The following is a 141,812-nucleotide window of genomic DNA, read 5'->3' on the forward strand; positions in this document are numbered from 1 at the left end:
TGTAAAACCCCTGTCCCTTCCACACTCAGCTTTCTTCCTGCCACCCTCTCATCATACTCTTGCAAATGGTTCAGTACCCTTTCACATGGTCCAAGCAGGTAATATATAGATCTGCTGTGAGGACCTGGGCAGTAGGGACCGAAGGAAGAGCTCTGGACCTTCTCCAATGCCTCAGTAGTGTGACAAGATAAAAGTCCTGGGAAAAGGTTAGCAGTGTTAACATGCCCAGCAAGAAGATGTAGGCTTCTCCCACACTCTGTGTGTCTGAATGCAACATGCAGCAAATGTTTGCTTCCACTCGCTTTAAAAACAGCTTGGCAAATTTGGCTCCCTTGGCAACTCACAACGTGCTGGGAAGAGAACCTGCATTGGGACAATGTTACAGCTATACAAGTGTCCCTGGTTGCTGGGGCTCAGTGTGCATTGAGTTATCAGAGGAAATGTAAAGGTGGTCTCATGCAAAAGCCCTTCAAGCTCCCACTGCCCATGGGATCTGTGGGTCAGGGAGGAGCATGATGTCAGTGGTCTGGATGAGTGCTTTGGTTTCCTGAGTTTTTGGGATATGAGCTATGATTCACTGTAAATTTACTGTTCATTCCTGTCTCTTCTTCTGTGATACATAAATGTGAAACATAAATCATGTTTTTTGTCATGTCACTTTTCATTAGCCACCATATGATAAGATGTGAAAGATGCAGTCAGTGTGCTGCCTCTGTCTCCCTACAACAGGAACTGGAGAGATCAAAGAAAGCCCCAATGTCAGCGCTGCAAAGGCCCTCATTACCTGGGAATAGGGTAGGCAAGAACACCACTTCTGTTTCCAAGCTGGCTCGATATCGATCATAGGCAGACTGTTACAACAAAGACACTGGTGCCTGGCTGTCAGCATCATTCCAGATTTGCCTAAACAAAGAGACGGAAATTACAGTCTCTTATTCTCCAGCTGTAAAAATACATCTGTATTGGAGCCAGTGATCTGGGACTCTGTCTAGTTCCTTATCTAAAACACTTTCTACTGTTTGCTTTGGCCTTTGATTTGTGTTGTTTTTTCTAGTTATTGCTAGCTACGGACAGCATGGCCTCTTCTACACAGGCACGTTTGAGTGATACCATCCCCATTCAGATTCTCACGTGTCTCACTGTTTTGCTCTTAGACACTGACAAGGGGGCAGTGTACTTCCACCCACCCCCACATGCATTTGTCACTCTTCATGATGCCAGTAGCTACTCCAGACCTGGGTTTGTTCAGCCCCCACAGAAAGGTTCCCCGTTGCTCTCTCAACCCACACCCTCCAGCCACAGAGTATGTGGAGAGAAGGGAGTCTGCCTGGTGCTTCTCACCATCACTCTCTGCTTGTGGGAAAGCTATCTGGGCCTTGTTCATTGGGGAAAGGAGTGACCTTCCTTGATGGCCTCCAAAAATGAAAGATAGACTGGGACTGAAGGCCATAATGAAGTGGCGAAGAGGGGAGATTCAGGGTAACTCACCAGTGGCCTAGAGACTGTGTGTCTCTGCAGACAAGACTTGCCCAGCCAGCTTGCACAAACCATGCATCAGACTCAGGGTTCAGTGGCTGACAGCAGCTGGGAATAGGCGCTTGGAGTGAGGTCCCATGCAGACGACAGACTCCTCATGCACTCGGGTCCCGGTGCAGAGACCTGAGCTGACTGCTTGCAGCTTGGGCCAACCCTGTTGCTGCAACACAAGGATACCTATGGCTCAACCCACAGTCTTGGGGCCAGACTTCAAGGACAATTTTAACCCTTCAGTTCCAGGATATCTCCTGGTGTAACCCTGACCTTGCCATGTGATGGGGATGAGGAGGGAGTAGCAACAGTTTTGACTTCCCCTGGCAGGGAGTGAGGAGTCAGTGAGGATGCTCAGCTCTGTATAGTGGTGGAGGGGTGAGCAAAGCAGAGATCCAGACTGCTGGGCAGTGGGAAAACAGACGATCAAAATATGTCAAGACAACTGTGACTCCCTAAGAATGCCACCTAGGAAAGACAAAGTGTGTGTCAGGAGTCAGTGGCCACTGGAGACAGTCACAGGCCCTTGGTATGGGTGAAATTCTGAGCATCTGAACCCTTCAAAGGTGAACTGTTTGGGGCCTGAATGATCAGTAGTGCAGCTTCATAACAGGGTGAAAGGAGGAGCCCAAAAGAAGTAGGCCTGGCTTTGCAAAGCATGTGTGAAAAATGTGCTTCTCAGCCAAAACCCATCTGTGAAGCCATCAGAGCCCACTCCTTGCCTGCCACTGACTGCAGAGAACACCAAATGGGTCATGGATGCCAGCTGCACAACAGGATTTAGATGAAATTTAGGTGATGGCCATTCACGACCTCTGTGATACTATTTCACAGGTCTGGACTGTGCTAGGACCTGTGTGTGTTGGAAAGTTCCCTAGGTACCTGGTATCCTGCTTTTGTGTGTGCCCAAGCTGCCACCCTTCTCAGCACCCATCTCCAGCCTCTGTTCAAGATGTGCAGCCCTTGGGTGTTTCCCCAGCACACCTAACACATGCCAACAGTGCAGAGCATGAATCTGAATGTTGTGGTGAGGACAGTAGGACAAGGGTGCCTGGTGATGCAGCATTTTGCCAAGACTCTGTGGAGCTCAGAGCTACGCAGACTTGCAAGACCCCCAAGACAAATCTTGAATGCCAATTTCTACAGGAGACAAAAATGTGTGTGAGAAACATGGCTTGTCTCATCTCTCCTTCTACAGTTTCTCATCTAAAAAGACAGATTGCCCAGCCAGCATGACCTTCAGCATTGGTAAAGAAGCAGAAAACTGCAGAGAAACCTCTGAATGAAGTGGAGAATCTGGTTTTCAAATACGCAGCTCCTGGCTGAGCTTGGAGACCTTGGAAATGCCTTCTTGAAACAAATGGGTAGGAGGAAGAAGAAATCAGAGACATGAGGGTGGAAGGGGACTGCTGTGCCCCCACACCAAGTGTCCCTTATGTACCTAGGACCATGCTCCCTGGGGATGCATCCATCCAGGGCAGCTTGGCTCACATAAACACAGTCTGTGGCACACTGTCAGTGCTGTTCCCTAACCTGTGACTGTTTTCTCCCAGACTTTTTCCTCCATAATTAGATTTCTTCATCTATTTAATTCCTGCTTTCAAGTGTCAAACAATTCCTAGCATATTGTCTTGTAATGGACTGGCAGTGTCTGTGGGTGAGCAGAGCAGTTCCCTATCTATGCTGCCAGGGAAATAGCCTTTTCTTCCAATCCAGCCCCTGGCCCCATCTCTTCCTGCTCCTGCCTGGATGCCCTGGCTGGACCCTAGCCCTGGTTCATCCCCGTGGCTTGCCTGGGGCTGTCAATGGACCCTGTTACCAGGACTCTGCTCTGCACCACCGTGTGCAGATGCTGTGGCACTGCACTCCATTGATGCACACCATGTCTGCACTGGGGTCCCCCTAGGCTCCCAGGTTGTCCCACCATGTGGGACAGCCACCCTCTTGCTGCTCACTGAAAGCTCATCTTCAGCCCTGAGCCAAACACCAGGAAGCCTGGCCCTCAAGCTGTGCAGGGCCTTGCTCCCATGGCTCCCCCTGAGCTGAGTGTCATGTATCTTACCCCACTCCAGTCCCTCAGCCCCTGCCTGCCCTTGGCCCCACAGTTCCATAACTACCCCCTGGCCCCAGGGCTCCTCAGCAATGACTCCCACCTCCTCTCTCCACCTGGCCTCTGCGGCCTCGTCTTGAATCCTCCAGCTCCAAGTCCCCCATGCCATATCCCTTCCCTGGCTCCATGTGCCCCTGAAATAGCCCCATGTGCCCCTGAAATAGCCCCATAATGACCTGAAGCACCCAGAGCATTTCATATGAATACCCCTCTGAATCCAGTTGTCTGTGAGGTATGAGAGGGCATTCCTTGATGTGAGATGGTGCCTGTCAGGTCCCTGAGGGCACCTATGGGCCATAATGGCCCTGACCAACCTCACGTGGGTCCCCCACCTGTATGACTAAGGGGTCAGGTGTTCCATTTAAGATCAGCTCTGGGCACCCAGACTTGATCTTAGTTAGGTTGTAGCTGTATTTGTGTCTGTGTCCCTTGCATCCTTACTGGGCTCCCTGGATGGACCGTGGACTTATGTTTTAGGTAGCCTTGTCTCCAGTCTTATCTCCCAGAGGGACCTTGTCTCTTGTCCTGTCTCCAGCCCCAGCTCCTGCTGCTCCAGGGTTCCCCCTAGGCTGTATGGATCCTGGACCTTACACCTTAGCTCACCTTCTCTGAGGCTGTCACCCTAGGCTCATGGGGCAGTCCTGCTCTCACTGCTCCCTGACAGGTATCTGGATGCTGTCTTTCTGCTTTGAACTGACCTTACACCCTGAATCCTGATCTCTTTTGATACTAGAGATGATTTCTTTATTATTTCTCCTTTTCAACTCAGGCAACTTCATGGTTTCTAACCTGGAGAGAAGAGGTTCCTCTCCACCATCTCTTGCTGCTCCTGAGTTCAGACGCAGGGTCATTATGATCAGAGCTGCCTCTAGGGATACTCTGTCACTGAATGGCCAAAAATCATTGCCTTGCTGGAATCTGGTAACAGATTTTGACCTTGCCAGCCTGTGAGGTAGTGTACCACAGGCTGTAGGGAGTCTTTCTGCCTGAGATTGTGAGCATGTTGGCACCAGAGACAATGCAGCTTTATCAGTTTATGCTGGGTGAAAATTTGACCCTATGCTGCTCTGTTTAGGTTTGGACACTTTTCTCATAGAGCACAATAGTCAATGTCTGTCCTTTCACAAATCACCTGCTCCCAGCCCCGTGTTTACATGACAAATGTTACTCCCAGCCCCACGTTTGAATGACAAATGCATATAGGTAAGCTGGTATAAATCCCCCTCACAAACTCACTTTGCGTTTTGCTTCGCTAGAGCCACACAGCTGAGTTTCACAGTTGACCGTTGGTTAAATCCCTGCAGAGCAGACAGCAGATCTCTAGGTGGACCAATTTGTCCAGGTAGGCCAGTTTTGCAGCAGGAAGATTAATTTCTTTTGCCTAGACTGGCATCTCTTTCTACATCTGCTCACTCAGTTATCTGAGTTCCCCTTGTGCCCTTCTTTGCAGAGTGCTTCATCAGCATTTCAAAGCTTCTCTGCCTGGGTGTGAGCTCAGCCGCATGTGTACAGGGCAGGGACAGCTCTGGTGACATCCTGCATTGCTCACCCACAGGATCTTGTCCTTCTAATAACCCCCACTGCTGACCCACTTTGATGCCTCACACCTTTCCTGGTGTGAGGGATTAATATCATATTATCATAAAGAATTTTTGTTTCCCATCAGCAAAAGTGACGTGCAGGCTTCCAGGACCCTCTCTGTTTTGATCCATGAGCATATTTTCCTGACTGGTAAAAATATTTCCTTTAGGAGCTTTTCAAAAGCTGAAAATGCTTAATGGAGGCAGACTTACAAAGTCTGTGTTCCTGACAAACATCTGCTGCAGGTAAATAGTCTCAGGGATAGTCACATGTCTCAGCAAATATTAGATGTTAGTTAGCCTGGACCTAGTTCTGGCAATAGTCCTGCTCCAAGTGGAAGAACGGGCTAGAGACCTTTAGAGGTTTCTTCCTACCAGCACATCTGTGATTCTGGATACAGTGAGTGATGAGCAATCCAAAGAGAGTGTTTTATGGAGGAAAATGAGACATAAACTGAACAGGGAGAAAGCTGCTGTGGCAGTATGTTCTTGGTTACCAAGGCTGGATGCAGTTCTGATACAACAGGAGTGAGAAAGAGCCACGCTATTAAGAGATGTGTTCTGTATTAATCTTGCCTAGTAGAATAATGTGGGATTGCTCCCATGAGTAAACCCATGACCAAATGACAGGCTGAAAGGCAGATCACATCAGAGTGCCACAAGATGGGTATCACTGCAGATAGCATTTTTTGAAGTATGCGCAAATTCTGTCTAGTTAGTCTGACTTGGTGGCAGCTGACTTATGGGGCATGATAAGGCTACCCTATAACTAGTTTCTTCCTTCTACCTGGAAGAGCTATTTGGGCAGGATTTAGAGGAGACCTGCTCTGTTCAGATGTTCCTGGCAGAGTCATAGACTGCATAGTTTTGGAAGATTCCAAGATCGCCTTGAAGTGCTGTCCAGGACTATGTGGGTACACAGTCATGCCATGCTTTTATTAAAGGCTGCCAAATCCTAGATGCCAAGGTCCATGGCAGATGTGTGGCACATATGGTGTAATTCCAAGGCTTTAAAAAAAATCTTGGTGTCCTCTGTGATAGCTGTATGTGTCTAGCTTCCTGTTGTTCCTAGCACATGTTGAATGCAGTGTCGTCGCTATAGCCATTTGGCAAGTCTAAGATCCAGCAGTGGTGAGGTAGGTCACCCTGCAGCCCATGATTCCCACAGCTGAACAGATGCTGATCTGCTCTATTCTGCAAGAGAAAACCAAGCCGTCCTCTGGAATCTAGCTGGAGAAAGCTGGTTCATCCTCTCTACAGTCTTGATTCTTTTCTGGGATTTTGTTCCATTTCCATTGCATCCGTGCGTTTTCTTCCTCCTTTGACCTGACAGAAATGAGGATCCCTTCAGGAAAATAGGGAAAAGCTAGTCCCATTTTCTGTGGGAAAGAAACTGGACTGCTTTCACTACAGACCTGCCCTCCTTGCACCAAAGGCAGTAGGCAAAGTCGTAAGGGTCAGCATCTTCCCTTGCTCCCTTGCCTGAGCCAGAAGCAGTCAAGAACAGATTAATAAATGAGAACTGAGAAAGACTATTGCAGGGAAAAGAGACCATTTTGCCTTCTTGTTTTTGAGTGACTATATTATGCCCTTCCACTGGTACTGCCTTTAGAAGACACTGAAAATCTTTATTTCAGAAAAAAGGAAGTTGAGAGTCCTGTGTAACAAACTGCCACCCAGAACTGCAGCTTTAAGAACACCAATGTTCGGAGAACCAGCAATGGTGACAAAGAAAAACAAAGTGCTGTCTGTATCTGGGTATTTCTTGAGAGGAGGGAAGTCTAGCAAATGGTGAAGCCAGGCCCCCATCTCTGCTGGGTTTCTGCATTGTGGAAAGCTTGGCAAGGCTGGTAGTCCCAACCAGAGTGGCCATGCATTTGGCTTTCCTTTCACTGAAAGAGACCACTGACTTCAAAATACTATTTGCTTGCTCTAAAGCTTCCTCCCATTCTTTCTGGCTCTGTTTGAACTGCCTGGCAACCCAGCAGCAGATATTAATCCTGAGCTGAGCAATAGTGGTGAATCTCATGGCTCCTTCAGAAGAGCAGCACGTCACTCCTTTCTGCTCCTGGCCACACACTCCAAAACCCATGTGGTGGGATACCTGTCTTCCCATAAGGTCAGGGGGGAAGATGTGCTAATTCTACTGCCACAGAGAGAGCTTTCCCCCTGCTCCTGCTGTTCACAAGAACAGTGACAAGCATACTGAGCCCTACCCTACCTTTGCATATTTGTGTTCCTTTTCTTTCCTTGGCCATGGCTGATTTCATTGTCTAGACTGCAAGGTTTTAGCTTCTTGTTCAGTGCAGCTTTGGGCACCCAATATTAGGGCATGGAGCTCAGCCAGGACACTCAGGCCCTGCTGTAAAGCCCCCCTCCCTGCTGCATTCAGTAGGTTCCAGTGATACCACTGTACAGCTGGGCACTGGTGATGGGGGTGTCAAGAGTGGTAATACATAAACTTCCTAATTATTCTGAAATCTATGGTCCAGTCAGTGTTCCCCCTTTGCTGCTGTGGTTTAGTTTAATCTCTGTTGCCTGGTTTTGAAAAGATCATGCAACAGTAACAAAACCCCCAAACAAAATAAGCTCTCAGTATTTGGTGAAGGAATGAAAGACAGGGAAGAAGTTAACTCCCAATACCTCACAAAGGGTAGTTTGGGCCAGGCTATGAAAGAGGTTATTGTAGGACAGCCAGATGGGTATGCTTTAATAGAGACTACTTTGCCATTCAGGAGATTCCCTCTGGTCCCACCCTATAGAGCTGGGCAAACACCATTAGAGAAATCACACCCTCTCTTTTCTGGACTGGAATCCCCCACCCTGTCCAAGGTAAAAAGAAAGAGGGAAACAACAGCTCTAGAGTTCACTAAGAGCCACGGATAATATTTCTACTTCTCTTTGGGCTTTTTGTTCCTGCTTTGCAAGACTGAAAAATGTGTGGTGCCCCAAGCCTGACTCTCTCTTTCAGGAAATGCCTTACAAAGTTTGTTTGCTTAAAGCTGCTCTAAGTACTGCTCCATCTTTGACACAAATTCTATCCCCGGAGGTTTAAAGAGGACAATCACTTTTTTTTTTTTTTCTTGGAGAAAAACTGTAAATAGATGAAGGACATCAATGCAGAGCTGCTTTGGAAAGGCTCTGGGGTTTGTAGGAGCTGGAGAGGAGAAGTCTAGGAGAAGAGCATCAGGGGCAAGAAGGGGATGGAGGGACTTGGCTGAGCAAGAGATTGTGCCAGGAGTTCCTAAATCTGGGGGTGTTTCATGGGCTCTGAAAGCTGTCTTCCCTTAGCCTTGCCTGTCACTCTGAGACACCTGAGTAGCTGGGCAGCCAGGGATGCTGGTGGCTGTGCCAGCTTCCTCTCATGGTTTCCCTTCCCTGCTTGATAGTGATACTGAAGTGAAATTTCCACGGTTGAGCTGAATCTTTGCCCACCTTATTAAAGAGCTTATACTCTGGCTAAGTTACCAGATCCCTGGTCTGGAAGGTCATGAACAAGTGTACTAACACACTATTTATCAAACTCTAACATCACCTCCGCTGACATTGGATGCTTTTGCTGCAATCCTTCTGATACCATTTGCTACTTCTGCTTTGCCCCTTGGCAGGAAGTGATCACATTATCCCTAACAGCTCTGTCTCTAACACATTGGCGTGTCAGGCAAATCTCTCCAGTGACAGTGCAGTGAAATGCTGGGAAGAACTCTACAGAGGCTCTGAAAGCCCTGGCAGTGGAGCTTTTTGGACTGTGTCGGAATGCTGAAAAGGTCATCAGTGTGGGAAACACACTGTCTCTCGAGGACCATGATTCTGTGCTCTTCTGTACATGTGCGGCTTTAGATCTGAATGAGATGGACCCTTCCCTGCCTGGTCTCACTATGCCCTCCACCACCCAGGAAGGAAGGGATTGCTCAGAGAGAGGTGCTTGCCCTGAAAAACACTTTGGGGAGACCCCCTCCCTAAATCACTGCAGGTGACTCAAAGAGATGAGTTGCCAGTTCAGAAACTGAACCAGGCCCTATTGTCTTACCTAGGAGCATGCACATTAAGCAAGGGGAGATGCCAGAACAGCCAGGCTTTTGGCTGCATGAATAAAAGAGCTGTTCTCACAGTGCAAGGAGGTCAAGCTCTGCAGGGATTGGGTTCGGAACCTGTGCTATTCAATGTAGATGCCCTGAAAAGAGAGTGAGTGGTGAGGTTACTGGCTTTGCTGGTGGTAGAAGTTACTTGTCATGGTGAGGATGAGAGCAGACTATGGAGAATTCAAAGGGATCTTATAGGACCAAATGCCCTTGCAATAAAATAGCAGGTGCCATTCAGTGTAGATAATTGTAAAGCAATGCAAGTGGGAAAAAGCAATCCCAACTGTGTACGTAAAACAAAGGGTTCTGAGCTGAGCTTTACCACTCAGGAGTGAGATCTTGGGCTTATGGAAGACATCTCCATGAATTTGTCAACTCAGCAAGGATCCAGAAAGGAAAAACTGTAAGGAAAGGAAGAGAGAGGAAAACAAAGAATATCATTTGGCACCTGTATAAATCCACAGTTTTTTCACAGTCTTCCCCATCTTAAGAATGATATGATAGAACAAGAAAAGGTTCAGAGGAGGGCAAACAAGGATGATCAAAGATCTGGCATGAAATGACTAAGTGAGCTGGGACTTTCCAACTGGGAAAAGAGAAACTTAGGGGAGATGCTACAGAGGTCTGGGTTTGAGTGTCTTGGAAAGACTAGGCAGGGACTGGCTGCTCAGTCTTTTCCAGCACAGGAGTTAGCTTTTGGAAAGTAGGATCTAAAAACAGATCAAAGGAGATGTTTTTTTGTGTAGTGGTGGTTGGGGAATTCATTGCCAAAGGATATTGTGGTGCTAAAAGTTTGTGTGGGTTCAAGGGGAGCCTGGAAGAGCGTTACTAGATAAAAACCATGTCTGGCTGAGGAAATCCCCTAGGATGAGTGTAGCTGGAGATTGGGAAAGTACTCTGGGGAAGTAACAAATCTGCTTGCCTCGTTCTTACTCTTCCTGGGGCAACTGCTGTGGCCACTACTGAGTACAGGATACTGGGCAAGATGGCTCTTTGGTCTAACCCCACATGGCCAAATTTCTGTTATTGCTGTGACTAGGAAACCTAGCCATAGCTGGTGCCTCAGCCTGCAACCCTTTACTGCAGAAATTTTTTAAAAAGGCTGTCTCGTGAGACGGATTCACCTCCCACCACACGGCCAATTGGTACCATGACAGATAGCTGTCTGTACCATGGACAAAGTCATGAAAGCATGTGGATTGTCCACCATGGTGTCTTCCCAGTTAAGCCAAGGCCACTTAAACATTAGCAGGCTTGATTTTTAAAACAAATGCTAGTAGTAAAACACTGGTATGTTAAAAAACAAACCATGGTTAGATGTAATGTCTCTGTGTCTGTTTTAACAGTCTCTCCTTTGGGTGCACTATTCTTTTGTTTGACTATATTTACAATAGGTTGGTTGCCTCTTTCTTTCCTGTTTTCACAACATCAGCTGAAGGCGGCTCTTGGGTGGAAGAGCACAAACTTTGGGCAGCATTAACAAAAATGAATGCAAAGCAAGAGGCAACAGACTGGCTGTCCTTGGAGTGTTGCCAGTGGGGAGATCAGGCTTAGGGAGATGGGGAGGGTTTCCTTGCAAAACCCTGGAGTCATGGCAACCAAGTGTACCTGCATCGCTGGAAAAAAGGGGAATTTTATTCAATGAAGTGGGACAATGAAGAATTTCATCTCAACTTCCTCTTCAAGTTTTTCATTTTTCTGTAATTCAGGTCCAGTTCCGTGTTGTCTCTCCAGCTGAGGCTGTCAAGCAGAACTACATCTCCCGGGCTGCACCAGCCTGTCTTCTCTGGATGGGACTGGGGGGTGGTTGGGTGCATCATGGGAGTAACAATGCAGCCAGGAAGCAAAGCATGTGGAGAACAGCAACACAAGGTTGCTGGTGAACAGTATCTTGAAGGTATTGCAGCAGGAGAGGTGCACAGAAACTGCTCTCAAGTGGTCAGCTTTTGAGGGAAAAAGGAGGAATCACGCTGCAAATTTATATATATCTAATGAAAAAAATTCTGGAGGGGGAGACTTTGCTGATAGAAGTTGCTCAAAGTTACATGGCATGGTTGCTGGTTGGAGGGAGACCTCCTTCTTCACTCATACTAAGCGATGGGGAAGGGACCAATAAGGGCTGAGCATGAAGAATTGGCTGGTGTGGACAGAGGAAGTTCTTGTTTTCATGTCACTGTTGCAATAGCTTGGCTTTACTGTTCCTCACCTTTCCACCCCGGCTGGACTGACAAGAAGCAAGGTGGCCAAGGCGGTGGCCAGAAGATGAGGCAGTGGGCAAGTGGCCAGCCCTGCCTGGTTCTTCTCAGCTCTTGTATCAGAAGTCAGCTCCCTGATGTCTTGCACATCCATTTGAGTGGCTGCCAGATGTGCAGAGGTGCCCATGCTCTCTGACTCTGCCTACCCCTCAGATGTCCTTCTGCCTCTGCCACCCCCGCCCACAAAACTTGTCATTTCAGTGGCACAGACAGTTAATAGGAAGCCCAGCAGAAAGCTCTTTCAAGCAGCTCCTCTAACCTGTTTTTCTTCAGCTTGCAGAGACAAAGAAGCTGTTTTCTTGTCCTGCTGGACTTTAAAGGCTGGCTCCAATCCTGCCCTTGGTGCCCTAATCCTGCCACCCCCTCTGAGCCTACCTTGGCTCCTGTCTGCCTGTGCACAGATGGGCCTCGGCACACTGGGCATGGTGGCCTATAGGCATGGTGGCCTGTGGGCATGGTGGCCTTTGCACACAGTGGCTCCCAGGATTTGATGGTGCTCTGAGCATGGTGGCTCCGTGGTGACTTCCCAGCATAGTGGCAGGGTGGCCCCCCGGGCACAATGGCCTCACAGTGACCCCCGGGCACGGCGGCTCTGGGGATGGCGGCCCAGCGGGTACCTTGACCGCATGGGGGCTCCTTGGGCACAATGGCTCCTTGGGGAAGAGGGTCCCGCAGTGTCTCCCGAGCCCTGTGGCTCGGTGCCCGGGGCCGCTGGTCCCTGCACCGGGGCAGTGTCGGGGGCCGGCCGGTGCCGAGCCCTCCCCGCCGCGATCCTCCTTAAAGCCCTCCCCCGGGCGCCGCCCGCCGGCCCGCCCGCCCGGCGCCGCTGCCGCCCTCGGTGCCCGCGCCGCCCGCCCGCCCGCCTGGTGCTCGGCGCTGCCGGTGCGAGCGGTCGGTGCTGCCGCCGCCGCCCCGGGATGTACGCCGGGCGGAAAAGGAAGAAGCCGGTGCCGAAGAGGTGGGTGCAAGGATGGGGGTGGGGAGTGGGCTGCCTGGGAGCCCCCCACCCTGTCCCCGGGGGGTGCTTTGGGGTGGGAAAAGCAGCTGGGGCCGGTATCCTCCTCCCCTCTGCAACCCAAAGGCACTGCTCGTTTGTGAGTTTGAGATACCCAGATATCCTCTGGGCTGAGTTGCAGGCTTGCTTAGATTACAGTGCTGGGGGGCACTTGTGTAAATCAAGAGTACTGCAATCATTATGTAATTAAAGAACCTTAATGTTCAGTAGCTAATCAATATATTGCTCAATAGCCAGTGCATACTGACCCCCCCGAGGCCTGGCTGGAGTTTGTGGCTCTGGGACCCCATGGTCCCCCCTGAACCCCCCCAAACTGCTCCAAAGACATATCAGTGTCTTGACTTCAGGTTATTAGGTATGTAGTAGATATAGGTGTATATTTCTGGGAGCTGGTGGGGGGGAGAGGGAAGTGCTGAGTCCGAGCCTGGCATGAAGAAGGGAGTGTCACACCTTCTAAGAACATGGCAAGAATGTGAGCCAGAGCCTTTCTTGTGTAATTATTAGGGACTTTTAAAGAAGTGTCAAAATATGAAGGGTTGCTCTGTCTCAAATCTTTCTCCTGGTCACCTGTCCTGTAATGGGGCTGATGTGGCCAAGCTAAGGGTTTAGGTTGGACTCGTTTAGGTTGCAGGAGAAGATGTATTTTACCATGAAAGGCATGCTTTGGAGCAGAGGAGACAGGGAGCTGGATCACTGGTACTAGGGGGCCAAACTTGGGAAATGGAGGAGATTATTTTCTTGCCTCTGCAACTGGGCAGATCTTAAAGTGCAACATCCCTGCTGAGAGAGGGTCAGACAGACAAGGGTGCGGGAGGCAAGATGTGTGGCCAGCCTGGTGGGAAGGGGAGATGGGGTTAGTGAGCTGTTTGGTTCCTTTGCAGTTTGCTTGATGCTTAAAAAAAAAAAAAAAAAAAAAAAGAAAAGAAAAAAAAAAAGCAATATTTCAGCACAGGCAACCCCCAACTGATGGTTTTTTTCCAGGTAATATCACCAGGCGTTTGCCAGTTTGCAAAAGTGGTAAACTTCCTGCTGAGTTGCCCGTTCAAAGTGCAGCTGGTGAAAAACAACACTGCAGCAAGCGTCACAGCCTTTGCCCCATTTAGAGCAGAGCTTTCCTTGCAGCTCTGCTTGTGCTAATTTACACAGGGGTCACTGGCTTGCTCTCAGTAGCTTTATCACGAACTCTGCAGCATGGCTGCACTGCGTTTCGTACCATATCTATTGAATAATGCTGTGCTGTGTCACCACTCCTACAAATAGGACAGCTGCTAGGGCCTCTTTAAAATGCCTTTTCCTTGCTTCTTGCGCAGGCATCAAGCTGCCGCGCTGGCTGTAAGGATTCAACACATCATGCTCAGAGAGCAATGCTCCTTGGGACATTCTCGCACAGTGCTTGGGGCAAGGCAGGGACTGCTGGTGCCTTGACCTACAAAGAAGGAGTGGCTGGGCAGTGTGGATGGAGATGATCGTAGACACAGGGAATTTAAATAGATTGGGCAGGACACAAATCCCGATCTAGACCAACTTCACTTTTCAGGTAGACAAACTTCACTTTTTCAAAGAGCTGGGGAAACATGGTCTCCTTCAGCGCTTGCATGTAGGGATTCTCTGGTGCCTACCAACATGATTATGCTCAGGCCAATGCCTTTCCCTCAGTAGGTCCATGTAATGGAGGGCCAGGGTTTTCCTTGACCTGACTGCTGGCTTGTGCAGAGCTCATGGGGACTTCATAAACTCCCAGCAGAGAGCAAACAAATTTGTTAGAGATGAGCCAGCAGAAGCTGTTTAGCAGTGGCATCAGGTGATGAAATCACATTGGCCTTTTTCCTTTGAAAGCAAGGTTAAGGGAAAAAGACGAGTTGTGTTTGCCCTGGAGAACTGAAATCTATAGGACATGATTCTCTGCTAGGAACTCTGTTTAGCCACCTTAAAGCAGGAGAGGAGGGCTATATAGTTTTGCTGGAAGGGGTAGGACTTACTGTATTTCCTGCTGGGAATAAAGGTATTTATGTTGATAACTGCATAGTTTCCTTCTGAATCTGCAGGAAAATAGCAAGGGTGAAGGGCTGGCAAAAATGCTACGGGATGTGGGATAGTTCAAAAGGCAATACTGACTTTTCTGATTCTCACCCAGCATCCTGCTAGATAGGAGAGATCAGCTGTACCTGTCTCGCTGACATCCTTGCTACAGTGCAGGTGCTTCTCCATAAACCACAGAGCATTACTGAATAGCTTGTAACCCCACTTCTGGCCAAGATTTTGTGGCAGCAGCTAGGACTGAATTTCAGTCCTTCAGGCTGAAAAGGGCTGTGGGTTAGAAGAGGATGTTTGAAGTTGTGTCAGCAGTTATTAGGGAAAAGTACAGATGTCTTTTAGATGGAGAACTCTATATGTGACTGCCGCACAAAGGGCCTGTTTGCTGTCCCCATGTCCTGTTCTTGCTGCAGGCCATTAGCACTAACTCTGAGGGGTTTCACATGCTGCCACGTAAGAAGCAGCTGCATTTGATGTCCCCTTCCAGCTTAGTTACAGATTGAAGCAGACTGATGGAGTACGGTCTCCTGGAAATGTGCTTCAACTGGGGCAAGAGCTGGATTCTTATCACTGAAAGGAGTGATGACTGCCACAGGGGTGCCTGGGTGATGCATCAGAAGGGAATGCGCTTGAGTAGGTTTGTACATCTCCGTCCAAGGTCATTCACTCAGCACTAAATGCCACTGTGCATCTGCATGGCCAAGTTTGGGCCAGCTGGAGGAATTGAATCATAGAGGCCTGCTCTGTAGGGGAGAAGGATGGGCAATGAGATGCACGTGACAATGTGTTGGGCCAAATGCAGCATTAGGAAGCAGTAGCCTAAACGATGTCCTGTGACAGCTGCTTGGTATTGCTTCTGTGAGGAATGTGTTTCCAGTGTTTCCCCTTGGGTAGGCCATTCCCCTTCTGGGTAGGCCTGGGACAGAATGAATGGGACAGAGCTGCCCTCTCTGCACAGATGGGGCCCTTTGTAAGGGCAGGATGCCCTGCAAAGCCACTGCCTTCAGGGGGTTGCCTTGGGTGCAGTGCTTCCCCACATAAACGGGCTGCCGAAAGAGCAGTGCAGCCTCACCAGTGCCTTGAGATTTCTCCTCTGCATCATCTGTCCCCTTGAGGGTGGCCATGAAGGACAGTGTGTGCTGTGGCTGCGTGCACGTAAGGACAGAGCTGTTGCAGTGTCCTCCTCTAACCCCTTCCGCTTTTCCTCTCCTTAGCTTCATTGCTGGCTGTGTCACACCATGTGTCTCAGCCAGATCATTTTCAGTGTTTGGCCAGATGATCCAAGAGACCCTGTTATGCCTCTGCTCAGCCTGTGTGCCACCTTACTCTTTGTTTACTGCTCCCTATGGCATGCAGATGTCTACTGGCTTATTAATATACAGCAGAAGTTCTCATACTTTTCGTTTCTTTTCCTATTTTTTCTGAACATCCCTTCCAAGAGGCATCATCCATCTGTTCTTCCCCTTATAAGGAGCTATGCAGTAGCTAAAAAGCAGTGTCTGAAGCAAAGGGGAAAGTGGTGTGGTGTGGTGTGGTGCAAACTCAGCAGGTGCCTGCCACCCATAAAGATGAAGATTCCAGTGGTCTTGGCACCAGCTTCTAGCCAACATGTAAAGCATAAGCCCCCATGCTGGGCTGCTGGGCTGCATTCTACAGAATTTGCACCCTCACCGTGAAGGGCCGTGCTTCTTGCCCATCTCTGGTTTCCTTTTCCTCACCTTTCTGGGTGTTTGTGGACTGTATTTGGATAGTGAGTGTGCAGAGGACTCTTCTTGAAAGTGCATCTGAGAAGTCAAAATTATGTTTTTCTCTTCTTTTTTTTCTTGAGCTCATCTCTGTTTCTGATGGCAAGGTTCCATAGCTATTTCATTTTTTTCCTTCCTGATGAGTGATTGTGATTTCAAAAGTGGTTGTTAAGCTGCTGGCTAATGGAATACATAAAGACACTGATGCCAGTATGTTTTGCCTGGCTTGTACAGACAAGTTCAGTAATGAGTTGTACCTATCCTCTCTGAGAAGCAGGGTATGTCCCTCCCAACAGTCACGTTGCAAAACAGCACGACTGAATTTTCCAGAAGAAATGCTACAATTATCCACCCCTGATTAGAAGTCCCCTTGGTACATCTCTGCAATGAAAATTCAACAGACACCTTGCTGTATTTCATTTAATACTCATTCCTTCTCTTGCCACACATACAAGCAGTCCTGCCAGATGAGATTTGAGAGTAGTTTTAGAGGAAAAAACTTAAATTGTTTCTAAGACTGGCAGATCCTGTTATCTGAAGCTACCTTATGAAGCAAGGGTATCGGCAGAGAGAGAATTTGTGGTTAGACAAATTACATCAAAACAGTATGGGCTACATGTTATGGAACACAATCTAACCAAATACAGAGGGGGAGACTCCCAAGAAGTCTAAATGGTTTTTCTTCAAGCAGGGAAATTCAATTCAGCCTAAAAACCCAAGATGACAAGGTGAAATCCCAGGTTCATTAAAGTCATTAACTAACCTGTTACTGACTTTGTTATGCCTGTGACTTCAGTCCTACTGTGTGAAATAACAGCAGCTGAAGGACACAGGTCCCTATCTCAGCTTAAAAGAGAAAAGAGCTGCTCTCATGAACTATTTCTGCAGACTGAGGGGTGGTCCTAGAGCCCAAGTTTGGCATCAGATGTTTTAGGTTGGAAATGCCCATCTGAAAGGGTCAGAAATCAGAAAGTTGGAAGAAAACAAATAAAACTCTACATTAAAAAAGAGGTGGTTTTCTAAGTGCTGTGCCTGTAGTATCTTTTTTCCCAAGTGCTGCCATTGACTTTCACATGTATTCCTCTTTGTAACATTAGTTAATGAATAATGATGGAGTCAGGCTCTGAGCAGTCAGACACTCTCTGATTTTTGAGTAAAGAAAAGAGGGTTCATTTTTGTTACCTGGTTGCTAAGCTCCAGGTATGGAGCTTCCTTCTACCTATGATGATAAATGTGCTTGTGGGGGCGAAACTTAGAGGGAACTAATTGAAAGAAATTCAAATAAAAATCTTTCTAAATCTTCCCTCTTTCCATGCTTGTTATTTGCCAGTGTGCTTATTGCCAAGGCCTGGAGAAAGGCCAGTCAGACCCTGGGCAAAGGCAGTGGCTGACGTGAATCCTGTGAATAGTTCAGGTTAACGCTTGCCATTGTGAGGACCTAATCTGAGCATGTGGAGTGTGACCGAGGAGGGACCAGCTGAATAGGTAGGGTATCTGCTGAGAGAAAGAGGAGCAAAGGCAAGCAGAGTAGGGCATGGATGGAGGAGGTCTAACTAGACCTCCAGGAGATGCTGTGAGGGCTTGTAGGTCTTTGGCCTCAGTGTCCCTTTCCCTGCCAAGGCTCAGCATTGGGAGCAGAAATGGGAGCGAGGCTGTTGTGTCCAGCTGAGCTACCTGAGTCAGGCTGCACATTAAGTTGCCCATCTGAGGGTCACCCCCTGCTCCAGCTGGAGGACATTGTACCTGGGGCTGCACAAGGTGTCTCTTTAAGGTGGCTGTATCTCCCCCAGCCATCGTCTGGCAGACTTGCTGGAGGTTGTCCTTGCTGCCATGCAGTGTTACTTTGGCCGCCTGATGTTTTACTGTCATTGCTACTGCAGTAAGGTCCGTGCTGGGTTTGGAAATGGCCCGTTGGACAGGCCCATTTGATTACACTCTCTTTGGCTTTTTCCAGCCCCAAAACACCACTTGAGTGTGTGAAGTCCAATCCCTCCAAACGGCATCGAGACCGGCTCAACCAGGAGCTGAACAAGCTGACTGGCTTGCTGCCCTTCCCTGAAGATGTACGCACCAGGCTCGATAAACTCTCCATCCTCCGACTGGCTGTGGGATACCTGAAGGTGAAGAGCTACTTCATGGGTGAGTGTCTGGGCTGGTGTTGCAAGGGTTGACTCTGCTGAGATGGGGAGCTGTTGCCAGCTCCACAGCACTTGGAAAAGCTCCTGGGTCTCAATCCCCCTTGCACTGCCCACATTCCACCCTGAGCAACATTTGCCATGGGATGGAGGATTGTGTCCTCTGAAGATAAGATAATGATGAGTTGTAATGCCAGAATCTCGTGTATTAATGCATCAATATTACATCTTTAGGCCTGAAATGTATTTTAGCTGAGGTGGTGACCTGAAAGCATCTTGGGGCACTGGGAAGGAAAGTGCCATGTGTCCAGGATGTGGTCGTGTGGAGGGGTTGGCAAAGCCTATTGGGAGGTGTTGCGATCATGGGACATCTACCCCCTAGACCTCCATCTGCTGCTATGTCCCACTTCGTACCCATGTCCCATCTGAAAGGTATCACCTTCATTTTTGGGTTCTGCACACCCAGTTTTAATCCTCTGCAGTCAGTGACGGGTGCCTGATGTGTCTGAAAAGCAACATCCTTGGGAAAGTCAGGCAATGTTTTAAAAACAATTTGCTGAAAAATGCAGCTGAGCTAAGCATAGTTCTGCATTCTGATGGGATTTGGGAGTAGGTTTAGCCCTGGGAATGGTGGAGGGGAGAGCCATAATTTTCTCTGAAATTGTTCACACAGTTTCAGAATGAGATTGGAGATGTCAGTGCTTAGCTTTGACTTTCTTTTTTTAAACCAAACATTTCTTTCCTTATTGAAGAACCATTGTTTCACATTTATGTATGAAACAAATATTTCTGAAAGAAAAAGGAAAAATAAACACTTCATTTTAAGTTAGATAAGACATTTTAGCTCAACCTGAAATGATATATCTAACTTTGCTGGGTGGGGAAGTTTCTACTGATGTTGACCTGAGTGGCTTTTCTTTCTCTGCGACTAGGGAAGGTAGTCTGGCCAGCTGTAGCTGTTTGATACCTCAAGTCCAACGCAGAGAAAATATTAGCGTTAGGGTTCCTGCCTCTGCTTTCTCTTCACTTGAAATGTCTTTTTCAGCATTTCTCTCCTTCCTAAGGCTCCTGGGGCTTAGTGTGTCCAGGGGCAGGTCTCTTCCCTTTGCCATGTTCCAAAAGGCAGAGTTTTCAATGAGCTGGTTGTCATGGCAGTGCCTGCAATGGTGTCTGATGGCCTGAGCCATGGCCCTAGTGCAGTCTCAGGGATTTCAACTGGGTGTTGTATTTGCAGGTGGAGGTTGGTTGATAGCTCACCTTTACCAGTGGGAAGAGAGGCCTGGGCAGGGGTTTTCTGGAGTCTGGGTGAGGTGGGCACAGCCCATCTGGTTGGCTCTTGGGTCACTTGGGTCTCAGGAGGGACATTGCAGGAGACTACTTGGGACACGGAGGGCAAAAGAGGAGTTCTCTGTGTGGAAAGATTTTTCTGAAAGTCTTTTAAACTGCTCCCTTCCCTCTTCTTTTCTGAAATACCACAGGAAGAAAAGGAAATGCAACTTGCTCCTGCCTGCTTTCAATTACTGGCAACCAGGTTGCAGGAAATGCCATCAGTATTTTTGCTGTGTGCTACCTACCTGGTTTTGGGTTTTGTTTTAAGCAGTGTTTCCTGGTATATGGGGCCTTTGGAAATTAATGCATTTCTTCTGCCCCATGCTGACAGTCTGTGTTAATCCAGCAATGTTTCTGATGCTCTCACTGAGAGTTGTGATTTGGGGTGGAACAGGAACAGAGCACTTTGGATTGTACAGCGAAGCTCAGCCAAAAAGTTGATTGCTGGATTTCACCTCGTTGCAAGTGTGGGTTTAGTGTGGAGTGTCCCCAGCTGTGCAAGCCTTGCATTGTACAAAATGACGTGGTAGGAGAGCTGGGGTGTGTGTGGCTTTCATGAGGGGGAACTGTGAGCTGCAGATGGTGGAAAGCAGGAAGATGAAGTGATTTGCCAGGGGCTGCACAAGGAGTCAGGAGCAGAGCAGAGAGTAGAGAGCCCTGTCCCCATCACTTGTGGAAAGGATGTAGTCCAGCAGAGAAATGGCACCATGGGTGGAGGTGAATAGCTTGGGTACCTGTCTAGCAGTTGAAATATCCTACATAATTTCTCAGTTTATTTTTTTGTAACACTCTCCTTTTTTTCCAAAAACTTTCCTGTGTCTCACTCTTACCAGCACTTGTTAAAGAAGGAAGTGATAGATAATATGGTGTGCTTTTGCTGAACAGTAACATTTCCCTCATCTAACTGGAATTGTATTTTTTATAATTAAATAAAATCAAAAACCCAGGGATCCATGGGCTGGTATGTCTGTCTCTTGGGTAATCAAGGGCAGGAATAGTTACATAGGGCTGTTCTCTATGTCACCCTCTGATGCCTTGCAGATGACAGGTTAAACAAGACTACTCTAAAGGCATTTGTTCAGTATGTCATTTATTTGGTTCACTTCTCTCCTCTTGCTTCCTCAGAGTCTCTTACTTGTTGGTGGTTTGCTGCTGCGTTTACCTCCCGTGCCCTGCTAGGTTGAGCTGTGATGGATATGTTCAGTTTCTCTAATGAGCATTTTTATGAGACTGATTGCGATGCTTTGTACGCAGAGACCCCAATGCACTTTTGCAGGATGAAAGGTTAAGCTGATGTGCCTGGGAAACCACTCTTTGTGTTTGCCTCCTTTTGAAGCCCTGCCGCTTGCCAGCCGTTGTGTAGATCCCTAGTAAAGGGCAACAACCACATTCAGGAAAGTGACTGTGGCTAGACAGCACTGCTTTTTCACTTCTGCCCTCGGAACTGGGAGCTTTTTGGTGTATTTTTCGCACATGTGAATGCAGCCCCCTTCCTTCTGCCCACAGGCTGTGTGTGTGACTGCCCTACAGGAATGAAGGCAGACTGGACATTCAGCAGCAACTGATGTATCTGAGGTAGTTACTGCTGATGAAAACATTTGTGCTGAAGGCTTCTAGTCTTTCTGCAGTCCTTGACATTGAACCCAACCTGGGGGAGGTGGGATCACTTGCATCCACTGTACATCAACAGATGCGGCACTGCTGTTATGAGCAAGACAAATACCTGCAAAGGGATCTGCACTATGTGCGGAGCTATCCTGGGTGTACAGACCTCCTGGTCACCCTTTCATCCCAGCCATAGCACAGGGAATTTTTGTGCTAATGTGTTCACACCATGCACCACTAAGGAACATTTCCCAGGCCTTGGGATTGCTGATGGATCAGCTCATACTCCTGAAGCTGTAGCTCAGGTTTGAGGCTTTAATTGTGGAATCTGTCCTGCAGAGCTGGTTTTTCAGGTGAGAACCAGAGCACGTGCCCAGAGCCTGTAGGCTAGTGGAGGAGAAGTTAGGTAACCATGTCGGTCACTTGCATGAAGGTGGAAAAAATAATGAGTTTAGACTTTAACCCTAGGTCTTTAAGTTTAGTCTCTTCTATGCTCTCCTGGAAAGCAGCCCTAAAGCTGTGGGGCAGCCTCACAGGCCCTGGATATCTTTGCAAGATAGGGCCCTGACAAAGGACCAGAGAAGCATCCACCCCAAAGTCTATAGAGGCTGTAGGTTGATCTGTGCTCTGCAAGGCAAAGCGGAGGGGAAGGAGTGGCCCCGTGAAAAGCAGGAGGTGAGATAACAGCTCTGAAATAACCCCTTACTGGAGAGACTGGAGGGTAAAGGACACGTGGACATAGATTAGGGTGTCTCCTTTCCTGTCATGTGTACCACGTGCTCAGAGGGAGAGCTCCTGAAGGGCAAGCCCCAGAGCGCTGTGGTGGGGATGGTACGAGAGAAGGGAAACATGGCTGGAAAGCACCCAGCTGGGGCCCGACTTCTCCTTCCCTGCACAGGGCCGGTTGGCCGGAGCGCTGTGGTAGAGGGGCAGCTCTACAGTTTGGGAAGTGCAAGGCTAACAGATGTGGCTGCCAGCCCCTGGAGTGCATAGTCCAGTGCTGGTCCATCCTCAGTGTCGCTGACCCATAGTGCTGGATTACAGGAGTTCAAGGAAACCGCTTTTGCAATGGTTCATAAAGGAGAGCAGACTGGGAGGACCAGTGCGGTGACCCCTCTTCTCTTACCATTTTAAATCCCTGCAGCCTTCATCACTAGAGTGTGTTAGTGCAAACACTCGCTAACTCACTCCTCAGCCTCAAACAGCTTTCCCTATGCAATGGGACAGTCACAGCACTGCGTTGCCTCCATGTAAGACTTGGGGGCTTTGGGGCGCTAGCATACTACACAGTACAGCTGTGTGCAGGGTGGGTCCTCATCCTGATGATGATGGCTGATCAGTCATGGGTGCTGGCCTGGCCTCTCTCATGGTTTTCGCTGGTCCCCAAGCACCTCTGGCAGATCTTCTAGTTAACGACTGCTGCTGGCTCTCAGCATTTCTCACAGCCTGCAACAGTACCCTGAGCCCATACCAGTACCCAGTGACTGTGGCTGGGTTAGAAAGGCTGTGGCCCAGGAGGTCTTTCCTTGGAGGAGGACCCTGAAGGAAGTGAGGGGGACACAAGGAGACTCTCTTTGCTCTCTTCTATGCAGGAAACCATGATGAAATCTGTCATGAATGCAGTCTCCCCATATTTCTTGCAGCCCCTGTCTCAGGTGTTGAAGGCTTTTGCTGCTGTGAATATGAGCAGAGCTGTGTCGCTGTCTAGGTTTGAGGAGACTGCAGGGAATCCCTTTGGTACCAGCCTCACTGGCTACCCAGTGTGCCCCCTCTACTTTCCTGTGGATTCACTGTTTCTGTGAACCATTTTTTAGGAGGCAGAGGAGTCAGAGTTTTCAGAGTCCTCTGAAGTTAAACAGGCCTGGCCCCCTCAAGGTGAGCTTTTGGGGGGTTGAGCACCTCTGATATAGGACCTGAGCTAAATCTACATAGTGCCTGCAGTAATTACACAGATACAATCTGTCATGTTCGCCAACAGTTGCTTTGCTGTGCAGTGAAAGCATGCTGACCTGGCTGCCTTCACATGAGATAAGTAATTGCTCTGTGCATAGCATTGTATGTGCTTTGGACATTGTTGGGCTCTTCAGAGGTGAAGATGAACTAAGAACAACCATTTCCAAATGCCTTTTCCTCTGGTGTCTGCTATCTGAGGGACAGACCTGGGAAATAGGATTCATTCACTGCTTGTCAGTGAAATGCAGGGAAGCGTGAATGGGTCCTTGCTGACAGGCAACCTAATATCATGAAAAGAAGATGTGATGCTTTTGCTATGTTTGGGATGGAACAGGTCCTTCTGTCCTCCTGCAAGACAGTGCTGGCACCACATTAACCTCCATTGCTTTCCTTGTTGATGTTCAAAGAAAAGGCAGCAATCAACCCTTATTAATATGACAGGACTTTGTAGCACCCAGCACATGTCTGAGATTATGTACCAGGTAGGATGGAAAGAACAGCCATGCAGAGCAGGCAGTAGATCTCTGATCAGGGGCATCTGATCATCACACTCCACTACCAACCGACAGGATGTGAACTTCAGGCTGCAGTGTAAATAAAGCCTGAAATACTGCCAGGTATTATTTTCACAGTCTGGTTACTAAAGCAGTTACTTAAACACTGCAGAGCAGTAATTGTGGATAAGGGAGACTCCTGCAGCTAGGAGAGGTATAGCATCTTGTGCGTGCATGGCATGGGGTGCGGGTCAGGAAATATGGGGCAAAGACAGACATTTTTCATCTCTGGAGTCTTGTGCTCAACAGAGCGGGCCAGTGGACCCTGCTTAAGCTGCATATAGGGAGATGCCAGCAGAGAATGGGATGGGCAGAAAGCTGACAGCATCCCTCTATGCTTGAAGGCTCTTATGTCTTCTCTCCTCCAGACTAAATAAACTCAGTTCCTTTAGATTTTGCCCCATGCCAGGCTTGTAGACCTGTCCCTCTGGGCTCTCCAGAGGCTCTGTCCAGCCAGTGGATGTCTCTTCCACCCCAGGACTGGGCACTGCACTGCAGCTGGGGCCTCTTCACCTCTGAGCAAGAGCAGTTCCCCCTGACATGTTCAGCACACACCTTCCCAGCATGAGACTTGCTTTGGAAAAGAAATCATTGTTGCATGGATTCACATTCAGCTGGAGACCCATCCTTGTCCTGGAGACCTGTTCTAATAGGCCAATTATATCCATTTGGGCACAGTCCATTTGATTTTCTCCCCTTCCTCACTTTGTCCATGTCTGCCCTGAAATTCATTTTGTTTGAATTCAGATCGTTTCACCAATTTATCAAGGTCGAATTGGATTCTGGCTCTGCCTGATGAACTGCTGTGTCATCTGCAAATTGCTGCACGCTGCTTGTGGTGTATCACATCAGGCATTTCACAGAGATTGCAAAAGCCCTTGTGCCATGATTTTGAGTTTGGTTTTCTTACTCTCACCTTTTCACCTCTTGCAGGGCTCCTCTCCTGCAGCAGCAGACGGAGACTGTAGCTTCCTTCAGTGAGCTCCCCTGTCCCTTGTACCTAGGCCTCCCTTTCCTTCAGCAACCCAAGCTCACTGCCTTGTCTCCAGGCAACTTTAATTGGTACCATATTGAAAAAGAGCTCTTCTTTCCAAGCATTTCTAGTGAGTGAAGGCAATTTCCCTTTTTCCCAGGCAGAAGTGTTAATATAGTCTACACAGAGCCCAAGTACAGGGTTATAACCAGTTCAACAGGGAGTCAGATGTCTATGGATGATCCTGGACATTGCCTGCACAGGCTGTGTCATAGGTTAAAAAGTAAAAAAGTAAAAGTAAAATCCCATGTACTGTTAGAGGTTTTTCTTGCAAGAAAAATAGTTTGTACAAAAAAGCTCATCCAAGGCTGAGATTCCTCTTGGCTTCCTGTCTTTGGAGCAGATATTCAAATCTTTGTGGCAGCAGATAGACCTATTGCTTCTGAAAGCAGGGATGACTAGAGAAGAGAAATTGGATGTCTTTCTCTGCTATCTTTCCCTCCCCATTTTCGTCCAGTCTTGCATACAGCCTCCTCTTTCAACTCTTCATTCAAGACTGCAGTAAACGGATGTCTGTCAAAAGCACAGTCTTGTAGTATCTGAGATTCCAGCCCTTAAGCATGGCAGAGCTCCTGAGAACAGGGTGAAAGCAAACTAGGTTTGGGGTTTTGTTGTTGTTTTTGCCTTTTTTAGCTTCAGTTCAAATGTTTGGAAAGAGAGTGATCCCCAGGATGTATACATTGACTGTATTTCATCCAGTCACCCTTAAAATAGCTTTTGGTGTTTTGGAAACTTTCTCAAGGAGACTCTTGACAGCTAATAGTCCTTTAGCTGATTTCTTTTTGGGAGTGGTGATGGAGGGATCCACATACCTCACTCTCCAGTGGGACAGGGCTGAACTGGCTTGCAGAACTTGCAATACTTGCTTGATTTACCAGGGAATTTTTACTGCCATTTGGCTTATGTTGAAATGACCAGCCTTTTTAAAGCAGTGTCCCTGCCTCTTGAGTCCAGTTTGTGTATTTGTGTTCAGAAGCTTCCTTTGGTTGGCCATGCCAGGTTTGCATGTCCAACTCAATGACACTAGGGGCTGTGAGCTTGCAGTCTCTGGTAGCCACAGTTTGTGATGTAAAAGTGACCCTGGCTTCTGTCCCACTGTAGTTCATGAACTGAGAATGATGGCAACCCTTGGTCCATTTTATCCCATTTTGGTCTCTTAAACTGGTAAAACCTGCCACGTGGCCATCCGATGTAGGAAAACCAGTGTGTATGCTTTCTTGAACAGATTCAGAGGTCTGCACAGATCGTCATGGAAGTTTTGTTGATAACTTTCTAGGAACTCCAAGTTTTCCTGGAATCATCTCTTCTCTGACACATGCAGGCAGAAGTACAGTTACCAGAAAATTCATAAAAATGCATGATACCTGTAACACTGATACAAACCTTAAATATTCCAGTTTGATATTAATCATATGTCATGCAGAACACCATAAATAAACAGCAATTGGTAGAGAAGGATCTGTTTTAGAAATGTTTTATAAAACCTTTTCTAACCAAGGATGAAAATGGTGGTTAATGTTTTCTGCCAACCTCAGCAGCTTTTCTGTAGGAGAAGACTGGTCTTGCACTGTTTCCAGGGCTGACCACGGTTCAAGGAAAATATCGCCATTTCCAGATGTTTCCACCAGTTTATATCTGGGACTGATGATGGCTTTCATTTGAAGAAACATACCCAGCTCCAGTTTTACATGTTGGATTTGGCTCTGATTCCATAGATTTTTGTGCAAAAGTTTACATAGTGACTTTTGTAAGATTGCTTTTTAGGCTGGACAAGGCAAAGAGGGGTGATGATAAGTGCACTCTAAAAGTTCACTGAACTGGAGGTGGGTTTTGCAGTGCCATGCAACTGGAATGGTGGTGCTTTGAGAGACTGTGCTCTGGCCTGACAATGTTATGATCCCTAAATCTATCTTTCTGCAGGTTTGGATTTATATTCAGTGTTCAAAATCTGCTTTCCTTTCACAAAGGACATTGCAAATGGGATAAGGGTGATGTCTTGAGACTCCTGATTTTCTTGTGCTTCATTTCTTGTGCTCACTCCAGTCACAGGACTGATTTTCCCTGTGTTTTCTGAGACTTGCCTGGCTGCTTATACAAGCAGAAATGTGAAAAAGAGGTTTTTTTACACTATCAAAACAGTACTTTGACCACAGTGTGCCAGCAGTAGACATGAAGGCAGTTCTTCATCTTCCCCTGTTCCACCTGAGTAGGGATCACAGTTCTTATTAGTTCTGCCTAGAATCTATAGTAGATTAAAACAGGCAGAAGAATTGTGTCTGAGAGCTCACAGGGCAAGGATTGCACTCTTGAAAATTGAAAGAAAGAGGGAAAGAAAATGTGTCTGCTATTTGAACTTGTTTCTGGAGCACTGGGCTGTTTGGAAGCCAGAAAATGCTGTTGCATGCCAATGACTCACTGGATAGTCTTTTAAATCTGCTTTGCTTTTAAATGTTCTCTCTCTTCTGTCCGTACTTTAATGACAAAACAGAAAAACTTGTCACTTGCTAGAAATGACAAGCTTCAGGTGTTTGAGAGGAAAGCTCTTGAAGCTCCATATGTCCATATACCCATCTGTTGTAGCTTGTCTGTCCCCTTAGTGCAAGTGCTGCAGATTTGGCACTGCTCTGTGCTGCCTGTTATCACTGTATTCCCTGCTTTTGCTGCTTTTTAATCTCTGCAAATTTGTATGTGTTTGGGACAGAAACTTTACTGACCTATGTCTCTGCCTCAAGCTGAATTTCTCTGCAAACCTTAAGTGCAAATAGGTTCACCTTGCTCCTGAGCAAGGTGATGGAGCATAAAAGCATTTTGTCTGTGTTTTCTCGTTCCTGTATTTGAAGCATTCTGTGATCTGTAATGGAAAATGGAAATTTGGCAGGAAAGTTTGTGGAGTCAAAGAAGATGTTTAAGGAGATCGTCCAGCTTCCCGGTAACCATCAGCTCCTGAAACCTTCCTTTGCCTGAGGTTGGGAGGGACTGGCTTTTTAAGATTCATTGCTAAAATCTCCAAATATTTGACCTGAGCTCTTCTACAATACGGAAGCTAGCAAGCTATGCAAGGAGTAGTGCAGAGGTTGCACAAAAGCAGCGCTGGCAAAGCTAAAGGCAGTACTGTTTCAGACGTGGCATTTGAAAGATGTGTCTCTCGAGCCACGGTGGCCGTCATGTGATGTGTGGAGAGGGCCAAGCAGGACTGTGGTGGCTGTCACTCCTGGGTCTGACTCTTCACTAGAGGCAGGAGGAGGAATAGACCCAGGAGTCCTTATTTCCCTCTTTCTTTGCTTTGCAGCAGACAGTTTTCCCCAGCTTGTGGCTGATGCATATCTAGGGGGACAATTTGTCTCATGCTGTTTGCTATACCTCAAACAGGGATCTGTAGTAGTTGAATTGTCCTGTGATTACTCTGCTCCTGGACTAGATGAATCACCTCCTTGCTCCCAGGATAGGAGCCTGCTTTGAATAGCAGAAGAGCTTGAGTCTTGCCCAAAGTTATATGGGAAAAACATGGCCAAGCGGAGGGTCAGGTCTTGGTCTCTTCCAAGCTTTGCTCATCAGACTCGGCCTTTCTGAATGTTTGTGAATAGCAACAATGATTCTGGTGCTACTGGAACCCGCCCACTAGGATTTACTTGCATACATAAATTGGACTGTTCTTTGCAGTCACAGATCGTGACTTGATTTTGAGCAGAAAGATGTTTTAGCAGTAGAAGCAACTGCTCCACAGGAGATACCTGAAATGTGAACCTAGCAGGATTCATGAGACTGTTGTCAAGCTACGAAGATAGGAATATTTACAATTAAATTAGGTAGGAGAAGAAACATCATGAAAAACCATTTCTTCTATATCTACATATGAACTGTATTATAACCGCCTGTTGGAGAAAGAAATTCTTTAAGTGGAGGGATTTGATGTCTCTCTGTGTAAGCCTTTTAGAAGAGCCCTTTTAAGAAGTGAGACTTTTTTCCTTCCAACATCAACTTTAAAATTATTGCCAATGTAAAAGTGCTCAAACATAATTTTTCTTTGAACTGTTCTGCCCTCTGCATGGACACACCTCATAGATCTTGCCCATTGATGAACATTCATTTGAGGGAATTCTTCTTTTGAGAAGGAGGACAAATATAGGCTTTCTTATGTTCTTTTTGGAGATATACGTGTTGGCAGTTTGTTTTTTTTTTTAATTAGGAGTTTGAGTATTTGTTTTGAGCAGCTGTTCTATGGTTCTGACATTACTCTGCTGGGAAACATCTGGAAATCCTGTTCCCTGGCACTGTGACAGCAGAGCAGACCAACAGTCTAGTTTCTAATTACTTTCTTCCAATGGTTGGCACATTCTGGCTTCTTATCAGGCTCTTAAATTATTGAAAGGGAAAGTCACTTAAAGATTTTGTCATTTGTGTGAGAGGTGGAGAAACCTCACACCTGAACTTCCACTTCTATCTTCAAACCAATTTGCAGCAGTCACTGCTTGGACTTATGTCTGATGGAGTCCTGGATAAATCCCAAGTGACTTTGCTGGTGTCTGTCTTTTTGAGAATACATGTCCAAGGAGAAAAGCTTGGCTTTATGTTGGCAGTGCTGCCAGTCATTGGGTGATCTGGGCTCTGTGGTGTGATGGGAGCTCCACCCACAGCTTCCACTTGCTTCAAACAGCAAGACGCTCAGAAAGCTTGGATGAATTCATTTAATTCTGAATGACTTGGGAAACCTCCAGCTAGCCCTGGAGACCTGTGCTGGGGTTCATTTTCTAGGGTTAATGTGACAAAAGAAGCAGATGCTTGGAGTTGCAGAGAAACATCTTGGAGTGGTTGCTGATGTGGCGAAGTTCTGGCTCTGCCAATGGCAAAAGCTGCAACAAAATAAGGCTTAAAATATTCTGCAGGATGAAAGGTACTTGCTCAGAGGATGTGTTGTTCATTGTTTGCTTCTGTGCCATCTTCCCAGACCAAGGTCGCCCTGAACAATGAGACCTGCCTTGATGTCTTCTGTGAAGTTTTCAGAAGGTGAGATGTGCTAGAGTTAGCCAGGGCACATCGTACATCCAGGCAGTTCTTGGCTCACTCTGGATTTGAAGAGGGTGTGGGACTTGTGCTGAAACAGTACAAGAACCAGTGGAAAACCCTCCCCAGGTGCAAGACCATGCTCCAGAGCCTGGCACAGGTCTAGATGACTAACAGCTTATAAAACAAATAGTGAATGGCGGGGTACCTCCCATAACCTCCCAGTAACCCATTGGCCAACTCCCAGTCTGGTGTCAGTCTGTAGCAGGAGATGCCTTTTACTGTTTGCTTGCATTTGAGACCATGTGGTCTGAACGTACGTCCCTGTTCTATCTATCTACTGCCAAGCCCCCACCTTGCTGTTACACAGAGCACCCAGCCTGGGTTGCTCCCACAGCATGAAGCGGGGAAGAAACATGCTCTGGGGAGCTGTGACCCTACGGTCACATAGCAATCCCACCTCCTTTTTGGGTTTTACTCTGCCCCTTGCAAGTGCTGCCAGACACCCAGGGGTATGTGTCGAGCTGAAGACATCTCCTTACAAGTGTTTTGCCTTGGAGGGTTGAAGTGGTTAAGCCTGGAGGTGGCAGCTGCCCCAGCTGTGATCAGCTTCAGGGCTATTCCTCACATGGAATCACTGGAGGTGGCAGATCACAGACTGCAAAGAGCAATCAGTGTTGTAGCTGAGATTTATATATGTGGGTGTATTTTTACACTGTGTCCATGTCAGGGTTGTAACATGTTTAGGATGAAGTCAGGGAAAGGTCTTGAATGTTTTGGCCTGTTTGCTGGGCATCCAAGGCTGTCCAGACAGCTGTGATGGGAACTTTTGCTTGGTCCCTGCTAGGTCTGAGTGGTCCTTTCAGCCACGATCACAGCCTCTTAGCTTTGCAGCAAGCCCTAGAGCTGCCCTTTGCAGACAAGAAGTTGAGCACCAGCAGGTGATATCTTCTCGTGCTCCAAGCCCTGAAGGGGGAGTGCTGTCTGAATTAAAAAAAAAAAAAAAAAGGCAAAATGCAATGCTGGTCTGCATGAGGATGTGTTGGGTGATGTGGTCCTGCCACAACAGGGAGCTGGAGTCCCAGTGCATCTCCATTCACTTGCCCTCAGAGGAGCATAGAATGAACCTTCACTTTCTTACATCTGTGATTCTCACTCCTGGTCTCAGAAATTAGCTGTCCCTGCACCAATGCAAATACACAGGTTAGATCCAAGATCCCTGTCTGCCATCTGTGCCATGGACTGCTCTACTGCAGGGCAGCTGAGAGCAGATTTTACCAGATGATTTCACTGCACTTAATATTAAATTAGCTTTCAGTTAATTTCCTTATTCTTTGTTATTACCGTGGGCCAAAGCTGTAGCGATTTGGACCTGAAATAGTTGATGCAGTGAATGCAGTCAGGTTTGTGGCTTAAATCCCTACCTGGTCAAGATCATGCAGGAGTGTTTGCAGCAGCAAACTGGAGAGGCTGACTTAGGCTTTGGAGACTGCCAATGCAACAGTGAACATCAGAGTGACCTGGAGACACACTTCCCTGGGTATTTCTGTACTTGTTGGAAAAACTGTGGAAGACTATTTTTAATAGGTTTATAATCTGTGGGTTTGCCTTTTGCCTACAGAGGGCTGTTTTGCGTGGACAGCATGAGCCCGTTCCGGTTGGCACAGTGCCTTTGTTAAAGAGTTGAGGCAAAGGTTGGTACTGATCTGACAGGGATTTGGATGAGGTCCAATGGGAAAACAGCTATGAATGGCACAGTGTCACTGGGAGAGCTGGAAGATCCCACTTTCTTGATTCCAAGCATCTTTGGGGTCTGTTCAAAGAGAGATGCTTGCCATCAGCTGTACCATCTCCCACCAGCATAACTCACTCCGTGAGAGTAGAACTGATCCCAAGATTTTTGCCGATAATTTTTTTTTAGTGATGACTATACCAGAGGCATAGAATATGTTAGCTTCCATGGTTGCGTTGCTGTGTTTGTTTTAAGGAATGCGATGAACAACAAGTGAAGAGATTTGATCCCTTTACCCTTCCCTTCCTTCCTCTTCCTTCCTTCCTTCCTTCCTTTCTTTCTTTCTTTCTTTTCTCACACTTGTGGTCTTCCTCCATATTGCAGGGCTTAGAAACCTCCTTTTAAAGGCAAGGAAAGCAAACTCCAACTGACATTGGGGATCTACAAAAGATCTCCCAGTTCTCCAAAACTAGGGACTCCTTTTTCTACTGCTCTTGTCTGATTCAGTAACACTGAATTCTCTCTATTTAAAATGTTATTGATCCCGATTGACCTGACTTTTTGAGTGAAAGCCTTTCAGTCTTCTTTGCAGATTGCAACAGCAGTAGGTAAATCTCCTCTAGTGCTCTGGCTTGTTCTGGGCCCCAGGCCAGATGGTGTGTGGGTTCAGAACAGAATAGGGTTTCCCCCCTCCTCTTAACCATTACACACGGATGGCTTCTGCCCAAACACTTTGAGAACACGAGGGATCACCAAATTTGCTTCATCAAATATATAAGACTAGAACTTGCCTAGTAAGTGCAGATCACTTCTTTGTCATGCTCCCTCTTATCTTGCATTAATTCCCAAACATTTCCCTTGAGATTCTTGCTTTGGGGGATGTTTGGGCAGGGTGTTAACTCATCAGAAACAAACTTTTGTCTTAGTTTTGAAAAAAAAAAAAGAAACTATGGGGAGACGCCTGATAAAGTAAAGGAGGAAAAGCAAAAAAGGAGTCGGTGATAACTTCTGTGCTCCAAGGTTAAGGAGGTGTGGATTTGGAATGGTCTTCAAGGGAATGAAATACAGCAAAGAACTAAAAATACTGTCTTAAATGGTTTTGAGACAGACTTGGTATTTGTTTAATTGCACCGTTTAAGCTAAACAGCTCAATTTTTGTCGAGGCTTAGTTAGATTGGACTGGGGCAGCACATCCCAATGTATTGGGATGTGATTTCTCTCTGTGTCCAAGGCTCCTGCTTTGAGATTGCATCTCAGCACCTGTCTCCACACTGGGATGAGTCTGTAGTGTACTGAAGGCTAGGTCCTCTGCATCCCTCAGCACCCCAGGAAGGCATGTTGTTTGGATGCAGTTTCAGGTCCTGGAAATGCTATAGCCTGTATCCCCAGGTGGATGTTTTGCTTCTCCCTGCTACCATGCCAAGAAGTGGTTTCAGCAACCCAGTGACACCAGTAGTGAAAAGGCAGGTACCGCAGCTTGCACAAGTTCTGTCTCTGGGCTGCTCCTCCTGAGAAGGCCCTACTCTCTTTGGCCTGGGCATCTACCAGCATAAGCACATGCTGCCTGTATTAAGCTGATAGGAGATACTGTAGGGTCTCATGGCATCTTCACATTTACCTTGGTTGATTTAACCTCCCACTGACTGTTAATGAAGCTAGGTAGTGGGCTGTATTTTGGGAGATGGTGTGGTGAGGGTGGCAGGGGAGGCTGGTGGCCTGTGATTCCTTCTGAAGAGGAACATCTGCTTTGCTTTAATCTGTTTATTTGTGTATTTATTTTAACTTGCAAACTCTGAGTGGTGATTTTCTGTTTTTGTGGGATCAGTTTTCTGTGCCTCGTGTAGCACTGGGGAAGCTCAGCCTTGAAGGAGAGCTAAAAATACTCTCTCCACAGAGAAATGGTGTCTGTGCTTTGCAGCCAGTCTTCTTTCTACAGGGGAATGGACTTGACTCCAGCATAGTCTTCTGCAAAAAATGGTGTGGAGGGAGCAGATAGTGACTCAGTGGGACCAATATCTGACCCACTAGCCAGTCTCTGCAAGGAACTAGCATCAGGTGTTTCAACCAGGGGGATGTGGAAGGACCTGGCTTTTGGCAGCTTTTGGATAAGCTGCTTCTCAGTGAAGCATCACTTAGGTTCCAGCTTGTTGGAAACTTCTGCTTCTGTTGGGAAAAGTCCAGAGAGAATTCAAGGCCAAAAGTTTTCCACCAAAGATATTCAAGTTTTGAGGAAAATCAGTCCTGGAAGATGTGCAATGGGAGTCTGAAAAAGCTGGGTGCAAACCAAAAACATGTGTCATTCTTATATCTATAGTTATTTCTTTTAACTGTGGAGATATTATGGCTTGTATACATGTTGAACCTGCTTCTTTTAATCCCATTAACTTCTTGGTGTCAGCTGCCTGTCGTGGAACTGAGTTCCAGAGTGTAATTGTACATTACATTACAATAAGCATCTTTCTTAAAATAGTGATGAATTAGAATTAGCCAGCTTTCAACATTGCCTAGCTTGTTCTTGCCTTACAGGATAGACTAGGACCTTATCTTATTCCTGACATCTGTAATTTTCAGTATGTTTTAGCCAGCAGTCTCTTGAATGTGACTTCAGCCCTACCAGGGCTGGTTGTGTCTTGTTTAAGGACTGCTCCCTTCCCCCTAGCTGGCTGAGACCCCACCAGCCTGCAGGATCCAAGGCTTACAGTGGGAGGTGGAGAGATGGTGTCTTGCCATCATATAGCCCACGGTGCCAGGGTAAGAGTAGTAAGCCTGAACAGCAAGAATAGCAAAGAACGTCTCTGAAGTTGGAAAAACGGGGCCAGTCCACGTACCACTCCCATAGGAGGGCTGGATGTGAGGGACTACTGAGGCCTCTGTATTCTGCAAAAAGTTCATGAGTGATGTTCTGTCACGGGGCATTTTGTAATCCTTGCGGCCCATGGTGAAATCACTGCATGGCTCCAGAAGACTGTGTTTGCAATTGCATTCTGAGACATTGCACTTGAAGTTTGTTCCCTGCTATCTGTTTGTCTGGGGTGTGGGTGGCATGCAGGAGCATTGGTCACACTCCAGATGTAATTCAGGTTTGAGTTTGTTTGGAGCACGCACTGCAGTGACTCAGGGGAGCAATGCTGGTTACACCAGAGAATTACCCTGCAGTAATTACACAGTGGATTGCATCCTGGCTGTCCATTCTCATTGCTCATGTTAGCGCTGGCTCCACTTTGACCTTGCCACAGGCCTTGTTGTGGATTTACAGCACCTTCCAGACATGGTCTCTGGTTTTTGGCAGAATAATGAAGAACCAGTCAACTTTTGCTGCCTACATCCTTCAGCTGGCTGCAGTTCCTGCTCAGAGGATACATAGAGACCACAAGTGGGGGGACTGAGAGGGGGAAGGATGTATGGTCCAAACTCAGCCTGCATACTTTGTTATCCTGCTTAGCTGCCCATAGAGGAGCCCTGCTGCAGATTGAGCACCCACAGACTCTGATGGGTAGTTGTGCAAGTGGGGCATTGTTAGCATTAGCATCTGTGAGCAGGCAATGGGAGTCTTCCACTAACCCCGCCGCTTGGCTGAAGGCTTCCTGAGGCTCATTCATATGTCAGAGCTGCATCTTGTCAAGGTCTGGCCCACTTGGGATAGAGAGCAGGGGAAACAGCATGGAGGATGTCGACTGGCTCTCTACTGGCACAGCAGGAGCCTAGAGACGCTTGGCCCTTAGGGTTCAAGAGAAGCAGTGTTGGCACTGCCAAGGGGAGAGCATTCCTCTCAGTGCTCCCAACCCTCTTGCGGGTGAGGGTATTCAAGACTTGGCCACTGCGATGCAAACTCACAAAATCCATCACGGCCTCTCATGTGGCCTGTGCACACATGGCTTAAAAGACATTCCCTTTGCCCAGTTATGCCAGGGACGCAGCAGGAGAGGAAGGGGGCTCCAGACCATCTGCCTGTGTCATTGGGTGAGCTGAGCCAGCAAATCTGCAGCAAGCACATATTTGTAGGAACGTTGCCTTGTGTGGGGTGATAATTCTGCAAGTTGTTTCTGGTGAGTGCTGATTTATGTGCTGGTGGAATCCTCCAGAAGCATCCCAGATCTGATGACACATATAATCCAGTCCATGAAAGAAGCTTCCATTTTACCACTGGACAGTCTTTACAGATTGATTATTTCATTTCATTTTTTTTTCAGTAGCACCAAGTCCAAAAACAAGAACATTCTGAACCTAGAAAGAGTTTCATCTGAAGCTACTGACATGAGACATCTTCCTTTTTATCAAACCAGTAATATGCAAAAACATTTTCACTGACAGATTTGCATTTTGGGTACTAAAAAAAAAGGGTTTCAGGTTAAAACATTGCTCAGCTCTATTTACCTACATACTCAAACCAGAGCCTCTTGGCAACAATAACCCACCCACACAGGCTTTCTGAAACCAAGCATGTGGATAAGAGAAAATTAGCTTGCTGAATGTCTTACATAAGGTGACACAGAGGAGCCATGCTGACTGTTGTAGTCACACAGGTTTAATTAAAGGGGAGAGGATGCTTTGAGTACATTCAACAGAATTAGCCTCAAACTCCATCATGCACACGTACATGTGTACTTCCTGAGCACTTGCAAGATGGTGCGACTTCACATGCCTGATGCAGGCACTGCTAGGAATGCGGGATGCAGGCAAACGCTGGCTAGAGAAAGTTGGTGATGCTGGAGACATGGGGGCAGAGCAAAGCAGTGGAAAGAAATCTGAGCATTTTTGAGCCTGATGGCTTAAAGACTAGAATGAGCTCAGAAATGAAAGTCAATGATTTTCCATTGGATTCTCCCCCCTGTCTTTTGTATGTATCCAGAAGGTGAATGCTACAAGAAAAAGAAAAATAAATGACTAAGAGAGGACTGAAAAGTGCTGTGATTCTGCAGAAAGGTGCCTGTGTCTCAGTCCATCTAAAACCTTGAGTGCTCCTGTGGAGATGTTCAGGCAGCAGTCAGATCTACTGTAATTTCTGTTCTGTGGCCTCCATGCTTGCCTTGAGAAAAGCCCAGCTTCTGGGTAACTGCCGCGGCATGTACCTTCCCTTCCCTTCTCCCACAGCTCTCACATGGGTAAATTTCACCTGTGCCACAAATTTGCATTTCCCTGTGTGCAAGCTCAAATTTCTGATTCTGCAGAGGACAGCCTTACTGTGCAGAAACCTCCAAATTACCATGAGATGGACTGGTCGGGCCGGGGGACATGAGCTCTCCGGGAAGAGCTGTGAAGAATAAGGTTTAAACCTAGGTATGCAGAAAAGCAGAAGTAACTACACTCACTTTGCTCATCAAAGCAAAGAAAACCACATTCCCAGGAGTTTCCAAAGGCAGGTTTGAGGCAGCTATGAAGTAGAAGCTATAAACAGGCTGTGGAGGGCAGCAACCCCATTTTGTAAAGGCTTTCAAAAAACTCATGCTGTTACAAGTGAGAACAAAAGAAAACGAAACAAAAAGCCTCCTCTTGCAATTTCCAAATGAAAAAGCCAAAGGAATCCAAAGGAAAAATCTAAAGCCCACATGGGCCATGGGTACAGCTTCAATTTGTGCATGATGGAGTGGAATAGTTTCAAAATGAAACCTTGATCCTTTTTTTAATTTTGATTCTTTTGAAATGCTGACTCTTCTCCTAAGTGCTGAAATGGAGTAGGCTGGCAGGGAAATTCAAAAACCAAAACCACAAACAAGTTCTTCCAAAACAAAGCTCCACAGGGCAGTTTGTTTTGAGAGGATTCACATCCTGATGGCATGCAGTCTCCAGATCTCTCCCACTGTCTAACAGTGGTGGCAGCTGGGAGAGCTGCAGTAAGCCTGACAAGAGCAACATTGCTGTGGGTTTGCAGAATCCAATGGGGAATACCTACTTGTTCATTCTGTGTTTTCCAGCAAAATCATTTCTTCCACTCTTCCCACTAGCAGCAAGATAGCAATCTTATCAAAAGTTTTCAATTTCTCACCAGAGATGCTCACCACCCCCCTCCCTCTCTCAAATGCTGAGTAGTCCATTGCTGAACAGCTGTGCAAGAAAATATTGCAGAAGCTGTCTCCTGTGGGGTACATTATGACGGACTGGCTTGGAGAGAAGGCCTGGTAGACAAGGAGAGTAAACTCAAAGAGATGGCATCTACTATCTAGCTAGCTACCAAGCATCATTGCACTGGGGTTGCAGGGTCCTACTTGCTTGGCCTAGACTGCAACTGGAGCTTCTAAATAATGTTGATGTAGAGTAGCTGGCATTCACACCCAGCCTAGTCCTTATTATCCACAACCAGAAGCCAGGGAAATGCTGAAGCCAATCTACAAAATGGGGCAGGCCTCCTCCTACTAAAAAAAATAAAGCCAGGAATGACTTGTGAATGAGCTCCCCTTATTTCCATCATCACTTCAGTATATGTGGCCCGACCTTGGTCTCACAGAGGACTTCTCTTCTTTATAAGAAACCTGCCTTGCTAGTGATGGTCAACAGTGGAGTGAGAAGCCAGCTGATGCAGCTGGCTGAGACCGTTCTCAAAAATCATAGCCATTCTCCAGCAGTCCAGAGGGTCTGTAGACCTCTTGGACAGGAAGGCCCCACTTTCAGGGGAAGGACCCCTCCCACTGGAGACCCTCTTCATGTTCAGACATGTCATGACTGAGTATCTACCCCGACCTCCCAAAGCAACAAGTCTGCACTCTTGCTCTGGACAGGTTTCTGAACTCTTGCAGGTTCAAACTGCCAAAAATTTCAGGGATTGAGAACAATCCCAAGAGAAGCCTGAACACTTCCAGATAGAGGACTTCAGGCCCATGTACCAACCAGGGGTTCAGAGGTTGCTCACAGTCATTTTTTAACTTGGGAAGGAAGAAAAATTCCTTTTAATCACAGAGTGGAAAAAATGCCCCATTTGCAACATGGGTAATGTTCTCCTGAAATGCTCCCAATTTGCTTGATCCTTTCAATTCTTGCAGCTTCCCCCAAATTTGGAAGCTCTTTTCCATTTGGATCCACCCAAGGCCAAGTAGCACTGTCAGAAACCCAAAGATCAGACAGGACCAGACTGATGATAAATATGTCAGGGATTGCTAAGTACCAAGAAGGGTCCTGGAGCCATGGAGCCAAGCCTCAAAATTCCCCTTGTACAGTTCTGTTTCTATCTAAAATATTTACGTTCCTAGTTTGGACCCAGATTTCTTCCCTCACACAGCGAGTGTGAGCAAAGCCTAGCACTGTCCTTGGGATGCTGCAGGATCTCACATGGGTTGGGAGAAGTTGGGCAGTTCCTGGACCCATATAGCCCTCAGCCTCCTGGCAGAGCCAGTGAGACCCAGGGGACAGAGCTGGGCCACTGGCCTGCTAGCCGTGTCCCTTCATATTCCCTCCAGGCCAGGAGAGATGCTACAGCACTGGGATGGGGAGCATCTCAGGGCACCAGCCGTACACCTGCTCCTCTAGCCTACTTTGCTGAGCAGCCGAGGGGCTCCTATGGCCACACTAGGCCAAGAGCATGTGAGCAGGGGGTGAGGTGTACACGTGTGTGGTCCTTACACAATGGTGCCACTGGACATCTTCACTGAACTCATGCAGTGTGGCTCAGCCTGGCCCTTCTCTGCAAGAGTTAAGCTCCACTATGCCAGCATCCCCACTTGGAGTTAAACCCCATAAATGGGTGGGCATGTAATCCCCTTGGGACAGCTGGCCTATGTGGCAGGTGCCAGGGTGCAGGGCTGATCCTTGGTGAATCCTCTGAGCCTGGGTTTTCTGACACACACAGCAAAAGAAACATTGGAGCTCCTTCAAGGCTTTCTTGCAATGCAAATGAACACATATCATTCTCTGTGGCAGTGGGTTTTTGCTCAAGCTGACAGAAAAACTTCCCTCAAAATTGTCCTTAGGTTGGAAGCTGAGTTCAGGCTCACACTGCCACATAGTTTTTCAAAAGTAGTTTGCCAGGAGAGGAAGTACCGTGCTGAGGATGTCCCCGAGCAGCCTCAGGGAGCCCTACAGGCTTCGTTTCTGTTGTCTGAACAACCCATTTTCTACATATCCTCTGGTGCATGAGGTCCCTGGGACCAAAGTGGGAGGTTTCACATCAGTTGCACCCAGGGATGTTGCCCAGAAGGCACACAGTGAGGTAGGGTGACTTGTGGTAAATGAATCAGCCGAAGGAGCCACAAAGCTGTGAGTCCTGGTAGCTAGAGAGCTGCTCAGAAGGCTGAATGGAGAAAGCTGAGGCTACTGACACTCTGAACTGCTTTTAAGTCATCAAATTTGAGAGAAAGAAACTGGCAAAAAAAACCATGACACTTGGATGCTTTGATGGCACCTCAGATGGAGGAAAGTTCGACCCTCTGTTTTGTTAGCCCAAAAGGACAGGAAGGCTTTTCCTGACTGCAAACCTCACAGTACTGTGGTGGTTCGAAGTCAGCTGTGGTGCAGCACTTGGCCTGTGGCAGTGAATGCCAACTCTCAGCAAGCCCTAACCTGAAGGTTTCTTGCTGTGTTGGATTCTGTTTCCTAGTTTGGAAGACCTAGAAACACTAACTTCCTCACCCCCTCCCTGTCCCTTTGTGTTTCTTCCTCAGATGTTGGCAGAAGAGAGGTTTCCCACAAATGAGACCAAGCAGGGTAGATTATATCTTAGAGGCAGTGTTGGTCAAGTGGAGATGGCTTTATAAAGGAATTGTGTGCCGTAGGTCTCTGTTCTGGCTCCCCCAGGTTTCATCTTCTTTCTGAGTCAGATGCGTAAGCATTGGGTAGCATGGTGCAGCCATCCAAGAGCAATGCTGAGAAGAGGAGGAGAAGGGAGAGCCTCCCGGTTTGCCCCTTTCACACTGATTTCTTGCCCTCTTGCTCACAGCTTCTGGGACGGATGTTGGCAGCCATGTGCTGGATCAGCCCAAGGCTCCAAGAGGGAATGGACGGACATATCTGCAAGCCAACAGGGCGTCATTTCCTGAAGGGGACCTTCTGCTCCAGGTACCCTGCCATAGCTCAATTGTCTGGTGCCACACTTCTGTTCCTGCCATCTGCTGGGCATGACTCCAGGTCCTCCTGGTCCTACTGGTGGACCAGCACCAAGTGCTATGGGACATGTGGTCCCATTTGCAGAATAAGAGAAGACCCTGCCTCACTGGGAACTGCTTCCCTTTTCTGCACCCCCTGACCAGGTGCTGAGCACCCCAGGACAGGGACCAGTGACACTGCTTGGTTGGGGCATATCCCTCTCTGGGAGGCTCCTTCTCACCCTGCACCACACTTGGCTACTACTTTGGTTATGCTGTGGTTATGGGCTATATGACCTATGCCATAAACTGCATCCATGAACAGAACGATGAGAAGGAGTTATTTTAACACAGCTCATTTCCATGAGTCTGTTCACCTCATGACCCATGGGTGGCTGCACCCCAAGTTGCTCATCCTGGAGGCAACTACATGCTCAGCTGTACCAGCTTCAGTGTAAGGAAGCACATACTGGAAGTTAAATGCAAACTTGGGTGCCATCTCTGAGGGCTATAGCAATGGATTCAGAGGTGTTTAGGGATTTGTTGCTCCCAGTCCTAGGACTTGGGGTGATGGCTTGTCGCCTGCTCACAGGGGTCTCAGATGCTGTCTGTGCCTGTAGTTTGCAGGTGTGGGCTGTCGCTGTGCCCATACCAGGCATTTTTCCTTGGGACTGGTTACAGCTTATTGACCCAACATACACAAACTCATGTATCCCAGCTGGGGGGATGCAGGAGTATCTTACAGCAATGCAGGGAATGATCCATGATTATAATCTCCAAGGCAGTGGGTTCCTTGTATCCTAGTAAATGTCACGAGGAAGGTGCTGATAGCTGCAGGAGAAAACATCCATTAGGAATTGTTTACTCTATCTTGGGAAGCACATCCTCGTCCCTAGCTCAAGTTTGCAGCCTGTCTAGGATGGAAGAAGCCCAGGTTCAGTTTGAAGGTGGGGGAAGAAGAAAGGAAGATAAATTTGGGGGACAGTGGTGTACGAAAATCAATGGGCTGTGGGAACTTTGCTTTATAGATAAGCCATTGCATGTCAAATGAAGGGGCTGTCATTGAACTTTAAAGAACAAGGAGCTAATGAATCAGCTGGCCTTGGAGAAAGCAACCTTTGAAAGAGTTCTGAAATAATGGCAGTCTGTTCTCCCAAAGGCTTTTACACTGACTTTCCAGAATGCCTTGTTAATTTGAGCTGTAATTTAAAAATATAAGTGAAAAAGAAATGGAATAAAAAGGGCCATTTTGCAGAGACCAAGGCCAGGTGTTACAGGACAGGAGCCTGAAGTATGTGCTGGTCCTTGGGGCTGCAGGACAAGTCCATGTAAGACCTTTGATCTTTCCACGGCTGTGTTCCTGACATGACGTGTGATTGTGCTTTTGGGGCCTAGAGTCCTCTGCTTCCTTCTTTCATCCCTCAAACAAAAGTGGCTGGATGCTTGGCACTTTTTAAAATCCTACTTTCTGTTTTTTTCCGGAAACCCTGGTCCTGCAAGGGCTTAATGTGAATGTCTGCCATTATGCGTGAGCAGACAGGTGCAACCACACATGGGAGCAGAGCCTGTGCATGAGCTCCTGTGGGGGTTTCGATAGGATGGTGTCTTCTTGGACCCCTATGTGACTTCTGGCAATGGAACTTGGGCCTCATGAAGTCACCTGTGTGGGCTCTGCTCCCAGAAAGGGTCTCATTCAGCTGCAGGCAATGATAGTCACAGAAGAACTGGTGAAAGTGAGCTCTGTGCCCGAACACTGTGCAAATTCCAGCATACAGAGCAAAGAAATCCTGTGTGGGTTCGCAGGTTTCTTTCCTTTCTTAGTCTTAAATCCTTAAAAACGATCTTGTGCTTTACTAATGCCTCCCTGCCTAATTTTTGGAACCAGCCACCCTTGCAATGCCTTCTGGATTATAAATAGTAATGGCTTGTCTTCTTTACAAACCCCAAATGGCCTGAAACTGGCTCCACTGTGTGAGGGCAATGCAGCTCTGGTTGGCATCTTGAGGTATTCTTCAGAGCAACTAACCCATCTGACAAATATAGAGAGGAAGAAGTGTCCCCAAGGAGAGGGGAGAAGCATCTTTTGTGTACCAGGATTTTGAGAGCCTGGGAAGAAAAGCAGGTCCTGACCTGCTGGCTGACTCAGTTGCTAACTAGGTGGATAGTTTTGATTCATTGCTGGTTAGCAGCGGGTAACCAGCAATGGGTAACCAGTGCTGCAACCACACAGTCCATTGAACCATGAGGGAGGGATGAAATGTGCTAAGGTTCAAGCTGAAAATGTAGACATTTTCCTCCATCAGTCAGTGGTGTCTGGCATGAAGCACTAAGGGTGCTGTGAGCTGCCTATCACTTTTTCACGTGTCAGGGGCTGTTGACTTCAGACAAATCATCTCCTACCCTTTCCTTTCATTGCACAACCATGCTGCTTCAGCTTGCTTTATTTACGGTGTTTCTTCCCAAATACAATTTTATGATTACAAAATTGAAACATCTGCACGGGATAACAAAAAAACCGTGCACAGCAAAGTCCAGCAGCAATATGAGAAACAAATGCCTAGAATAATGTTAAAATAAACTTCAATTTTGTTACGCAAGGCAGGACCTTTAGAGTTAACAGGCCTGAGGCAGGATCAAATTAGTAGGAGAATTCAGTGTTTGTGAGTTTAGGATGCCAGCACATTTGATTTGAGAAGCCATTGAGGCTTTTTTGTCTCTTCTGCCACCAGTTTTCTTTCCATGTTATCTTTTGTATGCTGGAGAGGTATGACTTGCATTAGAACATAAAGATACACTTGTTAAAAATAACCAGATAAGCATTTATGAAGCTTTTTTCTTTCACTTGTTACCTCAGGCAAGTCACTGCTATAACTTTCAGTAAATGACCCAAAAGTTTAAAGCAATTCTGAGCAAAAAGTTGTTTATGTTAAAAGAACCAAGTCAAGTGGTTTTAAATGATCTGTGCCGTTGGACATTAATACTCTTCTGCTATGCGTCATCCAAAAACAGTTCATTTTTTTCTGCAGGGATTTTTTTCACTGAGGAAATAGGACACATGCTATTACAATACTGCCTGCTACCAGAGAGGTTCTTGCACATGAGACCAGAAGTTACTTCTGTATTAGAATGTTTGCGTGCAGTTACTTTGCTGTTGCAAAATCCTGGCCAGATCCTATATTGTTGGGTTATGCCATATAAGCCTACCCCCAAATGACAGCTGTGTATACAAGTCTGGTGTGTCCTGGGTTCCTGCTGCAACAGTCAGTCTGGGGTGAGGAGCAGGCTTGGGGATTTAGGGGAACCAGCTAGTTATGGCAAAGGACCAAAAAGAGCTAGTGATTGTCTCAGTCTAACTGCAGAGCTGAGCCCAAGTGCTCTCTGGGGCTTTGAACCAGGCCATATGATGTCAATTTGTTGAGCCACCAGAGCATCAGCAGCCTCAGGTGATTGAAGGCATCTGGAAAACATGAGCAGTGATAATGAGACAGAAATCCTGAAGCTGAGCTGCCCATTCTGCCCCAAAGAGCATTTTAATTAGGCACTGTAATTTGCAGAAAACTAACTCAGTGCTCCTTGAGGGGCTGCAGAGCACAAAGGGAAGGGACTGGTCCCCCTGTGAGCTGGATCTGTACAGAATCAATCTGTGTGTTCAAATCAGCAACCTTTCAAATAATCCAAGTTACTTTAAAAAACCCAGTTCGAACAACCCCCAAAGTGTAGCTGTTAGTAGGCAAATACAAGAGGTATTTCAGCCAGTTGCTTTTGACTCTTCTTTGTGTAGGGGAAGAGGACAAAGAAAGATGAAGGCTTTCTGCTAGTCCACATCACAAGTAGCATATGCAGCTGGGTAGCTGGACCTGTTCCAGACCCTTTTCCCCCACCTTGTCTCAAGCAAACAGCAAGTCCCCACAGTCCCTCTACAGTGGCAGGAGAAGCTAAGCATGGCTGAACCAGGCAATGGGGGCAGAGTCCAGCTGCAGCACAGTGCAGATCCTGTGTGGGATCTCGTGAGCATCCCAGAGGGGTGATGCATGAGCCACTGCTCTTCTGAATGGCCTCTGTAATGCAGTCTGCTTTCCCATTTATGATGCTCAAGTAGATAGTTTACTACTGCTGGATCCCTTCCATACTAGCCTCTTCCACTCTTTTTAATTTCCTTTTGATTTTCTGCTTTTCTTTTGGTGACTGGTTGGTTCTCTTGCTCTGGAGCATCCCATCCATCTCAGTGTTCCTAGAAAAGTCTGCAGGATGGAGGAAGAATCAGGAGTCACCCTTCCATGCTAGATTCTGATATTAGTGGTTTGGCAACCCTTGGCCAGCTCTGCTTGGGCCCACGAAGAAATCAGGCTTCCAAAGGCCCACCATTGTTATGGCAGCAATTTAAAGTTGCCCTAAATGCACTGCAGTTTGAATTTGCAATGCCGCATATTGCTGGTGATGGATTTGTACAGTTTAAATACATTTCAGGTCTCTCAGACCAAAGGCTTCCATCTTCCCTGTGCAAACCTGTGACCTGCGGCTAGGATAGCCATTGTGGTTTGGCTAAGGAATTGGATCACAGGACAAAATAACACTTCTGTTGCTTGGAAGAAAGAAATGAAGATTTCAGAACTTTTATTTGTTCTATTGTTGCATGCAAACAGACCATTGAAAATTATCCATGGGGGATGGCACCTGAGATGGCCCATTGCAAGACAGTAGGAGAAGACCTGACAGCACCAGCATTTGCTAAAATGGCTCAGAAGGACACAAAGTGGCTTGTGGCCTGGATGAAAAAATTTAAAATGAAACCTTAGTCCCCTGAAATGTTTCTAAAAGCCCCTAAAATATTTTTTCATGGCTACATGAGCATTGCTGCACTGAGGATGACTCACAGGACATGCAAAGGCAGTCACTGAGCACCCAGTAATGTGAGCTGCAAAATTGGAAGCCAACACTGAATCAGTTTGACTCAAGAGGCTGATTTTTCTTGGAACCCTCACAAGGTGTGAAGGTTTATGCACTGGACTAGAGGAGCTAAAAACATACTGTTTCAAGGAAGACAATCTTCTGTATGACTCAAAACAGTAATTTTTTAACTTGTTAGTATTCTTTTTTACCACTAGAACAAAGCAACCAGTAACTGATCAAGATGTTTACTAGCAGTGCTTTCTCTTGGAATATGATTGGGTTTATTTCTCCTTTCCCCTCTCCCCTTGGACATATAAGGGAATTATTTCCCTTTCAAGTGAGTAAGAGCTCTAAAATCCTTCCCCACATAGAGGGTGTGCTGCTCTTTACAGTCAGACATAGACAAAGGACGAACAATTCTCACGAAGCAATTACTATATTTTTTGACTAGATTGTACCTTCCTTTTGCAAAAATGGGACCAGAGAGAATTGCCCAGACACACAAGGAGCCTGTTAACTTCTCAAGGACTGCATACGCATTAGGACTACAGGGCCAGGGAAAAATGCTAGTGAGCCTTGGCATTTTCCATAGCTATTTAGAAAATGTAGGTGATTTTACAATTCATTTTGCCTATGTCCAGGAACACGATATGAATAGTCGCAAACGTACATCTATTGCTTTCTATTAACTCAGTGTCGGTAGAGAGATTTTTCTTCCGGCAGGGAGCTACTAGTTGGGTATATGTTTAACTGCAGGACGTGTATATCTAATTGCAAAGTGCACTGTGAGAAGTGAAGTTGGCGGATGGTGTGCACACCAGGATGATTTTTGTAGAGGTCAGTTTTTTGTATTTAAAGCTTTATTCTCTATCATGCATGGAATGGAAGAGTTTCCCAACTTGGTGTCTCATAATGGCAACTCAACACCAAGAAATGTTTGAGGGCCTTTACAAACATAGCGCCTATTGGACATTTGTCAGGAGCAAAAATAAAATCAGATGGGAAAGGATTGTGGTCCCATGTAATCAGAGACAGATGAGATCTGCATGCTGTTGCTTCCTTGAATATGTGTCAAACAGTCTGCACATTTATGAGGAGAGGGAGGAAGCCACTTCAGGCATCACAGACATGAATTCAGGGTCTCACAAACTCCAGATTTTTCCAACTTTTTAATTTCAAAATGGGAATTGTTTTTAGCTACAATTGCATCTTTCAGTGGTAGCAGTGGCTGAATTGGTCTTACTTTGCATTCTGGCAAGCCAATTGCACTTGACAAGTTTGTCCACTTGCTCCTGGGAAAATTCAGGACACAAAGAAGAGGACAGCCAGGCAAGTGGAGGTGGAAGTCATGGGAAGGGGCTTTTACAAGTGCAATATATCCCTTTGGAGCTGTGTCTGCAATGAATTGTAATCCTGCTACATGCAAAATGCAGAGGCCTATACAAAGAGGATGCGTGTTTTCACATGGTTTTGACACATGCAAGCACATAGATGCACACTCGACCACCTCTGCTCTGGCTGCTCCCCAGCTTCGGTGAGCTGTGTGGGTGTTCATGCACTTTTGGAGCTGAGAGCAGGAGTCTGTGGGATAGTGATGTGCTTATAGTCCTGAGGTACTAAGAATTAAGAGGCAGGTTTTTGGGGATCCTCAGAGAAATTGTGGGGAGAAGACCTACATAAGCAATGCAGAAATAAGCTTGTATAATCCCCTGTTTGGGAAATTTGGAGTGAAGAACAGGCTCCAGGTTACCTTTGGAGTTCATCCTTAAAATCAAAGAGTGGGTAAATATGTCAAGTCAGTTGACTGCAGTTTAGTTACCACCTTGGAACGCTTCTTTATGCCTGAACTGGTGCTAGCCTCCTCGAGCCACTGGGCTCTTGCATAGCTCAGGGCTCTGTCATTGCAGTCTTTCCTCCCTCCACACAGTCTGCATTTGTTACTTCTTGTTATGCTTCTCTGGAAGGTTTTATGCCAGTTCCTTAAAGAAAATCAGATCTGCCAGCAAAACAGGCCTGGTTTTTGCTAGTATAGATATAGAGAGGGTAACCTATTCCAGGCACCCCAGAAACCTGTCCTTAGCTAGTCCCTTCTGATAAAGGAGCTGCCCTCTGGTGAGAAGGTTTGGACAATGGCTCTGGAAAAATTGGCCAGGCCGCTTTTGATCACTGCTTGTGTTAACAGTGAGAAGCCCATCCCCCCCACTCCCCAGCTATCAGGGGTTCAAAGCCTAATGCAGTCTCAAGCTGCTTTTCTTTGTTGTGGGTTTCCTACTGATGAAGAAGATCCCTTCTTGTCCCATGGACACCTGAGAAACACCTAGAAAAGGTTTTCTTTGTGCAGCTGGATTAAGGCTAGGAAGAGTAACTCTGGGCTGAATTTACCTTTTCAGGCACTCAATGGATTTCTCATCACCGTGAGTGGAGATGGCTGTATCTTCTATGTCTCCCCTACAGTGCAGGACTTCCTGGGGTTTCATCAGGTGAGTACCATTTTTTCCTGAGTTTAAATAAATAGAGACAATCCAGGAGGTGCTAATAGCCAACATCAGGGCTCTTCACTTTCCTCTCAACTCCCTTTGGTCATTTTGATGTATACTTTCAAATGAGTCATATTCTTCAGGGGTAATTAAATCCAACAAACACGCTCATGATTTTAGTAGTAACAGATGCAAACCAAGGAATGGCAGGCTCCATATCTTCTTGTCTTTGTGTGTAAGAGGGGTGTGAGCTTTTTGTCATATGGTTTAAATTGTGCTGTAAGGTGCATATACTTTCACTTACAGTGTGGCGGAGCAGGGCATGTCAGTGCCTTGAAGCACTGCAGGTGGGCAGATTACATGGGATGCAGAGGAGAAGTGGGGCTCTCCCCACTGTCCTGCTAGTGACTCCATCTGTCCCATTACCTCAGTTTCCTCCAGAATTCAGCCTATGAGGCCAAAGGACCAAGTCAATAGACGTGCCATGAGACTGCCAAATTAATTTTGTTGTGGCCAAAGCCATGGAGAGAGCAGCATTGGTTCTGGTGCAGCTGCAGAGACCAATGTATTTTTCTATCTCTGCCCCCCCTTTGCCTCCTTTCCCGCCTCGCCATAGTAGAATCCTCACAGGCACCAGATGCCCTGAGATGAAACAGCTGTCAGAAGCAGGAAATGGTTTTCTCAAAGTAGCTGTATGTCTAACAAAGTAGGATTCTTTGCTATGGCACATATTCCAAAGTACAGACATGGTAGTTGTTGTCTCAAGCAGGTCATGGGTTCAGCAGGGCCACACTGACCATGACTCTGTGCTGTGCCAGGTCCCAGTGGCACAGGACAGAGTGCGTGGGACCAGGGTGGCGAAGGTTGGTCCAAAGCGCCATCCTGAGAAGAAGGGATCTGTTTTGGGAGGCAGGAGGTGTGAAGATTTTCTGGTGTTTCTGCAGTGTGGCCAATCTTACGGACTAGCATCAGCATATCTGGCTTTCCTGGCAGCCCACAGAAGGAAGATATTTTGTGCTGGGATGCCAATTCCCACAGGCTTTGAGTCTAATGGCAGTCCCCGTTCAAGGCAGGGGTGGAGGTTTGTGCACCTTGTTATGTTCGGTGGGGCCAGAACTGCAGTATTTGAGAGAGATGACATGAACGTGGGATGGGAAGGCACTTCGAGGACACACCCCAGCCTGGCCTGGGCTCCTGTTGGCATGCAGTCATCTGAAGGTGCCTGATCTCCAGACAATGTCCTACAGGAGAGAAATTATCATGAGCTGCAACTGGGTGTTTTGCCAGCCCTAGGTAGTAGGTTATTGTAAACTTTGGTCGGCAAGTCAACCCACAATTGTAACGATACAGAAAAGAGAAGTGGCAAAACCCAGCAGTCTCCATGTTGCATCTGAGGTGCATGTGATACTGGTAGATACCTTCTAGGGAGATTTTCCTGGTGGTGTATGTGTTTCAGGAGCTTTCTTTTACAATGACTTGCACTCTGCCTCCTACATGGCCTAATCAGGAGCAATTCCAGTGGCAGCTCCTAATTTGGTCCTGAGAACATACAACAGTGTCTAGACCTCAAGATATTCCAAGTGAATGGTCCAGCTACAGTGTTTATCCCTCAGAGTAAAAGTGGATCTTTCTGAAGAACAGGGTCTCCAAATGGCAGGAAAAGGAACTGGAGTTTCAATATTTCTGATTGACTGTGGTTAATAATCAAGAGTCGGAGCCACTATGAAACATCCTTGGAAGGGCTTGGTGACATTGGGAGAATTTTATCCTCACTTGTTTGAGAAATAAGCTACCCTGGAAGCTCTCCTTAACTGTGGCCAAAGGGCATCAGGGGAATGGGCAGTGTAACAGTTCTGAGCAGCAAGCTGCTAAGGTTTCGGGGCTAAGGTTACCCAGACATGACCATTTCTACTGCTTCTAGAAACTTTCTCTGAAGATGTTTCCATGATGTCCCCAGACAGCCCCATTCTCTGTTCCCTTTTTCTCACCTCTGAGCCACCCTCCCCAAAAGCAGACAATTCCCAGTACCTACCCTTGCTCTCCACACTGCACGCAAAGTCAAATTTTTTGTTTCTTTACTCTTAATGACTTCACTTTTAGTATCAACAGAGGAAAGACTCCTACCACATCCTCCTCCAGTTGTGTCTTTGCTATACTGCATAGATATTGAAGTGCCACTCTGCAGGGGTCTTTGGAGAAGTCCGTCCAACCTCCACCTCAAAGCGTGACTGTCCCCAACAACTGATCAGCTTGTCCCTGGTTTTGCCTAACCATGACTTGAGAACCCCCAGAGGCGGAGATCCCCTCTCTCTGGGCTCAGTTCCTTCAGCTGTTTCTCCAAAGCTTTCATTTTCTAAACTTTCGACTTTCTTATGGCCCTTGCCATTTTCCAGCTGGGCACCTGCCTGCTGTCACAAGCTCTGTTCCCCTGTTTTTTCATTCCAGTCGGATCTCATCTACCAGAGTGTGTACGAACTGATCCACATAGATGACAGAGCCACCTTCCACTGCCAGCTCCACTGGGCCTTGAACCCTCCTGCACCCAGCAGGGCCAAGTACACTGCCCATGGTGAGTGCTGGGGCCAGGAAGCACATCCAGGCCTGTCTTGGCCTTGCCTGTGCCCCAGGGTGAGTCCACAGAGGTGATTCCCAGAGACCAGCCACCTGTCAGCTCAGTGAGGTCATCCATCCTGGAAAACCCTCCTAGCAGCATTTATAACAGCCAAGCATACCCCTGTGGTTGTGCAAGATGCCAGACCTCAAAGTCAGAGGGTCAGCAGAGCTGTGTGTAGCTACTTTCAGTGCAATATTGCAGAAAGCAGACATTATTCATGGGTGAACATGCATATCGTGCTCCTTTTGCTGTGCAGATTAGAGTAGGAGCAGCAAAGAGTTACCACGGGAATGCTGTGCATCATCAGAGCCTGTGCGCATGTGCTCACGGCCTTCAAAGCCATTTGGTGCAGCCAAGTCCCACTTCGTGGACAGGCCCTGAGTCAGAAGTCTGAAAGCCACATCAGTGCCTGCAGTCTGTCTGTGGGAGCCCCTGGCTTGGGAATGTTTGTGGGCTGATGACTAAAAGGACAGTGGTTTCCTACTGTTCTGCAGCATCTCATGGCTTCCCATTGGTACTTGCATTCCCTGTGTTAGCCAAGCACTGGAGCATGAGTCCAGAATGTTGGCACAGCCATCCCCTTCCTCCCATCACCAAATGGAGCAAACAACAGCAATGATGCGTTTTCTTTCACTGTGCTGGATGAATGGGTACAGCTCTCAAAAGCCTTTCTGCTTTTGAGCATTTGAAATCCTGTTTATTTCAGTGCAGGCAGTTTATTCCCTTGCTTCTGTCTGGGATGCAAGCTGAGCTTGCTTCACGACTGTTCTGCGTTCACTCTAGGACTAACTTTCGATCTTGTATGTTTATTAATAATGAGGGAAAGAAAAGTGATCAGAAACCATTATGAGCTACTAATTTCCCATGGCAACACTGTATCCATTTTTTGAACATCATGGGTTCACTTGAGCAGCAAAGTCTTCATCAGGAGCAGATCAGCAAGGCCAAGTGAGAGCCATGAGAAGAAGAGACCACACTTTTTCCTTCTCTCCTGTTTCTCATTGTTATAGTCCTCACCTTCTATGAAGTAACAGCATCAGAGAGCTTGACAGTAGAGGATGGTCTTGGGGACGGAGGTCTGGGTGGAGAGCAGTGTCTGTGGTCCATCTGAATGTGCTCTCTCTCGCTCTCAACTCTTTCACTTCCCTTTGGTTTCACAGTCATGCCTGTGGGCCAGACTCTGACAGCTGGATACAGCACCATGTACAGCCCCCAGCACCTCCCCCCTGAGAACACTTCCTTCATGGAGAGGAGTTTCATCTGCCGTCTCCGCTGCTTACTGGATAACTCCTCAGGATTTCTGGTAACTCAGTCCTTTGCCACCATACCCCTCTTCCCCCAGCATCACCTCCAGAGCATGCAGCTTTGAGCCTGGCTTCCCAGGGAGGGAGAGATTCTTGCTTGAGGATGAAGCAAACCTGGCACATCTCAGCAGAAAGCCACATTCCTCTGCTCACACTTCTATGGTGTGACCCAGCAGGGTTCCAGGTGCACTGAGCATCCCTCCAGGCCTGGCTCTTTTAAAGCCAGGAATGTCACTTCCCATAGGTTTCAGAGCCAGTACTCACAGGCTATGTGCACACATCTTTGTGCATAAGGTCAGGTCATAAAGCAAGGTCCCTGCAGGATTTAGGCACCTCCAGACTGAGTGGCCACTGAATCAGGAAGCTGCCACATGGGTGAAAAATTGCAATGGGGGCCAGCAAGTCCAGAGAGCTAATGATGTCAGTATAGACTCAGATTGCCAACCCCGACAGAGCCAGCTGTGTTTCCAGGCTGTCCAGCCCAGTCCAGTGCAAACCCTTTGTATCAGGCCCCTCTGAATGCAGCCCAGAGACATCTCCCACTTGTAACAGGGTTGATAGCACTGCTTTGCACCCAGCACTGTCAGGACAGACCCCATGTTTCACATACACTGTGCATGTATGTTCACTAGAGGCCACTCATGTCCCATGCTGGTGTGAGTCAGGGCAGTCTGACATGGCTAATTCCCATTTCCTCATGCTTTTTGCCTCATACTCTCATTTTCTAACCCCTATAAGGCCTTGAATTTCCATGGACGCTTGAAATTGCTTCATGGGCTGCAGAAGAGGGCATCCAGTAGGTCCTCAGTGCTTCCCCAACTGGCTCTCTTTGCCATCGCAACTCCCCTCCAGCCATTCTCAATCCTGGAGCTTCAGACCAAGACGTTCATCTTCCAGACAAAGCATAAGCTGGACTTTACTCCAACTGCCTGTGATTCCAGGTATGGTGTCTCCCTCTTTTGCTGTAGCAAAATCCACAGATGCTGAACAGAAAACCTTTAGGAGCAGGGCACTTCTGACCAAACTCCCACGGCAAACCCAGCAGGTGTCTGACCCCTTTGGAAATGTGTCTGGTCCACTGCCAGGCATTTCTGCAGCACAGGTTTCTTGACTCCCCAGTAACACAGAAAGCAGACAAACTGAGTCCCAGGACTTCTTAGCTCCCATGTTTTAGCCCAGCAAATCCAGCTTGGGTTTCCTGTAAAATGGGATGCAGTTTAGCCCAGGCTGGAGCAGCCAGCCATGCCACCAAAATTAGTTTCTGACAGGTGCTAACTGTCAGATATTGGGAAGAAGATGCACTATATACTCTGTTTTCAGGGGGAAGGTTGTGCTGGGATATACGGAAACAGAGCTGTGTATGAGGGGATCCGGATACCAGTTTGTGCACGTGGCTGACATGATGTACTGCGCGGAGAACCACGTGAGAAGTGAGTGTGGAGGGGAACAGTAGGCCCCTGACCTAGCGTGGGGGCATCATGGCTGCAGAGTGCGCATTCATGAGGGCATAAGTCATGGGGGACTTGACACTATCACAGCACCACAGTACCAGTGAAGGTCTGGCTGTGCTGTTACCATTGCTTCTGGGATGGGCAATCTTGTCCAGGATCAGAAGTGACCGTGATAAAGGATTTCCTGTTCTGGGTGATGCCTGCACATGGAGCTATTACTGCAAGTGCAGAGAGACACAGCATGGCCATAAAACACAGCATTACATTCTATGTCCTGCCTCCATAGCATGGCTGTGAGGTGATCCTCCAGATCATGACCTCTTGCACATGTGATTTGTCTACCCTCATGGAGTTACAGACTAATCATATCTGTGCCAACTGTGTTTTCTCTCTGCCCTAGTGATGAAGACAGGGGAGAGTGGCCTGACAGTTTTCAGGCTACTGACCAAGAAGGCTGGCTGGGTCTGGGTCCAGGCCAATGCCAGGCTGGTGTACAAAGGAGGCCAGCCTGACTGCATCATCGCCAGACAGCGGGCCCTCTCGTGAGTATCGCTGAGTTTGGGACTGTTTTCACCTCCTCCTCACACCTTGGAGACTAGAGGTATGGATGATGATGGAATGGTTCATGGCACAAGGAGGCAATGCAGTTGGAGGAAAGTGTGGCTGGGCTGCAAGGCCAGCATCTTCCTGTGCATGACCTCCTCTGGGAGAGGGGACATGGGTCTGCTGGAGCCCAGGATTGAAAATGCTGTCAGTGAAACAGCTGTAGGAAGGTTGTTACAGACATACTTGTTTCTGCCTAGGGTGAGCCTTGTGCATGCAGCTCTTCCCCAAGCAATACAGAGACCTCCCTGTGGGCTCTCCACAGCCCCAGTCCTTCACCAGTAGTAACGCTACTAGTAACAGCCCAATCCAGCACCGTATTTTTAGAAAAGCCAGATCTGTGAGCTCCCATGTTGCTGTTTGGAAGCTGGTTTTGTCTTGCCCAGAGAATATAATCAGGCTATTTCCATCTCTTTTTCCTCTGCCATGAAGAAATGAAGAAGGGGAGGAACATCTGCGGAAGCGAAACCTGCAGCTGCCTTTTAGTTTTGCCACAGGGGAAGCAGTCTTATATGGCAATGACCTTCCTGATTTCCTGGATTCCTTCCAGACTAAGGAGGAGTTTCAGACAAATAAAGACTCCCACATGGAACAGTGCTCAGTAGACCCCAGTTCTCTTCTTGAGGCCATGAAGAAGCAGGATGCATCTGTGTATGTCTCTCATGCTGATAATGTGCTGCAGTTCCCCTTGACAGATCTCATCAGTGAGCCTGATGGGCCAGGCCAGGAGAAGAAAGCTAGCGACACCAAGGAGGACAGCGACTCCCTCCTGGTCATCATTGAAACCCTCTTTGAGAAAAGTGAGGTGGACGGGAACATCTGCCAGACCCTCCAGAACCTCAGTGCGGACAACATGGAGCTGCAGCAGTGGGAGGAGACTGTGTTTGGCTTGGGTGCAGAGCAGCTGACATCTCAGAACACTGGTGAGAGGCTGGGCAGTGGGGCGAATGCCTACACGGAACAGATGCCATTCAGGAAGGACACTGGGAAGAGCATGGACTTCCCACACTGCAGTGCAACGGTGGCCTCCTGCAGTGAGGAAAGCAGTCGTGCAGCTCTCTGGGCAATTAGTTCAGCAGCTCCTGTACCACTGGGGTTTCAAACACCACTGCAGTGTCAGGCACCTGATGCACAAGACCAAGATGCTGTGGTCTCTCTTGTCTCCATTATGTCCAAGGGCAACTCTGCTCAACCCGAACAGCAGGTGCCATTTAACCCAGCTGGGCTCGTGAAAGGAACCACCCCAGGTACTTCAGGCTCCCGAAGCAAGCCATCTGTAACAGGTCAGCTGGCAAACCCAGGACAATTGTTTCAAGGAAAAGATACCAGCTCCCTTCCTGCAGACAGCATTGTTCCTAAAAATCAGAGCCAGACAGGGTGCCAGCTGATGGGCTCAGGCTATCCACCTCCATTGGATTCAAATGCATTAGTGACTCAGTGGCACAATACTCCAGTCCTGGCAAACCCAGCCAATGCTTTGGGGCAGAGCATCGCTCCAGGAGATTGCCCATCAGAAGCTTGGGTGACTGTGGCTCCAAAAAAGCTGGGAGTGGTAGGAATGCAGATGGAGTCACAGCAAACTGCTCTGGCTGGTAACCAGCAGAGCGTGCTTGGCTCCCCAGAGGCTGGGCTGCGCTTGTCGCCTTTGCAACCCGCTCCTTGGCCTGAACAGGACTTGCGCAAGTCTTGCACAGTCCAGTTCTCTGCAATTGAGGACCTCCGTAATGCAGCAGCAGCTCTCCCTGTGCGAGAATCAAAGCCATTAGAAGCTGGCCAGCAGCCAGGAAATGGGAACTTCCCCAAACAGCCTTCTGCTCCGCCCACAGTGTCCAGCTTTTACTGGGAAGGGGACTGGGTGATGCTCCAAGAGGACAAGTGGTTAATGCAGCCCCGGCCACAACTTGTGCAGGCTGGGACACATCCTCAGGGATGCAGTGAGCTAATTCCAGTGCAACACAACAGCATCCTGCTGGATAATAGCATGGACCCAAACACCCAGCAGACAGAACACACTGTGCTGCCTCAGTGGGAGTATGGCAATAGCAAGGGCTTCTTTAAACATCAAAATACCTTTCTTAAGGATGTCCCTAAAATATCCCTTCCCCAGCGCCCAAGCACTTTGTCTTGCCACAGTGAGAGCCACCCTGGAGCATCACATTACTCGTCAGGACCCATGCTGGGTTGCTCAACAACTCTCCCTGTGGAGGTAGGTGCAAAAGCACCCTCCCCTGAGCTAGGGCCTTGCTTTCCATCAGTGTCCTTCACAGACAGACAGGCAGGTGGGCAGCCACTCTGTGCTTGAAATGTTCAGTTCAAGGTGAGGTGTGAAGGCTGCGGGACCTAAGAGGCACCTGTTTGCACACGTGGAGCAAGGGGTGGTGAGCAGGGGTACATGGTGACAGATGGGGTGTTGTTTGCTGGCAGTTGTAGCTGTCTGTGCACCCTTTGTGTGATGAAGCCATCTGGCTTCCAGGCTCCTGAGCAAGAAAAATGCCCAGAAATGCTTCAGACCACAAGGATAGCTCTAAGTAACAGGCCCGTTTCTTTGAATTAATATTTTTAGAATATTTTCCTGACCCTTCTTCCAGCCAGCTCTTTAAAACTGTGTAGGAAAAGTCTGTTTTCAAACCTCATTGTTCACTAGTATCTGCAGTTTGGGAGCCATATTTTGAAAAGTATCTGGCAATTACGGGCTTTTCTGTACTTGGCCAGGCACCCCCTCAAGTGATGCCGCATACTTCCTGGTCAGTCAGGATTTTATCTTCCAGTGCCTGAAATGAGGTGCTGCAGCAGACCTTCAGGTAGCATAGTATGAAGTGTTTTGCAGCTTCTCCATGAGAATTTATTCAGGGAAATGCAGCCATGTTGGAAGGGAGGTTTGTCTCTCTCTTGGGGTCCAAGGAAGGAGGAATCATGGATATGTCTCTCCTGCAGTGATGATGTCAGCCACCAGCAGGCAAAGGAATCTGAAAGAGGGGTTCTGAGAGAGCCTGACCTCCCAGCCCAGGGACAATATTCATATATTGGCATGAGTATCAGCTGCTGAGACACAGCTGGAGTTTGCAGTGAAATCTTCCTTTCCTTCTCATCATGGTGTAAGACCTCCTTCCCTACTTGCTGGCCAGCAAGCTCCTAGGAGGCTCTTGCAGACTGGCCAGCCAGTCTGGCTTTGCAGGCACACACCATTAAACTGCTGTTTCTATAAGCAGCGTAGTCTCACCATCACCCATGTGTGTGGATCATCCCAGACTGACTGAACACCTCTGCTCTGCTCCTTGCTCCCTGTCTCCATCCCTTCCTCTTCTTCCCTTGTGATCAGGACATAGCCCAACCCCAAGGTGACCCTGCTTCCTTAAAAAGGGGGATGTTATAAAGCACTTTGAGAAGCTCAGCAGCCTCTGAAGGGTCTCACAGGGAGGTGGAGTTGGCTACAGTAGAGGCATATCATGTTTTTGGCCTCCTCAGCTATCTTTTCTGGGGAATCTTGGAGGAATGGGTACAAACCAGTCCATGACCTTCCCCATTCAGCCGAGTAGAGAAGGTCCAGCTGATCTCCATTCTGCTCACCCTGGATGTGCCACTGACTTGTCTTTGCCTTGCCTTCCTTTCTTGTGCTCAGCAGTGCCACCAGACGGAGGAACCCCCTGCGATGGAGTTTACCCCTGCAGTTGCTAAGGATGGCATGCTCTTCCCAAAGTCCTGATAAAGAAAGGAAGTGAGAGAGCCAGTGACTGTCTTCTGCCTTTCCACTTTGGACTGACTTTGTGGCCTTAAAACTGTTGTCCTGGAAGACCAGGACAACCACTTATTTAAATTTCCTTTTATTGTATTTCTACCAAAGGAGTAATTTTTTTTCACCATGGGCCAAATTCTCCCAAATATGGCAGGGAAAGTCCACAGAAAAAAGAATGAGGATGAAGATGAGGAATTTGGTTTGAGGCCAGATGTGGCAAGCGCCAGGTCAGTCGGAGATGTCAGAGGGGCTGGGGACCTCCAGATCTACCCCCTTATGTCCGTTATGCTGAGCTTCACATCCCAGGCCTGTCCCCTGTGCTTCTTGCACCAGTGTCAAGTGGGTACTGCTTTTTCTCATGTGGCATAGTTACCAGCGGAGCAATGTGCCATAGACTGACAAGTCTTTTTGTGTACCAGTGTGCTTCTTTGGTATTTTCCCCATGTGCTTCTAAGGTGTTGGCTTTGTGGCATTAGCCTTCTACTTGGACAGTCAGAGGAAAAGCCACATCAGATGCTGTACTCAAAATGTAGTTTGATCCTCTGGTCTTCCATTTGCATTTAACTAGCAGGCTCCAGGGCTCAGCCACGAATTCAGGGACTGAAATTTGGTCTTTGAGCTCTCAGCTGTTCCAAACGTGTTCCCTCTCCCTTCCAGCATTTTCACCGACCTGCCAAGGTAACACTGCACCTCCTTGTGCACTCTTTTAGCCATGAAGTCAAAAACTGCAGTGCCGGGATATCACATGGTATGGAGATAAGTCAGCCTCTTCTCTTGTGGTGTTGCTCATCCCTCTGTCTGATTTCCAGCGGTACTCCAGAGAACAGAGCATTAGATGTGGATACTTCTCTAGCATGTTCCTCGGGGGGCTAGAGGGAATTTTTGCAGGGTCTCAGAAAGTCACAGTGTGTTGTGGACATACCACAGAGGCTGGCCTCATGCAGACACTGAACTCCATCGTGGTTTAGCAGAACACACCAGAGATTTTATCTGTCAGACCCACTGCAATCTGCAACAGTCCCACTTCCCATTAGCCTAATTGGAGTTCAGGGAAAGCTGCTAAATTTTCCATACATCCAGGCATGTTGTAAACGTTCAGTAAAAGACAGTCTTCAGTGGAAAAACGGGTTTTGGTGAAACAAAATTTTTCGCCACTAAATGTCTGTTTGCCATGGAACTGGGTGGAAAAATATACTGAAACAATCCCCAAGCAAGCAAAATCAGATGATGATCCCAGCACTATCCCAACAACAAACCTGCATGTGTCCTGGTTCTGTCTGAATTGGCGCTCTGCTGATCTAGAGGTGCCGCAGTGGACATAAAAGGAGAACTGCAGTGGAATGGCCTTGTCTCCTTGGTTCTTTTCCTTCATTCTCAGCTTTCACCTTGCATACCTTGCCCTCCTGGGGTTCCCAGAGCCTCTGCCTCATGGCACTGCCCAGGGGGAAAATGCTAGGGAAAGGATAAGCTGCTTAGTACAAGCACCAGATAAACTGGCCAGGAGGAGAGTGATGCTAGAAATGTGCCTGACCTGTCTGAAGAGGAGGTCTGGAGGAGTATCTAGGGTAGGGCAAGGACTTGACTGGCTGTGAGACAGAGCCTTGCACTTCATGGATTCAAATGCTAGGAATTTTAAGAGAAAAGACACTTCGGCTTAAAAAAAGCAGCAGGATGGACACCTCTCACCCGCCTTTATCATTCTGACACATATAATGTGGTATGAAAGGGTGCACAGCCCAGGCCTGGGGGGAGCTAAGGGCTCCATGTCCTGCAGGAGTTATTAATGCAGGTGTTTTTACTGCAGGGTCTGTTCTTCCTGCCATGGCACCCAAGGAGGTAGCACCCTATCTGGCTCCCTTGGCCAAGACAGACCCTCTGTGTCTCCAATGCATTATTTGTTACTCATGTCTTAACTCCCCATATGTTATGTATGTGCATATAAGGTATATTTTTATGATGACTGCCTACCTTTATGCTTCATGGTTTCTTTGTATGCTGTTTGCAGACAAATGATGTTGGGGAAGAAAAAAGATATGCTGAAACCTGCTTTGTATGTATTAAAAGGCAATTTGCTTTATATCAAAGTAGTGTTTTGTTTGACCTCATACAGTGTCTTTCCATTTCCTTTTTGACTGAACAATTATTTGAAAAAGCCTTCTTTCAGCTTCATCCCAAATCTGATTTCTCTGGGCTTTGACTATAGGAAAAGCACAGCCCTGGCTCAGCTGCTTCCTCCTGTAGCTATTTTCTGGAGTCTGTCCAGTGATCACGAGACACAGAGCTGGGAGTGCACAAGGAGCAGCTCTGTGTTGTGGGACAGGGCTGCATTTTGCATCAGGTAGGGTGATTTTTGAGGAGGAATGCAGTCTACAGGGAGTGGGAAATACAGGTGCCTGCTCTTCCCTGTAGATTTATGCTTTTATCTTGCTCAGTGCTTGGTGGTTCAGGGCATTCAGCCGAGCTCCTCTCACCATGCAAGGAGGAGCTTGCTTGTGCCAGGGTTGGCCGCTAGGTTAGGGATAGTGGTGGGATCCCCATTAGGCATGGGTGTGTGAGTCTCCCTCGGTTGTGTGTGTGTCAGCAGAAGTGAAGGTGCACGTGTGACACATGCTCACAGCTAACCCTGTTGTGGCCTGTCACAAGCCCAGATACAGAAGGTGATGCAGTGTCTCATACCCCATCATGTGTGCAGCAATGTGCATCTGACACACTCTTGCACACTCTGCAAGCCATCATGTGTGCAGCAGTGTGCATGATACACTGGTCCCACCTGCCACGGTGTGACTGTGCAGCAGTGTATATGTGTGTAAGTGCATGTGTGCGGACACAGATACCCCACTCCATTCACCACCTCATGCACAAGTGGGAGTGTTTATAACACACTGTCCCCACCTGCCTCCATGTGAGTGTGCAGTAGTGTGTGCATAGCACAGTGTGGGTGTGTGACACCCCCCCCCCCCCCGACCCCATGTGTGTGCACAGCCGCAGAATAATAGAATGGCTGAGGTTGGAAGGGCCCTTCAGAGATCATCTAGTCCAACCCACCCTGCTCAAGCAGGCTCAAATAGAGCAGGCTGTCCAGGACCATGTCCAGACACCTTGGGGATCCCTCCACCCATGGAGATGCCACGATTTCCCTGGGCAACCTGCTCCAGTGCTCAGTCACCCTCACAGTAAAAGAGCTTTTCCACAAAGTTGGATGGAATGTCCTGTGTTTCAGTTTGTGCCCAGTGCCTCTTGTGCTGTCTCTGGGCACCGCTGAAAAGAGTCTGGCTCCGTCTTCTTGACCACCTCCCATCAGATATTTCGAGGCATGGATAAGATGCCCCCTCAGCCTTCTCTTCCCCAGGCTAAACAAGCCCAGCTCGCTCCACCTTTCCTCCTGAGAGAGATGCTCTCGTCGCTTAGCCCTCTTAGGAGTCCCTCGCTGGACTCCCTCCCCCCCACCTCCATGTCTCTCGTGTCCTGCGGAGCCCACAACTGGATACCAGACTCCAGCTGTGGCCTCACCAGCGCTGAGAAGAGGGGATGCACGGCTTCCTCGAGCTGCTGGCAGCTCTCTTCCTAATGTGGCCCAGGATACTATTGGCTGCCTTTGCCACCAGGGCACATTGCTAGCTCCTGGACAGCTTGCTGTCCAGCAGGACACCCCACGCCCTTCTCCACAGAGCTGCTTTGCAGCCTGTCCTTCCCCAGCGTGTAGCTGTGCAGGGAGTCATTGCTGCCGAGGGGCAGGACTCTGCCCTTCCCTTTCTGCAACTTCATGAGGTTCCTCCCTGCCCATGTCTCCAGCCTGTCAAGGGGCCTCTGAAGGGCAACACAACCACTTGGTCTATCAGTCACTCTGCCCAGTTTGGTGTCAGCCGCAGACTAGCTGAGGGTACACTCTGTCCCATGATCTGGGTCACTGATGGAGGCCTTGAACTCAGGAGCTTGGACCCAGGAGTGACCCCTGGAGTGTTGCGGCCTGAAGGGAGTCGTTCAGGACGACCTCCCTCCCCTTGGGGCCAAACGACCAAGTTCGTGATGCCCTTTGGTCTGAATTAAGGTGAAACGACACCAGCCAACCAGTTTTAAGATTTATTAAGGCAAAATGGAATCAACTAACTAGACACGTCCCGCGTCACACGTTGAGGAAAAAGAGAGGAAAAGGGGAAGACAGAGAAAGATAGATATCACCACCCGTGGATCCAGTGGTGTCCCGTTGGTCCTCTTCTCTTGGGAGTCTCGGTGGTGGGGGGTGGGGGGCAGCGGCGGGAAGCTCCTGTCTGGTTCTGCTGACTCCGCTCCAGTTCCTCAGTCGTCGCAAGCAAGCCCCCCGCTATTCACACAGTCTGCAGTTTTTATAGGTTCTTGCCCCACCTCTGGGAGGTGCTTCCTCACTTCCCATGCAGATTAACTGTCATGCGCAGTCCGCCCTCTCGGAACCTTCCAGAAACGGGCTGGGGCACCTGGGGGTCTCCTGCTCATGCGCAGATGGCAAATGAGTACATGCAGTTCGTGCCCTAGAGACGACCTTCTGCCCTTTTCGCACCCTTTTTACCTCGTGCAGATGCACGAGGTTGTTTACCTCGCGGACGGCTCCCAGGGGCGCCGGCGCGGCATTGCCCGATGTGCCTTGGCAGCGGCGGCTTTGCAGCAGCAGCAGCAGCAATGTTGAGACAAAACTGCATGTAGAGAACCGGTCCTCTACATGGAGCACACCGCTACTTCCTGGCCTCCAACTAGGCTTTGCACCACACATCGCAACCTTCTGAGCTCTGCTGTCCAGCCAGTTTTCAATCCACCTCCCGGCCTGCTCACCCGGCCCCATCTTCATCAGCTTTTGCCTGTAAGCATGTTATGTGAGACCATGTCAAAAGCCGTACTGAAGTCAGGGTAGACAACATCCCCAGCCCGCCCCTCATCTCCTCAGCCTGTCATTCCGTCAGAGAAGGCTCTCCGGCTGCTTAAGCATGATTTCCCCTTTGTGAACCCATGCTGACTACTCCTGAGCACCTCCTTGTCCTTCCTGGGCCTGGAAATGGTATCCAGGGTTAGCTGCTCCATCACCTTCCCAGGGATCGAGGTTAGGCTGACTGGCCTGGAGTTCCCGGGGTCCTCCCTCCTGCCCTCTTTGAAGAGTGGTGTGACAGTTGCTTTCTTCCAGGCCCCAGGCACCTCCTCTGAGCGCCAGGACTCCTGCAAGATGATGGGCAGTGGCCTTGCAATGACATCAGCCAGCTCCCTCTGCACTCTTGGGTGCATCCCAGCAGGCCCCAGGGACTTGCGTACGCCCAGCTTGCTCCAGGAGTCCCTCAGCTGAGCCTCCCCCAGCAAGGGAAAGTCTGCCGTGCTCCAGACTTTCTCTTGGGCCTCCACGGCCTGGGATTTTCTGAAGACCAGTAAAGACCGAGGCAAAGAAGGCACTCAGGTCCTCAGCCTCTTCTGGGTTGCCTGTCACCAGGGGCCCTGCCCCATGCAGCAGCGGGCCCACAGTTCCCTTAGTCTTCCTTTTGTCTCTAATGTAGTCACTGAAGCCCTCCTGGGTGTCCCTGACATCCCTCGCCAGATTAAACTCCAGAGGGGCTTTGGCCTACCTAGCCCCATGCCTGCATGCTCGGACCATGCCCTCACTTTCCTCCCAGGTCAGCTGCCCCTGCTTCCACCCTCTGTAGACTTCCTTCCTGTGCTGGCGTTTTGCCAGGGACTCCCCCACACAGTCACATTGACAGTCATATTGACCATCCAACAACCACAGTAACACACACACTCTCACAACCCCCTCCCACAAGCCCCACATGGCAGTGGGGCTCGCCCCCCATATCCTCCCTACCACCCCACACACTTCTCACACCCTCAGCCTTCTCACACAACCTCCTCACACCCCCCACATAGAGTATGCACAACCTCACCCTCCCCCCCTTACAGCGTCTCCATGCCCCTCATATACACCCCTCATGCCCCACATCCCCCTTACCCCTCCAGCACCCCCTAGCCCATCACATCCTCACCCCCTACATACGCCCCCCCCCCACATGCACCCTTACCTCTCCCCCGCCCCCTCCCTCATCACACCCGCCCCCGGGGCGGGGGGGGAAGGGGGGGCGGGGGGGGAAGGGGGGGCGGGGCCCGGCCCCCTCGGCCGCTCCCATTGGCCATCCGGAGGTCGCTCCAGGTTGTGCCGCGGCTCAGGCGGCCCCAGTCGGTAGGGTGCGTCCTCCGCTTCGCGCCTGGCGGCTGTGCCCGGGCGGGATGCGGCCCCGCGGCGAGCTGCACTGACCGCCGCGCTTCGCCCCGGCCCCGGCCCGCCATGTATGCGGGGCGCAAGCGGAAGAAGCCGGTGCCCCGAGCGTGAGTGTGTGCGGGGGGCGCGGGCCCGCGGCGGGGGCTGGCTCGGGGAGGGGGGCGGTGCTGGGTGCTGGCCCTGCGCGGGGGCGTCGGGCCGTTACAGCCGCGGGGGGCGGGCGTTGTGTGCCCGGTCGGGCCAGCTTGGTGCTGGTCCCGGCGGGTGATGTGGGCGCGTGTCGGCTCTCCCCGGCAGGGCGAAACCCGGGCCGGCCGAAGGCGCCACGTCCAACCCCTCCAAGCGGCACCGGGAGCGGCTGAACTCGGAGCTGGAGCGGCTGGCCGGCTTGCTGCCCTTCCCGGAGGAGGTCCTCGCCAGCCTGGATAAGCTGTCCGTGCTGCGCCTGGGGGTCAGCTACCTCAGGGCCAAGAGCTTCTTCAGCGGTAAGAGGAGGTGTTGGTGGGAGGGCAGCGCAGCCGTGTCCTGGGAGCCAGGGAGCAGGATGGCAATGCAGCCTTAGGGAGTAGCTGCAGCAAGAAGGGGGCTCCAGGTCTTTCCCAAAGCCTCCCACATGTAGTGCTCCTACAGAGAGCACTTGGTTTGCTGGGGCTGCTTGCACTTGCATGGGTTCCTCTCCATGCGTGTGAAAGCCCCGAGATGGAAACAGCCAGGGAGAGGGGCGCCCAGAATGAGAGCATCCTTTCTGTGCTAAGGCACTGATGCCTTTCCCTGCAGGGGACCTCCCCCTGGGAGACCTCGGAGTTTCCTTCCCTCTCTGAACTGAGTGCTAACAGTGCTGCTGTCCACAAGTGGATGTTTGCAGTTTCAGTGTCTAGTTCGCATCTGCTTAAGCTCTCCCTGTACTTGAGCACGGTGCTGATGACTCTCCTGGAGCATAATGGCACGCAGCACCGATGCTGAAGTTGAAGTGAGCTGCAGACTCCTTCAGCACCAGGTACTTAGCTGAGCTCTTCTCCTTCTACCCTGCCACATCGCTTCACTGTTGTTTAGCAGGACAGCTCTTGGGAGTTGAGCAGGCTTCCATTCAGAAGTGCAGCGTTAGATCCAGAGCCGCCAGCAAAGCTCATCCCACAGCTGGGCGTTGTTGCTTTGAATGATAACTGCTTCATTCTTGCCCTCTCCTCTTCTTTCTTTTTACTTGAGAAAGCAGACCTTGTGCCGATGTACAGTGCTCATTAATTTATAGAGAATGAGGATGTAACTAGGCATTGATGTTAACTCAGATAATAGCACCATACAAAATACATCCATTTTTGCCTGAGTATTTATTTTATCCTCTTGATGCCTTTCTTTTTCCCTCTCTCTTATGACTGATTTTCTCATTCTGTGACTGCAAGCTGCACAATGAAGTTGTGGTGCTTCGCACGATCTGTGAATGTGTTTTGTTTTGACAGAAGCAAATTTCATGGTGGCTTGGAATTAGGAGGATCTTCAAAGATTAAGTTGATTTTATTTGTGGGTTCCACTGAAGTAGGAAACTGAAGTTTAGGCTAGAGAATTTCCCTGTGATCTTAGACTGAGGCTTTGGCAGGCACAACTGTGAGGACAGCAGCATATTATGTAGCGTAGTTGGAAAATTTCACAATGAAAGTGACCTTTTTTTATTGTAATAGGGTGGAGAAATACTCTTATTGAGTTTTATGACAATGAATAATTGTGATGCGGTTACAGTTTATTTTGGAACCTTTTAAAATACATTGTGTTAAAGAAATTTCAGCATTCCACTGGGATATAGTTGTTGTAATTCATATGAGCCCTCAGGAGGGGTAGTTAGATAGCCCTGGATTTCCCTAGTGGGAAATAGCAGTGGCATGAAAATGTTACATTTGAGCTAAGAAACACTAATTTTTTAACTCCAAATCATTGAATGTCCTTCCCCAAAACCCTGGGGGACCGTTTATAGGATTAGCAGGTGGGTGAAATAAAAATCTAGTGGCCTTGGAGACGGATTGTTTGTCTTGCAATGTCAGGTCAGTTTGTTTTTTTTGACTATGTCTGCCTTACTTTCCAAACTTTTTTTGCCCTGGTAAGTAGCTCTGATGTTTAAGCCTTTGCAATGCTGAATATACTGCCTGAAATCCTTTGAGCAGTGCCCTGCAGAAAGGAGTTGAGTCCTAGCAGTTTGTTGCATCTGTTAAGATGTTCTGAAGCAAAGGAGGAGAAATGTGGCATGATTATGTTGGTGTTTCTGAAGGCTTCTGCCTGGCAAAAGCATGTTTGTTCTGACTGGAAGCTGAGGACGGTATGGGAAGTCTGTGGCACAGTGCAGGCCTCAGCTCCTCCTGAAACATTAATAACTTAAAACTCTCAGCTTAAAGAACTTATAAAATGGAGGGGTGGTTGCAGTTCCTTAAAATGACAGTTTTAAAATGGCTGGTTTTTTTTTCACAAAGCATCACACAAGAAGTTACAATACTTTGAGGCTTGTTGTTCTTTCCAAGGTGATTCTGCCAAGATGCCTCACTAATGCTGTTTGGAAAGCAAAGGGAAGCAAAAGATAGCCCTTACCGAGGAACAGCACGCCTTGCCTTGAGAGCTGCCAACGCCGGAACCTTGCCAGTACTGTTTGTTCAGGGGCTTTACGTTCCTGGATCCTGAGTGTGTTGATTTATTTTGGTTTTGCATTGGGAGAAACTGTAAAATCCCATGTTTTGAGATTCTTGATGGTGTTTTCTTTTTTTTCTTTTGTGCCGTCATTACATCTGATTTGACTTGGTGTTGCCAGCTTTCCAAATGCTGAGAAGAGCAGTGTGTCTGGAGTTAGGGAAGATGCCTATCTCTGTGTGCTTAAACCAGGCAGCTTCTCTTGCTTGCTCACAGCTTTATCTTTTAGATGAAAATGACATCACAGATCTAATTGTGTCTCTTAGCTACTCTGGGAGCTTTTAAAAACAAAAAACCCAAAAAAACCAACAAAAAAACCGCTTCAGATTTAAGCAGTTTATCTTTAAGGAGGAGCTTCGGGCAAATCCCATCTACTAAATCAAATGATTTTAAGCAACTTCAGATATTCACATCGAGAGGGACTTCTACTATGTTGCTCTCTGACAAGCCATGCTGTTGCTGAGGTAAGCTTAAGCTTAGAAAGGCTTGCTGGTAATGGCACTTTTTCTGGAGATAGTATTGAGGACGTTGTCTGAGAGGAATGTATTTCACAATTGGCAGCTGTCGCTCCTTGCCCTTCTTGTATGTGCCTCACAAGGCTGCCACATGTGCTAGAGATGCTGATTCACACAGGACTTCTATGTTAGAGAAGATAATGTCCCATTAAGCCCCTTTTTTTTTTTGTTTTTTTCCTTTCGTTTTGTGTCCAGCTTAAGATTTCAACATGAGTCAGACTTCTGTCTGTTTGAGAGGGGTCATATACAGCCCATGTATGTCTGGCTGGCTAAAGACAAGAGAGACAAGTGCCACGGAGACCTGCCTTCATATACTGACAGCTGGGGAGCTCACCCTTGCTTCCTGCCCACATTCAGCCCCATTTTGTGGGGTAGGGAGGCGGCTGTTCTTCCCCTTGCTATGTCATCGTGATACATGCTTGCTTGCAGGATGGCAGTGGGGAGGCTGTCCAGGCCATCACAGCTCTGTAGTAGGTCCCAAGCTCTGCTCGCACTACAGGTTGCCGTGAAGCCTGCAGGGGACTTGGGATGTGTAGCGTTAGGAGATAATTGACTTCTAAGTCGATCCCAACTGGAGATATTTCTAATTGAGGATGTTGGGAAACAGTGCAACACTTTCCTATTTGAAATACTCTGCTTCTTAGTCCTTGCTTGCCTTTTTTTTTTTTTTTTCTTTTTTTGTCTTACCCATGCTTAGGTTTTTTGCTCAGTCTGTCGGGAGAATGGGTTAGAAGGGGCTGAGTGGGACATCTGAAGTAGCTAGGGGTCTGTCTGCCTGCTTGCTGGTAACTTGGGGGAGCTCCATCCTTTGAGATGTAAAACTGGGATCCAAAGAAAATTACTTTAGTTGCTGAATGGTGACAAGTTCCCTATGAGATCAGAAAATGCAAGTGCTACAGCTGTCATAAGTCAGGGAACATTATATGGGCTCAGAAGAAGGCTATCCAAATTGCTTAATTTAGTGGGGAAGAATGAGACTTTTGGTACTTCCATCGTTAGCTAGCTAGAAGTGTGTTTCACCTCCTTGGTCACTTACTCAGAGAAGACCTAGGAGAAACAAGGGAGATGGCAGAAACTGGAGTACGCTGCTGTGAGGAGTAACGTCGTTCCAAAATGTGCTCTTGACAAGGTCTCAGGTTGTGTAAAGATTAATGAAATCAGTTTGCCCAGCAGATTTATGCCAGCTGCCAGTTTTTTAGACCCATCTTAAATAATTCATTGCATATCAGAAATGCCTCCTCCTCCTAACTGCTGATTCCCCCAAACTCTTTGAAAATTTATCTATTTATTTAAGTATCTTAACTTATGAGTAGGTGGTGCATAGGGCAATTTGTATAGGCTTTTAGAAAAATGTTATCAAGGGGAATATAGGACTTCAGTGATTGAAAAAAGATGGATTCCAGATCTTATTAACTGGTAGAATCCTTGGGAGCTTCTTTCATTTTATTTCTGGCTCCAAGTTATCTTCTGGTCATCCGATAATTCTTCAAAATGCTGAGCTGGCCTCAGTGTTACCTAATAGGACCTCATAAAAAGTATACCTCTGTTAACATTGGAGCAGCTGATCTGAATAGGTTAGATGGGTTGACAGAATTCTGCCATGAAAACAAACATGTTGTTTAGCTTTCAGAGGCAGTCAAGGTATGGTGTGCCAGAAGCAGCTGTGCATGCTTGTTTGAATGGTAAAGGGTTGAATGTTGCTGCCACAAAGGTGATGTAGCTGAAGGGCTTTTGTTTTGGGGGGGGGGGGGGGGGAAGGTGTCTCTGTAACCTCTGCAATCTGTTTAACATCTAGTGAAGATTTATTCTGTTTTTGAGGGTGGAATTAGAGCTGAATGGGGAATGGAGTGCACATTTGATGTGCTGTGCTAGTATTGTGACCCACTGGTGTAAAATATAGGTTACTTTGGATTGCTGTGGAAGCTGTTCTTTTTGTATGGTGATAGTGGGCAAGGATTTGGGTGATGAGCCTTAGAAATGCATCGTGGGTATTATGTTGCTGTGCTCAGTAGAGGTGCTCTTGCGATGCATCAGATATGCTTTAGCCTATTCCTACAAGGAGTCCCTGTAGCTTCTACAGCTTAGTATTAACATGGATTTGGGGAAATACTGCTAGAACTTTTTTTTTTAATGACGCGTTCTTCTTTGATGTATGATCTAAAATGAAACTGTTTTATCTGGAAAAGAGGTTGGAAAACCTTTTTCCTTCTGAACAAATGGTAATAAAGTAGTAAGATCTGCCGCCTTGTGTTTCTGTGTGGCAGGCAAAGATTTCTATTGTTGGACAGTCTCTTCTTCACCAGCAGAAATGGGATCTCTAGACCTGATCGTCTTTTCAGTGTCATGGTAATACATGTAATGACCATCGTAGCTGGCACCATCCTGTATTTGCCTGGCTTTGTGGCCTCTTGCAAAGAACTATGTCCAGGGGCTTTCTGACCTATGTATGGTATTTCCAGAGATAGTCACCCTTGGAGAAGGTCTGTTAGGATGGTCTGTTACGATTTTGGCCTTTCTACTGGAAATGAAGTGCATTTTGGGTAGTCCTGAGAAGAAAACCAGTTGTGGGGGAGTACTTTGGACACTGAGCTAGCTTTGGTGTCTAAGCACTGGGACTGAATAAAGTGAGCTCAAGTGTAGCCTTTGCAAGAGGGTGGTGGTTCCTGCATGCTCTGTGGTTTGTGCTAGCTGTATGCAATGCTCTGTATGTGTATATGAGCACAGACATGCATTTGTAGGTTAAAGTTTCTGGCTAGTAAGACACTGTGGGTTTTTTTGTTTTATTTTGTTTTTTTTTGGTCCTGCTTCTTTTCCTTGTCACAAGCTGAATTTGGGCTTGTTTTTAACCTTGAGTTTGGGATCAGATGGCCTTCTCTCCCCTCTCTTCTTCCTGCCCACCCTGTAGGTCCATCATTCTCCTTTGGGGGGTTGGAGATGTTCAGCCTCCTGTGACTCTTCTGTCTTTCGGAGGACACAATTTCAGTTTTCTCCTGGCAGGAACAGCTCTGGAAAATCTTCATGTTTACTGGTCTTAGTCGGGTTTTATTCCTCTGCTGTCGGCATCCCCTTGAGTTCAGGCTTTTGTTCCTGGAACAGTAGGTGTGTGTTTCTGATCCATAATTCTGCAGTTATGACCTAGCGATGTGGATAGGTTTTAACATGTACAGAGCAGCACAGAATGAGTATCGTGCACCAGTGACAGTGACTATCTGTTTCTGAATGTGGGCAGGACTGGTGGTGTTGCCTTTGCCTAGTCACTCCGTGGGGTGCTTGTTGTAAGTCTCCTGAGTGAGTTAAAATCTCTGCTGCAGTGGTCGTGGAGATGTTGCCTAGTGCCTCTCAGGCTTATGGTCAGGAAAGTGTGTGGTGCTGGTCCTGCTAGTGCCCTCTCTGGCCTCAGTACCTTGCTGTAAGAATGAACAAATAAAGCCCAGGGGAGATTAAACACACAACTGTGTGAGCTGCCAGAGCGGCACTCGAGTCCTCTCGTCAGACAGGAGGTCCCCTGTGATTCTGGCTGTCTGAAGGAAAAAAACAGTTAAGGTGTTTGCGGGGGAAGAGGAGAAGACAGGTTTTTCTTGATGTGGGGTACTCCACTGCCCCGCCTGTCTGCTTCACCCCCAACTCGCCCCCAAGTCTTGGGATCATTGGTAGTAATGAGGTGGGGAGAGAGTTTGCTTGGATGTCAAGTACCATGAGGAAGGCTGAGCAAGGTAAGAATGGTGAGGGATGTTGCTTAAAAATAACAATAATCCTATGTCCTTCGACATCCATCATACCTCTGCTTCTCTCTCTCCCATAAAATCCTTCCCCTGCTCTCATCTCTTCCACCTGCATTGGCTGCCTGCTGTTGCTTGACTGTGTGAGGAGCTTTCTGTGAGCTCACTGTTTAAGGGTGTGCTCGTGACTGCACTTCAGCTCAGTTATCCCAAATCTTGATGCTTGGGGCTTTTATCTGCACGTCTGACTGTTGCCCGTCTGCAGAAGAGACATGAGGAGAGCTTTCTCACAAAAAGGGTTGTGAAGAACATGGCCAGGCACTCTGAAAAGCTTGAGAGGAGCTGAATGAGTCTCTCTTTGGAGAGGGATATGACTAGTGTTCAGCAAATGCACCATGGCTGCCAGGCATTCATCAGTGAGAACTAGAAGGCATGTTGAGTAGCTGTCTGTAAAGTCTATTTAGTATGAGCCAAGCACTGAGATGCCCACTGTGCCTTGCCATCCTAGTGACTCCCTTCCCTTAAGACCAGTGCTGCTCTGTGACAGATGTGTTGCAGCCATTTCAGAAGGCACAAGTGGCTTCTGCCGTTACTCTGGGCTGGGGCTACTCAGTCTTCAGGATGGTTGCTCTGGATTTGTGCATGTAAGACCAAGAACAGACTTTAGCTTGGAGTTCCTCTGGCATGGGACGTTCTGCAGAGAGACAACGAAAAAATAAATCACTAGCAGCACTCGTGTGTCAGTCAACAATGTTTTCAGCCCTGAGAACTCGGACAGGATGAATGTTGGACAAAGACATGGATGTTGAAGAAAATATACTAACAGTATGGGGGCCTCACTTGGTACATTGATATTTTTATACTTTAGGCCTGTGTTGTCATATTTTTCTCACAAGCTGACACTTTTCTCCTAGCTTTAAATTCTTCAGCGTGTTTTAAGGCTTTGAAGGAATACAAAGCTTGAAAGAGAAGGGATGTTATAATCTTTATGTTTCTAGAAGAATATTTTAGTTTGTATTTTTTTCCAAAAAACATATTAGGTATTGCATCACTGGAACAAAATTCACCCGCGCTGTAAACTGTACTATACAAGGGATTGTATATGTTTGCAGAATGACTGAAACTTCCTTACTCAGCAGATAAGATCAAGGAGGGATTTCCAGCTGAGAAACCTTGGAAGAAAGTTTGATTGAAATAGTGCAGATTTCCTATTGGCATGACCTAAGCTGCTGTGTGAGTATCTGGAAGGTGCTTGAATGTGTGAGACCGAACAGCTGTCTGCTCCCTGTTTGATGTAGTTCAGTGAAGAGCTACTGCATTTGGCCAAGGAAAAATAATTGATGGAGTTGGGTAAATCCCATGGGAGCACAACTGCCTGCTTGAAAATGCAACACAGATTCCCAAGGAGGAACTAGATGTGGCAGAACAGGGTGAGCAGCAGAGCAAGAGCAAACCGTAGACTGTCATAATTTGCAAGGGGTTTCTGGAGGTCTTTCATGCAACCCCCCTGCTCAAAGCAGGGCCAACTACAGCATGTTGCCCTGGGCTTCATCCAGTTAAGTGTTGAATATCTCCAAGGATCTTTTAGGATCAAGATCCTAAAACCTCTCTGGGCCCCTGCCCCTCTGTTCAACTACTATGTTAATAGAAGTTTTCTTAATACCTAATTGGAATTTCCCTTTTTCCCACTTGTGCCTGTGACCGCTTGTCCTGATATCTTGCATCTTTGGGAAGAGTGTGGCTCTGTCTTCTCTCTTGTTTTCCCTGCTGAGTGCACCAGGAAGCTCTACAGCAAATGGCACATGCATCCGAGTGTGCGGAGGAGGAATGTGTGACGTTTCTTGATATCTGCATTTCGGCACGTCTTCTGAGCAGGACTGGAGGAGTCACTAATCAGGGAGTTGTGCCCCTCTACCCAGAACTACCAGAGCAAACCCCAAATGGTTCTGCAGAGATCAGGGTACTCCAATAGCTTGGCTTAACCTTTGCCTTGGCTGGCAGCTCTAGGAATACCTGAAGACAAACAGCCATGCTCCCACTGCAATCTCCTGTTGTCAGTGAGTGGCTTTTGCACTTTGCAGATGGGTGAGGGAATGCCTCAGCTATCTTTCTCCGCACTGAGCTGGGTCTTCCCCTTCTCCCCACCCCAGCTCTCTTTTTTTTTTTCTTCTTTTTTTTTTTTTCTGCACCTTCCTTTGAAACAATAGTTGTGTTAATTTTGGCTAGATTTTGGCCTTCTCTGACAGAGGCCAGAGTGCAAATAGCTGTGTTTGGCCATTCTGCACCTATTGCAAGAGACTGTCTACCCATTTCCCTTCTTACTTTGAGTGCTAGACACTGGTTTTGGTCCAGATCTGATCTTCAGTGGGATGTAACAGGCTTTTCTTGTGAAGGAACAGCATTGTTGTCTTCTGCAAGATGCCTAGACACCTTACTCTTACTCTGTTGCTGGGCTCTGCAAGCAGAAGTGTTTAAACACAATGCTTTCTTCCTGCAGGAAAATTGCTTATCATGACAGAGGTAAACTTAGGTGAAGGAGAAGTGGCACGAGAGGGCTTGAAAAGTTAGAGAGATTTTGCTAGGGACATAGATTCATAAGGCCAGCAGTCTGGCCCAGCTCTGCATCATCTCACAGTCTTCTGGTGGATAAAGCAGCACTGACATGAACCCAACATCACTGGCCTGGAACAGGAGGACCAGAAGGAGCTGAGATTGGTTCCCAAATCCAGGATTATATGCAAACATCGGTGCAAATTGATTTAAAAGCTCTTTCCTGCTCTTTTTTTCTGTCCAGGTCCCTTTTCCTCTGGCTTTACTTGCTGAAGGAACAATCCCCCAAATGTCGTTTCTTCTTTTCTCCCCCTCCCCCTTCCACCCCCTGACCAGTGAAGCAAATATTTTAAGACTCTAATTCACTGTTTTAACCTTTCTCCCTGCTCTGCATGAACCTCTTTCAGAGTATGTGGTTTATTACCCACTCCTCCCTGGAAGGTGAACGTGTGCCCTAGATAACAGGACTGTTGCTTCCCAAGCTGAGGAGCAGGATGCAGTGGTCCATGTCCTGTCATGGCCAGCAGCCAGCCCTCCTCTAAGTTCAGCCTCTATTTGCACCTCAGCAGGGAGGGGAATGGTTGCCCTGTGCTTAGATTCTGTAGTACTTGGACCATAGATTTGGGGTTTGGTGCAAGGAGCTGGCCTTTGCCATGTGGCCTTTTGGCTGGAAGCACTTTAGTGATGATGTTGCGTTTGGTGATGCAGGAGTGAATTTCAGTGGGGAGAGCTAGAGAACAGCCTTGCCTGTGACCCCTGTGGCTAGAGCACTGTGAGCTCCTGGCAGGTGACAAGCCCGTGGAGCCTCTGTTATCGCTCCTTCTTCCTTTGACAACTGTCCTCAGCATGGTGCAGCAAAGGCAAGTAATTAGGGAGCCTCATTTCTGCCATCCTCCTGTCCCTCTCTAATAATGCGTGTCTTGTTGGTCTGCCTGGCGCCAGTGTATTGGGGTCTGCTCGATGCATAATTCCAAATGAGCACTGACAGATTAGTCTGACTGTGCCTGGCATGCTGGTCCCCTCTAATCCTTCCCCATTCTTTCACTTGACACTAAATGCCTCCGACGCAGCAAGCCCAGTAAACACTGCTTGTGTACAGAGAGGTCACTGTTTCTTTTGCCTCTCTCACCCTCCAAAAAGGGGGAGAATAAAAAGAAAATGCACTAGTTGCAGCTTTTAAGGAAGACATCTGGGCTGCATTTGTTACTGTGATTTGCCCTGTGTGGGTATGTATTACTAAAGTATTGCTAATGAAAGAAATGACTCAAAGGTACCTTGTGATTGGTTGTAGGAGACGTGTGTTGCTGGGCCCACTGAAATGCTTGGTGGGCAAGTTACTTGGTAGACCTAAAAGTACTCTAGGGCTTAGATCAGAGAAATCTCCTGTGGTTAACTCCTGTAAGCATACTTCTATAGTACTCTGGGAAGCTTGTCTGAGCCGTGCTTTTTGCAATGCCTCGTTCTAGCGTGAGCCCTGCCGCTCTGCGGTGCAAGAGCTAGCCCTACCGCAGAGTACTTGTTTGCCCTTCTTTGGCCAGCTCTGTGCCCCCAGGGAGTCCCGTGCCTGCCACAAACCTGTGCCCTGCTGGCTTTGTTCCTGGGTGCCTGCCATACAAGTGTGTTGTCAGGATTCAGGTCACCTGAATTGATCTCGCTTTGCTTTCCAAATAGCTGACGGGCTCATGCCATTTCAAAGGGCTACCACACAGCAAACTTCCTAGTTCTTCAGACATGAGTGCACAGCTGTTCCCAAATCTAAAGCATAGGAGGGGGTACCACTGGATGACACAGTGCCAGGTATGCAGTAGGCTGCCTCATCAGACAGCTAAACCCAAATGCCATTGAAGTGGTCTTAATTGCTGTTGTGCTGATGTTCAGCTATCATCCTGTAACCCCCACTTCAAGTGATTTCTCTGGAGGCATCCAAACTGAGCCCTGGGTTTCTATACCATGGGAACGGCAATAAAAAAAGCTTGGCACGTGGTGTCAAGAGCTGCATTTCTGAACTCCAATGCCGAACTGTGCTGTAAGCTAATAAGCAGATAACTCCACTTTAAAGTGAGGCTCCTTGGCAACTGAAATACACCTCTGCATTTTGTGTTGGGAACCAAATTCAGAACTAAAAATCTCTTCTTCCCTGTGGTATTGAGATGAGTTAACCAGCCACAGTCAGGCTAGAAAAATGGTTTCTGTGCCACTTATAATAAACAGACTTGAACTGTGCCTCTGAAATCTCTACCTAGGGGTAAGGATGTGCAATTATTAGGATATAAGGATGTGGTCAGGATGTGCATTTATTAATAATCACTATGCACTTTTGTTTAGTGAATACTAATATTAAGTCTTACTCATAGGTGCTTATTAGTTCATTTCTTCTGCTCTCTAAACTTCTAAGCTATTCAACTGCATACCACAGATAGCTGTTACATTAAAACCTAGAGGATCGTTTAAGAGAATAAAACATGGTCCTGTGACTACACTGCTTTCTTAATTGTGTAAAACCTAGGTAATGAGATGTGATCTTTGCTGTGCATGCAGTGCCAATGAGAGAAGCTCAGGATTGAAAATGCCACACTGGGTGTGGGTTTCAGTTGGCAGCAGGTTCAGTTTAAGATTGAGCTGGCCTTGGAGGAACTACCTCCTCCAGAAGATGTGCTCTCCAGGAGCAGATTGGTGCTTGTACCTTTAAATCTCTCAAAATGTGTTTGCATGTGAATGTGGTGTTCACCGAGAGTGCTCTGATCCATTTTGCGTTGCTTATTTTGTTGCCTAATCTCTGACTCCATTTGCACAGAGGTCTCATCCAGCCATACTGACCCCCATGGTGGCCCCTGAAGGGGAGGGTTTGAGATGAATTTCTGCCACCAGAGCATTTGACAGTTGTTGAACAAATGTTGTATCCTAGAGCAGAGGAAGAGGGGATTTGGGGAAAGGAATGAGAGCCCTCTGCATCTCCTGCTGACGTAAGGAGGGCAGGAGGTTCAGGACTTGGTCTCGGCCAGTCCTGACCAGTGTGGCAGTGATTGAGCACAGCACACAAGTCTCGTGACTCTTTTTAGATAGTCAGTTTTCCTGCTGTTTGCTTTCCTTGCAAAATACTTCCCTTATGAAAATAACTTGTAGGAAGAAGACAGAGAGATCCATGAGGTTTAAACGAGGCACTCGGTAGCTGTCTGCTCTGTTGGCTAGAACTGCCTCTGCTTTGGGGTCTCTTGAGGCTCCTAGTCCCTTCACACACAAGCAAGGGAGCAGAACTGGCAAGAAACTGCAGGTTAAGGTCTCAGGTTCAGACAATGCAAATCTAAAGCTTTTGGGAGACAGGCGGTGGGACCAGGATGTGCTGGTAGCAGGACATGGACGTCTTTTTGCTCTCTGGAGTCTTTTGACCCAGGCGAGAGAGCTGCAGCAGGGAAAGCCAGACACTGGGAATGCAGTGCAGCTCTGCGAAAGAGCTATGCACTCTGCTTGGGGAGAAGGATGTAAAGCCCTTTGTTCTGTATATGGCGTTACCTGTTTGCTCAAAGCCTTACCAATCAATTCAAACTGTGTGAAAATTTGTCATTGCCCACAAGTGATTCTTAATGTCTAGACTTTGGCACTAACCTAATTATTGTGAACTTACCAAATAGATCTCTTGCTCTCAGTGAAAGTCATGACTTCTCTCAGGTATTCTTACTACTGGTTGTATTTGCTGTGGGCAATGTTTCCAAGTCTAAAATGATGCTACCTTGTTTCTTTGAGGTGCAGTTCTTATCCTTCATATTGACTAGATCTTTAACTTTCCAGCATGGTATTTGGGATACTTTGGTTTATTTCTGCTGAAGATGTGGGGTTTTTTGGGCAGATGCATCCATGACTTGTAAAAGTCCTGGAGAGCTCGTGGAACAGAAATTACTTTTTTTTGCTACTAGTGGGAAAGCAGAGCATATTGTCTGGGTGATGAAGGTGTAGGATGAACATATTGTCTGTCTTGGCCCAAAGGAACTTCCTCAGACTGTGGAGGGTCTCTGCCATCTCTAACCTGGCATTTGGAAAACTCTTACACTAGCTAAATACTGCAAAGCGAGAGGAGGCTTGTGCTGGAAGTGTGCAAGAAGTAATGAGGTTACTTGCTGGAGACTTGGAGAATCTCTGTTCCAGTTAGTAATCTTTAGAGAGAAAAATCAATGCAGGAAATAGATGCCTGTTTGTTTAGGATTTGGTTCTGTTGTGGCGAGTTGGCTACAAATAGTACTCCTGTTTATCTGTATGCTGTTGCACAGAGACCACTGATAAGCTATTGCTGAAATCACAGGCCGAATTTGAAATCTTGCCATACAATTCTAGCCAACTCCCTCTAGAATAGATCCTACAGCCTGACTCTGTGCTGCCTCTCCATACGTACAGAGCCTTGTGCAAAGCACTTCTTCTGCCTTTGAAATTCAGTGACACAGGGTCCTCAAGGTGAAAACCCCATTGCCTTCTCTGTGAAGTCAGTGGCATTAGTCACAGGCTTAGGTATGTATGTGGTTACCTTGCCGTATAGAGACCCTGGGGAGGAAGACAGAAGGCATAATGTTTGCTGGGTGTGCATGTGTGCTTGGGGAAAACTAGTCCTTTTGTTTTAAGGTGTGAGTACTTAACACTTGCACTGAGAAAGTCACCAGGAATGCTCAGTGGGAGACTGGCATTAGAATTGTCATCAAGACTAACTAAAGGACTAGGGTTATGGGGGTACACGTGATCATAGATGCTGCAAAAGGCCCATCCTGAGCTTGACACATGCCTATTGTTTTGACAATGAAATGTGACAATGAAATGTGAACTCATTTTGTTGCAAAATGAGTACTTTGTTACTGGTTGAGGTGTGTTTACTTTGGGGGAAAGTCTGAGGGGGAACAAGGACAGATATGGGTAATTGCTGACATTTGTGCATCATCTTTAAAAGATATGGCATGTCTAATTTAAAACACATTTTTTGCAAGTTTTGGTGCCTCATTTTCCCCTTTTCATCCTGTGTTAGCATTGCCTGGAAGTGGCCTGTGCTGTGAGTTACCTCCTTAAAGCATGACAGACCTTCAGTTGCGGATGGACCTGACTAATGCTACTGTAGCACAAGTAATAATGGATTGATACTTCCCTGGTATGACTTCTTCTGTGCCTTGTTTGGCTAGGTCGCATCTTCCTTAATCTGTTTACCAGGAAAGTGGCTTGGGCTGTGGGGTCTGGGGTCTGGAAGATTTCCTTTTATTGGCACTAATTGGGGGGGGGGGGAGGTGCCTCATCCAAAGTAAAGGCTTTTCTAAGGGTCCGTTCCTTCGTACTAGCCTCTTTCCCAGAAGAGTGACTGATATGCACTGGGGCATTTAGCCGTAGTGCAGAATGGTTGTAGGGAGCACCATTACCAAACATCTTCCCCTCTCTGCATGCAGAGGCCTGTTCAAACCAATAATTTACACGCAGATGTCCCCGCCATCACTTGTAGCGGCTTCAGTGTTTTCTTACCTTGTTAAGATGATTCCAGCAGTGTTGGGTAGATGCAGCCCACTGCTGCTGTCGAAGACATGGAGGTGTTGGGTTCTGTTCTGCTGCTTCTCCTGCATTAATCCCTGGAATAGGTTTGGGACCGAGTCCTCTTGTTTTTCTCTTCTGCAGCCAGTGGACAATGTGCAAATGTGTCTTTTTTGCCACCCGGGCACCTGTGTGTAAGCTGGGGAACACCAAGCTGGACCAGGGCCAAATGAGTCTGATCCTTCTGGTAAGGGCCATCAGAGAATGCTCAGGTGAACTCTAACACAGGTGGGGATGTAGGATACGTGACCCTGGTATCACAATTCTTGGCCAGAGATTGTCTCAGACTGTAAAACTGAAGGTTTGCTCCCTTTCACATCCTGTGTTCTGTCCTGCTGGGGGAATCTGTGTGCCACATTTGGTCCTGATTCTTCACTCCTTGCACAAAAGACTGGCCTTTTCCTCCCAGCTGAAGGGGGGCAGCCACTGTTTCTGCTTGGATGAATAGCGTGCTTCTTGTATGCTTTTTCTCTGAGTAGAAATCAGTGCTCACATCTCCCCAGGGTTTGCAGTGCGGCTCTCTGCCACGGCAGTACTGCAAAAGCCTCGGTGAGGGGGCTTAAATGTTTGTGATATCTGCAGGAGACAAAACTCTTTCAAACTGCAACTTTTCTCACCATCCTGGCAAAACATCCTTTCTTCTTTCCCCCTATGGGAGGCAAATCCCACAATTTGCAACCTCTCACTAAAAGCAGGAGGCAGGGTGTGCCCTTGCACTTGCTTCTGTGGCTCTGGAATAGGAGCTCCAGCTTTTGGAAGCCTTCTGCAAGGCACTAAAAACTACACAAAGCAGTGTCCTCATCCGGTAACAGATTATAGGATTTGAAGCTCCTCCTGTTCTTTTCTTTTGTCCCTCCTGACCGCGAAGACTCTTGAGCACAGCAGCAGCATGGTGCTTGCCCAGTTGTGTGTAGCATAGTGAGTCCCTGTTTGCTGCAAGGTGTTTAAAACAAAATGCCTAGTTCATCTTGGGAAATGGTCCTTTATGCAATACAGGGAGCAACATCCTCCTCTTGTTGGGAGACAGATGTAGAGGGATTTCTTTTTCCTCTCTGCTAAAAGGCTTTTTGTGACAAAATAGCCTCTAGGTGCTGGCAGAAGCTGGGTTGTTTGTTTGTTTGAAGTAGAAGGGAAAAATGTACAAACCTTGCTGCTTTCACGTGACGATCTTTCCCATCTTCACTTCCCTCCTTCGCTGTCTGCCAATGGCAAAAGTGCTGCTGGTGAGGGCACCATGCGAACTAAGGGAGGGAGCTGATTTGCACAGGACAAGCCACTTCTGTTCTTTCCTCTTGTAAATGTCTGTCCCAGGTAATGCAGCGCTTACTAGCAAGGGTGAAGACAGCATCCCATCTCCCTGCTGAATGTAGCTTGCTTGGAGGCAAGTGATTTGAAAGACCACCTTTCTCGAAGTATTATTTTTTTCCCTGTTCCTGCCTTACTTTTCCTGGATAGCAAGGGATGGTGTTAGGGCAGGGTGGGCCAAAGTAGAGCTGCAGTGTGGAGGATGCTATTATCAGCTCTCCTGCTGGTCTCCGCTCTGTCAGCCAGATTTGCTGCGACAGTTCTGCTGATTTAGTAACCTAAGGGGCTGTGCAGGACTATTTATAGAGAGACGAAGTCAGAAGACACCAGACTGAAGGCCAGTCTGGCCTTCTTTAGCTCTGTTTGGCGTTCCTTGAATGCTTCTGCTGAAAACATGCTGTTTGGTGAAGGTCAGAAAAACCCTCATGGGGAAATCTGTTTGTATGAAAACAGCCTCTCGCCCCAGGTCTCCTGCCTTAGCAGGGTGCGAGTGTTTCCCAGCTTGGCTCAGGAGCCCATGAGCCAGGTAGCCTGATTTTCTGGCATGCTGGTTGTTCTCAGGTGAGTGACATGGAAGTTTTTAATGAGGAAGGGAAATGAGCTTGTTTCCAGGAGAAGCAGGGAGCCTTCCCTCCCTTCACCCCAGAGAAGTTAGAATGTGTTTTCAGAATCAGGATGTGGTTTGGTTGCCAGCATCAACATAGAGGACAGGATGTCATCTTCCCCCTCTGACTCTGCAGCACTGCAGATTTCAGCTGATGTCTCCTCTGGCCTGATAGCTTTGGCATGGCCTGGGTACTCAGTATTGCTGATAGTAAGGTCTATTTTTAGGAAGTACTTGTGATCCAAATCCATTAGTCACAAGTTTTTCTTTTGCGGGGTTGGGCCCTGAGAAATGTTCAAGCCATTAAACTCCTCTACTACAGACCTCTGAGTGGAAGGTGGCAATCTTTTAGGCTGTTCTTTTATCATCCAGGTCTATTCTTGTCTTGCACCATCGGTGCAGGCAGGGAAGTGCGCTGCTGCAAACCTCCTGCTTACACACTGCTAGAGCTTGCCTGGATAATACAGCCACAGTGCTTACACGCTGCTCTGCCTAATGTCCCCCCACATCTGACTGTGCTTGTGAGGCATTGTGAGGCCTTAACTTTCCAGCATGGCAGAAGGGCTCCGTTCTCTCATGTTATAAGTGCAATGCACAATTCACTTCTGTGATTTTTATTTTAAGACTGGATTTGGCCTGAAATGATGACTCAGCAATATGCATACATTTTCTTTCTCTATATATTTTTCACATGCAAACAATTAAGCTCTCTTTTGCATGCGTGTGGAACTGCAGTGAGTGCTGGGTGAGTATCATGCGCATGCTGTCCTGAGGAGGACTGTGACTTTGAAGGCCCACAGCAGAACCTAAGTAAACAGGCTGTGGGACTACTGCAGCGTGTGTCCTGCCAGTGCTCTGCTCTGTGCCGCTCCGAGCATGCCAGCCCAGTCCCGCTCTGCACTTTTTCCCCGTGTAGTACTTGGTCCCACGCTGAGCTGGGACATGTGATAGTTAAACATGGTGGCATGGCAGCAGCATTACAGTGTCTCTTTTTTCTTTTCTAATGCACACAAGGCCTGCTATGTTTTAATTGTGAGCTGTGGACAGATCTCCCTGCGCAAACTGGTGAAGAGTGAGTTTTCCAAAACGGTACTTCTGAGTGGGAAATTCCGCTTATTTGAAGTGGAAGAAACCAGTTTCAAGACTTGTCAGGCTTCTAGAGGTGGATCTTGACGGGATCATCTTTGAACTGTGTTGCTTAGGTAGCCCTGACATCTCTAGGGCTCTGATCCAAATGAGGGACCCCAGTCAGCTTCTCAGAACCAATGCTATCATTGCAGAAGGCATTCAGTATGGCATAGTAGTGAGGAGACACCACCATGTGCTTGTCTACCACTGTTCACTCTGGAATGACCCACTGTTATATAAACACATGCTGTGAATGTAATCCTGAATCATCTGTCCCTTTGTGTTCAAATAGCTCCTGAAATAATCTGGGTGCACTGAACTTAAGGGGAATTTCCCAGACCTCCCAACAGAAGGAATTTTGTTGCTGTATTGGCTTTTTCTTTTAATTAGAAGTGGTATTGGAATTGGAATATGCTTTGCATTTGTGTGTGGAGAAAACAGGGTCAGTCTTTGGGATGGTCCTACATCTGATGGAAGCATGTTCTGGCCCCAGAGCATCACGTGTGGGAAGCATGTTTGTTGCACACTAGTGAGGGTCAACAGGCCACGTCACTCTTGCTCACTCCACTCTACCTGTGAGTCAGCATTTGGCAAACATCTGCTGATGATGCAAAGGACTTTGCTCACTGCAGGTGAAAGGAGAAGTGATAAACCAAGGTTATGAGGAGAGAGAAGACATACTTTAAGAGGGAGAAGGGGTGGGTCAGTGGGGAGACATGGTGTCTTTTCTATATTCTTGCCTCTCCTAGCAGAAAGATGCTGGCAGATGAGGGACTACATTGTGTTTTGTTCAGCTCTAAGAAATAAAATATATGGTCAAGAGCCTGGGGAACATGGCCTATAAGAAGAGGTGGGGAGCCAAGATAAATTAGTTTGGGAAAGAGAAGCTGGGGGGGGGGGGTCTTATCACAGCTGGCAGCTCCTCTCAGGGCAGGGGCACAGATATTGGAGCCAGACTTGTCTTGGTCATGGCGGGTAGCATAACAAGGGGCAGTGGTCTCACTTTCTCTGATCTTCTGTCATTGCTACATGACTTCCTAGACATGAAGGAGTGTTTTTAAAAAAAAAAAAAAAAAAAAAAAAAAAAAAAAAAAACCATCTACAAATAAATTTTTAATTTGTCAGATGGTTTTTAACTTCAGTTGAATACATTTCTCTCCTACAAAACCTGTCTGGAGTGGGGGCAGCCTGTGCTCAGGTATAATCTGATAATGACCTGTCGATCAAAGTGAGCTCAGCATCTGAAGCAGTGCATATTTTAGAGCAAGGAGACCCTTCTCCGAGGAGTCTCTGGATGGATGTCTGGAAGATCTAGATTGGCTTTAACCTAGTCAACCTTGTGTAGGAGTAGAGAGAGTATTGCCTTTGCTTTAGTTGATGCCGCTGCCTTGGTGCAGGGCTTGTTTGTTCTGCATTAAACCAGTGAGGAGCAAAACTGCCTTCCTACTCCCAACTTCTAATATAAATGTGGTGCAAGAGGATGCTATCCCTCAGTTTTGTTCCAGTTTCCATGCTGGGAGAGGGCTTTGGGGTGTTCTTTAAACCTGTGACTTGATGCTGGCAACTCCCACAGTCCTGTGTTGCTCCAGGCCACAGCAGCGCAAGAGGAGCTGCCACACCACAGCTGCGAGCACACAGGTGTCATTCTCTGTTCTGTTTGGCTGCCCCACCTGTATATGTGTGCATGTGAAGGGCATCACTGGCACAGGGGGAAGCTCTCAGTCCTTTCATTAATGCTGTGACTGTAGCCACCAGGGCTAAAGCTCTGGTAAGAAGCTCTGTGTGTTGAAACACCTTCAGCTCTCACAGGTTGCAGCTGGAATGAAAAGGAATCAGCCCTGTTTTAGAGAGGGGAATATGTGCAGCCATTTTCCTCAAAACTTGAGCTTTACATTCAATTCCTGATTTCCTTTTTATTTCCCTCAGTATATGTATACAGCATCTCTTTAGTCAGAGCATCCAGCCTCCTGGGTAGGCATGGCAGGCAGCCAAGAGGTTTACTGTGATGCAGAGCTAATCTTGCTCCTGCGCCCCTCACCTCCCCTTCGAAGTCCAGTGATTCCTGTTGGTTGCATCTTCCTCCATTGCTCAAATGTTTCTGTTTGCAGCTGTGTTATTAACATAAGTGAGCTGCTGGATTTGACTTTGGGACCTCTCTGTCCTGCAAGGGTCAGAAATGCAGCGTTGGAGGAATAGGGCTTTGCTGCTGCTTGCTGTGCTTCTCTATTTGCAGTGCCTGGAAAGCTGCTTGTGCACAGAGGTTGTATACACAGGCACTGAAGTCCTTCTAGATCTGTTCCACGTTCATGGAAGAGCTGAGTTTCAGCAGCTGCTTTGGCAAAGCGAAAGGAGAGCAGAGGTTTACAGAGCCGGGTTTTGTTTACATGCTGGTTATTAGTGCCTTCTGACTTGCTGATCTGTCTTGGCTCACAGCTTTGGTCCTGCTGCCAGCAGGGCTGACAGCTTTATGGGGAATTAAATTACTGGCAGGGTCCACCTGACACTCCCTGCACACCTGAGCATGTTGGTTCCTTGGCATACACAGTGCAGGAGCTGGGAAAGGCAAATTCTAAAAGAGCCTGTGCTGTCTTTGAGCAGGAAAAAAGGACAGCGCCAGGCAGGCTGCAACAGTACCTGCTGTGGGCATCTAAGTGCACCCTCTAACTCTCCTCCCAGGCTCCAGCAAGAGGAGCTGGTGTATCAGCAGCACACTGACTCTGGCCAAATCCTCAAGGTGCTTGCAAAAAGCTTTTCAGTTTTCCTGCATTGTCCACTCTTTCCTGGACAGACATGTGAAACACAGAGGTTTGTTGTCATCCTGCTGTTTAACCATTATCCACCCTAAAATATCACCTGGATGTGTTCTCTTTAGCAGTGAGCATAGTACAAAATTTACAGGTGCACCTTTTAGTAAATATGAGTGATGGATTTCCTCATCCATATTTATCATGCATAAATCACTATTAGATTGCCTGTGATCTCGGGTGTCTGTGTGTTTGTACATCTTTCTATGTGTACGTTTTTCCACGATGTTTTTCTCCTACTGTGAACTGTGGCTCATCTTAATTTAATTGAGTAAACCAATTATGTTGGTGGACTGTAACGAGACATTGTCAGCTAGACTATGCAGATTATACCCTTCAAAATGGCATGTTTCTTATTCAGAAGAGAATGGGGTATGCTGCAAAGCCTTTCGCACATAGCAAGTCACCACTGCTGCTGATCAGCATAACTCTGCTATCCTTAGCAGAGTCAAGGCATACAGGAGGCTCTGTGGATCTATTCCATTTCAGTACGGCAGAACAGAGCAAAGAATACCAAGCACGGTGACTCCTCTGGCAGAAATGGAGCAGCTGCTGTGCTCCAAGAGATAGTGGGGTGTGTATGGCCTTGTACCTAAGGACTGGCTTGGACCTGCACGTGACCTCTTGGTCCTGGCAAGAAGTGGGATGAGGCTTTGAAACTGTATCCACACTGGGACTGGGGGGTCTCATGGTTGCTACTGCTAAATGATAAGATTTTTCCAGCTGATGAACTAACTAAAAATGTCCTTGAGAGACATCGAGGAAAATGAGGGGTGAAGCAAAAGGCTGATGGTACATCACAGCTTCCTCTGGAGCAGCATTGCCAAGTGTGAGCTGCAAATGCAGCCAGGTCTGTAAGAGATTCTGATGTTTGCAGTGGGGACTTCCTAAGTGTTATTGCAGCACTAAATTCCCTTTCCTTTGCTTTGTTGCAGTTGCTCTACAGAATCACAGTGCCAAAGAAGCAGAGAGGAATGGAGAGCATGACAGAGGACCGGCTCCGGGCTTGGCAGCTGCAGGAGTACCAGAGGGCGAGCTGCTCTTACAGGTTAATGCTACTCTCTGTGGCCACATCTCCCTGGCAGGCTCTTTCAAGGCAGTTTCCTCTTGCCCCCTTTTCAGCTGCTTTGAGCTTTACCTAAAGAGTAGGCTGCCGTGTTATTAACGGCAGGATATTTAGGTGGAATATATGATGGTGTGGAAGAGGAGAAGCTGTCCAATTCTTGATCTCTGTTCAAGTATTTATTGATCGATACAGCCTTTCACTGAGGATGCAAAACTTGTTTTCTCCCTCCTCTTGTTCAGTAACTTCACACTGTGTAACCCATAATGGTTCTGATGTAGCAGAGGTTTAAGCCCTCTTCCTATCCCTGGGGGGGACTTTTTTTTTGTTGCTTCCGCCTCCTTTCTCTTCTTTCCCAGAGAAAACTGCTACCTATAAATCTTTCAAATCTCAGAACTCCTCTTTGTCTAATTAGGAGCAGCACTGGATTTCTGAGCCAGGGGAACAGTTGTTCCATTTTGTTTTACTGTGTAAGTGGCCCATATGTGTAACATGGAAGCCAAGCAGAACAGGATGTTTTTGAGAGTGTTTTTGCAAATGGACTCAGTGGTCCAGCACTAGGGGTGTTGTCCAAGAACAGATGAAAATGGGGAAGAAAATATTGTGGAGTCTTCCTCGTTTTTCAGACAGTGATGCTTACCATGTAGAGAATATAAATAGGCACCAATGGGCCAAACGTTCAACCTATATGTGCAGCATATGTAGGTGCATCCAGGGAGTTCTGCGAGAGGCATGTGGCTGGCTCCACTGGTGAAACTGGAGGCACCCCATGTCCTTGCCTCTCCTGTAGCAAGCTGGAGTATGGGGGAAGAGGTGTGATTTGCCCTCTGCTGCAACTGTTACACTCCTTATGAGCCCACAGGGAATGGCCTCTCGCCCTGTGACTTCTGGTGCTGGAGGAGCATCAACAACAAAGGGTGAATGTCTCTGTTTTATCCCCTTAGGAGCAGGGGGCTAAGTGCAGTCTGTCATATGTTGTAGCCAAGAGAGGCTAACAGCTGCATTCATTGAATCGTTGTCCATGTTCTCCTGAGCATCAGCACAATCCTGGTCACCCTCTTGCAGCCTGGCAGGGATTTGCTCGCATCTGGATGTATGGGATGGCATGCCAGTACTTCAAGACAGAGGAGTTCAGTGTGGAATGACTGGGCGCTCTTCTCGAGTGGGAATGCAGACAGAGACCTTTTCTAAGAAGGCTGAAGTGAGTTTTGTAGGCCCAAACCCAGTCACTGATTGCCCTTGGAGGGAAGGCACAGGAGGCAGGAGGCTGGACTGGGGGCAGGAAACCTCACTAAAGGAGTCAAAATTCCGTGTGAAGCTTCCAGACAGCCTTCATGTGTAACGCAGCGTAAAGTCAATGCCACTCTTCTAATCTGGAGGGCATGAAAGCTTGTATGTACTCTGTTGAGATCTAGGGGGAAAGCTCACACCTCTTTGCCTAGCAGAAATGAAGATGCAGTGCACCCTTTGCAGCTGCTGTTGTGGAGAGAAGAGTTGCTGAGTTGCAACACTCCCCATGAGTGCCAGCTCTGTGATAGTGAATAGACTGTAGTCCCAATACCTAGCAAATATTTTACCTAGTCAACTACAGTTCACACCCTGAGTTGCCTTTGTCCTGCTGTTTCCTCCCAAAGCCCAGTCTCTCTCCTACTTGATGTAAAAGCTGTGTGAACTCCATGAATAACCTCCTATCAATGGGGTCTGCCATTTGCCTACTCTGCCTCTGTCCAAGGGTATTCTGATCCCAACTCTGCAGCATTCACTTCTCTGTCTCTCTTTAAATATATAAAAGTGTAAATTTGCCTCAAGTAGAAGTCAACTCTTGCTGTACCAGACTGACCTGGGAGCGAAGGCTGTTCTGGTCTCTGGCCCTGTTGCTTGTGCCTGTTACTGTGGAAATGACTGGATTTTAAACCCGGGTGACGGTTTTATTCTCCAGTGCATGCTTATCTAACTCCCCAGGCAACGTCACCAATGTCTGTGGCATGACTGGGCTGAGCCTGCCACTTCGGTGATTTGCTCAGAGGTGCCTGGAGATACACAAAGAATATGTGCCATCTCCAAACTGCATACTGGTGAAAATGAAAAATCTTACTCTGATGGTGAGAGGCACCCTCTAAACAAGGTCCTACGAGGTCGCAAGTCTTCCTTCCTGCTCCCAGTTGGCACTGGGACGTGGGCTGCAGTACTCTTCGCTGCCTGAAGAGGAGGGGCTTTTGTCTGTGGTGGCATGAGCAGCAGTAGCATGCTGTTCAGCCCTGACATTTATTTAAAAGCTCCTTCTGCTCTTAGTAGTAAGTACAAGTATAGTCTGGCTTGAGAGGTAAGGAGTCAGGAATTCAGTCTATTTAATGAGAGAAGTCCTAAAGGCAAGCTTGTAAATAACCCCAAACCCAAGGTTTTATTTTACTGTGAAAGCACAGAGCTGTGGACATAATCAAACTGTACTCAGCAAGGCTCTCTGGGAACTGACACTCTGCTCATCAGACTCCTCCCTGAGTTTGGTGCCATTCTTGTAGAGGCACCAGTCTGGGCATTAAAAGCCTGGGGTTCAGGTTTGGCTCTTCCAGGAACCCTCATGTATGATGTCTCCAGGCAGTTGGGGTCCAGAACCTGCCCCTGCACCATGAGAAAATTCTCCTACATGTTTAAAAACCTTTGACAGCTAAAATTCCTTTGTCTCATCTCTTGGCCAAAAATGTAAGGCTTTTCCTTTCCTTTCCTGCAATTTTCCAGCCTTACATTTTTGATCTGTTCTTGTCATCAAGGCTCTCTCTAGCAGCTTCCTGTGAACAGGAAGGCATGTTAAACTGGGGTTAAGCAAGAAAGCCCCTTTAAAGTGGCTGAGGCCTAAGCAAGACAGAGAATTGGGTCCATAGTCTCTGCCTAGTTACAAAGAAGTATTACCAAGCAGTACAGGGTAACGTACACATTACGTTTTGCAAGTTATTGAGTCTTCCCCTTGGTCAGTGGGCTTAAGAAAAGACGGAGTGATACAAGATGTGCTTAGCTGCTCAAAGGGTTAAAGCACATTTGGTGGCACTAATTAACCTCTGCAGCAGATTCCCACACATTCAGATTGACACAGTAAATAGAGAGAGCATTTGTGCCCAGAATAAAGGGGGCAGGGGGAGAAAAAAGACCTGGACAATGAAACAGGAATTGGCAGCAACAATAGCTGAACTTGACTGAGAGTACATGCTAGGCTCTAATTACTCCTGATGTCTACACATTGTGAAAAGAAGGAGTGGGCCAGACCTGGCTACCGTGGATTCCCCATTGGTAGCCAGGGTTAGTGTTAGAGGACTGGTTTTAGCTCTTGACAGACATGGGACACAGGGTTTCTGGGCTAAATGCTGCAGGAGGACCCTTGCCCTCTTAAGTATTTCTGTTTCAAGCTAGCAATGGTGTCCCTGCAAGGACTTGCTGTCCTTATGGGGAGAGTGGCCAGGTGGTGGTGCGGCTGCTAGGAAAGCTGTTCCGCTTCTGGGAAACAAATGCAGCTATTTTCTTGTTTTTTCATGGCTCTTGCTCTTAGGCAGCACCTCAAGGCATTTGCTGGAGGTCTGTTGGGATCATTTCAGAGCTGGGGAAACTGAGCCACAAAGTGATGCTTACCACACAAGGTCATGGGGGAATCTCTTGTGGGCCTTCTTCCAGCCCCAGTGAGACTAGGCAAGGAGAGCAGGTGGTGTCAGGGTCTCCAAAGTACAGGGCTTTGTGCCACAGTGGGTTCGTCCCCATGGTTGGCAAAAGCTGGTACAGTGCCTGCTTGCTTGGAGCAGTTAAGAGTACCCAGGGGTACTCCCCTAGATCCTGGCAGTGACTGTGTTAGCAATGTCCTTGTACGTACTGACTTCTGCCCCGTGCCAGAGAGCAGGAATATAAAGCTGGGGCATCTGGGACAGCAGCCTCATTCCCAAATTGTTAGGGTAGCTCCTCTGCATGACCGACCTTCATAGCTCTCCAGAGAGCAAAGGACACTGTCCCAAATTACCAGCACCTGGTCCCTTCTCCTATGACCCTTCCTGCCAGTCCTGGGGCTGTCAGCACAGAGAAAACATTGCGTCTGGTTGGGATCTGAGATGCTGTTTCCCCAGACCTGGCAACTGTTTGACTGTTCCTCACTGACTGTTGATAATGCTCTGTCTGTAAGGCATTGATCGAGCCTGAGGTGAGAAAATGGATATGCTGAAGGATTTGTGATGCTGGGGAGGAAGGGAGCATACGTTCCTGGCATACATTCACGAGAGCTGCTGCCTCACCTCAAATGCCTGTCTTTTTTTATTTAATGCCTATCCATACTGCCCTAAAGGTGCAGCTTATGCAGACTCCCAACAGTGTATTTACAGCCCAAATTTATTAAGCAGATAGGGATGAGCCCCTCTTGAGGAAGACAGTGGCTCTGAGTAGCTTAACTCATTCTTGCCTAGGAATGTGATGCTCCCTTGCACGTTGATTTTGCAGTCTTGGAGCTCTTGGAGAAGATGGAAAGGCCACTGAACTGTAGAATGTGCAAGTTGTGTAGCATTAAAAATGCATCAGAAACTTCGGATTGGCTGCATTTGGTATTTTCTGTAGGGAGGGCTTAGCGCTTTGAGCCTGCACAGGCGAAGGAACTGGAGTGTTTATTTTATAAAGCAGAGCATGGCATTCAGAGAATGACTCCAGTGTGTTTGGGTGGAGGATGTGCATGAAAGAGCACACACTCCAGGACATGGTGTTTGTATTGTATAAAGCTGTACACTAAACAGACGGAGGTATTAGCAGGAATAGGAGCATGGCTGTGAGTATCTTGTGACTAGTATATTCATCTCACGTATGGATATCTATTGACTCCCACTTACCCAATGAACACTGACATTTGATTTTTTCTCTGTCCTTTAGTTCTTTAGATGCAGTCCTTTAGAAGGATGTTCCTGTGCAGATAGGACAAGTGCCTAGAGCAGCTTCTCATAGGGCAGGAGTTTGGGATGAAAAAATTATTTGCCAAAAGGAAAAAGTGCTTTGAGGTCTATATGATTCTATAAAAGCCAGTCCTCCCTCCTCTTCCCTCTGTGCTAGAATAAAATGGTTTTGTAAAAATCAGAGCTTTTCATAAAGGTTTCAAAAAACAAAAAACCCTTATTTTTTAGTTTTTGTCTTTTCCATTTTCACTGGTTCAGGTTCTTTACAGCATTGAGTTGTCTACCTTGACCATAAGGAGAGAAACTGCAAGTAGTAGTGAGCATTTGTGGGTCAACATCTCTCTAGATTGATGTTTTGTTCCTGCCCACAGACAGCCCATGAGGGCAGATCAAGGTCCTGGAGAAGCTGAGGGTAGACTGGGGATGGTAGTGGGGGCCATTCAGATGGAGATACTCATGCAGGGTATCAGCAGCAGAGAGGAGCTCTCTTCAGAGAAATCTCCCAAGCTCCTAGGCCTTTTTCATGTCTCTGCTGTCCTCCCCAGCTGCAGCAAGTCAGAGGAGAAGTTTTGAGAAGGAAAAGGCCGCAGTGACAGATCCAGTGGCCTCCCAGCTCGCAAGGGCTACGCTGTACACAGACCTGAGGACTTGTTCAGGCATCCCTCCCAGGAAGAACCCAGCCAGTGCCAGTAGTACTTGGTGATCAGTAGTGGGTTTGCTCCTCACTGGATGTCCTCCTCTGGCTTTTCCAGCCCCATGGGGCATTGTCTGCTCTGTCCTAGGATGTGCACTCCTGCTAGGAGCCTCCCAGAGCTGTAGGAAGGATGGGAGCTACCCAAGTGGAGCCACTCAGGTAGACATGGGTCAACATTAAATGAAGCTGATGTGAAACACTGTTTTGATTCAAGGTTGTCAAAAAGTTTCACTTCCTCCAGGATACCAGAACAGTTCTGCTCCTAATTGTGTGCAGTGTCGTTCTGCAAGCAGTTCTAACATTTTACTTGCTCTTCACATAGTATGAGAATAAATATCCATATCTGCCTTCTGCCCCTGGAATGGAAGCAAAGTTTTCCATCAGACTGAATTAGGATACACTCAAGCAGATGTACAGAATAGATATGTGACCTTAGAGAAACCCAGCAGAAGGCACCATCTATTTTCTTGGTTAGCACAGCTCTGCCAGCGCTGTGAAGACAGCAATGTTTGTGTTTGCTAAATGGTGGCGCATTTTGTCAAATCTGGAAGAAAGTAACTTAATGGTTTGTTTTGACACATCACTCTGTTCAGCCTCCCAGATGCCCTGGCCTCTCTCCTTATACCAAATGCTCAGTTACACTACAGTGTAACGTGACATTTACATTACTTCTGATCTCAGAAAAACAAGGAAAAATCACCTTGTTTTTCAGTTCATTCTATTTTTTTGGGGTGCCAATTAAATAGGACATTCAGGATTAAAAAGCCAGTTGCTGAACCCTGTTTGCATCCCAAGTAACTAAGAAGTGACCCCATAATATCTGGGCTCTCATAGGAGAAGCAGGGACTGTCCATACTATGTCAAGTGGATGAGTGTTTAGGTCTGTAGCGTGCTGTAAGGAGAAGGTATCCAGCTGGCATCTTCAGGGAAAAAGAATATGGCCCATTCACAGCAGTCATCAGCAGGAAGGTGGAAACTCCTCTCAGGACACCTAACTGTGTCAGCAGAGCTAACCCTTGGTTGGAGATGCTCTGGATCTACTCTCAAATTCACGTGCGCTCCATGCACCATGGCACGTAGCCATCTGCTCTGTGCAGATTGCTTTTTTTGTCTCTCTGCAGCAGAAATTAGCTTTTGCTGTCAGAGGCAGAGCTGTCTCCCGCTTTGAAGTAGGAAGTAGGGTATGATTCTGCCTTCAAAACTGCATGATGTAACAGGGGCCAGATGGTGCTATTACGAATGTGCTTATAACAGAGAAAGACATAAGCAACACCAGGAGCTCCTGTTGCTCAGCTTGGGATTCCCCTTTTCTCCATCCAGCTGTCAAGTGGTGGATTTACCCAAGTGAAGCAGAATGGAGGAAAACCTAAGAATAAACTACACTGTTTGACCTGATCTGGCCAGGCAATTCAAAGAGTAGCAGAGATCTCAGGTCGTCTACTTCATTGTTGTTCTAATGGGCTTGGCAGAGACCTGGATTTAGATGCTTATATTGTAGGAAGAATTATATCTGTTTTTGGTGAAGATCCAGTCAACTGTGTACATTTTACAAGGGGAAAAGTAAATGTAGCAGATTGACTGGATAGTTTGGCTTTCCAGCTGTGCCAGGGCACTGTCTTGGGCTGCTTTGCTGAAGAGCAGGGATTTAAGGAGATGCTCCTGGGTGAAGTTTCCACTCTGAATTGTAGTTCTGCCAAATCCATGTATAGAAGCTTGAAAACCAGTACCACAGTGACCACACCGTTTTCAGATCCCAGGAAAAATATTTCTCATCTTTGCTCATGGATTTTTATTTTTTAAACAAATAAGCATCCTCTCTCTGGAGGTTCTCACCTCCTGTTGCAGCAGTATGTTAGCTATTAGTGAGCTGTGGATTAGAAATGAACTGGAAGCCATTGACATTGCCTCTGTGTTCATGAGGAGGTGACATGAAGAACATGAAGAAGCCTCCCTATCATCAAGATCCACTGTTAAATCAAGGAAAAAAAAAACCCCAAAACAAAAGACAAATCCCAAGATTTCCCAGAAGAATAAATTCTGCCAGTTTTTTGTTTGCCTTTTGTATGTCAATCTATTGGCATATCTATTTTCAAGCTTTTCTTCAACTACTCCGAGGTGTTTAAATTTGGTTTGTGAGGAAAGCTGAGGTTCTTGTGTGAGCAAAAGACTGCAGCTGGTGGGCCATGCAAGCTTCTGTATTTCTGAGTTTCACAATAACCTCTAGGCATGGGCAGGCAAACACTGGCTGTTACAGAAATAAAACTCAGCAGTAAGAAATTCATTCTACTTCAAACTATGCCATACACTGTTTTGAAAGCAGGCCATTTGGTCCCTGTGAAAGCTGTGCATTGCTGTGGCCCTGACCTTACATAACACAGTACACGCATAGAGCCAGTAGCTGACAGTTGCAAGTATTGAGGTGGCTGGTGTTATTTCTTTCCTGCAGAAAGGTTATGAAACCAAGAAGCTGCTTGAACAGTGCATTGGCAGATCTGGTAAAAGCCAGTATGGTACCTCATGTTATGGCAGCAAGATGCTGTGAAGAAGCAGTGAGCTGACCTTCACTCAGTGTCATCCTCACAGCTGATAGAGGATGACGGCAGGGCTGGTGATAGGCAAGAGGTGCGTCTAAGCCATCTTTCTGTTCCCCAAGCCAAGTGCCTTAGAAGCTGCTATGTTACATCTGTAGCATTGTCGCGCCTAAGGATTTGTGTATGCCAGAGGTAAGCCTACACTTGTGTCATCCCTCAAGCTGTAGCTGTACTGAGCAGAGCAGAGAAGACTGCATCCCCTACATGTGTTGTATGCCTTCATGATCTCCTTCCCCTCTGGTTGCTTGGCTGCAATACTGAAGCCTTGTCTTTTCCCTCTCTGGTAACTTCTTTTCTTGCAGGGTTTCCTGTGCTTAGTCTGTGTCCTGCTGTGCACATTTCCCTTGGAGGGCCAGTGACTCAGCTGCCTGCTAGCTGGGATAGCCAGGACTTGAGTTACCCAGTGTCCGAGCAGAATGAAACCTACAGCCCTGTTAGAAAAGGGTGATGTGAGCATGGCATTTAAGTGCTGGCCTTCTCTCTCCCCTAGGCACTCAATGGCTTTGTGTTGGTGGTGACATCAGAAGGACTGATATTTTACTCCTCGCATACGATTCAGGACTATCTGGGATTTCATCAGGTTAGTGGGATGTCTGTGACTTGCTCTAGTGGGTTTGCACTTGCTGAGCGGATTTTGCCTTGGTGAAGGAGGAGAGGCCTAAGTTCCCTGCTGGGAGCTCTGCAGAGATAGCAGGGCCTTTGTGGACTGTGTGTGCTGGGAAGAAAGCGAGGCATTGACATTACTGTGATCTGAGAGTATCCTTCCCTCCATAAGGCTCAGAAATCGTCACAGGAGAAGCAGGGTGAGGAGAGCTGCAACGTGCAAAGCTTTTTACCCTCCCTGTGAATTTGGTGGCTTGGGAGTTTAAGATGTGAAGTACCCTAGCTGCACTGAGCCAACAGTGAAGGAGAGAGAAAAATGTTTAAATAGAGTCTTTGCTGTGGTTTTGCACCCCCATGTAGTCCTTGGGACAGAGCAGCCAGGCTCGCAAAGCCTGTTGGTAGAAAAACCTCATCTCAGTGGAATGGGTGATTTCATGTTTTTTAAAAATCCTACTGCCATGGCTGATGTTCCCCAAACTGTAGGCTTCTGGGGCCATGCTCAGGAGCTGGGCTATGAGCAGGGTGAGTTATAATTCCTCCACGGCAGTAAGGGTAGATGGGCATTCATATGTTTTCTTGGTTAAGTTTGTCCCACTGATCATTCATGCAGTTGTTGCAGAGGGTTGTGTGTGTGGATTGCAGAAAGCCAGAAAGCCATAAGTTACCTATCTTGCTGACTGGGAATACAAAGTTACCCTTTCTCACCATCACTGCACAGAAGTTTTTCCTCATGTTCAGACAGAACTTCCTGTGTTTCAGTTTGTGCCCGTTGCCTCTCGTTCTGTTGCTGAGCACCACTTAAAAGAATCTGGCCCTATCCTCTTACACTCTCCCTTCAGATATTTAAACACACTGATAAGATCCCCCCTCATCCTTCTCTTCTCCAGGCTGAACAGTCCCAGCTCTATCAGCCTTCCCTCATAGGAGAGATGCTTCAGTCCCTTCATCATCTTAGTAGCCCTTCGCTCGACTCGCTCCAGTAGCTCCATGTCTCCTTAGTATTGGGGAGCCCAGAAGTGGACACAGTACTCCAGATGTGACCTCACCAGGGCTGAGTAGAAGGGAAGGTTTGCCTCCCTCGACCTGCTGGCAATGCCCTTCCTAATCCCAGGATACTGGTGGCCTTCCTGGGCACAAGGGCACATTCCTGGCTCATGGTCAGCTTGTCCCCCAGGACTCCCAGGTCCTTCTCTGCAGAGCTGCTTTCTAGCAGGCCAGCCCCCAGCCTGTACTGGTGCAGGGGTTATTTCTCCCTAGGTGCAGGACCCTGCCCTTCCCTTTTTGGAACTTCATGAGGTTCCCCTCTGCCCATGTCTCCAGCCTGTCGGAGTCCTTCTGAATGGCAGCACAGCTATCTGGTGTATCAGCCACTCCTCCCAGTTTTGTATCAGCAGCAAACTTGCTGAGGGTGCACTCTGTCCCTTCATCCAGGACATTGATGAGTAAGTTGAATGGGATTGGATCCAGTATTGACCCCTGGGGTATACCGCTAGCTACAGGCCTCCAGCTAGGCTTTGCACCACTGATTGCCACCCTCTGAGCTCTGCCATTCAGCCAGTTCCCAATCCACCTCCCTGTCTACTCATCTAGCCCACACTTCCTAAACTGGCCTATGAGGATGTTATGGGAGACAGTGTCAAAAGCCTCACTAAAGTTGAAATAAACAACATCCACTGTTCTCTCCTCATCTACCCAGGCAGTCATTCCATCACAGAAGGCAATCAGGTTGGTTAAGCATGATTTCCCCTTTGTGAATCCATGCTGACTACTCTTGATCACCTTCTTATCCTTCATATGCTTGGAAATGGTGTCCAGGATGAGCTGTTCCCAGGATTGTTTCAATTTAGCCAGGTTAAGGTCTGGTAGTAGGACAGTAAGTGGTCTAGCTCCAATCCTGAATGGTAAGCCCATGTGGTGGTTGGTGTAGTACCATTTTCTCTAGTACAGTCATCAAGGAAGGGTGTGCTTCTGCTGTGGATGTCCTCTAAGAAGCATGCCGCAGTGCCCTTGACTTCACAAAAGACTCTGCTTTTTAGAGGCTATGTTATGCATAGGGCCTAATTCTGTGCAATAGCTCCTCTAGGCAGCTCTCTGTGATGCTAATAAGTCCCCAGGTTCATTCAGGGAAAGCAGCACTATGTGAAAGGAAGAAGTGTGGCAGAAGCACCCCTTCCTGGTATTGCTGCTACTGGTGCCTCTTTAGGACAGGATGGGAGAGATCTGACCCAACATGGTCTAAAGGTCCTTAGAGCCAGATGTGCCGTCTGCTCCCACCAGCATCACTGGGATCAGCTCCAGTGAAAGGTGTCAAACCTTGTTCCACCAGGGACCTAGCTGAGCACAGGGGAAATCGAGTGGGATGTGACCAGCCACACAGGGCCAGCAGGAAGGCTTGTTCCCAGCCAGGCCATGAAAACTAGCATCTGGGAACAGGCCACAGGATTCATATGTTACTTCTTTCCTTTAGACAGATGTCATGCACCAGAGTGTATTCCAGCTGATCCACACTGAGGACCAGCAGGAATTCAGGCGCAACCTCCACTGGGCCCTCAATCCACCGCACACTCCTGAGGGTGAGCCCTCTTCTGAAGGTAAGCGCAGCCTGGGAGTCATATATTCAAGTTGACATAAGACGTTCTTTCAAGGCCTGCCCGTCCCATCAACCCAGAGGCTAGAGGAACTATTGCTTCTTGCCTTCACCCAGAGGTGAGGTTGTCCTCTACAGGATCCTGCCCTGCTGCAAGCAGCAGAGATTTTGACAATTTCTTTGCATGTGGCAGTCATCATCACAGCAAGGATGTGTCCTAATGCAGGAGAGCAAAGCCACGATGTGCAGCCTTGGAGTGGAGAATACTTCTGCTGCCATGTTCTGTACTACGGAAACCAGATCCCATCTGTTGCTTACATGGGGCTCAAATCTGTGGCTCAGGCCACAAGTCCTCCAACAAGCTGTGGATTTTCTGTTGCTGTGCTCTGCAGACTTCTGTAGCTGTTGACACTGACTGTGTCAGTGCTGCTGAGTATCTCCAGCCCTTGCTGGGGACTGCCTGCCTTTGGCTCCTCTCTTGCTCTCTCTGTCCTATAGGGGAGAAGAATCTTGGCTCTTCTGCTGTCATCTACAAGCCTGATCAGTTGCCTCCAGAAAACTCTGCCTTCCTTGAAAGGAGCTTTGTGTGCCGGTTTCGCTGCCTCCTGGATAATTCGTCTGGCTTCCTGGTGAGTACAGATCTGCACTGCCACCTTCATAACAGGATGTGGGCTTGCCCTTAGGTGTCCATGCTACGGCTGGGGTGTAAAAGTTGGCCCAGAAAGACCCAGAGCTCTTCTCTGTTGTATACAGCATCTGCCTACCTAAACAATAAACCTTTTCCACTGTTCTTCATATGTTTGGTTTGTATACACAACCTTGCTGTGCAGGTTTTGTTCCTCTCTGCAGTGCTGAACTGCAGGGTGTCCTGAAACTGTTTCTATCCCCAGCGTAGCCAGCTCTGAGCCATATCACATGTGATCTGCCCAAGCAAGTGGGGAATGACACCCCTTGGGCAGGCTGCCAGACTTGCTTGAGCACCAGGGAGGCTGATTCTCTCTGAGGCTTTCAGCTGCATGGAAACCTTGAGCACAGCCTTGCCATGGAGTGCTTGGCAGCCGGCAGATGCAGAAAAGTGTTTCCCCAGAGACTGTACACTATCCAGCTGCAGAGTAGCAAGGTGCTGCTGCTATTCTGGTTGTATGACTGAGGCTTTTGGAGCCTGGGAGAGCTTGTTCCACACTGACAAGTAACTAGTCATGCTAAATGTCAGTACACATCAAAACGGTGTTCAGTTTTAATCTGTGGCCAGGAATGCAACTGGAAAAAAAGGCAAACTTGGTCTGACTGTTCTTTTCGTCTGTCCAGAACTGAAGAATAGGAAGAGTCTCAGTCCTTCATGGAAGGCTTAAAGATGCTGAATGTTTATTAAAGTGCTTTTCTCCACACAGTTTGCCAGGTTTTTATGTTAAATATATGTCTTCATATCAGATAGGCAGTGCTCATCCTTTCTCCCCTCTGCTGCAAGTTAATGGGGTTATCTTCATGATCACAGAGGAAATAATCCTGTTTCTGTCTCCCTTTCTCATGCCACTTTAAGTTTGCAACTAAATATGCGAAAAAAGGCCTGGTTGTCCATTGTTTAGAAGCAACGCTACGACCCCTGCTGGGGTTGTGATATAGCTTGATTAGAATAAAAAACAGCCCATGCATTGCATGATACACTGAACTAGAGCAATTGCAACATATGCCTGGTTCTGCAGCGATTGTGTAGCTGAGCCCTGCACTGGCAGGCTTTGGCTGCAGGGAAAGAGAGCAGCAGGTTGCTGCCACTGGAAGCTCAACTTAGCGTTGCTTTAATTTTAGCAGCTTAATTTTAGCAGGGAGCAAGCAAGCCAAGACCTTTTTGAAACAGCAAAACAGCGCCATTCCTCAAAGCCCAGGAGCTGAAATTTGCTTTTGATTTGTTTGTGCCACTGTGTGTGTGATGAGTGTGCAAATGTGCAAAGAATCAGAGCCAAAAAGCAGTCTGAAATCAAGACACCCAGCCTGGTGATTTCCTGCTGGAATACACACTTTTTTTATGTCCTTCTTACGTAAACCCAACACCTGCTTGGATCATGGCCTTGGCCTCATTGCTGGTGCTCACATAATGGGATTAGGCAAGCTGTGTGTCTGTATTCACCCGGGAATGGTGGAGTTGCAAGGGAAAATACTCGTGGAGCACAGGTGAGTAGGTCCTACAGTGTTACTGTGTCAGATTGGTTCAGGACATGTGTACCTCCTCTCCATACTGCCACGGAGATTCACTACTGCTGCTGGAGAGCTAGTATTCCCTGCAGGTTATTTGCATCAACTTTCCAGTGAGATGACTTGCTTTCCATGCAACTTTCTTCCCTCTCTTTTCTTTCTACTCAGTTTAATGTGTGACGCTGAACTTTTCTTCTCTTTCAAGGCTTTAAACCTTCAAGGCAGGCTGAAATTCCTTCATGGGCAGAACAAAAGGTCCAAAGATGGGTCTCCATTGCCACCCCAGCTTGCCCTCTTTGCTATCTCCACCCCCTTGCAGCCCCAGTCTATCCTGGAGATCAGAACCAAGAACACAATCTTCAGGACGAAGCACAAGCTGGACTTCACCCCCTTGGCATGTGATGCCAAGTAAGTAACAAAGCTGGTTTGAGGGGGGAACATGCTGTGATGCTGTGTGTTTCCAGCACTTTGGTTCATGCTGTGCCTGGGTGATATCCCACCTGGGCTCTGCCTCTGAGCATGGTGCTTTCTTGCTCTTCCACAGGGGGAAGATCATTTTGGGCTACACTGAGGCAGAACTGCGGATGTGTGGCACTGGTTACCAGTTCATCCACGCTGCTGACATGCTGTATTGTGCAGAGAACCACGTCAGAAGTAAGGCTTCCTTCCCTTGTCCCTGGTGCTCGCCTCTGAGGTTGATAGGTGGGCTTGGACTATGGTAGCTCCTTTTGCTATCCTGTCAAGCTAGGCAGCTTCTTGCCAGTTGCATGCTATGCTTTATGCCTTGCCACGATGCTCTTGTTGTTGTGAGGGGCTTGAGGTCAGGCTGCAGGGCTGTAGTTTTTTGGCCTGAGGTGACAGTGACTCCACTCAAGGGCCAGAGTGTGGTATATTGTGAGGTGTATTTAGCCACGAACAGTGTCCCTTGCGTATTCCAGCCAGGGCATGCTGATGCTGTGAACCCCCTGCCTATTCACAGTTCCCTTCCCTGCCTGGGCCGGATCTTTTCCATCCAACTATAGTGGCCTCGTCCTTATATAAGGATAAAGGTAATCACTGCCTGGACCCAGACTAGCCATGACTTGGGAGGGTTTGAGATATGGATGCCTTTGGCAGCCCTGATAAAGAGTGTATTGACAGCTGTGTTATGTGACCCCACAGGGATGTGTTTTCCATTCAATTTTGCCTCCTTCCTGACTGAGCAGGAAAACAGCAGAGGCAGAAAGAGGGCAAGGGAAGGAACACACTCCCAAGTGCCTTGTGGGCCTGGTCGGCACTTGGTAATTCAGGCACTCTGGCTCTGTTACATCACCCAGCATCCTGGAGCGTCACAAGCTGTGTTTATCCATACAAACCTGCTGTCTGTTGGACAAGGGCGTCCTTTGCAGGCCTGGCCTAAAGTGAGGAGAGCCAGATAACAAATGCTGCAAAGTAGCTGAGTCCTGGGAAAGTATGATCCTGTACCCACTCAGGACACATGTTGGCCTTGGGGAGAGCATGAATTAACACACTTCTAACCTCCAAAATGAGCTTTAGTACAGATGAAAAACTTTTGTCAGCTCTGTGAGATGAGGTGTTCAACAAATGATTCTTAAGCCTGGAGGAGCTGTCTGAGGGTCTTTAAAATGATGTTGAATGCAGGGATGGGAGCCAAGTATTTGCTTCTATGTCAAAATGCACCTAGCCATGTTGAGTAGGGTGATTAAATGTACAAGATCATGTTCTTTTGCTGTGCGTGGTTGAAGTGTCGCATGTGCAGCTGCAGGACATTGTGGAAGTCAACAACTTTAAGCCTGTTGCAGGTTTATGGGCATTTGTGGATGCTGGACAGTTAAATGGGCTGCTCTGGATGCAAACTGCTGCCAAGGTGTATCTAAAGCACTGGCGGCTGGAAGGGCGTCCCAGGGAAAGATGTCTCTCTGCAGTGCCGCGTTCCCCACACAGCAGCAGAGGGACAAGGTGATCTGGCCCAGACAGTATGGGGGATCCTCAGTTCCTGTGAGACCCTATGGACACATAGCAAGGAATGCCTGTTTGAACAGCAGGCTTTAATAAAACATGATTTGTGCAGCCTTTTCCCCAGCCCCAGTTTCCCTCCACCTTTCCCCTCCTATAACCAGCCCAGGCTATGCCTGCAGCCAGTGTAGGAAATCAGCAGGGCACTGCTGGCATTTGTGCTGAGTCTACCAGCAATGGGTCTGCCTTTATGTCTTCCAGTTGATCCCCCGTCTCACCCCACATCATTTTATCCTGTGGTTTGGTTGGCAAACTCATGCCTCAAGTGTTTTTTTGCCCAGAATGTGCAGCTAGGGTGTAAAGCTGACTCCACTTGAGTGGAGGGAACTTCCTGTTTGGATATCTTAACTATCCATCCCTTTGAAAACCTGAGCAGCTGCCTGTTCTACCTATCTGTGGGAGGGGAAGAAGAAGAGAAGGTGCCACTCAGGATATACCCTTTGTGGAGAGAGCACCATGCTGGCAATTGCCTGGGCAAGGAGTTTTGCCCAAGTGCAATGGCTCTGTCTGTTGGAGGATTCACGTGTTTGTAGGGCTGGAGCCTTGGAAACAGCTGCATCTCAAATCAGCCCCTGCCTCCTGTGATGTGCTGCACAGGCCCCACCACATGTTTGTTTTCTCCTGCCAGTGATGAAGACGGGCGAGAGCGGCCTGACAGTCTTCCGCCTCCTGACAAAGGACAACCGCTGGAAGTGGGTGCAGGCCAATGCACGGCTTGTCTACAAGAATGGCAAACCTGAGTATATTATTGCCACACAGAGACCACTTATGTGAGTGCTGGCTGGGTCAGCCCAAGCTGGGATGGGGGCACATAGACCTTTTGCTTCAGTGTGGACTCTGGGAAAACCCAAACAGGGCAGGATGTTGGGTTCATCATTGCTTCTTGCATCTTTTAAAGCAGTAGCCATAAGACATTGTGCTCTGACTGATGTTCTTCAACCTCATTCCCCTCTGCAAGGCCTCCACAAGTAAGACAGAGTGCTCTGCAGTGCCCAGCAGCTCATATGCTCTGCTCTGGTGTCTGGGCACCAGTCCAGACTTACCCTGGAGAGACTGGTGGCTTCTCTCCAGCACCTGCAGGGACACATCACATTCAGTTGCTTTAGAAGCTCCCAAATGTGACACTGATCTTGCTCTAGTGCTGCCAGAGGGTGTGGGTGGGAGAGCGGGACCGCGACCCAACACCTGGAGTCTGAAAAATGGGTTTGTGTGAGCTCTTTGACTCTGACTTAAGATTGGGCAGTCCCTGCCCAGAGATGAGCTCCTTCCGTGCTCAGCCTGCAGCAGTGCTCTGGCTTGTGTCCCTGGGGAATAGCCAGTCCATTACTAGCTCCTGCAACCCTCTGCTCATGTGGGGGCAGAAACAACAGGGACCTCAAGTGTGTCTGCAGTTTGACAGCAACCCAGCACCTGTGTCCTAAGAGGATGACTGCAGCATAGATGAGCAAGGCAAAGGGGTGACTTTTGTCCAGCAAAACTCTTGTTATCTTTGCTTGTATTACAGATGTGTATGTGTATATTTGTGTGTGTCTGTGTGGTTCCCGTCAGTGATACAGGCTGGTAACAGCAAAAGAGTCTTGGGTTGCTGGGATCAGAGTTACCCTTTGCAGGAAGCAGTTAGCAGTGTGTATGCACATACAAAACCTAATTCTTTTTCCTTCTGTGCAGAGATGAAGAAGGAGGAGAACACCTGAGGAAACGGTCCATGCATCTTCCCTTTACCTTTGCTACAGGAGAGGCACTCTTATACCAAACCAGTCGCCCTCTCCCAGGCTTCTCTGACCCTTTCCTGAGCAAAGAGAAGAATAACAAGTCCATGAAGACCTCCCACAGCAATGGAGAGCACTCCCAGAAGGATAACATTGACCCCAATTCTCTGTTGGGTGCTATAATGCAACAGGATGAGGCAGTGTACATCTCCCATCCAGCTCCCACACACAATCACTCCTTCAGTAGCAGTTTCCTGAACCACCTGGGGGATGTGCCCTTGTGGGGTGCACAAAGAGAGCCCTGGAGTATGATCACTGCCTCAGTTTCCTCAGGGGAAAATGACCTCAGTCAGGAGGAGGACCCTCTGTTGGCCACCTTAGACTCGCTCTCTATTAGCAGTGATGAGAGCTGTTCCCACAGTGAGCTGTCCAGTGCGCTGGAGAGTCTTGGTTTAAATGCCAAGGACCTGGAGCCCCTGCTGTTGGATGAGAAAATGGTGATGGTCGATATGGACCCTGATCACTCCCTGTCCCTCAGCAACTTCCTAACCAACGATGAGATTCTCTCCTACATCCATGAGTCTCTGATGAACAAGTATGAGGGGGGACAACAGGTCTGGCCTTCACTGGACACAACCCAGAGCCTGAATGAAGACTTCCCTATGTACCAGGCCCATGTGGAGGACAAGGACTCTCAGTACCTTTCCCAACAAATGCAGCAGTCTGGAGTTGCCCAGGGCCAGGCAGCTGCTCCACTGTGGGAATGGCCCCTCCACAGCACACTGGGGCAGCTGTCCCCATTGCTGCTGAAGCCATCAGAAGAAGAGAAACAGCTGTCTGATGGCTTGCAGTGGAGGCCAGCTGGGGAAGAGGGCCTGCTCCACTTTTTCCAGCTCACACAGGGCACTCAGTGGGCCAAAGCTCCCGGCTTGGGCCTGCAGGGCTCATCCATGGGAGTCCCATACCCATGGGAGACACATGGGGCTCAGCAGCTGGAGGGTGAATTCCCAGCTATGCATTTCATCCAAGAAGATGCTCTTCAGCCCTTTTCCCTTCACAGTCAGGGCCCAGGGTGTTTGGGACTGCCAAGCCAACTGAAACACAAGGCCAGCCAGTATTTGCTGATGAATGGGTTGTGTGGCCACAACCCCACCTCCTCTCCACACCTCCGTCCTGGCAGCAGCAATAGCCCATGGCAGGACTATGTTTCCCCACTCCTGGGGTCCCCAGCTCAGCTTGATTTCTGTCGCAATGACCAAGACTTGAACCTCCAGCATCAGGGTTGCTCGAGTCCAGTGCACGGGCCCAATGTGTCAACAGTACACTTTAACCTGAATGGATTATCCAACATGGAAACTGTGGACAGTAGGGGGTCCCAGGAAGAGGTGGTTCCATATGCTGTTTTTTCCCCTCCTTCCTCATACCAGCTTATTTCCAAGAAGCAGCCAAGCCCTGTTCCCTCAGTGTCCCAACACCCTTTCCAGAGCTTCGCTGCAGAGCATTTTGGAAGCATTAGCAGGCCACTGGAGACTCCTATGAATTCCTATGGGATGTATACCTCCTTGTTGAGCCAGGAGAGTAGACACAAGGTAAGGACTTTATTCTGCTCTTGAGTTCAGTATTTTCTTTGCCAGGATTTCTTGGGGGTGTTAGCATGGGGGGAAAGGCACATGCTGCCTGGTTGCTAGACAGCAATCACCTTGCTCTAGCCAGTTCATGGCCAGAAAGGAAGACTTTAGGAGCTTTTCTTTGTGCCAAGAGTTGCAGAACAAAAGAACAGAGCATAAACTCTTCCCTTTAGGAGGTGACTTTCCATGTGTCTGGTTTCCGTATGATTTGTTTAGTTGTCCTTTCTATATATGGAGTGATTCCAGCCATGCACTGATATGCTCTGTGCGGTGGTACAAGGCACGTGTGAGATGAAAAACCTCTGCTGTGCCCTGTTTTATAAGCACTGAGATGAGATCAGCCATGGGATTTCGGGTGCCTCAGTGTCCCCAGATAAGATCCATTAAGGCCCTGCTGAATCCTTTAGGTATTCTCATACGTGAGAGTGCCCCCCTCCAGCCTGTGCAGAGCACTTATCTAGAACCCTCTCAATCCCATTAGGCTCTGCTAATTCTCAGGCATCGCAGGGCAAGTTCTGCAGCATCAGATCTGAGCATCATGGCGCCCTTTGGGGCAGTCATCACAAATGATTGTCCTGGGATCAGGGCCAACAGCCAAGACCAGGGCTGTTTGGGGAAGACAAGTGGTATGAAAGCCCCTCGGCCCTTTCCCCTCTTCCTAATGCACCTGCTGGAGGCCCAGGTGCCCAAAGTACAAGGATTCTCCTAGAGTGTAAGGACTTCTAGTCAGGAGCTGATAGCATGGAGAGGCAGTCTACAACCCTGAGGAGCCTTTCTTTTCAGTAATGCTTCCCTAGCCTGCAGCACCATCAGCAGGGTGAGGATGTGTAGGATGGGTGAGTCCCAGCATCCTGTCCTGCCTTCCTGTTTACCCACTTCTCCTGCCCTGGTGAGTACTGTCCCTCCAGTAGCTTCTTTCTCATTGATGGGCATCTCTTGTTGCTGGAAAGGTGCCTTGCTGTCTCACAGGAGTCTCTCATATTAGCCTCAGGTTCATAAAATACTGTCCAAGCATCTCCTGCTCCTTCATGAAGGCCAGATTCTGCTGTCTGCACCTCGGACCCTTGCCTCCTCTGTCTTCTCCAACTAGTTATACTAGGCGTCTTCTGGGTACCTTGAAAGGGTTAACTCCATTCCTGCCTGGGGTTCAGTAGCTTGTAGGACTAATGAAGAAAAGCCCTGATATGTCCATAGAGTTATCTAGCTGCCTCCCGTGACTAGAGTGCCGTTTGGCTTATCAAGGAGAGCATAAAAAGAGTGTAAGAGAGAGTGCTTACTTCAGATGTGATCCTGGTGTCTGTAATTTACAGATAGGGTTAATGAATGACTACAGGGCTGCAGTAAATGGTCAGACTGCACAAGGATCAATTAGCAGGTCAGTGGATTAAAATTAATGCCTGCTGAGGAGGTTGGATGCACTTACGACTCTTTGCTTTCAGCCTCTTGTCAGTGAAGTTCCTGAAACTTATCTTACGAAGTGAACAGCTTTCCTGGAGTGTGATAGAGATGGGCGGTCCTGTGCAGTGGGTTTTTCGGAGAGCCAATATCTCAGGCAAAGGGAGCGATCCAGCATTTAGTTCCTGAGTGCTGGGCTGTGAAGGGCTGTGAACAGGAAGGCAGTGTGTTTGTGAGCATTGCCATCAACAGGAGAGGAGCTGGGGGAACGTGGAAACATGTACGGAGTCACTGCTGTGCACCCTCACACCATTGGTGGTGATAGGGCAGGGAACAGACCCACAGCCCCTCCTTGCCAGCCTCCTTTGGTCACCAGACAAATTAATACTAGCAAAATACTGCAGAAAGCCTAAATGCTTTTTTTCTCTCCTCCTAGCCTGAAAACCTTTTGTCCAGTGCTCGTGTGGGATTCTCTGGAGACTGCCTGGTGCCAAGGGGGAGATCCACTCCTTCCAGCAAGCTGCACTCTTGTACGGAAGTGCTTCCAGATCACCAGCATGCATCCAGCAGTGACTTTTATCTTTAGGAGAGGAAGATTAGATGGGACAAAACAGGATTATTCACAGACTATGTGGGGAAGAAGCTGTGTTTAAGTTACAGATAACAGAGCCATTCTTTCCCTTCTCCCTGTCATCTGTGTCCTGCCATTCAGAGCAATGTCAGTTGCTTTGGCTTGGCTGGCTTTGTTCTTATTTTTTATCAACCTCTTGCAATGCTGACCCTGCAGAGCAGGGAAGAAGGGAGATTATGTGTGCCACGCTGTACGTCTCACGGAGATGTCCCCGACTTGAGAACTGAGGTTACCATTATGCCAGGCAGCAGGGCTGAAGAGCAGGGCTTCCCTGGGGCATGGATGCGTGGAGACAGCGAGCCAGCCTGCAATGTGGGTCAGCCAGCACATGCAGCATCTTTTTTTAATGCAATTATCTTGTAATTTCTGAGAGTTTGGTTGGGTTTGGCCCATTAGAAGACCCCAAACTTCAGGGCATTTTTTTTACATGCTGTCTCTCATTCCACTCCGACCCCCTTGTTTTTGTTTCACCAGCAGGGATGTTGTCTGCCCTTTCTGTCTGTGGATCTTACAGCAAAAGGAGAGTCCACTTTGAAATATTTTGGCCTGGTTTATTTGCATTTATGGTTGTTTCTGTCTTTTAAATGGTATTCAGAGACTAACTGTTGCTCTAGAAAGAAAAAGGATTGCTTTCTAACCCCAACCAAGATGCTATGTTGAAGATGTGATATTAATGTGGCAAGTCTTGCACTTTGCTGAGAAATCAGAGAGAGAGCTCTCTGTTGCACCAATCTTTGCAGTTCTGTCATTAAGTGAAAGTATTTTTGGTGCATTTTGCCAGGCTTTTTGAAACACTGGCTGCTTTCATTACTGTTGCTTCACTCCCACAGTTCAGTAGTCCCTGACAGTGTCTGTGCAAAGCAGCCCTCGCCTCTAAGGACAAATGGATTTCTGCTCTCTGAAGCTTTCTGATGAGCAAACATTTACAAGCATGGCCCAAAAACCCCCACAAGAGTTGTGTGTAGAAAAAAGACAGGGGAGGTTTTCACCTATGGTATTAACTTTACTGCCATCCCAGCCCAGGCACCTTTGGCTATGGCAGAGGCACATAGTATGGATAATGCCTGTTTTAAAAAGAAATCTGAACCCTGACTTCTGTTCTCATGTTGCACTGGTTCTTTCTGCCAGATTTCTGTGTGTGTCCCATGCATTCCCATTTGTTAGGATCTAGATTAGATGTCCTGTGGCAAATGTCCTGAATTACAGTTTTGTTGTACTGTGTGTGACATACATACCCAGGCTGGCTGATGACTGATTTTTCTTTTGGCTGGCAGGGAGTCTAAACCCCTTCAGCTGTTCAGGTACTTCATTCTCAAACATTAGGAGCAAACTGGCATATAAGCCATACCTTGTATCTGTGCCTAAAAAGATTGCAGAAAGGTAGTGGAGTTGACTGCTAACCTAAGGTGAAGATTCAGATTTACTGTACAAAAGAAAAGTTTTCAGTAAGATAAAAAAAAATAAGTACAATGTTACTTAATTTTAAATACTGACATAGTGATATTTTCCCATAGAAAAGAAATACAGCCCATACATATGTATATAGTTTGAGCTGACAGATATATTTTTATGCCACTCCCGTGAAGAAGAAAATTTCTTATCTTCCCAAAGCATTAAATTAGTAACCTATGGGATGAGACAAAGACACCGTTCAAAGGATTAGAAATATGACCACCCTTTCAGAAACCTGACAAAGAAGCATCCCTCCTACTGTGTGTTCAGCCTTGGTTTCATGTAACTTTCTGTCCTTTTTTTTTTTTTTTTTTTTTCCCCCTCAATAAAAAGTTCTGGACCTCAGCCTTTGTGATCTCTTTCTCTCTGTCTTTAGTGTGTAAGGATTGGCCTTTTTCAGCATTGGGGCCCAGATCATGCCATAGTTATGTGATATGCCAGCCCCAGGATACTCAAGCACTGCTGTTAAATTCCACATCTTTCACATTCTTTCCTATAGCGGCAGAACTTTGTCTTCTTTCCACTGTCAGTCAGCTGTGTGAGCCCTTTTGTAACGCTTCTGTCTTCACTTGCACTTAAAACCATTTTGAAATTGAAATTGCATTGAAATTGATGTATTTGGGCAAGACCCTCCAAAACAGAGAGGGGATGTCATCTTGCCGTGCTGCCTTCTCAGGCTCTCTCTAATGCCCCCTTGCAGGTGCTCCGCAGGACCTGTGCCTGCTCACCCTGCAGTCTCACTGTGTCTGCCAAAGAACCCCCCCCCCCTCCACAGGTCCCCAGGCTGTGGCTCTCCCCAGGGCTCCTAGAAGCAAGCTGAAGACCACACATGATCCTGGACTGAGACTGCACATTAGAGAGGAAGGCAGGTTTTGCCCTGGCATGACTGAGGCAATTGCAAGCTGTGCAAAGAGTCCAAGGTGGTTAAAAAAGACACTTTCTGTGTGTTTTCCCCAGCAAGAGGAAGGTAAAGGTTCTCAAAGGTTCATGCAAAGGCAGCTTTCCCAAATGGCACTTGTTTTTCCTTATTCCTGGCTCCCTTGCAAAGCTCTGACAGCCCCTGGTCCAGAGAAGATTTTCTTCTGAGTGGGAATGCAACCAGGTCCTGTGTTAGAGAGCCAAGCCTGCAGCATGGACCATGAACTTTGTCCACTGCTTGCAGTGAATAGGTGATATTTACAGGGCCAGAGCAGGAGGAGCTGAGTTTCAATATGAATTTTGGGTGCCGTCTGGCTTTGCAGCCACTTGTTCAGATGAGTGCTACTCAGAGCTGAATCCTGCACCCAGCACTGTACCCAAAGCATATGTTTGTCTCAAGGCCCCAGGCTTTTTGGAGGGCAGCTCTAAATGCTGAGCAGGCTGAAAAGTGCGGTGGGGTTTCTGCAGCATCTCCTACCTGCTCCATCACCTCGAACAGTCTGGGATGTGGCTGTCTGCATGTGAACACACAATCTGTAGCATCTCTCTGGGATTGGACATGCATACATCTGGACCACTGGCTTTCTCAAAGGGCTGTGAGAAGATCCAGGGACTTACCACTTGGTGTGTCTGACTACTACTGGGCATGCTGGTTTGAGCTGTAATACAGTCTCAAATACTGGGGGAGTGGAGTGGATAGGAGGGATAGCCTGGAGGATGCGCCTTCTGTTCAGAGAACTCAGACCTCACGTACCCATTCTGTTCTTTGGAAATCTAAAGGTACATGGAGAAAGGTGATAGGGTAAGATAGTGAACCCAAATCTTTGAAACAAACACATAATGACGTTAAAAGCAACTGACCTTATAGATATTTTAATGTCAGTAGGTTTGGATAGCTGGTACCTGGGAATATTAAAAGAATTGGCTGAGTCTCTGATCTGTTGGAGATGATTTCAAAGGACTGGGGGAAAAGAAAATATTCTTCCAATACTTATAATTGGGTGGGATAACTAGAGGCCAATAGGCCAGGTAGGTTTACAGGGACCTGGATAAATTCGTCAGAAGGGCAGCCGGTATTAAATGAAAAGATCGTTGATGCCATTCAGTGTGGTCTTTATGGAAAATAAGATTTTGTTCATTCTTTTTTCACTAAAAAAATTAGACATAATTTCTAAATGAACTGATATATCTGATTGAGAAGGGTGAGTATGTGGTTATAATAGATTTCTGCAAGAGTTTTTGATTCATCCTGCATGGCATTCTGATTTAAGAACATATTTGCAATATGCAAAATCAGTGCCTTTACAAAATTGGGCATATGTGGCTTAGCAGTGAGTCTCAGAAGTCATTTAGAGTGGTGATCAGTAATCCACATTCCTACTGGGACCCATCCTTAGTACATCATTATCGCTGTCTTTGTCAGTGATGTGGAAGACGATGTGAGGCCATTACCGTTAAGAAAAAAAGAAAAACATTCAGAGGGCCCAGTGAGAAATAATGCTGGCCACAGGTTGATTCGCACTCTGGACTTGCGTGCCTGGGAACAGAGAAATGCTGGGCCAGAAAGCAGCCTGATGTCTTTCCCAAAGAATATGGTTGCAGGACATGGGTTGGTGGGGTTCAGCACCAGAAAATACCAGAAAATGTCATATTAAATATTAGACTGTTTCCACCACCATCACCCCCGCATCTGCTTTTAACAAAATACAGCAGTGCCATAACATTTCTTGAGTGTGATGGAGACCTGCTGAGAGAATTAGGTCTTTTCCAGTTTCTGTGTTCAGCTCTGCTTTCTTTTCCCAAGGAGCAGGCTATGGGCAGCACTATGAACACTAATGGGAGGAACAGCCAGCCACCGCCAGCATTGCTTCCTGAGCACTGCAGCATGCATCCTCAGGTCTGAAGATCACTGACATACAATTGGCTATCAAATGCCAGACCTGCTCTTCTGGAACAGTTGGTAAGAGAATAACCTGACCACTAGCAAATTTTCCCTTTGAGCTTGGTCCTTGATGTGTGAGCGATCATATTGTTGTCAGATGTCATTCCTGCTTGCTCCTCCTTCCTGCCACCAGTCTCTAAATACCCTAATATGTCCTTCGGCCCAGCAGCCAAAATGATCTAGGGAGGACTTATCCTTCCTGGCTTGGTTGCCATGGTAGTGTGCTTTATTTGCCCTCAGCATGGCATCAAATTGTCCAGTGCTGCAACTGAAAAAAGCCATCGTCTTCCCAGACAGAGACACCCTGCGGCCCCTCCATTCCTCACGGCAGGGTCCCCAAGGAGTCTGGCACCTACATAATTCATTCCCAGCCTTACACCAGCTGCCGCCTGGCTGCTGTTTGTCCTCTCCTCGGCCTTATGGCAGCTATTTGCAAAGCACCAGGCCAAGTAACCTGTACCAGGGCAAAATCTCCTTCATGAGTTGCAGCCTCCACAGGCGACAAAGGAGTAACCATTGTTTATTTTCCAGGATGCCCTGGGCAGGCTGGATTTGGACTTACAGCCTTTCTTGAGCCATAACATGGCCTTTCAGCACAGAAAAAGGGGGGGCGGGGGCATCCCACCTGAGCTCTTTGCTGCAAGGGTGACTCCCCAGGAGAGTGGAAACATTGTCTCAGGCCTGCTTGCCATGAAAGATGGGCAGTGAAGGTTTCAGGAAAGCTGTAAAGGAAAGGATGCTGGAGAAAAGAGTATACCAAAACTCGGGTATGCTTGTGTAGCTCGCGGCTTAGCTCATTCATGGGAAGAGGAAGAAGTGCTGCTGTGTCTCCCAGCTCCAGATCTCCTCGTAACAGGAGAAGACGTGCCCTGTGTAGGTGGTCCTGGTTGAGCCATACTGTGGTGGTGACCGCTCCCAGAAAGACCTGCACTCGGTTGCACTACATCCATACCTCAGGCATCTCCGTATGCTCTGCTTTTCCTCTTTATTTCAGACTTGTGATTGCATGCACAGTGTAGTTATGAGCAGCCAAAATGTTTGTTTTTCTAATTGTTAGTCTGATTGTATTGTTAGTCTAATTAATGTTTTAACAGCCTAGTAAAAATACAGCAAACAGTTATTTTCATCCAATTACAGTGATGCTAGCTACAATAACCCTGGTGCCTTGCAGACGTTAATGAAATGCAGCCTCCTTCCGGGGGAAGTGGAGACATGAGGTGAAGTGAGCCCAGGTGAGTCCTGCGCCCTCTGAAGCAACAGCCCCCTGATTTTCTCTCACACGTCGTAGGGGATGAGGTTGACCTGGGAGTAACAGTGAGGGTGTCGCAGATCCATTCAAGCTCTGCTGGGTTGTGACTTCCTGGTGAGCAAAGGGTAAGCTGTCCACTCACTGTCTTCTGCACTCCTTATCAGTGCCACTGCAGGCATTTAGTTGGTACCTGGCAAGGCCACACAGCCAACAAGAGGGCACTCTGCTCTTGCCAGAGGCCCAAGCAGAGCTGTAAGCTTGTCTCTCCTGCCTGCTGGGCTCCCATTTGGGGCTTCTCCTGTCTGTTCCTTCCTTTGCCCTGTTTCCCTTTCAAGAGAGAATGTAGTGCATTTTAAACTGAACATCCACAGGAAAAGCTCCAAGATGGGAAGGAGGCTGTTCTAAGCTCTTGCAGCCTGCCAGTGTGCAACAGCCACCAGCACAAGGACCTGGGGCTCAGGACATGTCCTCAGCTCACCTAGCTCCGCAGGCACCACTGCAGCACAGAGGAGCTTCTCAGGAAGGGAGGCCAGCAGTGCCATCTTGGGTCAGGCAAGGAACAGATTTAATATCTCTAACTGTGTGCATGTGAGAGAAGAGGAGAGCAAAGGTAATTTTTCCTCTGCGTCTTTCTCCTTTCCCATCATGCCCACCCTTTCCCCAAGCTGAAGCAAATGCAGACCAGGAAAGTGGGCCTGTGAGTCTCATTCTGCATCAAGAAGAGACTTCCTCTCCAGGCTGGGAGAGATAGTGTCTGCTGCAGTGTAGTAGTAACTGCATATAGCTACGTGTAGCATAAGTATGTGCAGCCATGTGGCAGAAAGCACTGCTCCCCAGGCAGCCGCTGTGGAGACAAGGAGCAGATGTCTCTCAGGGCACTGGAGTAGGGGAGGGCAGGGTAAATATTTCTATAAAGGCTCGGCCTGATGTTTGCCCACAACATTGGCATGCGTCATCCATTATGCATGGGTGTTTGAGCCATGGGCAATAGAGCAGAATGCTTCCTGATTGTTCATGCACTAAACAGAAATAAACAAAGATGTGGGAAGGCAGAGTTCATTCACACTCAGCCCACATCCCCCTCAATCACTGTGGTTGAGTGCCAGAGCAGTGCCAAACTCTCTGGAGGGAGCAAGAGGAGAGCCCAGGGCTGGGTTTTTTTCCTAACTTGTTTTCTTGTCAGGACTATGAGTGGGGGCTCTGAAGATAAGCGCATCTGTGGCTGACACAACTGCCTGTTTCTCTACGATCTGCTCAGTGAGCAGGCTCTGCAAAGATGCTCTGTGTTTTCGCCTGGGGTCAGTCATGGGGCACTCAAGATCCCCCTACTCCAAAAAAGGACATGGGCTTTCTGAGCCTCTGAAAGATATGATGCAGATAGATAGGTTGTTTCTACTGACAGGCTCCAAGACAAAGTTCACTCACTTTGTCCTCAGCCCCTGGTTGCTCACCTTTTCTTCATGGTCAACTGTCAGCAGTGGTTGCTAACCCCTCAAGTGCTTCTGAGAGGATTTCCAAACTGAATGTGTGGACGAAATGTCACGTCTACCCTGCATAGTCCTATAATGTCCTCTACAGAGGTGCTGAGCTCCAGTCCCAGCCATTCCATCCATCTCTACCAGTTTTGGCCTTCCAAGGGAGGAAATGGCTCTTGTAAGCTTGTCCATGAACCTTTTGCTTCTCTGCCCTTGCTACCTTTTCACAAGATGTTTCTTGCACTGGAAAACCCCTGGCTTGAGGCTGACATAGTGTGACTGTTAAAAATCCCAGCCCAAGCCTATGGCCACACAAAGGAAAGGGAACTGCAGCTCTCAAGGGAGAAGAAAATCCATCTTCACATTGACCCTTTGCAAAATCGATATCCAGACCTGCTGTACAAAAAGCAGAGCCCAGCAGTGAAGTATCTAGCCAACAGGCGATGTGACATTTGCACACAGAGTGGAGGAGCTTAGAGGTGGGTTTTACTCTGTCCATCAGCCATAGGGACAGAAGTGGCCAACGACCTGCTTACCCTGTCCCTGATAAGGACAGTGTGACACATGGTGTCCTTGAAAGATCTTCAGTCTTGCTCATAACCTGTTGCATTTGCTTCCAGTGGGGTCAGTGAGCAGAGTTATTTCAGCTAACTTACAGCGCACAACAGCTACTTTGGGCTGGACTCCTCAGAGGCTTGCTCCAAGTTATAGTGATCCCTTGTTGTTCAGTTCATTTCTCCTCCAAAAGGAGATAGGCTGCATTTTGCCAGGTCAGCTTTAACTCTGAATAAGAACATCTAAAGAAACAGCTTTGTCCTCTCCAGCCCCTGGAGGGAAGAGGGGTTACGAGTTTGATTTGGGGAGTTAGAGATTTGATCCTGCCCTGAAAATATTTACCTGCAGTTAATTTTGGAATTCTTTTCCCAGGGCATCCATATATTTGCAAGCAGTTGGCTTAAGGATCTTTTTATCAGTGTAGGTGAGAAAGCAGGACTGCCAGGTGCCCTGTGGAGAACTGATGGTGCAGAGGCTCTGGCAGTCAGCCAGCCAGGCACAGAGAGAGGCTCTCTAGCAGCTGTCTGCAAAGCACCTTCCAAGGGGCCTGGCACCCATGGGAGAGGAGGAGGAGGGCAGCAAGGGGAAGCTCAGCCCTCTGTTCCCCCTTGGTAGGAGTAAAGTCCCAGTAGTGACAAACACTTTGAAGAAAGGAGGAAAGAAAGTTAGGCAAGACTGCAGCAAGCTGAGAAAGGAATAGGCTAGAATGTTATATGCGCTGGCTATGCCCCTGTGGTGGTAATCTCATAGTTATTTTAGACTCCAGCTGGGAAGCAGCTCTGATCCCAGCTTTTGCAGTATCCTGCCAAGTCCATGCTCCACATGTGCTTTCATTGGCTTTGAACAAGACAGGCTGCGTGGTGAGAAGCTGCCAGCACCAATCGAGGTAAAAGACCTTAGCACTGCTTTGTGCTCCTGGATGTGTGTTTGTGCCTCGCTACCCAGATCCCAAAGCTCCTGGGAAGAGGCTGCAGGAACAGGGCCTCTCTGGGCTGGCACACCTGTCTGCCAACTAAGACTGAGCTCTGCTATCCTGTGTTACTGGTTTGTGGGAGTTATGATGGTAGCCCCTTCCTCCCCCATCCCCCCACCTTACAGCTGCATCCTATTCGGCTCTTGCTTCTTTGTTCTCGTAGCAAAGAACACCCCAGCCCCATGGGGTTATCTTTGTCCTGCCTTCCCTTCCCTTCCCTTCAGAGAGGGCTGATATTGCACAATCTATCACTTTATTCCCCTGGCCACTCAGATATTTACCCAGCTGATGGCCTTTTTCTCCCCCCTCCCCCCTTCCAGTCCTCCAAATCATCCTACAAGCAGTGCGGCCAAAGTGTCCATCCCTGCCGTCTCATGCAGTGCCAAAGAGCTTGGTGGTCTCAGTTTCCTTTGCAGTTTTTGAGGTTATCTTGAGATACCAAAGGATTTAACTGTCTTACTTGAACTGACCTTGTATCACGGGGGGGTGGGGGGGTTGGGGGGGTGGGGTGGGGTGAGTGGTTTGCATCTGCCATGGCCTGGCGGGGCTGTTGCTCTGCTCTTATGTTTTTCCCCACGTACTCCCCTGACAGTGTGATGGTGTTGATTCAAACCTGAGCTGAGTGACAGCCGTCACTGCCCTGTGCCAGTTTGTATCAGCTAAATCTCAGCCATGCAGTCAATGGAAATTCCTGAGGGAAGAGTTAAACACCTGGCCACCACTAAGCAAGCAGCCCCAATTCGGGAAAGCACTGACGCGTGTGCTGATTTAGGGTTTGTTGCTTTCCCTTGTTCTTTTTCTTGATGAGGCCAGGGTTCAAAGGCAAAAACAGAGAAATTGTACCCATGCTTCCTGATGCAGGAGTCCCTCAGTCCCCAAAACCATCCCGCACAGCCCCTCTCCTGGGAGATGTTCCTCATCAGTATTGATCCTGAAGATAGGCAGTAGAAATGTCCCTCTCTGCTTTCTACATGACCTGTACTGCTGCTGTACAGGGGTTTAACTGTGGCATTGGTTCATCCTGCACAACTGTTCTCGGTCTCCCAGCATGTTAGGACTTCCCCGTGTTAATGTTGTATGTGGAAGATGTCTCTGTGTGTGACAGGACAAAGAGGGCTTGGATAAAGATTCTGGCAGTCATTGAGACATGCACTGTGAACCTGTCAGACTTGATCTTGCTGCCCACCTGGTTAGCACAGCTTGCAGCATGGATCTGTGGGAGGAGGGAGTACAGGCATCTCTAAAAGCTGCTGCAGCATGGCTTCAAGCAGCAGCAGATGTTAGCAGTCTACACTGCCTAGACCATTTAGAAGGTGTATGGTGGTGGGGAGAGGGAATGCAGTCCCTGTGGGCTTTCCTTCTATGCATACAGCTATATCAAATAGCATTGGGTTCCCCCCATCCCAGTACAAGCAGGACTCCTAACCAGGAGTGCCTAGTGCTGATTTGCACTGCCTGTGAGTTGCGGGGCTCCAACCTGGCCATGCTCAAAGGGGGAAGGAAGTGATGGGAGGCTATGGGAGCATATCAGGCAGCAGAGAGTCAGGAATGACCCTCCTCTGCCTGTGGAGCCAGCATGCTCTGCTACTGCATGTGCCACTCACTGAGGACCCTCAGCTTGAAGGTCTGTCCCCCTTTATTAGCCTAAATGTCCTTACAGAGCAGGCTGGAGCTAAGCCAGGGTCTAAAAGGCAACACAAGATGTAGGGCAGGAGAGAGACCAGAAGCTCAATGGACTTGGGGTAAGAGTTATTTCTCACCTCTGCTGGTCAACATGGTGGAAGCCCTTTGGTGGCCAGCTGTGGCCTGCACTGTGGGTGACTAAAAGACCCTGTTTCTGTTGCAGCAGCTCCTCTGCCACTGGACCAGGGCTTTGCAAGATGAGCATTGAGTTTTCCTGGTTGATCCGCAGCAGATTCATGAACTGTAATTTGGGTTGGACTCAGTGTTTAACCTTTTATATTCACAATACAGTGTCTGATGAAATTGTCCTATCTTATGTCTGTGTATGTAGCCAAACTCCCTAAATCAAGAGACCGCCTGGATCTACAGATTCCTGAGTCCTCCTGTTGGAGGTGTTTACAGCAACACTACATTTTTGAGAGCAGAAAATTCAATTTTGGGAAACTGCAAAAAAAAAATTTCTTAATTCTTCATTTAATCTCCCCCCCAAAAAACCCTTAAAAGTTTAAACTTTGCTTTTCATTTTGAAATTCATTCTTTTTAATCTTTTGAAAAAAAAAATCCCTAAACTTCTCAACATTTTAATGCCAGCTGACAGAAACAAACAACGTTTATATATTCAGACTTTTAAGTGCCATCTTAACTGCTACAAACCGCACAGATTGGCTGATTTCTGTTTAAATCTTTACCTAGGGGCAATGGATACAAGCAAGGAAAACCTTGTATTGGTAGCAGGTCTCTGGGCTTCTCCACTTCAAATGATTTCTGTGGATGTTCACAAAAATGACCATAGTCTTGAATGCATGTAAGGTGAAACCCCTGCACAGAGCTGGAAGCAAACTTCCCATCCAAATTCAGCCTTCGACTTTTCACCTTTTGCCTGCTGGGGTCATTTTACATTTGTTTTTGCAAAGTGAGCATGGAACTGAAATGCCAGCCAAGATGTGTTTTGTCTAGAGCGGTTAAAGAAATGCAGAAGAAAATGAAAACCAGCTGAGAGATGTTTTGTCTCCATAGGCTGAAGAAGGTCATGAGAAATGTCTTCAAGAAAGACTGATAAGCAGGTTTAGGAACATGGTGTATGAGGAGGGCAGGTCTGGCTCTGTGTAGGTTTGGAGATGGCACTTATTCCAGCTGCTATTTCATTAGTCTGACATGTGGCTTTCACAGACCTGATGCATATTATTGGAACATCCTTTACTAGGGTGGTGTTCAGGAGCAAATATACTAAACCTTTGTTCTCTCCCATACACTCCCAAATCAGCACTGGCTGCCATGACATGCATCTCTCCCTGTGTGCAATGTGGTAGCATCCAGATCTTGGCTGTCTGCATGGTCTAGGCAGTGTCTGCCTGTGACTGACCACTGGAGGTCATGAAGGGATGCTACAGCAGCCCCAGACTGGCGAGACCATCAGAGATAGTGGAATGAGCTGAGCTGAGTGCTCTGGGGCAAAATCCAAGGTTTTGACTCTGCTGTAGTCAATCTCAGCTAACCTGCTGGAGCTGTTTTACTTTCTTAACCTATGCAAACAAGAGCAAAATTCAGTCCCCTTGTCTCTCTGCGTTATACAGAGTTCATATACACACAAGCTGTTCAGACAGGTCTGTCATCAATAAAGAAATGAAGACTGGATGGCATTCTGGGATCTGCTTGCTTTCAGTTCATGCCCTGGAAGTACAAGGGAAAGGTGCACAGAAGTTCAAACCTGAAACCCCATTCATCAGTTGTGAGGACTGCTCCTTCAGCAGTATTTCCATTATTTTGCTAGGCCTGGAGTTAATTACAAGCTCATGGTGGCCTTTTGCAGTTGTCAATCATCTATCTTGGCCACCCTGGCTCCTCGCTCCACTTGTGAATGTTTTAAATCCAGGAGGCCGTGAACTAAAACCCTACTGCAGTGGCATGTTCTCTGTGAACCACAGGTTTATGCTGCCTCTGAAATGCAAGTTTGTACAAGCCTGAGGGCCCTTGCTGAGCCACATTGCTGCTAGAGCAAACAGCATTTTTAATTTATCACACACTGGAGCATCTCTGAAACATAGAGGAGTCTTGGGGATCCCAACACAGGGTAGCTATTAATGCAAAAGGATTGGAAAAGTTCCCCATGACTCTAAGATGATCCTAGTTCAGCTCTAAGCATGCCTCAGGGAGTCAGCCTTACTGATTTTCTCAGCTGTGCTCCCTGAGCCGCAAGAATAGTTTGAACCAACTACAATGGCTGCTAGTCCTTCGACCCCATAAGGACTCAAATCCTTACACCTCCTCTCAGTTTCAACAGAATTTTGCTTTGATTTGATGGGTTCTCAAGATTAGATCAAGAACCTCTTTTTGCAGTTTGTTTTTCTTCTGTGTTTTCAAGATGAAAAAGCAACACTCAGCTGTTTTTCTGGGAGAAGAGAGGATGGAAATAAATTGTTTTAATGCAAGCTTTGCTTTCCTAGCCAAGTTGATTAAGCAGGGTAAGACTTTTGATCACTTGATTAAGGGTGTTAACATTAATGTTAACATTAAGGGTGGCTCCAGGAACCATTGTGGAGACCTAGCACTGTAAAACACAGATTTCAAGGAAAGCCTTATGCACTGTGACAATTTAAAGTATTCCCAAAAGGGCGTTCATTCACATGGAAACACATTTTATTTGAAGCATATTATGAATGAGACAAGAGAACAATTTGTCTGCCAGAGATGGCCAGTGGATCAGTTAAGCAGAACACAGGGCACAGAGCGAGTCAATTTGCAGTGGGCAAAACATGGAGGCGGTGGCTACATCCTGCCTAATTTCCAGAATGCCTTTCATCTCTCCACTGTGGGGTTGAGGCGTTGAGTTCAGGGATTTCAGGACCCTAAGTGTTTGTGGCTTACTGCTACATGAAAACATGAAATGTGAAAAGAGAACAAGTGCAGAAGTATGGCCATAAACCCGTGATCACTCTAGCCTGGGACCCTGACTCTTACGGGGGCCAGCCCTGGATACTTTGCAGAAGCTGTGTCTGGGTTTGTGTTTTATTGCCAGAGTTTTCTGCCAGGAATTTGCCCAGTCCTTTTTCTGCATGTTTGTGCTTTGAGCTTCTGCAACATCATGTGAAGAGGACTCCTGTCAACACGCTCTGGTGAAAAGGCATCTCTCCTCCAGTGTGTTAAGCCTGGTCCCTCTAAATCTAGTTGAGCACCTTTTCTTTCTTGTCTGCCTGTGAAATGATGCATACTTAGGCTCTAACCACCTTCTCCACTCTGCTGTCTTCACCAGACAACTCCAGCTAGGTCACCCAGGACTTCTCCAGCTCTCCATTGTGAGGTGGGGCCATATGAACAGCAGGCACCATCTCAGGCGCAGAGGAACATCTCCATTTTTCTACTCTTCCTCCTCATAATGTTGAACATTGGGGGTGGGGGGTCATTTCTCAGTTTGTTTTGACCATTGTCTCTCTGCCAGTGTGTGTGCCAGGTGCTTCCCATCCGACTGCTGTTACAGTGCCAGTACCCCCAACCAGCGCCTTTTCACGGCTCTGCATAGAGAGACAACTGGGAGCTGCTCTTCCAGCTGGAGGGGGCAGATGGATGAAAGGGATGCAGCAAGTGGAAAGCACACCAGGGCAATGCAGCATGGCTGCGGCCCAGCCTCAGACCTTGTCTCATATAAGACACCTCTCTCATGAAACAGCCAATAAAGACTGGCTAGATGGAAGTGTTCCAGAGGTGCCCCCCCAACCTAAATTATGCTTTGATTCTGTATTTCTTCCAAATAGCTCATGTTTTCCACTTGGTCTGGTGGAGTTCTGCTGTCTCCCATGGAGGGACAGTACAACTTAGTCTCCTTAGAAGTGCAGTATCTGCTGCTAAACCTGTTGTTACACATAAGTGAAATGCATGTGATGGTTTGCAAGGTGCTTTGTGTATGTTGATGAGCTCTTCAGCAACCATAGCATTACCAGCTTAAGGCAAGAAAAAATAGGGCTTTCAAACAGTCCTGCTCTTGTTAGTGCCAAATAAGCTGCTTTAGCTTTCATGAACTGTTCACTTAAAGGATCTGCCTTCCTGCTATTCAGGGTGACAAACTGCCAGTAGAAACTCAGCCTACAAGGGATGTCTGGACAATGTGAGGTTTGCCCTTCGTTTCATCCAGATGTTATTCCCCTTCCTTTTAAGGGCAGGGCTTGCTTTGCTGCAAAAGACTCTTCTAGGACAGACCCGGTGCAATATGCGTGGAAATGGCTGATAAAGATGCCCTCTTTGGTACTTAGCAATTACAGTAGAGGGTTTCTGCTGTATGGCTAAACATGGCATGTTGTGAGGCAACTGCCTGGTGCTGCTGCCTTGTGCAGATGGCTGCCTATTAACTGTTGTTTCATAGTCTTTTTGTTTATTGCAAGATTAGTGCTCTTGTGTGCCCAGCGCTGTGCAAATGCAGGGTATTAGCATCCACTGTTTCATTCAGTGCACAGTCTCTGTGCTACTTTTTATCTCTAAGGACCACTCCAGAGAGAACTGAAGGCTGCATTCAACATGAGAAGTGCCTTCAGTTTCCACCCCCTCTGTGGCACCAATCACTAGTAAGAAAATGTTTAGCATTTCAGGAAAGCCAGGAGGCTTTCCTGTAAAGGGGAACAGTTCTCATTCTATGAGACTGCAGGTCACCCTGCCAGATCCCTTCATCAGTGTGATAACATAACCACCATGTTATGCTTTAGGTTACATTTGGTTTTGCTACAGCAAGATTTCTGTCCCTAAAATTTCTGTTGTCACCCCTAGTGACTGGCTGTGTGCTAGCATTTGGAGATGATTTATACCTTGGTTTGCTGGTATGTGCCAGGATCTCTGGTCAGCACTTTCAAGTTTTGAAATCATCCATTTAATACATTTCCTCAAAAGACCTCTGTTGTATGAGCCAAAAACTCCTTCAGCAGTAATAGGAAAGAAACTTACTGAAAACCTAGGGATCCTTGGCCTTTTCCATAGGCTTTCCTGCCATATTGCTCCCTTTCCATGTCTGATGAGAGCGACTAGTGATACTGTGTGTTGCAGGGAGTGCTATTATGTGTTACATATCACTGTCAGCTGGCCGGGACACTCAGAAAAGGGAGTGCATTTGACCTACAGGAAACCATGAATTCTGTGTATGAATTGCCATTTCTGTCTGCGACGCTTGGTTGACCTTTCTTTAAACTTGGATTAAAAAAAAAAAAAAAAAGAGAGAGAAGCCCTCATCTTTGCCTTGGTGGAAGTGAAAGACAGAAGCGCCCTTTAAAAGGTAGAATATATTCACATTTAGAGAGAGCACAGAACACCCTAAGGTCTGCATGGTGCTGTGATAATCAAAGCATTATTCTGACTAAACCCATCTTTCTCTCTGTAGTCGAAAGTAGCAACCTACAGGCTTCAGCTTAGTTTTGAAATTCAAACGGTACAGTGGTTATAGCAACAACTTTTTCTCTGTTTGTGTAAGTAAACTGGCTACCACTTAAAAAGCCACAGCACCTAATGAACTGTGACACTGGCAAGTCCATTTATTTGAACTAAACCTTGGGCAAATAGCTGCCAGAGGCTCTTACAAAATCTGCTTTTTCCTTAATAGCCTTGTCAGCGGGCTGGCTGTTCTGCTTGTTTGAGTTTTGTTGCAGTCTGTCCTGACATCAAGTGATGTTGATGAGAGTGATGACAGAGATATCCCTCCATCAGGGGAAGGTGGAAAGGAAAGGCTGGTCGTGCAGCCTTGGTCCTGCTACTGGGCATCATGAAGCAGTGGGGCCAATGCAGAATAACTTCAGCCATCATGGTCCTTGTCTGTCCAAGCACAGGGAGATGCAATGGGGAAATCTCCTCTTTGAACAACATATTTCTACGGCCTTGCACTTTGTGAGGTGCATCTGGGTCATTTCCGCCTGAGCACCAAAACTGGAGGGACATGCTGTCCCACAGTGAAGAATTACATCACCACCAGTTCCTCCTTGATCTTCGTTCCTCAGAGGGCACATGCTTATGTGGGTCAAAAGCTGCAGGATCAACATAAGATTCAGCCTCCAGGTGCTGACAGCAGAGCCTGGCCTTGCAGGGTACGGAGGCAAGGGAGAGAAAGCCCTGCAGGGTGGAAAACAGAGAGGAGGCTGTGGGAGGAGGGGGCTACAGCCCAGCAGAAAAATGCGCATAACAAATTCTCATTCTAACAAAATAGATTGTTACATTGCAAAACCTCTAGTGGGAAAAAGAAGCACAGAGGCTCCCAGAGCAGAGCCAACTGGAGTGGCTCTTCTGATAATTTTACAGTGGCCTGGTTGGGACTGTGATTTGTATCAAGCACCTCTTTATTTTCTGTCCTCTCATTGCCTATTCCCTGGGGAAAGAGCACATCTGAGTAGCCCTTTAAGAGCATTTCTCTCAGAGTATCAAGCCTGTGTTGCTTCCTTGCTAACTTTGTTTACTTTCCTTCATGCAGCAGAGTAATAAATTAAACTAGACAGCTTTTTAAATACAAGTGATTGTGTGACAAAGATATGACAGCAGAGGATGCTTTGCCCTAAAATCTGCCTCAGTTGAAGATCCAGGGCAGCAGGACATACACCAAAAAGAGAGTTCTCTCCTCAGACACCAGCCATGTCTGGTGCACACACGCATCAAAGATGTGCATGGAGCATCTGCCTGCAGGCAAGTTCCTAACAATAGTGGATGGACCACAAAGGGCTAGATCTTGCAGAGCACAATGCATTCAGATGCTGATTGGCCTGAGGAGTAGGACAGACTCATGAAGCTCCTCCATGCAGGTGCAAAGGTCAAGGTTGCATCTGAGTAGCCTCCTGGAGGAACGTGGCTCAGACAGTAACCAGTTGCCAAAATGGCAGCACATTTGCTGTCTGAAAGCCGTCGAAACATTCCCAGCAATGCACTGGTGCTGACTTGGAGTTTAACAGGTAAACATTGAATCAAGTAGTTCTAATTTTCTTCATTTCCTTAAATCTAATAAAAATTGGGGTTTAGCATAGATAAAAATGCTTCATTGTGACTTTTTGACACTTTTGCTTCCATTTGATCTGCACTTGGATATTGAAATGATTGTGTGGCCATGGTAATTTATGATCTGCTGGATTATGTGGTGATGAAGCATTTCAGTGCTTTTGAACCAAAGTTTGAGAGAAAGCTCTTTTTGGGGGGAGGAAGGTGCATTCTACCTCTCCCTCTTCCTTAAATGATTAGCAAAGGAAATTCTGATATGCAACCAACACTTTGTTCTGAGTTTTGGGTAGAGGTTTATACTCAGACCACACAGGATTAGCAGAGCTAGCCAACATTTTCCTTTAAAATATATTAGAGAGAAAATTGCATCTCAAATGCAATAAATGCTCCATGAAGCGTTTCTTCCATCTAAGGAAAATGTTGACATTTTTGTCAAAGCCAACATTTAAAACATATTTTGTTCTTCAAAGGAAGCTGTTTTGATTTCCTATCCAGAAAATTGAAATTTTAAAGTGGAAAAAATTATTTCTATTTATGATAGCTTCTAAATCCTGCACATTGTATTTTGGCAAGCTACAGGAGAAGCTCTTTATGTTTTTTTTTTTCCCTTTGTTCATGCCGGGGGGAGGGTTCTCCCAGCTCTGGGAAAGGTGCCAATGCCCTGTCTGTGCTTCGTATGGTTTGCTAAAGTCCTTTGTGCATGTATTTGAAATCCCAAGTAATGCATCTTTCTGCCTTAGTAGTAAGAAATAAGTCCAAGTGATTGAAAGCAAAGATCTTCCTCTCTCTCTACATTTCCACAGCTGGTATGTCATAGGGGTTAATCACTGCAGGAAGGTTGTTCCCCTGAGTTGCCTCCATCTTCCAGATGCTCATGGTTATTGGGCTGATGGCAGAGGACTTATACCTGGCCAGAGAGATGATCACCCTTTGAGGACATAGGATTGACAGACAGTCCATACAATATGAGGCATACCTCACTCTTCCTTTTGCTGGCCATGGGTCTCTCCAGTGTCACCCCTTCTGCTTTCACACCAAGAAATAAGTGATCCATTGTGCTGAGATGTCTCTGAGTTGTCTCATGGCAGTTTGTTCCCCAGAGACCCCACTTGCGGAGGCTCTAGGCATGGTACACCTATCTCCATGGGCTAACGAAAACTCTCATAGACCATGAAATTTGTGCAGGGCTCTAAGAGAGCAGCACAAGAGTCTGTTATTGGTTGTTTGCTTCCCCCCACCCTGTGTTGAACTGAATGCTTTACCATGAGGCAGGGCTCTTTCAGGTCTAAAACCAGCCATCTCCCTGGGATTGCAGGCAAATCTCCAGGGTTACACGCCTGACATATGGCTTGGCCTGAAAATCTCACCAAAGGCATAACTTTTACTGTGAGGGGTCGTTAATTGCTCCAGTAGGACCTCCTCCATCTCTGTACCTCTGTTTGAAACTTTCCTTCAATGTTGAATTGCAGGAATCTTGATTCTTTAGGCAGCCTCATCAACAAAACATGGTGCTCTATGAAGCATAGGAGCAATTCTTCAATTGCTTGTCACAATAGCAACGGTCCCCCACCAAAATACAGGCACAACTGAACTCTAGGCCCCAGTGGAGAGGGGAAGGCAGAGACAAGGAGAGGACAAAGGCTCTTCCTATGCTTGGTCCTACAGCAACACCATGGAGAGGAAAAACAGCCCTGGTGGGCAAAAAAATAAAGTCTAGATACCTAACTCTAGCCACATTCCCTCAGATCCCCATGGAGACAGCACATTTAGTCCAGTGCTCTAATCTCTCCTGGACCTGGCAAATTTCTGGGCAACAGAGTACACACTGAAATGTTGAGAGTACACAGGTTTTTCTGCAAGTCACCTGTGAAGCAGGTCATTTCTGAACAAGTACAAAAGCAGGGATTATTGTCTGGGAGTGGCAAGGGCTGGCTGCTCTGTAAGGGACAGGGAGCTGAGCATGATAACATGGCCAGCAGGGCAGAGGCCTCAACAGCCAGGGCTCCATCCCAGAGTACCCCAAGTGAGGCAAGCAGGGCAGGCCCAGGGATGGCAGCTAGCATCAGCTGAGAGTCCAGATCATCCAGCAAATTCATGGTGACAGGGCAGATCTGAGGTCATGCCAGGAAATCAGCCCACAGATCAGGGTTAGACCCAGTGAGGATAACCAGGATCAGACACAGCCCAGTGATGGCTGACAGGTGCATAGTGATGGGACATGTCCAAGGTCAGATGGGAAGTCAATCCAAAGGTGAGGGTCCAGACCAATGCTGTTCATGGCCAGGCATGGCTGTGGCTCAGCTGGAGACCAGTACTCCTATAACATAGGCCAGACAGGGACTGAAGGCCCAGGGCTGAGCTAAAATGGAGCTCCTGGGCCCATGGGATGTGGGTTGAGGCCTCAGGTGAGGCTGGTCAGGGCCATTAAGGCCTATTACTGCCCTGAGAGCCCTGATGGTGACTCCAGGCATCTCATTTCTCACCAGTAGTTTCAGAGTTAGCTATCCCCTGACTCTGGTAGCTCCAGGTGAGGAGAGAGGATTATGAGTGTGAGAAGAGACGTGGGGTGATTTGTTGTTTGGGGAGCCACGAAGGGCTTGGCTGTTTTTAGATGTTCAATCCAAAGCACTTCACTGGGAAAGTTGTTTCTACTTTTCCAAAATTCAATCCTTCAAAGTTTCCTGAGTTGGGTAGCCAAAAACAGAGCCAACAGAAACCATCAGTTGCTTCAGAAAACTGCCACCATAGTGCCTTGAACTGGAAAATGCTGCACTCGCTTGGCTATGTGCAGGTCATGGCTAGAATAGGGCTGTGAGTGACATTGAATAGTAAATGCAGTATAAGATTTCCCCTTGTACTGCTCTTAATATGTAGGCCAATATGCTTCCTGGGCATTTCCTGCATGGCTCTTATTACTGTTACTATCAATAATTGAAAAAAAAAAAAGACTCTGATTACAACAGGGCAAAGAGGAAGAAGGACAGCTCAAAAATGCACAGAGCCCTTCTGTGTCCTGTTTAAGGATGTGGGGAGTCTTCTACAGCTCCAGTGCCCTCCTTACAGCCATGGCTAAGGAGCACCTTAAGAAGTGAACATGCAAGAAGAAAGCACGTTTCCCTCTCAGAAAGAGGGGAATGATGCTAGCAGTTCATGGCATCTTCCTCTGATTTGATGCGACAGCACAGTGCTCTAAACACTGTCTCAGGAAGCCAATTATAGGCAAAATGTCTGCTTTCATCTCCCCTGACCCATCCCCTCCAGCTACAGCCGAGACGCGGCTGCAATTCACTGGCTGCTTCATGTCTGGGGGAAGGATCCATTCTCAAAACCAGCTGAGATAGCTGGAAATAATTCCTAGGAGCAGCTTAATAAATAAGTAAATATCTACATCTCCGACAAGCCTCTCTTCTGCCTCTTTTTAGTGGGATGAGCACCCACGGCTGCCTGAGCAGCCCTCCTCAGGGAGCGTACAGGACCCTCAACAGAAGCTGTCATAGCCTCCTTGAAAGAAGCCATGGCCTGCGGTAATCTTATATGTGCTCTTTGTAATGTGGATGAGGAATATATGTCCAAACGGACAAGTGTCTGAGTCATCATCTGGCACCTGTTGCCTCGGGTGTACTGAACTCAGCAGATACGATGGAGAATGTGTCCCCACAAAAGCAGACCTGCTGTCCCAATGATTCTTGAGAACCATGCTGACTGTCTTCTGCCTCAGAGACCTATCACCCTGAGACATTTCCCGTTAAGTTGGTGACCATGAGTTAAAAAGCATCCTTTTGTGTGGGGGTATGTTGTGGTCAAGGAATCTTCCTGTCCCTCATTTAAAACCCATTGATGTCTGGGCCCTCAAGATGGCTTTTGTGAGCAGGTACCTATGATGGTAGTTGGTGTCTGTTTGAATGCAGATGTTTTTATTCCTCCTGGAATGACCTGTTCATGGACATGATTATTTGTAACACAGGAGTATCATGAATTGCTGAGTTTTGCAAATTAGAGTTTTATAGAAATGCTTCAAGTTTTACTGCATTCTTCTGGCTTTTTTTCTTGCACAGTAGAAAAAAGAAGCCCAGTCTATGGGTTTTATCACAGCAGTTGCTGTGTATGGCTGCTGCCAGCAGTTGATATCCAAAGAAAACTGGATGCCTGTTGTGCAAGGAAATGTACACACTAAAGAGGGAGGGTCCCAGCTGAAGAGCAAGGAAGACACTTACTTGGGGAAGTGTGGAAGATGGGGATAGCTTTGGGACTAGAGCTGGTGTCTCTGGCTATGACCCCACTATCCCAAAAGAGTAGACAACAGAAGCTCTGGAAGCAGACATTTTCTGCCAGCTTCTTTTGCCTGATGGATCCTGGGCAGATGTGTTCCCAGGGGTCCAGAAGGCTTGGTCTAGGCATGATGGATGGCCATGCATAGACAGGGAATGACTTCCAGCAAGATCACAATAGGATCCTCCAGCAGCCTAGTCTAGGCTTGGGAATTGGGCCAGACAATTTTTTTCGGCAGGTACCAAATTCACCACATACATACACACAAAATGCTGACACTTTCTTCCTCATCCTTGAACTGTTTCTGCACTCACCCTATGTTGCTCTTGAGGCTTTGGGTGTGGAAGATCCCCTCAGCTGTACTGGGCAAGGCAATGCAAGAGTCGTCCAGCAGTGCTGGAAAGCCAGGATTGACTTCTTCTTCCCTCACAAACTGAACTTACATTTCCCACTAGTTACCCAGGGCCACAGAGAAATGTTATCCAATATGAGAACTGGAGGCAACCATCTGAAATGAAAGGTTGATCTAGGCTGCCCCATTAGAATGGGCATTAGAATCTTGACATGGTTGGTGGCTCTGACTGCAGCGAAGTGATTCAGAGAGTCACTCAAGACATGTTCCTCCTTCATCATATGCATCTTCTTGCCCCTTTCAGATTTGCATGTACAGGCAGCCTGCCTCCAAATTACTGTTTGGTTGTGATTCCAGCTGTAAACTTGTGTGCTAAAAGATGCTCACACTTGAAAGGACATTTAAGAATGAGCCACATATTTTTGGCAAATTAAGCAAAGTACAGTAAAGGCACTAGATTCTGCTACAAGTCTGAGATTCTGGTAAAAGGATGTGCAAAACTCTTGTGGCCCATTCAAGTGGCAAATGACAGAGATTTCTCCTAGGAGGTGAGAGCAGGTATTTTCTCTGGTTCCCAGAACAAATCAAGAGGCTGTAAATGAACAAGCTGTGGTGGTGTCCTTCCCTTGACTTTTAACTGTATGGTAAGAGAAGTCAACACAGATGTGTTACTGAAATTATTCTTTTTTTTTCACTGAAAAAATAAAGTTAATTTGGGCAAACCAGAACAATTTGTGAATTCATGCTGAGTTTGGGAAATCCTGTTAGTCAAAACCAAACTGAACCTGATAGATATTCTGAAGAAATGTAAGCAGGTCATATGGAGAGCTGCAGCTGACAATTGCATTTAGAAACTTTTAGAAACAACTACACTTAGAAATTCTCTCTCATGTTGGAGGTCAGGGGAATTTAAAGACGGAACATGTTGTTTTCAGTTGTTCCAAACTTTTCTAAGTTGCCAAACTCTTTCTTTCTCTCTCTTTTTTTTAACTATATCTTCAGATATCAAGGCAAAAGACTTTAACTCGTATAGGCTGCTTGAATGTTTAGATAGCATCTTGCTCTACTTTGCTTGACATCTCTGCCCTCAGCCCAAACTCCTGCAAATTACAGACCAATCCGCTATCCCTTCCATTGCAGATAATCACAGTAGTGCTAGCTGCCAGCAGGGACACCTGTGCTGTTGCTCAGTCTCCTTACAGATTGACACACTGTTAACACACTTATTCATCTGGAGTCTGAAATAAGAGTGATGCTCAGAGTGATGATGTGAGAACAGGTCTCCTTGGAAGAGCAACTGGACATGGGTTTTCAAGATGCTCAGCACTGTGCTATGCCATGAATGAGTTGTGACTTCTCCTGTCTTGTTGCTAGAGGCAGGACTGACTTGTGACCCATGCCACATGGAGTAAAGAGGACCAAGACTGGAACAACATGGCCACTTTAGGGCACTGCCATGGCTGACGGAAGCACAAACTCCTCTGGTGGTTGTTTTTCTGTCTGCCAAATAGGATACTGTGAGAAGCTACTGGCATGCTTTATGACTAAGCCTTGAATGCTGGAAAAGTCCCAGTGCTGCCTCTCTGTGCCCCCCAGAGCCCTGGCCTTTCCCTAGCGTCACCTCCACCTCAAATCTCCTGGCTGAGCCATTTGCTCAGCAGGCATTTAAGTGCACGTTAAGAAGGGTTTTAGGCTTGGCTGTAGCTGGGCTGAAAGGGAGCATGAGTGTCCCAAACCTGCAGTGCAGATGTGCAAAGAAGGGGGAGGTGAGCTTGGTGCCAGTCCAGGAGAGGACGCTGACCACTGAGATGTACAGCTGCATGTGGAGAGTGCTTTGGGATCAGCTCGCGAGGGTGTCTATACCCGTTGGGACTGGGGTCCATGCCTCTGGGCCTGTTTGTGGCCCTGCTGGGGCATCTGGGATCAGGCACACAAGGATCGCACAGCAGATTCTTTCTCTCTTACTGACATGGAGGCTGTGATGCCTGATAGCCCCTCCGTATATTGGCCTCCTTATTCCTAGTCAGGAAGGACAGAGGGCCAGACCCTGGCTCTGTGCCACACCATCACTTCTGTTTACTTCTACAGGATGGGTTTTGCAGGTGTGCTGGAAAGGGGGTAATGAGAAATCCATAAAGCAAGGGGATGTCTAAAAATTTGCCCACTGATTAAGGTAAACAATATGTCTCTGAAGACCTTTCATCACCTCCTATGCCTTAAGAACATCTGACCTGGCAGCTGCTCAAGATATTAATGCCGTTAAAGTGTCTAGAGCCAGAGGCTGGTTTCGGGGTCCTGGGGGATTTGCTTTTGTATGCCTCAGACTTCAGGAAAGTTTAAATCTCAGTTGTCAGTGGAAGGCACCTGCTTCCCTCAGGTGCCTTGTGCTTTCCTGATCTGTTCCGTAACTCTTGCTGGGTGATGTCACAGCCCATGCGCTTTGTGGGTCTGACACTGTAAATAGAGTTGACCTTCCTTTCTTCAGGAAAGGAAGTTGCATTCCAGTTCCTGGGGAATATTCTTACCATTCAGAAGGGTAAACGGACGTTCATCTGCCCAACCTTATCCAATCACTTTCTGGAGCTTGGAGAGAGATGAAGGGTCCTCTGAGAAGGATCATCATCAAGAAATGCTAGCAGAGGCTGCATGGTTATGAATGAAGTACATCAGAAGAGTTTCTCTAAAAACAGCACTGTTACGATTTGTTCCTAGTAAACCTTGGATTTAGAGATTAGAAACTCATTCACGTGTTCTTAAGGTGCTTGCATGAAGGAGAAGTGCAACAGAGCCACCTCAAGGCTCTGGTCCCATCACAGCCTCTAAAGAAGACACAGATGCAGCTGGCTTGAGAAACTTGGCTGTGGGACATGAGTCTGACCTCAAGCAACACTGTCAAAGGCAGCTGAGATGACAGGCTGTACCTGAGGCTGTTGGGTGTTGCCACAGGGACTGTGAAGTTGATATAAAGCCCTTATGCTTTCTCTCAGGAACTCTGCTAAACCATCTGTGAGTGGGATGTAGTGTCCCCATTTTTGGTATCATCACTAGTCTTCAGAGTGCAGAAGTGTTGCTGAGGAGGTATAGGCCCTCTGGGTTGTGCTTTTATTGTGCCACAAATGAGGCCAGTTTGGCCTGTTGTACTTTGTCTCCTTTCCTCTTTGGGATGTAAAATGAGAGGCCTAAGGTGTGCAGGGAGATTACAGCCTGACCCACTGTGGCAGAGGAGAGACACACAGCTGCTTGAGCACAGAAAAATGGAGGGCTGAGAAAAGATGGGACAGAGAAGCCAGGTAAAGATCATGTGTGAAGACACCCACAAGCCAAAGCACTTCTGTAGTTCAGACATCTTCTGTATCAACATGACTCCTTCATTGACAAATATACATTCCTGGCAGCCTCCGCTCCAGGAACAAAGCCTGACTTTTAACTCTTGTTAAAACTAATAACGACCTTTGCTGGCTGTCAGGTTTAATATTAAATGAAGACAAAATATAAGATCCTGATAAGTTTTTGGTTTTGCCTGTTTTTAATACATTGAGATGAAAATAGTCTTCCTGAGTCCCTCAATTTGCATAAAGTAAAGACAGAGGAGAATAAAGTCTCATCTTTTGGAAGGTTTGTGTACAGAACTCTGGGACTGAGGAGACAGTGGAAGTCCTCCAGCCTTGCTCATCAACTGGTTCTCATTATTACTCTTTATTACTCTTCCTATTTAAAGAATATCAACCAAGCAAGATGTCAACAGAGCGCCTGTAATATTTGTCAGCTTAGCTGAGCCACTTTGCCTCAGAAGCTGGGGAACCAAGACACAGAAGTGAAAGGCTTGTGCAATTTTGATTTTTGGAGGAAAAGCCTATGAGATTTAGATGGTTTGACCTTGTTACCACTGAGGGAGGAAGATGCTAATATCAGTGGATCAGTGACATTGAAAGCAACCAAATCAGTTTATTTCAACTGGCACCAAAAGAACAGGCACTTGCAACTTCTTGGTCTGTTGCTTCAGTGCTGGTCTCAAATGATCAACAAAGACACTGCAGAAGCAGCTTGTATGAGCCTGTGGGCAGCCTGCTATTAATTTAATCCCATAATATGTTATGTTGGGAGCATCTCCAAAGCAGATGTCCATTGCATATATCAGCTTTGCTTTCAAACAGGTCAGCTGCCCACTGATGTCTCTGTCCTCTCTACCCAGTTCAATACTGACCCCCCTTTGTGCACACTTGGCCAGCCATTGGGGGAAAATTAATAACAAGAGCTGGTCAGGCAATGGACCAGTTAGCATGACCCCCTTCTGTGCTGGTTCAACGAGAGTGGCATGTGACAGTGCTTTCATCCCAGGCCCAATTTGATGGTAGGTCTTGGTAGCACATGGCACAAGGTGGTACAGCCTGTACCAGTCTGTCCCCAAGAAAGGGAGGATGTCCATCCTTGAGAGTTTCCAAGCCTCAGCTAGACAAAGCCAGAGACATCCTAGAGACATCCTGATCTGGTGTTGGGGGTAGCCCTGCTATGAGGGGGAGGCTGGATGGGAGACCCCCAGAAGGACATTCACACTAGCATGTCTGTGAAATTATAAATCAGAGTTGCTCCTCTGCAAGCAAAGCACGGGGCAATGTTGCAGCATCTCACCATGTGACTAAATTCTTTGATGAATTAACAGTTGTATCAGTCATATTATGGCCATTACAGTAAATTGCCAGCCTCAGCAGAGTTCATTGTAATTTACAGCCTAGAATGTGATGTTGATGCCATGTAGCCCAGTTGCTTTTGCTAGGGTTGCTGCTGAATTATCATTACTGATCTCCCCTTCTCCTGCCCTCTCCCATAGTTTAGACTTACTTTTTACTGTAAATCACAGTTGCTGCAGGGAGGTTCACAAATAAACAGCAAGGTGAATACTGGGTAGTCTGGGAACTTCAATGACCTTCCAAGCACAAAGGAGGCCAGGAGAGCACTTAGCAGGATACTGGTTCTCCAAGATCTCTTTCTGTTGCCTCAGTATGGGAATATAAAATCCCTATTATTGTACACAGACACTCAGAAGCATGAAAGAGAGAGAGAACTTAATGGCTACTAGACCTGCATAACTTTGTGCTTCACAAGGGGAGCTAAGCTTAACAGCTGTTGCCACTAACATTCTGCACAAATTCAAAATTAAACCTCAGGAAAAAAATATAAAACAAGGAAGTGAACAGATTTATAGGCTGTTCAGAAGGCTTTTTTTGCACCAGGCCGCTGTCCTTTGTGGCCAAGGCCTATAACATCTGTGCTATTCCAGTGGAGGACCTGGCCATCCTCCAGAGGTGGCCAGGCAGCACATAATGGTCCCAGCTGCACCTCTTGACCTACAGAACTGTCTTCTGCCCATATTTCTCCAACCGGTGGGTCTTGCTTGTGGCCAAGGCCTATAACATCTGTGCTATTCCAGTGGAGGACCTGGCCATCCTCCAGAGGTGGCCAGGCAGCACATAATGGTCCCAGCTGCACCTCTTGACCTACAGAACTGTCTTCTGCCCATATTTCTCCAACCGGTGGGTCTTGCTTTGGTCCCTAGTGTCCGTAAGGCCTTGGGGAAGAGGAAAAAGAGGGTCCTGAGGGGACCAGCCCTGCATCTTGAATAGTCAAAGGCTCAGAGACATCAGTACAAACCCTGTGTGCCTCCATCTTGCCAAAAAGGTGGGCTCAGTGGTCTCTTCTCTGAATTTCCTGAAATCACAAAGCTCAAGCTTTTTTTTATGTCTTAGATAAAGGCTGAATTGGGGTCATGCAGCATCCAGAACTAATCAACTCATTGGGAAGTGATTAAGTGATGGAATTAAGACTTGACCATGCAATAATCCAAAAAGGTCCAGAAGACTCTGTTGTGTCCCAGGTGAGAGATGGTCTATCTCAGACTGGTTGGCAATGCTAGCTAACAATTGGCCTAGTGCTGGACTCTACCAACCCATTTCAAGGGGGCCACATACAGACGAATGTGCATGGAGAGAGCTGAGCCTATAGGGAACCCTGTCCAGAGCAAAAAGGGTTTCAGGTCCATTTTTCAGAATTGGTACCATTGTGTAGGACCAGAAAAAACTCTGGTGTGTATTTTCACCCTGCTGTTTGCAAGCTTGTGTTCAGCAACTGTTATCTGGATGCATCTTGCAAAGGCTTGCAAGTGTACTTGCGGATGGGGACATGGGCAGATGGAAGAGGGAAGGAGGCAGCATTACCTCTGTTTTGTGGGTCACGGGTGTAGGCAGCGGTGGTATGCTGAGCCAGGAATCAAGTACTCTCCTTCACAGCTGAACATGCCTCTAGCATAATGGCTTTTTTCCTCACAGCATTTCATGGTGGTCTGGTACAATCCTGTCGCTGCCCTTCTATGGAGGTTATTCTGGTCCTGGTAGGTGGTTGTGACACAACAGCACCCAGACAGAAGAGTCCTGTTCCTCCTGCTGCCTGGCAGTGCAGTGTTCCCCAGCTGTTCACAGTATGCAGGGGAAATGGGGATATTTTAGCTCTGCTGGGAGAGTATCTGCATTCTCCACCCTGTCCCTCCACCTCAGCAGTTTTTTCCCATTGCTTAGTGCTTGCCAGTGGGCTCAGAACTGCCTTGTATGCATGATTGTGCCCCTAGCCCTGGCTTCCCAGTTATCACTCTCCCAAGGCCTAGAGTTTCCTCTGCAGCTGGCAATTGCAGCCCCCAGCCCTGCACAATGACCTCATTGTGACAAAAAGCCTCCCCTTGAGCCCCGTTAGGTGTGGGACTGGCAAGCTTCTGCATGGAAACTCTGGCCTGTGTTTGCTTTACAGCACATTTACCTTCATAGCTTGGTGAATCCTCTTAGAAAACAAATTCCAGGGCTGGCATAAGCTGCTTGCAATGGAGAGCAGGGTCAGGAGCACAGCACTGAGATACAAACTTCTCTCTCCTCCCGGATTCAATCAGCCCACAGGGAAATCCTGAGACCTGCCAGCCATACCAATGCCTGGGTCCCTCTCTGCAGTTCACAGGCAAGGGCAGAGGTGTGTGGGGTATCAATTGTCCCTAGAGTCGAGCTGCAGTGGGTGACCATGAAGGGACACTCAATCATTCTGTGATTCAGTGGTTCTGTGGCTGCGAGCACTTGTTGGTGTCTGAGCTGCTTATCCAGAATCAAGTTTGAACTGTGACTCTGCCAGGATGGGTGGTGTCAGTTTGGGGAGAGGGAGGAAGAGCAGAGGGGCTGGACTAGGGATGTGAAGGTAAGAGTAAGAGCCAAAGAACACTTGTCTATGAGCACTTGTTGGTTAATAGCCAATTAATGAATCTGGCCTGTCATATGGTAATCTGTTAGTAAGCATGGTGTCAGTTTGGGAAGAAAGAGGAAGCTCAGCTGGGCAGTTGTTGTGGGGCTGGACTAGGCATGCCAAGGCAAGAATAGAGGCTCAAGAGCACTTGCCTGTGAGCATTTGTTGCAGAGCTGCCAGGAGGGTGTTTTCCTCCCTCCCTGGAGGGGCTAAAGCATTCCAGCACGTCTGGACCCCAGTAAACCCCGCTTTGCAGACTCTCCACATGAAAAGCAGCCCATGGCCAGGCTTGCTCAGAAGAATGGCATGCTACCTGGAGGTGACGCCTCTTCCCTCTTTCCTTTGCCAAGCCATTGTGAAGACTCACTTTTCTCAAGGCAGCTCTTGTAACAATGGCAGTTTATAGCTTGGAAAGCCCAGTCCAGGTCCACTGTAGGTCTGAATGGGATGGAAGACCCTAACACACCCTTCCATGTCCATAAGTACTGCCCAAGCTAGGAACTGCATTTTATTTCCTTCCTGCATGTTGATGACAGCAGTGTCCATCTGTCCAAGGTGCCTCTTTAACCTGCTCTCACTGAGCTCCTTCAGTGGTGGGGTACATGGCAGGTTTGCCAGGCTGGAGGTTTTCTCCAGTAGCACTTTTCTGAACACCAAGCAAGGAGGGAAAACTCTAATGCTGTCTTTGGGAGCAGGAAACCTTGCTGAGAAAAACAGAGCCATGTCTCATTCTACCAGGCAAAGGGAAAGAGAGCAGGGTGGCACATCGAGCTTTGCTGGGCACAGCCCCTTTACTATGTTAGGGTGTACCTGTCAGCCTGAGAAGAGAGAACGCCAGGCCAAAGTCAGTCCAAGCCTGGTGTTTCCAGGTCTTGGGATCATGCCAGGAGACGGGACGCCATTAACTCTGCCTCTTCTCTGTGCATGCCTGGATCACTGTATGGCACCACCTGCTAGGACTCTTCAAGGACGGGGGCTGGTTCTGCCCTGTTCCAGGAGAAGAAAACCCCATCACTTCCCCCAACTTTGGCTTGAGGATGGAGGAAGGGGAGGACAAGTCCTGCAGACTGGCTCTCACATAACACAAGAAGTAGCTCAGGAGCCTGTGGCAGGAAAGCTGTGATGGACTAATCCTTTCTGGGGTCTGACCCGAAAGGTACAAAGCCTCTTTGTTCCTCAAGGTGGTCCGTGCACCACATGCATTTCCCAGGTACAGGCAGGAGAGGGAGGAAGGGCTTTCTTTCTGAAAATTCACATATAATCCAGACTTTGCTGTGGGAAACTCCCTGCCTGTCCATGTCAATGCATTTTAATCCAGCCGTAGTGTGCCTGATGATGGCAGTTCAGTCTGACAGCAACAGAAGGCAAGAGATGCCATTTGGAGGCTCTTTCTAGGCATGACTGCCTGCATCCCCACAGAGCTTGGGCCTGGCTGTCAGAAGCAGAGAGGCGGATTTGCCCCGGAAAACTCTCCCTGCCTCTGGAGCTACGGTATTTATGGTGGGGACAAAGGGTTTTTTTTTTTCCTGAGGCAAGAGTTGTCCTGCGCCTCTGGCCCCCTGTCCCTGGGTGTAGGGCTGGGGATGCTAAAAGAAGGGCTCTGCCAAGCTTCACTTCTTCAGTCTTGTGCTGCCCCCACCTGCAAAAGGGGAATAGTCACAGTTTGCTCTTAGTGACTCGATCTTCATCATACCGTGCAGCCTTTGCTAACAACAAGCACTTTGTCTCTCATCGCACCTCTGGCTGATTTTCTTTTGGTACCTATAGGGCTGGAGTTCCCTACCACCTCCCCACACTTGTGAACCAAGAGAGGAAGCTGCATACATCCTCTCCCATCTCCATCACAGCTGCTGGCTCGGCTCAGATTGGCGGCAGTTCATCTCAGCTGCCTAGCTCTGCCAGTGTGGGCACAGATCTCTCCAGCTACTGGGCTCTTCCTTAAAGCCCCAGCCCCTGGCATCACATGATCATGGGGAAACTCACTATTGCCCTCAATCAGAACAAACCTTCCACGAGGTCTCGTGCTTGGGACTGCATGCAAAGCTTTGCGGGGATGAACTGTGATTGCTGGAACAGCAGGCAGCAGCTAAAAATATACCTCATCATCATTAACCAAGCTGTTTGGTTTTGGGGGCAGAGCGAAGATGTCTGATTAATCGATGATGGTGACTCAGTGTGGGCATCATACTCAGCATCTCTGAGTTCAGGACAGGAGAAAGGATGGCAAAGATTTTGATGCTGAGGTGTGTGTTTCCCATCCTCTCACAGCCTTTCTCACAGGCCAGGCTGAGCGCAGTCACTCCCAAGCCCTTCCTGTGCTCCAGAGGGGTCTTCCCGGCGGCAGATGGGTGCTGGCTCACAACCCAGGTCATCTGACTCCTGAGTTGCCTGGTCACTTTTCTCAAGGAATCAAACACCAGTTTGTGCAGCAAGAATGGATGACTTAGGGATATGCTTCTGGCTTAGACAAATGCAGGGCTCTGCCTGTTATCTGAGCATCTCCACCATGTGGTGAAAGAGGGAGAAGCAATAAATTGGGAGGATGGGAAAGGAGAAAGGGAGAGAGTGGCAGACACGGGCAGTATGTGGTTGGGATGGTGATCTGCCTGTGAGGGTACTGAGCATGCTGAAATGGCTCCTGGTTGTGGGGCAGGCTGATCTGTGGGCCTGTGGCGGGGAGGGGAGTATGGAGCTGATCTGAAAGTACCGGAGCAGATCTGTGCACAAATGAGGGGAGTGGTGTTAATCTGAAGGCAGAGGGAGGGGGACGGAGCAGATCTGAGGGTGCATGCAGGGGAGGCAAGTGGATCTGAGAGTGCGTGAAGGGGAACTGAGGGGATCTATGGGCACATAGAGGGGAAGGGAGCAGATCTCAGTGTGCATGAATGGGAATGGACCCAATCTGTAAGTGTGTGGAGGGGAAAGGAGTGGACCTGAAAGCATTCACAGAGGGGCATGCTCTGAAGTGAAGGAAGACCCTGGCACCGCAGACCCCAGCTCTGGAGGCCAGAAAACGGGCGAGGAAAGAACACAAAGGACTGCCTAAACCTGGCCTTGCAGGGGGGCCCGGGGAGGGGGTGTGTGCACAGGAGGGCACACAGAGGGCTCTGGAGGCACCAAAAGGCACATGGAGCTGCCCTGAGGGGAGCAGACCCCACCTGGGGGCCGAGGGCACCCTGAGGACACAAAGCCATGTCCTGCGGCAGCCCCCGCACCCACGTCCTTCCCTGCTGCCCCCAGGCAGCCCCACAGGCCGAGGAGTTTCCATGAGGCCTCCCCGGCACCGACCCAGGTGAGTGGGACGGGGCAGGGGCTTGGCAGGCTCTGCAGGGGCCTCTGGGGGGGTCCTCACCTGTGATGCGAAGAGGCAGGAGCACCCGGGGCGAGTGGGTGGGGGATAGTGGTGCTGGGCCCGCCCTGCCCAGGGCCAGCCCTGGCCTGGTGGGGCAGATGCTTCTGGAAAGGGCTGAGGTGCAGGAGAGCTGGTGCCAGGGCCCAGGATGGCCAGGGTGGGCAGGGGGGTGCCAGCACCCTGTGGGGGACCCTCCAGCAGCCAGCTTGTGACAGGTTTTCCTGCTAGCAATGTCCTGGCAAAGCCCGCTGCCATTTCCCAAATGCCACCGTTGGTATGGCCACAGGCTCTGACGCCTCCACTGCGTCCCTCTGCCAAGCCCGATGGGTCTTGTGAATGTTTCTGGGCTGCCCCACGGCTGCTGTTTCAGGGGCTTTTCTGATCATGGGAAAACCACTGTCCACACTTGATCCCCTGTGTCTGTGCGCAGTTTCCCTCTGCCCCACTGCCCCCTGCGACGGCAGTGCAGAAATGTGGCCGGGCCTGGCTGCAGGCTGCCCCCCCATGACCACCCTCACGCCTTTCCTCCCTCCCACAGGATGATGGAGAGACCCCGCCCCCAGCCGCCCCAGGGTGGCCTGGGAGGAGGAGGAGGATGGAGCCTGCCTGGAGAGCAGCTCCCAGCTGGAGCCCCACAAGGTGTGCATGTCCCAGCCACTGCCAATGGGTGAGTGAGTGGGTAGCACTGGGTTGGGCAAGGCTGGGGGCTGCAAACCCACCTTGCTCTGCCATGGGCTCCCGTCTGCCCAGCCAGCTGCTCTCGGGGCTGCCAGGGCCCTGGTGCCTGAATGCCAGGGCATGCACTAGGCTTGGGAGCCAGCCCCAGCACAGCATCCCCCAGGGGCAGAGGAGCAGAGGGCACTCAGCTCCTGCTTCGTGGGATGGGCAGGGAGAGGCAGCTTGGGTGGCACGAGGCAGCGATGCTGTGGGGCAGGGACCTTTCCTGCCTGTCTGCAAGCAAGTTCCTAGCCTGGATGGGCTTGGGACTTTTCCCCGCGTGCTGCGCTCCAGCCTTGCACCCCATCCCAACCCTGACGGGCACAGGGCAGATGGGGTGTCCGTGCCCCATGCCAGTTCCCTGAGCCAGGGCTCACTGTGTCTGTGGGAGCAGCGGTGCGCTTGGGCAGAGGGCTCAGTTCTTTCCTCTAGTCTCTCCTGACAGCCCCTACAGCTCTGCCAGTTCCCTTTCTTTATCAGGTCCAGGCCTGGCTCTGCCAAGGGAGGAGGCAGAAGCCCTGCGATACAAGCATGCCTTTTACAGAAGCCAAGAAAAGGTAACTGCACACATTTCTGTCTGGGCTGTGCCTGCGTCTCCTGGTGGGTCTCTCTGTGTGCATGCCATGGTCAGCATGCCCTGCAGGGCTGTTGGCTGTGCAGAGCTCCTCCTTCTAGGCGTCCAAATCATCATGGCATGCCCTGCAATGCTCTGGTAGTGCTGTCCATGCCTCTGCCTTCTTATGCTTTCTGTTTGTTCCTCTGCTCCTGGTATTATGTAGAGGCTGAGAAGCTGAGGTTTCTGGCCTCCATCTGCAGCCTCTGCAGAGTCACCAGCACTGATGCCCCGGTGCAGGAGCAGCTTTTCCTCTGGAGACTGGATATGGCAGAGACACTTGAGGTGAGGGGACACCCAGCAGGCCTGAGGGAAGGGACAGGTCTAGCAGGGCACCGGCACACCAGTGAGGACAGGTCTGAGGTGTCTGAACACAGAGGGGTGTGGGACACTTGCTCATGGGTGCAGCCCTTCCCACTACGGGGCTGCAGGAGCCACTGAGAAGCCCTGTGAGCTGGGACCTGGGCAACAAGGGGGTCACCCTGGGTGCCAGTGCTGGGCTGGGCCAGGGATAGGGGCACCTGGGCTCTGCCAGCCCTGCCGACTGCTTGCTGGGTGCTGGCAGCTCCCATGCCCCATGCTGGCTGTGCTCTCCAGGTGATACTGCAGGAAGAGCCCACTGACCACCTGGGCAGTGTCACGCAGCAGCAAGCTGTGCTTGCCATCACTGCAGTGAGGTACCCACCCCAGCCCTGGGCTTGGCTAAGGCCTTCCCACTGTGCAGCCGCAATGGCACCAGCTGCAGCTGGGCGGCATCCTCCATGGCGGGGGAGTCTGCCGGTGCTGTCTGCCAGGCCTCAGCTCTCCCCTGCCCTGGGCCTGATGGTGGGCAGAGGGGAGGGCAGACAGTACCATGGGGCTTCCTAGTGTCTCTGGAGTTTTCCCCCAAAGGGTGAGGCAGGAGATGGAGAGGGCATTGGGCATATGCTGACAGGACTGTCCTCTCTCCCTGGGCCAGCGTCCCAGGGGCAGGTGGTGACTCTGCCACCTTGCATGGGTAACACCGTGGGGTCTCCTGCCTCTGAGGGCTGAAGGCATCACTGTCAGCCCCAGGGTCTGACAGGCACCTCTCCCTCCTTGCAGCAAAGCAAAGCTGGTTCTGGAGGGTCACCTGAACAGCAGCCTCCTCCATGCCTGCTTCTGCAGTGTCTTCTCCCGTCCTCCAAAAGAGGACATGCAGAGCCTGGATG

The 141,812-nt window shown here is 48.0% G+C and overlaps 2 protein-coding genes across 5 annotated transcripts; both read left to right on the forward strand.

Annotated features, from left to right (window-relative positions):
* Positions 1 to 12,345: 12,345 nt before the first annotated feature.
* Positions 12,346 to 58,420, forward strand: LOC112990876 (uncharacterized). Of its 4 annotated transcripts, none has more exons than XM_026112904.2 (11): positions 12,346 to 12,512; positions 18,303 to 18,487; positions 40,554 to 40,672; positions 47,979 to 48,068; positions 50,511 to 50,634; positions 51,840 to 51,982; positions 52,722 to 52,924; positions 53,304 to 53,413; positions 53,835 to 53,976; positions 54,470 to 56,243; positions 57,657 to 58,420. In XM_026112904.2, exons 1-11 carry the CDS (start codon positions 12,472 to 12,474, stop codon positions 57,738 to 57,740), a joined length of 3,015 nt encoding a protein of 1,004 aa, XP_025968689.2. In that variant the 5' UTR covers positions 12,346 to 12,471; the 3' UTR covers positions 57,741 to 58,420. The 4 variants fall into 4 exon arrangements, with proteins under 4 accessions (XP_025968689.2, XP_064371561.1, XP_064371560.1 ...); XM_064515491.1 differs by having other exon boundaries at positions 54,470 to 55,083; positions 55,117 to 58,420; XM_064515490.1 differs by having other exon boundaries at positions 54,470 to 58,420.
* A 5,450-nt stretch (positions 58,421 to 63,870) lies between these two features.
* Positions 63,871 to 108,649, forward strand: LOC112990873 (aryl hydrocarbon receptor-like). The gene is made up of 11 exons (XM_026112901.2): positions 63,871 to 64,103; positions 64,294 to 64,481; positions 85,774 to 85,886; positions 94,584 to 94,673; positions 97,164 to 97,287; positions 97,782 to 97,912; positions 99,679 to 99,881; positions 100,018 to 100,127; positions 102,118 to 102,259; positions 103,158 to 104,787; positions 106,658 to 108,649. The coding sequence occupies exons 1-11, from the start codon at positions 64,063 to 64,065 to the stop codon at positions 106,805 to 106,807; spliced, it is 2,922 nt and encodes a 973-aa protein (XP_025968686.2). The 5' UTR covers positions 63,871 to 64,062; the 3' UTR covers positions 106,808 to 108,649.
* Positions 108,650 to 141,812: the final 33,163 nt, after the last annotated feature.

The sequence above is a fragment of the Dromaius novaehollandiae genome, chromosome 7 (genome assembly GCF_036370855.1).
Source record: "Dromaius novaehollandiae isolate bDroNov1 chromosome 7, bDroNov1.hap1, whole genome shotgun sequence".
Lineage (NCBI taxonomy): Eukaryota > Metazoa > Chordata > Aves > Casuariiformes > Dromaiidae > Dromaius > Dromaius novaehollandiae.

Coding starts and splice junctions, on each gene's coding strand:
- LOC112990876 (XM_064515490.1), top strand. CDS start 12,472: ATGTACGCCGGGCGGAAAAGGAAGAAGCCGGTGCCGAAGAG. Junction 52,925..53,303: donor CCAACTGCCTGTGATTCCAG/GTATGGTGTCTC, acceptor CTCTGTTTTCAG/GGGGAAGGTTGTGCTGGGAT. Junction 53,414..53,834: donor CGCGGAGAACCACGTGAGAA/GTGAGTGTGGAG, acceptor TCTCTGCCCTAG/TGATGAAGACAGGGGAGAGT.
- LOC112990873 (XM_026112901.2), top strand. CDS start 64,063: ATGTATGCGGGGCGCAAGCGGAAGAAGCCGGTGCCCCGAGC. Junction 64,482..85,773: donor GGCCAAGAGCTTCTTCAGCG/GTAAGAGGAGGT, acceptor GCTTTGTTGCAG/TTGCTCTACAGAATCACAGT. Junction 85,887..94,583: donor AGGGCGAGCTGCTCTTACAG/GTTAATGCTACT, acceptor TCTCTCCCCTAG/GCACTCAATGGCTTTGTGTT.